Source organism: Mesoplodon bidens (genome assembly GCF_964165515.1).
Source record: "Mesoplodon bidens genome assembly, chromosome: 1".
Classification (NCBI taxonomy): Eukaryota; Metazoa; Chordata; class Mammalia; order Artiodactyla; family Ziphiidae; genus Mesoplodon; species Mesoplodon bidens.
In genome coordinates this window covers 129,924,029-130,068,207 of record NC_138176.1, presented here as the reverse complement: position 1 = coordinate 130,068,207, position 144,179 = coordinate 129,924,029, and the positions used below count along the sequence as shown (strand labels likewise).

The 144,179-nt window shown below is 33.4% G+C and overlaps 1 pseudogene across 1 annotated transcript; it reads right to left on the bottom strand.

The window, feature by feature from the left end:
• Positions 1–12,859: 12,859 nt before the first annotated feature.
• On the bottom strand, positions 12,860–13,692 carry LOC308621406 (THO complex subunit 7 homolog; annotated as a pseudogene). The gene has a single exon. The product of its transcript is annotated as a THO complex subunit 7 homolog (transcript).
• Between the last annotated feature and the right edge of the window lie 130,487 nt (positions 13,693–144,179).

The following is a 144,179-nucleotide window of genomic DNA, read 5'->3' as shown; positions in this document are numbered from 1 at the left end:
GCTTTGACCTATAAGGTTTGGAAAGTAAATGTTGTTATGAGGGTTAGGTATTATGCTGCATTGGATATAATGCTACCAGCAAGAAATGAGCTCAGGAAAAAAAAAAAAACCTGCTTGTTTTCAAGAAAGGATATGAAGGAAATTAGAATTTTGAATATCTGAGACTTGCAGGGTTAGGAAATATAATAGGTTCTCTTCTATAAACAGTAAATATAAAATTGAGAAATATTTTGAGACCCAAAACCTCATTAAGATGCATCCTTAGGTCAATGACCAAATCATGAATGTAGCTATTAAGACACATGCTCAAGGGAAAACACAAATCATAAGCATGGTTTAGCTCTTTGTTAAAATCTCAGAATAGATTTTAATGTATTTTATTTATTATTGAATCACCTTTTGTAAATCCTTTTAGGTGAGTAAAATAGTTCAGAATAAGTTAAGCTAAGAGTGTAATCCAATGAAAGTCAGGTATACTGAAAATATCTAGAATTAATGTAAGGAGAAAAACATGTCTCCAAAATAACAGTTTGTATGGCTATTGGAATATTAAACTGATTAGCATCAAATTGGTAAAAAATAAAATTCAACCTTGTTTTTGAGAGATCTGTAACTTTGCAGTCACTGCTAATCTGTATCAGAAGAGCTTGTGACTATTCAATATGTAAAATGAACTTTTAGCTTCTAATTTCTATTGGAAAGAAAAAGGTAAAAAACTCTCATCACATGTTGCCAAGGAGACTAATCAAAAGGAAACTCTTCCCAGAAGACAAGGCTTAGACCCATGGAGAAAAATGAACTGAGGAATTCCTCCCAGCAGACAGAACCAAAAACTAATTGAGGAACATGCTCAACTACCAAGAAGAGGGATCTCTGCAGTGTTTGTCTAGCTGAATTTTAGATATTGTTGGACCAGTGATTGATTTCTCTGTGTCTCTCATTATTCTCTTTTCAAATGGTAATGCTTTTTGGTGGATAATATACCATTTTATGATGGATGTGTGAACTGGAGGAGTGCCATCATTTAGATATAAAGTAGAGATTATCACAAAATGATGGATTCACAGTCTGATGCCCTGATTGGATAAGACATTTAGGATGTTTTCCTTGAGGTGTGTTTTCTGTGCAGGGGAAAAGGAAATAAATATTTGTGACTAAGACATTAAACTGTGTTAATAGACTATTGTTTACAAATATTTACTTTTCCTCTCCTCTTTCCCCAGCCCCTGCAATTGGAGAAGTATATTTTTTCATTTCATATTTTTTAACTTAAAAAAATGGCCGTGAGACTTAATTTGGCCAAAAGAATATGAATAGCCATGATGTTTAGCAAACTGAAGCATTAAATGTGATTGCATGGAATATCGTAGCCTCTTGATTATGCTTTTTCCACAAAAAAAAAAAAGGCATAACTGGCATAGGGGTTGCTCTTCAACCTACAACCCAGAATGAGAAAACATATGGAGCAGAGAATTAGAGAGCCTACAGTATATATATATATATATATATATATATATATATATATATATATATATATATATATACACACACACATATATATATATATATATAAAACATGAGCAAGGAATGAACTTTCATTGTAAGTTTCTGAGATTTTGGCATTATATGTTTCACAGCATAAAAATGTCATGGCATCTAGCTGCCAAGCACATTTCTTAAGTTTGGGAAATTTCTTATGAGTTGAGTTCCTCTAGTCCAAGGTAGAAACAAGGTATTTACTCTCCTAGACTCCTTTGCAACAAAGGCACAGACTTGGAAACTAGCGCCTGCCATCTAAGCATGTTTACAATGAACTTCAATTCACAAAATATTAACATAAGGAAACAGGTGCCACATGGGACCCATGTTTAGCTGAGGATGGCAATAGAGGCTTTTAGGACCAGTGATGAGAAAGAATTAGGCACCAGTGCCCAGGGTCACTGATGCCAAGAGAGGTAGAAGCAGTCACAGGAATTCTTCACTGGCACACTCCTACAGTATAGTTTGGGCATAGTATCTTTTTGTGTGGCCTTCAAGCTTGTTTTCTCTGCCTTCCAAAATGTCTGTGAGCTATCTAATAAGCCAGTAAAATATTTTACTTCTTTAACTGTGCTGTCATGTGTTCTAAGTTTCTTTCTTTCTCTTTTCCCTTCTCTCTTCTTCCCTTCCTGCTTTCCTTCTTCCCTGCTTCCCTTGCTCCTTCTTCCTTTCTTTCTTTTACATGATCTATGAATGAATCACCCTACTTCCTATGTATGGTTAAACCCTACATTAGAATTTCTCCATGGTCTGGATACACTGAACTTCTGAGAGGTTTTAGAACGCTGTATTTTTTGCAAACTCATGGTCTTTGCCAATGCTGTGTTATTTGCTAGGGCATCTTCTCATAGCTTTCTTAAGGCTATCTTTTCAACTTTTAAATTCCAACTTAAATGTGTTCCATAAGGTGTTCTATTCTGATTAATGTATAAGAATGCCACCTCCACATCCCCTTCCCCATCCAAATTCTCTCAGAGCATCCTTTCTATTTACTTTGTCCATAAAACTAAAAATTAGAATTATTTTTTTGTTTATTTTCTATTTTTCAGAGTAGAATATAAGCTTCTTGACAGAAGAGGTCACCATATTTTGGTCATTGTTTTATCTCCATGTCCCATCAAAATATACATTGTGTGGTAGAAACTTAATGCAAATATTTGAATGAATGAGTGAGTAGATGGATGAATGAGAATAGGTTAGGAGATTGAGAAGTGTGATGAAGATTCAGAATGGTCACTTTGAGGAAAGGCAGAGGAAAATAGCCAAGGATTTTTAAGCAGTGTTTAACGTCCAGCTGTGGCTGGAGAACATTAATGTGTAAAACATCTACATTTTTATGTTATTTTTTTTTCTCTCAATACAATCCAGTCTGGGTGGAAAAGAGAGTGTTGAAAGGGGCTGTTGATTGACTGGAGAAAATGGGGGAATCAAAAGAGCTGGAGTCCAAATGTAGCACAATTAAGGAAGTCAGAACAGTAGAGGATACCGATTATAATCAAAGTACAGTGCATCATTACATCTTAAGTTTTCTGAGGCTGAAAAATGATAAATGATGATTATTTCTAGAATGTAGTCATGTGTATAAATAGTGAAATGAAATGTGAAATTCACTGGAGGTCAAGGAAAGGTGAGGATGGCTTTTGGATGACTCGTCTAGATTTTGAAATTAACCAGGGTAACTTTTGCTATTCTATTTTTTAAAACTCAACTTTTCCATTACCAAATAATTTAATTTGATGCAAGTCAACAGACATTTGTTAAGCATACAATCCAGCTCTAGTTAGGCCTGTGTGAATAAGGTAAGGTACGCTTTCCTCTGCGCAAAGAAAACCCTAAACCTGAGTGCACAGTTTGGGAAACATAACATGGATTGTATTATAGGTCCCACTGCTTCTTTAGACATAGTACTGTCAACAGAAAAAAAAAAAAAAAAAAGCACAACATGAGAGTTGTGAGTTAAGTTTTATTTGGAGCAAAATGGGGACTACAGTCCAAGAGATGACATCTCAGATAGCTCTGGGGAAGTTCTCCGAAGAGATGGGGGGCTGGTCAGTGTTATATATGATTTTAATGAAGGGGGATACCTGCAGTCGAGCACACATTTTGGCAGAGGCTTTCTGCTAATCATGAGGAGCAGATGTCACCTTCAATGATTTTAGTGCTTTTCTAGATATGAGAAGATGCAAGAAATTGGAGTCATAAAATCTTCTCCTGAAAATATCTAACTATGTGAAGGCTTTTTCTACCAGTTTTTCCCAGAGCACAGAGTGCCTCATTCCTGATCTCCACCCTGAACTTCTTTCAGGGTGTGTTGAAGGTCCATGGCCGCAGTGGCTAGTGACTTGATCCTTGTAGAGGCAGATGGCAAGTGCCAATTTTTAGTTGGCAATACTTTTGTGCTTGGTACATTTTGTACAAACATATGATGTGGCCCAAAAGACACTCTATGACAGAAATTGTCAGAGGAGAGGAAAGGAAAGGTAAAGAATATTGCTGAGTCCCTAACAGATACCGGCCATTGTGTTAAGGGTTTTAAACATGTTATCTCTTTTAATTCTCACCGCAGTGTCACCGGGTTGACATGTGTTGTAACAAAATAGCTTCAATCGAGGAGGTCAATGGAAGACCCAGACCATCAATCTCAGTCCCACGATAGTAAGCAAAGAATAGCAAACTACCACTTTAAGCTTAAGCACAAAGCAAAGTTTATTTAAGCATAGGTACACTCTCAGAGAGGGAGAGTGGGCTGTTTCTGCGAATTGAAAGCAGCATTCCTATACAGGCTTAAGGGCACTTTTAAGGAGCATTTTGCAGGGTGGTGGGGGTGAGTGACAGAGGATCATTATTTGATTGACAGTCGCAAAATATGTAACAAATTTACTGCTACGCATGCTCTCACCCTTGAATTGGTAAGAAATGCCCACGGGACATGGGGGTGGGGTGGTGGTGCAAAACCATATGTAGATTTTGCTATAATGATGGTATAATGAGTTTGGGTTTACAGTAGGTTATACCCCTGTCTGGTCAGGGCATGCGCAGCCCGGGGAATTTCCCTCGTGTTACTGTGCCCCTCTTTATCAGGATAAGCTGCCTACCACACGACCATAGTTTTACCCATCTGGGTGGTGTCAAGGAAGAGTCCCCAGATGGCTAGGTGTGTGACTTGATTTCGTCTTGGTTTTCTCACCACTGTCACCTCTTTGCTGCTAATGTCTGACTAACTACCTAACACAACAATATATAGTCAGAAGTTATCTCAATGTTCCAAGTAAGGTAATTAAGTTTCAATAAGGTAAGTAGCCTGTCCAAGTTTAAACAGCTTTATTAAGTGGTAGAACTGTAGTATGAGCCTTTTCAGTTAGTTTTTTCCAGTTCAGCAGTCGAACGCCAAAGTACATGGCTTAGAGCCATATATTTTAATTTTTCCTCATAATTCTGTAGGCTGTCTGGACAATTCTTTCAGTCTGAATCCCTTTGATTAGAAAGAGACTGAATAGTCTAGGAGACTCACTCACATATTTGGGATAGATGGAGTGTCTAGGAAGGCTTGGGACCTCTCTCCATATTGTTTTTCATCATTCAGGAAGTTAGGCTTAGCTTGTTCACATGGTGGAGGGTTTTTAACACCAAGAGATGACAACCACCCAGTACTCAACACTTTTTAAGACTCTAGATTGTATTTTCTAATGTTCCATTGAGTGAAGTATGTCATATGGCTAAGTCCATATGTAGAGCATTTCTCCATTTCTTAATAGGAGGAGAGGAAAAATCACATTGCCAAGGGACACGCATGTGGGGAAAGGAGGAATTTGTGGGCATTTTGCAACCTACTATATGAACCTAATTTCAAACTCATGCTCTTTCTGAAACAGGAGGAAAGGGAGCAGGGCACAAGCTTTAAAAGAATGACATAGCCATAGGACATGACAAAGACTGGTTAGAACTAACTGGGTCCAAGATGCAGGAAGATTTAACTTGCAGTAGACATTGAGCCTCATTATACGCTCATTGTAGTACATTAACATGCTAAATGACCTACCCACCAGCACCATGACAGTTCTGAGGCCAACCATCAGAGGTCAAAAAGTGGGCAATGGCCCAATTCCTGGAAATCCCTGCCCTTTCCCCAAGATAATTGGAATAATCCTTCCACTCATTAGCCTATGAAATTACCCAGCTCATAAAAACTAACCACACCATATTTCGAGGCTCTCTTGCCTTCTGAGATGGCCCACACCCTGTGGAGTGTGTTTCTCTGTAAATAATTCAATTTTTTACCTATCACTTTGTCTCTCTCTGAATTCTTTCTGTGACGAGACATCAAGAACCTCAAATTCACCAGATACATTTCTACTATATCACATTGTTCACTGACTGTTATTAATTCTAAATGAAGACAACATTGTCCAAGCCCTTGTGGAACTGTGAAAATAAAAGGAAACATATTTATTTAGAACCTGTATTATACACTTAGCACCATCCTAGGAATTTCTCATTATGTCATAATCATACTAAGGAGCTAGTAATCTGGGGAATAATGTTTCTCTTCAAGCAGTCTAGAAGTTATTAAACAGTTTACAGTTTGTTTTAGAAATTCAAATTAAATAAATGAATGAAATAAATGACTGTAGAGATATCATAGACCTGTAACTTTGATCAAAAAAATTTTAAGTCATCTTTCTGGATGATAGGATTTTCCTCCCAAAGATTCTATTACATAATAAAATAGAGTTAATTTCAGGCTATAAAATATGGCTACCATTTTAACCATAAAATATTTTGAGAAAAAATATATACATATGCATGTATAATACATAGCATTTGGTCAATTACCTATAGACAAATTGGATTTATATGGATGGGTGGCTACCATGATAATTTCAAAAATTCTTTCAGGATGGTCTTGATAGGTCTTTTAAATACAATCAATTTGACTTAATTATTGTTACCATTAGCCCTGTTTATACCAAGTGTTAATCACTGAGTTAGATGCCTTCCACAGATTTTCTATTTTAATCCTCACAATAACATGAAGAGTAATATTATTACTCTTACTTCTTGTATAAGAAAATCTCTGAGGAAGAGGGATTTTAAGTAAATTGCCCACAGTCCTATTAGTTAGCCAAATGGTAGAGCTAAAATTTTAGTCAAGTAGTTTTATTACAGAGTTTGAACATTTAACTAATAATTTTTTCCTGCTTCAGTTTATATCGACTATTTTTATGATTAATTACTTAATAGTCACATCAACCACATCAACAGCCACTAAACCTTTAGGACAGCCCAAGTTCTTTGCTGATATACTATCATGGCCAAGAATAAAGACAACCACATCAAAGAGATTACTGTTGCTCTTTCTACTCCATTTGTAAAGGAAAATTCAGAAATGCACTGTGGTGCATTCTTTAAACTCTCTGAAATATTCTTCTTCTTCTTTGGGGAGATGTTTAAATGCTTTTCATCTGAATACAAATTAAGTTTGACTAATAAGATGCACTTGAGTGAGGTCTGGAAGGTGACAGTTAAGGCAGAACCCTTCTTCCTGAGGTACTTGGCTGTTTGAAACAAAGTTTGAAAGCGTGCTGATGTCTGGCACCGGCCTTCCTTCATTCACTACCCCATGTGCAGGTTGAATCTGTGGATGCTCCATCAGATGCATGAATCCATAAACTGCAGCTTTGGTTGCCTCTTCCCCTACTTCCTGTGCTTGAGAAGTAGTTGTGATAGTGAGTAGAGTGTGTAGCAGCAGCTTCTTGCTTCTTGACTTTCTCAAGTGGTCATTTCAGAGATGACAACTCCCATGATGATAAAGGAACTGCAGTAAGTGTACATAAAAAGCAAAATTCCAAACTAAATATATAGAGTGATCTCATTGGTAGAAAAATATCTATCATGTATGCAGATATGTGAGAATTCATTCTTCAGAATATTGAAATGTAAATCACTCAGAATATTTCTTTGAGAATTAATTATTCTATTTGGATATCCAGTATTATATACTATTTTGGATTTTTTTTCCAGCTGTCAGATATATTACAATTTGAAATGTTATTACATAGTTACTGTGTGATGATTGTATCACATTTTAGACTATAGTTTGCTCTATAATCTGTGGTTTACTTCTTTATTTTCATAATATTTGTATCTGATTGGAATGGATCAACTAATATTTCCACCAGGAATCTGTTTACTTTGGTTATTTTATCATATTATATGCAGAAGATTAGTGTTAGAGAAACTGTCCAATCCAATTTTACAGGTGATTAAACTGAGGTGGAGAGTATAAGGGACTTTGTCTGGTAAACACATTTATTTAGTGTTAAATTGGGAACTAGGAGCTTTGACTGGAACAGCTGAGTTCAACATTCTTTATACTATTCCACACTGCTAAAAACAAGGAGAAAATTACAGAGGAAATAAAGGAAACAGAAAATGAGATTAGAACAATAGCTGTTAATTAGGACACATTCCAGGATGTCTCAGGTACATTTCTTTTCCAAAATATGTACATGTAACACAGCATGTTCCAAGATGACTGAATTTGAATCTCTGGGGTTTGAGATGTCTAGGTGACACAGATGTGCATGGCCACTTAAGAACTACTGGGCTAGAGGAGATGTTGTGTGGTAAAGGTCAATATATAAAAATCACTCCTGAAATGTTCTGTTTAAACTCCATTCTAGAGCCTTATCTTTATTACTGGGCACAGCGTAAGACACCACTGACCAGATTCCTTCTTGAAATTCTTCCCTCTCTCGGTTTCTCAGACTTTGTTCTGTTTCTATTTCTTGACTGCTTTCTTTGAGTCTCCTCTGTGGATTCCCTTTCCTCTGATTGCCTTTTTTTGCTTGTTTTTTTTTTTGTTTGTTTTTTACTTTATAAACAACAGAAATTTATTTCTCATGGTTCTGGAGCCTGAAAGACTGGGCCCAGGTGCAGGTGGTCAGGTGAGGGATCTCTTCCGGGTCCCAGACTCCTTGCGTCCTCACATGCAAAAGGGGCAAAGGATCTGTGAAGAGGCTTTCTTTTTCTTTGCACAGATTTAATAATTAATTAATTAATTTTTGTATTTCTTTTTTAATATCTATTTTTAATTGAAGTATAGTTGATTTACAATGTTGTGTTAGTGTCAGGTGTTCAGCACAGTGATTCAGATACATATATATGAATGTGTGTGTGTATATATATATATATATATATATTTGTTGGTTATCTATTTTACAGATAGTAGAGTGTATATGTTAATTCCAACCTCCTAATTTATCCCTCCCCCACTGCTTTTCCATTTGGTAACCATAAGTTTGTTTTCTATGTCTGTGGGTATATTTCTGTTTTGTAAATAAAGTTCATTTACATCTTTTTTTAAATTTTATTTTAGATTCCACATATAAGTGATATCATGTGATATTTATCTTTCTCTGTCTTGTTTGCCATTTGCAACAACAGGGATGGACCTAGAGATTACTATACTAAGTGAAGTAAGCCAGATGGAGAAAGACAAATATCATATGATATTGTTTATACATGGAATCAAAAAAAATGTACACCTCTGATTGCCTTTTAAATGTAGGTGTCCTCCACTACAATGAGAGCAGTGGTTCTCAACCTGGACAGTTTGGCAATGTCGGGACAGAGCGTTCAATGTCACGCCTGGGGATACACTACTAGCATCCAGTTAGTAGAGACTGAGGTTGCTACTAAACACCCTACAATGCCCAGGACAGCCCCACAACAAGGGACTCTCTGCCCCTAAGTGTCAATAGTGACAAAGGTGGGACACCTTGAATTAGAAGAAGAATATAATGTTTTTGTGCTTAGGATCACTTTTGACAAGTACAAAGTAGGTAAGAAAGGCAAGCATTTGTGTGTGAAATGACCTTCAAATGTCTTTTTCTTTTAATTAATAGACCAATAAATATAAATGCTTTAAACATTGTAGACCACACTTGAGGACAGGAACTGCTTCTTATTCATCTTCATATCCACAAAACATCGGATAGTAAGTAGTTTGTTCTGTTCAATTTTTAAAATCATCTGAGGACATGGAAATTGGGGGAGTTAGATCACCAAAATGACCATCATGTTATTATATGTCTTAATCTAAAAGGTAAACAATAAAAGGAACTAGTATCAACTTCACGTTTTTCAAATGTTAATAGTGGACAGTAAATTCACTGAAAGAAGCAGGCTAAATATTTGTAAAATAAGCATTTATAAAGGAACAAATCACATCACATCTTCCAGACATACAAGCTCTGATCTTTGGTTCCCTGTCCCATGCTCAGGAAGAGGAGCAAAGTAGAGAATGCCCTTAGTAATAAGCACTTTCAAGTATACTTCAACCTTGGGCTTTCACATCATACAGGAGGAGAAAAGGATATATTCTTGTGAACTTTGTGTTCAATGATGGATACATGGTGATTAAATTATGATTGACCTGAATTCAGTAATACTGTTTATCATGCTCTATGGTAAGAGAAGAGAGCTCTTTTAATTGAAATGGATTTTATTTCAATTTCATAATGCCTAGCATAGAATGAGAGGGATGAGAACAGTGAGAAGAAATTCCATTTCTCATTATCTCAGTGATTACCAGCTGGTAATGTTTTATTTTACTAAATTAGATACTTTATTAAATAGATAAGAAAAACCAAAGAAAAAGGAACACAAAAATTATAGAATTATATACAATGCTTATTATTTCTGTTAAATGTGTTGATTTGGTTTTATACATTAAAAAAAAGACAATGCTTGGAATGTTCTAAAATCTAAAAGGCTTTATCTCATGCTTAGCTAATTATTTTGACAGGTGTCTAACTGATGTGTGCTTTTCCATGCAAATGAGTTTGTGGAAAACAAGATGACTGCCATCTACATTAACACACCATAACTAATTCTTATCTCCACAGAGAGATTAAGTAGTGAAAGTTAGCAGTTAGAATTCAGTGACAATTTTTCCTCTGTGATTGATTAGTGTACAGAATGTTCATCTAGTAGAAGGAATCTAAACAGTTCCACCAATTATTTCCTTTTTGAACCTCAGACTAATCTGTCTTCTATATGTGTGTAAGCCTGTTATTTATTTCCCCTCTCTGGAGCATCTACTCTTTTTGACACATTCTCCTCCAAGTAAAATGTCCAATTTGATTCTCTCTTCCTTATGATCCGTTCTTTTCCTTCTTCATTGGTTTGGTTTTAATTGTTCTTATATATCACTAGCTGTGAGTGTTGCCAAAGCCTCAGTCCTGGTTCTAAATTTATATCAGAGATACCATCATTCCCCGAGCTAACTTGTCTTAAAATATTGATATGTCATTGAATTTTCTTTTTTACATATTCAAATGGTTGTTTACTTTTAGTAATGTTTTTGTTTCCTTCCCTTTTTATCCTTCTGCAGCTACCCTGATATATATACTCATACATTTGTGCCAAGGATTCTGAATTTTCATTTGTTTTCCTTTTTATGTCTATGCCTTTTTGAATCAATTTTATTCATCACCTCAAGCAAATTTTTCAGAAACCTGACTACTTTCATCAATTACCTCTTCGCTCAAAACCATCAGTTGATCCCATTTTACTCTGAATCAAATCCTGCCTACTTGAGGAAGTTGATATTATCCATAACCCTCCTAATTCATCAATCTTATTTGTTCCTTGATGGTTCCCAACATGTTTTTCAAAATTTATTCACCAAATTTGTGCCTTTTCACCTTATTCAGATTTTCCTAGGCTTGGAATAGCCTTCTTTGTTCATTTAATTTAACTAATTATAATCTGTCTTTCAGGGTCCATCTTAGGTCACACTTTATCTCTACATGCAAGTTCTATGATATATTCTCCCTTGGAACACAGAGGATCAGTTATTCGTATGACATTTTTCAGATACTTTACAGAGTATGATATAAACTTTTAGGTTTTTGGCTTCGCTATAGTGATAACTTTTGAATATATATATATATATATACACACACACATATATATAGTTTCTGTTTGTGTAAAGATTTATTGCATCTACTTACAACATGATTTATGGAGCTTAATTTTAATAATGCTTATGTGAATTAGGGAAGCAGTATAGAAAAAATATATAATTATAGCGAAAAACTAGTTTGTTTTTGTGATAGTTAATTTTATGTGTCAACTAGACTGACCTGTGGACTGTCCAGATATTTGGTCAATCAGTATTTTGGGTGTGTCTGTGAGGGTGTTTTTGGATGAGATTAACATTTAAATCAGTGGATTGAGTAAAGCAGTTTTTCCTCCCTAATGTGAGTAGGCCAATACAAGCAGCTTGCCTGGTTCTCAGGGTTTTGGACTTGAACTGGACCTGGCTCTCCTGGGTCTCCAGTTTGCAGACTCACCCTGTAGATCTTGGGATTTGCCTTCATCCATAATTGCATAAGCCAATCTATCTACCTATCTATCGTTTTTATCTTATTAGTTCTGTTTCCCTGGAGAATGCTGGCTAATATAGATTCAGCTTGCCTATCTGCCTCACATGGCTAGTTCCTAATCTATGAATGGAGTAAGACGAAAATGAAAAAGACAGGACCCTGGACCTAGTCATGGGGGCAGAATAAGCTCTAGGAAGACCAAAGTAGCAGCAAGTCCTAACCTCGTTTTGTCACTTATTGGCTGTGGGACCCTGAGTGAATCATTTGGATCTCTGAGGTTTTCATATGCAAAATAATGATTCATCTGCCTTCTGAGCTCAGATTGTTTTCGTGTTATAAAAGTATATTAATATGCAAACACTTTGGTGACTGTTAAATATTAACAAATAAGTATGATTGGTATTACTATTTTTTTTGATTCAGACCTGCCTTAATTTTTTTAAAAAGATCATGAAATCCTTTTTGCAAGACTCTTGAAAATGACTCCTACAGAACAAAACGATAGAGAGAAAACATTTCAACAAAACATTTAACAACCACATTGCTCAAGTATTAAGGACAGAAATCTAGAAAGTAATGCATATTGATTTACTTTGCATCTGTAATTACCTCTGATATCAGTGATTCTTAATATCATGGAACCTCTCCCACAATAAACATACACCACAAACATTTTGTACATGATTTCACAAGTTCACAGCCCCCCTGAGAGCCTATTCATGGACTTCATTTTCAAAAGTGGTAACGATTTCCAGAAATTGACTCATTCTCTCATGTACATCCTCGAAATGCCACCTTTTTACTATCTTCTGCTTATTTTGTGAGCAAATCAGTGTTACCAGTTAAAAACTACCTAGAATACCAATGAGCACTAACATATCTGGCTTGAAAACACTTCATTAAACATTTTTGGGTGTTGCTTCCTATCTTTTAGGTATAAAAAGGGCATTTCAATAAAAACAAATATATAATGAAGTCATCTACCTTTGTGTGAAGAAATATGAATGAACTGTGCATTAATATTTAAAAGCAACGTAGTTCACTGCCAAAACTTTAAATGTCTCAAGAGCACAACAAATTCTGAACACACTAAGATCATGTTGCTACTTCAATATTCTTGGGAATGGTGAGTGATTAGTTGGTCTATGGCTTAGGATCAGTTTCCATGCTTGTTTCTTGAGCTTCTTCTACCTCTGAGAGCTTTTAATCATTTTCCAGTCTTTGCTGAAATTCATGGATGGTACTGAGAAGAACGTGAAACTGTTTCCTTCTCAATTCTAGCTTATCTTCAACACTTTCTTTAATATGTGAAAGATGCTCTAATTCTTTACCCAGAACCTCTAGTTCCTTTAATGTCTCACACCTGTCTGGATGACGCTGGATCACTTTTGCCAATGCAACATATTCTTGGCGATTTTTTTGTATTTGTTTTGCTTGAAGAATTTGCTTTTTGCACTCAGCAATTTTTTCATGTGCTCCATCAATGCTACATTCTAGTTTTTTGTAAATTTTTTCAAAATCTTCCATTTCTCTGAGATTCATATCATATACCAGCAAAGTTTTGCCCACTGAAAATTCACATTGGGACCCTGTGCTCAGCATACGTTGGTACTGGCTTTATCCCTCTTCCTGGGATCCAGAGTTGCACCATTTAATGAAACTTTTCACCTGCAGATTAATTCTCTGGTCATCTCCAGAGCCATCTCCATCAATTAGGAGACGCTTCCATTATGACTTTGTTGTCAGTCACGGCTCCCATGGCGTGCGTGGAGGCAGTTATTACTATTTTTAATGAAGACGTTTTACCTATTACGTTATTTGAAAAGGCTCAAATTGTCAAGCCTGCCATTGGCATGTCAGAATTCTGACAAAAGCACAGAAATACCTTGTTCCTATTTATCATGGCTACCACAGGAGAAGGTGGAAAGATATCTCAAAGCCAAACTTTCTAGTAGCTAGATGGATTAACATAGTATCTTAAATAACACTAGGCAAAATTTGAACTATGCTAGTATATGTTACATGTGAGGAAACATGTCAGCCGACCAATGTATTTTAGGTTAAAATTCTCATTGGAACCATAATTTAGACTAAAGCTTGGTACATAGAGGGAAAAAAAAAAACACACACAAAGCATAGTACTGTGAGTGTGTTTTTCTTACAACAAAATCAAAAAGTACTAATGCAAGCTAGTTTTAGTGTAATAATTGCATGCACCAGATAATTTAAAGTATTCACAAAGTAACATATGGCTTAGCTGTTCAGCTGCAGTGAAAATGTGGATTTTTAAGAATAAAAAATAGTTTGAAAAGCAGCAGGCAATAGTAGTCTCGAATCCCCTGTATACCCATAAAGTGGAGAAACCATCTGCACTGTTTGCAAGCTGATGACCTTGGACTAATTCTAGCAATGTCATTACCCAATTAGTTGAGGAAGGAAAGATACTTGGGAATTACAATTACAGATCCATTAAAATTGTGCAGTGCTTTTATTCTCAATATTTATTAAATCACATCTGTTTGCTAATCATTATATGATGATTTTTTTTTCACCTAAAGAGACTCAGTTTGACAGGTAAAACAGTGAGCTGTTCATGAATAGGATAATTATGCTACTTGAGCATACTTCAAGTATTCTGAAGTATGTTCTGAAAAAAATAAAGTATTGATATCTCCTTTTTAATCTCATGACTTCTTAGATGGTACTGCTTCTATTTGTTTGAATAATCTCCTCAGTGATAATGAACTATTTTCAACCAAAGAATAAATATACACATACATGCCAAATTATGTTGTAATTTCATGTTTTCCTGTTCTACTTGTTCTTATTTTACAGAGACCCTGCTGTGTCTCTAGGGGTCATGTTAAAGAAACCAGTAATTCTTGGACAATAGACACATTTTAATTTTTGTTTGTTGTTATTTTGTTCAAATGGAAAGTTTAAGTTTTGTAGTGGTCTTAAAACAGAAATTTTCTATGGAGCTATCTTCTCATCATTTAACCTGAGAAAGCTTTTGACAAGCATGTAATTTGCACAGGAAATCTTACATGTAGAAGAAAATATATATTTGTAACATTCATGTACACAATGTAGATAAATATAAAATTAAGACTATGTACAAATGCAAAGCAATGTTAACTATACTTTGATTAGAAAGACAATACTAAAATTAAACTGTATAAAAAAATCTTGTGATTTAATATTATACAAGAAAAGTCGCATGACAATTGTCTTAGGCTGTATTTATGATATTGATAGGAACATTTTCTCTTCATGTTATACCATCGTTAGAAGAGATAAATGATTAGCAGTCATTTTTTAATGCTTATATTTGTCTCTACTCTGTGATTACCTTCAGTTGAAGAGCAAGAGTGGCTTTTAAACACAAGTATTCATTAATTTATTCATTCAAAATGTATTAATGCATGCCTGTGTCATTGCAGTCACAGGTCTACACATTGTAGATAGAGCTGAGAACAACACAGAAGAGCACAAGCAAAGAAGGAGAACCAAGAAAGACTGGTATTCCAGAAGAAATATGAAGAAATATTTTAGGGAAGAGGAAATGATAAACTTATCAAGTGGTGATGATAGGCTTGGTAAAATGAGCACTGAGGACTGACTCTGGGACTTATCACAGAGAAGGTTATTGGTGACCTTGACAACAAAGATGTTAGGGGAATAGTGGTGGTGAGTAATGACTGGAGAGAATTCAAGAGAGAATTGAAGATCAGGAAGTAGAAACAATCAGTATTGACAACTCTTTTGAAGATTTTATTGTGAGGAGAGTGTCTTGGTTTGTTCTGGCTGCTATAACAAAGCACCATAGATATTAGGTGGCTTATAAACAACATAAATCTATTTTACAGTTTTGGAGGCTGGAAGTCTGAAATCAGTGTGCTAACATGGTCAAATTCTAGTAAGAGTTCTTTTCTTAGCTGCAGACTACTGAATTTTTGTTGTACCATATGACAGAAAGAGACAAGAGAGCTTTCCGGTCTCTTTTTATAAGGACACTAATCCCATCATAAGGACCTCATGACTTAATCACCCCAAAGGCCCCACTTCCTAATACCATCACACTGGGGATTAGACTTCAACATATGAATTTGGGGGTACACAAACATTCAGTCCATAACAGTGAGAAAGGAAAGAAAAGTCAGTATTGGCAGAAGGACATGAGATCAGGGAAGAGCTGGTTGGTTGGTTTTAAGATGGGAGATGTTAAAGCATGATTTATTTTTAAGCTATGATCCAGATGTGAAGGCAAAGACAAGGATAAAGTAGATAGCCCAAAATTGTAGGAACAATGTCTTTGCATTTGTTCTTAGGATCAAATTCATACATGGGGGTGATTGCTGATTACATCTGGAGCATAGGTAGAATATGTGGGCACAAATATAGGTTCATTGACTAATTTAGTGTTTGGCATGAGGCGGAAAATCTCTGATCGCATCTTTTTTTTCTTTTTCAGTGAAATAAAAATAATGGTATCATCTGAGAGTGAATGAAGTGAATGAATAAGTGATTGAATATATACTAAATACGGGATGGGTGTCAAAAATTCAATAAATTCAGAAAATACAAATTAAACTTCTATAATATGAAATATATATAAAGTGCTAATAAACACAAAGCAAGAATATTATTGATTGAATTAAAATGTAAGGCTTCTATAAACATAATAGACTTCCTTTATGTAGAATTCAAATCAACTGAAAGTTCAAATGACTAGTTTATTAGTCTATGATAGGCAATGATAATCACAATGTTCACAATGCTGATTGAGTCTGACATATTGCAAGATTCTCAAGAGCTTTCTAAGTCAATAAGGATAGTTCTGTACAACTTAACTGTTGTGTATTTTATTACATTTTAAAATTTGTTAAATCCAGGACTATAGATTCTCTGCTATTCTAAGCTGCAGAAAGTTCCCTCGGGAAGAGTTACTATTCAAAAATAAGGCTTGATCGCTCTTGTTAATTTTTAGTTATCTCCCAGGAGATGGTGAATCTCAAACAAGTCAAGGACTTCAGTTTTAAACTTCTGAATCACTTAATTTACATTTTAAATATGAATCACATTAAAAAATATGTTATCCTTTGAAAAAAGAAAATTTTTGTTGATTAAAAAAAATAGAAATAGGGAACAAAGGAAGAAAAAAATACCCTGAGCCCTCACAAAAAGATAATTTTATTAACATATTGGTATAATGGTAATGTTGGAATGTATTGCCTATGTATGGCGTATATTACACCTATGATTAACTTGTATTCAATTAACATAGTGGTTGGTAGGACTTTGTAATTCTTGGAATGTTCCACCTATTAATGATCACTAAGAAGTTTATCTCAGCTATCTTAACTTTTCCACTCCAAATAAACAAAGATCCTCTTGACAGTGGCCTTACTGTCAAGACATAAACCTTTGAGCATATAGCAGGTACGTGATTTACAGCAAAATGATCATTAAATAAGAAAACAAAAATAGAAAAGCATAACCAAAAATTAGTACCATATGATTTTATAAGAGATTATAATGCTTATGTTACATAGAATCTTTTAAATTAGAATATGGTATAGTGGAATAAATACCAAACTGCATTTCAATATTGACTCTGCCACTAACTAATTATGTGACCTTGAGTGAATCATTTAATCTCTCAAAATAAGTTCCATCATATCAAAAAATAATGATATCTAACTCATAATGTGCATGCAGATAATAAATGAAATCTTGTGTCGTGTATAACTGTCTGACACATATTTGTTCCTTTGATTTTTTTCATTGACGTTAAATTTGCATGTAATTAAATGGATAAGCCTACAATATACAACTCAAGTTTTGATAAATCTGTATAAAACTATAGCCACCACCCAAATTAAGCATAGACTTTTCCCATTATTCCAGAAATTTTCCTTATGTGTTTTTCTAGCCAATACCCACCAACATATGTAAATATTATTTTTATTTAATTTCTATCTCTGTAGATTGTTTATCTGTTTTTGCTTCATGTATGTCAAGATTCTGTTACTAGATGACGCTTATTTATGATAGTTTTGTACCTTTGATGAATTGACCCTTTATTCATATTAGTGTCCCACTTCATCCCCAATAACATTCCTCAGTTTAAATTCTGGTTTGCTTCCTATTACTCTAAGCACTTTTGCTTTCTTTTGATTAATGTTTGCATGGTATATATCTTTTTATCCTTTACTTTTAATCAACTGTGTCCTATTTAAAGCAAATAACTTATAGACAATAAATCTACCTTTTACAATTCATTCTAACTCCTCCATTTGTTTGGTTCATTCAAATTTATTATAATTCTTTTTGTGGTTGCATTTAGCTCTACCATTTTATATTTCTTTTTTCTACACTTGTTCTGTTTTCTGTTCCTCCTTTTCTCCCTTTTATGTGGTAATCAAATATTATTATTTTTGGTTCATGTAAATCTCTCTATTGCCTTTTATTTCTAGTTTTTGTATGTTTAATGATATTCTAGGGATTATAATACATATTCATAATTTATCAAAGGCTTCTCAGAGCTAATGTAAAATGAATGTAAAATGCAAGATTCAAACAGTATCTCCAACCTTTGTTATATTGTTTATACACACACACACACACACACACACACACACACACAAATGACAAACTCTGCATTAGGATGTTATAATTTTAAACTGTTAGTTACTTTTTTAAAAAGAAATTAAAAGAATAAAAATTAGGATGCTTTTTTATATATTTTATATATTTATCCAGGTATTTTCTATTTCTTATATTTTTTGTTCCTTCTTGTAGAGCTGAGATTCCATTTTACAGCATTTCCCTTTAGTCTCAAGAAATTCATTTAGCAGTTTTTATAGTTTAGGTTTTATGAGGATAGATTCGGCACCTGTTTACCTGAAAATATATTAGTATTTTCTCCATTTTTGAATCATATTTAAACTGGATAGATAATTCTAGGTATATATATATATATATATATATATATATATATATATATATATATATAATTTTTCTTTTCAGTACATTAAAGATATCACACCATTGTCTTTTTTCCTTAACATACTTTGATCAGAATTTAGCCAGCATTATTATCAATGCTCCCCTATATTTAAAATATTTGTTGTTGTTGTTGTTGTTGGCATCTTCAAAGTTTTACTCATATTTGGGGTTCTGTGGTTTGATTATGATGTGACTGAATGTGGGTTTATTTATATTTATAAAGCTTGGAGTTCTCTGAGATTTTTAGATCTATAAATTATATGTTCTTTCAACAATTCTTCAAGTATTATTATTTTTATTTTCCTTTCTCCTCTTCTTATGGATACACAGTTACATATATTTGCTTGATTTTTTTTTCAATTTTGTTTCTCTGATGTATACATTAGATACATTTCCTTCTACTATCTTTACATTTCCTCTCTACCTCTCTGTCTCTCTCTTTCTTTGCCAACTTCAGTGTTCTTTGAAGCCTGTGAATTCTTAAATTCACATATTGTATTTCCTGTCCCAGAATTTCCATGGTTTCTTTTTATAGTTTCCATTTACCTGTTGAAATCATCCATCCGTTTTATTATTATGACCAGATTTTCCTTCAATTCCTTGAACATTTTATGTTAGCTGCTTTAAAGTACTTATTAATCTAACCTTTGTGTTATTTAAGTATATGTTTCTGTGTGTGCTTCTTCTCTTGATTGTGGACTAGATATTCCTGTTCACATTTATTAATTTTTACTGTAGTCTGGATGATTTATTTTAAAGACACTGGTTCCTGTTATTTTCCTCTGGAAAATTTCTGCTCTAGATGATAGTTAAGTAACTGGCTGATTAACTTGAAATCTTGAAGTCTTGGTTATATGATTTCTTAGAGCAAGTCTGTATTTGTTTTGCCTTTAGGCTCAGAGTGAATTCCTTAGACCTGAGAAAAAAGTATGGCCATTCTTGGATTTCAGTGGAAAACCCAATGTGTTTACCAAACATCTAAAATGTACCAATTTTTGTCTTGTGCTGTTAGCAACATGTTGTTTTCTGTTGGACTTCTTAAAGTCTTCCTCATGCACGCATAGTTTCTGAACATTTTATATACAAGTTTTGCAGCTTCCTCTTTGTGTGCCCTTCTCTTTCAGTTTGCTTTTTCCTTCAATTCCCAGCAGTCTGACAGCTCTGAACTTTGTCTTGTGATACCTCAATCTAATAAGTCTGTGACTTTTTCCTGAATTTTTAGCTATTCCTTGACCTTCAGACATGGGAATGTCCTCAGGGGCATATCTGTATAAACATGGATCTAATCCAATCCAGTTCCTTTCTTTCAAGAGTCAAATGCTCTTAAATTTCTGTCTAATTTTGATCACTCTACAGTGCCTTTTATACTTTGTCCAGAGGTAATATGTACTTGTTATCTGCCCGAAGTAAGTATAGTAAAAGCTACTCCACCAGTAATAGTTTTTCTTTTATATAATGATTACTAGTATCTGTATTGTCATTAGTATTTACTAGCACATGTTAAAGTTTAAAGATTTGATCTATAAACTAGTATATATTATATGGAAAATTTACTTTTAAAAATATAAGGTGTACCTAATATGCATTGAGGTATTTTAGATTATAGTAAATAAGCTAAGTAGTTTAAGGTAAATACATTTTTATTTAAGTAAAATTTAGTTTACTAATACAAATAAAGTTCCTCAAGCAAGCATACTATTAGGAGAAACTGGTAATTTATAATTGAATTGATTTTACTTTCAAGTATTTGTTTGTAAAAGCTAAAATGGCTTTCCAACTTTAATTATTTAAATAAGATCATCATATACAACATGAAGTAGACCTTGAGAACTCATGAAATGTAAAATAGATGTTGTCTCTGATTACATAGGCTAAGCAAAATAAAACTAGATGAGGGAAATAAAATCTGTGACCAAAACTCCATAGTGATAAGCAAAATAGTCTTGAAAGCTTCAGAAACCTTCAAGAAAAGAGAATTTCAAAATTAGAATTGTGAGGATAATTTGAAGTGGAATATATTTGTCAAGATGAAGTATTCTTTATAGTCATTAATGGTGGTATTTAAAATAATTTAAAAAATGTTTTTCTTAAATGTATTTTTGATCTAAGTAATTTAGCTCTAGAGTTTTAAACTAAAGTTATCTTGATGTTCTGAATATTCCAGAATATTCATTTCAGCACTTCCTGATCTTTCTTTACTCATGGGCTTTAATAACTCCTTCCAGGTCGACCACTGTAAGGTATCGTCTACTTTCAGATAGCATTTTCTGGCTCTCCAGAGTAAATCTTTTTTCATTTTGAGCTGAACAAACTGATTTAAGTTCCCAACCTCACTGACAGGATCAACTATATAATATCATTTTTCTTATTTTATGAAGTGAGGTTGCAAGTCATAGAACTGTACCTTCACAGTTTGTTGTTGAATGGAAATATTGAATGAGTTGCTCTAATCTTGCACATCATGTCTATAGCATTGCACTACTAAACCAATAGTCAGCTCCAGCTGAGCTTGGAAATGTGAGCACCTTACAGCAAGCAATATTTATCCTACACTGCTGTGAAGTTCACTCTTTCTTTACCCAAAGCTTTATGGCAACCCAAGTTGCAAGTATAAAAAATACAACTCTTCTATCAATTTTTTTCCTCATGTTGTGTCTACTATGCCATTTTGATAGCCAAAATCCCACAAAAGACTTAAAAGGAAGAATTTCAAAAGATTTCAGGAGAAATGTGTCCCCCTCCTCTTTCTCTAGGCACCTTTTATTGTACATCTGGGGCTTTGGATATTTTATTCTGTAAACTTCTGGCACACATTGTTTTCTGAGTTGTAGTCTGCCACATGCTGTCATTTGACTCTTCTATATGTACTAAGCAGGAAGAATAAGAGTTCCTGGCTCCTTCTGGTATAGTATTAACCTTTTATTACTTAAATACTCACATGTCTGAGTAGAGCAGCCAAGGTTCATTGCTGTTATATTTCCAGATCACACATGTATTTAATTTTTACATCCAAGAGTTGGAATTGGAGCAGAAAAAAAAAAAAAGATACTGGGGATGTTTTCAGGGCCAGAGTTGGACTAGGAATGATTTATCAAAGGCAAAGTAAGGAGTCTGGATACTGGGTGCATTTTTTTTCCATGTTGAAATTTATTGGAGAAAACTAACATGGAACCAGGTCCAGATTTATTATTCAACAAACACACATTTCAGGTCTTGCGTGTGCAAGAAACTTGGGTAGATACTGAATAAAAACTTGTTAGAATAGGGCATATCTTGAACATATCTAGATATTAATTTCCAATATAATTTACAAATTTGAGTCACAAAGAAAAAAATCCTTTACTATTATTCTGACTAGACACATCCAGTGTCTTTACTTGTCAAGGATCAGTTGCCCTGATTTGCATAGCTGAAGTTTCCAATGTACAGAGCACCATCCATCCACTTTTAGCCTTTCAGCTTGTCAAAGTGTATGCTTGTTGATCTGTAAGAGTTTGTTCTTGAATTTTATAAATTCATTTTAAAACTCATTTTATCCATTTTTCCTATATTAGTTTTTCTAATGTCTTTTAAAGCTCTTTTGTCTTTTACATTTACAGCATTGGGAGTCATAATGTGAGGGGTATAGTGAATAGAATATACCTAAAATTAGAGAACTTAATTCACTTCCCCTTGAAACTGGCTCTTCAGTAAGTCATCAGGGAGTAGTAAATTTCTCAATGAAATCCTTAAGCATTAAATCAGAACACAAAGAAACTGAGAGTTTTAAAAAATATCATGGAGTCCAAAAATTTCAAAAACAAAAACAAAATAAAGCAAACAGGTTGAAAAGTCACTATGACCAAACTAGGGGGACAAAAATAACTTTAATCCTAAGAAAACATCGGAACAATTTTTTTTTTAATGTACGTCAAAACAATTCCTTTTCTTCCTGAACAAATACATTAGTTATGCAACCCATTACTCTAACAATTTGAAAGCAGCTCACAATAGATAAGGAGATGGAAATGGGTGGATAATCTCATACAGAGGAGAAATCTACAGTGTAACTCTTCTAATTTCACATAATACTTCATGGAAAAGACAAAACAGAAGGATCATAATCATATCATTACCCCTTTACTTGGCCTGTACTTTGCATAAAACTCAACAAATTGATTTTTCTACCATCAGTGCAGTGCTTCCAATAGATAATTTTATGGTGTAAGTTTTATTAATGTTCTTCTTAAAATAGGAATTAAACAAGAGTTGACTAAAATTGGGATTATACATAGCAGCGTTTTTAGGAAATAAAAAGTGATTTTAATCTCTCTATCTTTATCAATTGAAAACAAAACAAAACGAAACTGAATCCAGAAGAGACAAAAAGGATTTGACTAGAGCAATGGTAGTCAAAACTTTTGCTTTTAGGACTCTCTTATTGTGTTAAAAAATTGCTGAGTACCACAAAAAAAGCTTGTATTCACATGAGTTAGATCTACCAATATTTATTATGTTGGAAATTAAAATCAAATTTTAAAGTATGAATAATAGTAAGCTCACTATGATAGCATAAAATATTTTTTAATTAAATAACTATAGTTTTCAAAATAAAAAATAATTACTGATAGAATGATTTTTAAAATAGCTTTACACTTTCTTTAATGTCTGGTAAAGTAGAAGACATATAGATTTTTCTATATGTCTCTGGATTCAACCTACTATATTATTTTGGTTACAGAACATGAAGAAAATCTGGATTTACACAGATAAGTATTGGAAAAAGAAAAATATCCCAATAGCCTTTTCACTTATTTTGGAATAGTCTTCTTTGATTCTACATCAAAACTCAACATTAGTAATTTCTTAAAAATTAGTAAAGAATATTAAACAATATCAATGAACATTTTGTACATTGTTACCTTAAAGTCCACCATCTATTTTGCACTCCAATTGTATAATTTCTCCATGCATTATTTTGTAACATCATGCAATGGCCATTTGGAAAGTATTTGTTTACAGAGTTATGGAAATCTTCCAAAATTTTGGCACATTTCATTATATAAATCAAATAGCAAAATATCACCTTTATTAATATTACCTCTGATTGTCTCAGAAAATTATTTACCTACTTGGAACTTTTAAGTTCATGGAAGTGGGTAGGCATTTTCCCAGATTCAAATTTTTACATGAATTCTTGGCAACATACCTCTCACTTGCTTTCTTTGGCATGGCAGGCTCACTTTGTGCATTTTTGAGAAAATGTCTGCCAAACACCCAAGTCTCAATACCCATAGTTTGTGTGTCAGACATCCTTTCAAATGACAATGATATTTTATGAAAATGCACTTGCTTTCGGTTCAGTGACACAAGTAAACAAATTTTCATGCAAGTTTTCTGTGAGACAACCATTGTATTTCATTATATAGCAGAAAGACTTCATATGTATTTCTCATATCATTGCACAGAAGATTAAAAAGATATGTCTTCAAGGGTTGAGATTTAATAAAATCAATATTTTTACTGCTTTCTCAAGGACACTCTTAGTTGAAATTTTCATTTTTTTTTCATCACAAGTGCATGGTATTGAAGAATGCATAACTGCTCATACAGGCTTGAGTTACTCCTTTGATTTGTGCTAAGATCCCACCAGTTTTACCCACCTTTGCTTTTCCACCATCACTGTAATGTCAATAGATCGAAGTGATAAATAATGTCTTAGTATTATCATGAAACAGTTTCAATCTCACTACCTCCTGAAAAAGTGTAAGGAGTACCTAGGATTCTCAAATCATACTCTGAGAACTGCTGCGTTAGAGCAAGAAGACAGAAAAACAGACAGCTGAATCATCTTTTATTCTGAAAACTAGTGTTGAAGGCTTTGAGAATAATTGGGTTATATAAGGCTAAAACTCATATTATTTGGATTTGCTGTCCTTCTATCCAGTAAGGAAATCAGTTCTCTGTATACCTGGAATTGGAAATGTCAACAGGAAGTTAACCTGCTTCCTGAAGAGCCTGAACTCTTTCTGAAATATTTTCTTTGTGAATCTTCCTCAGTAATAATTGCTCTAACAATAAATGCAAACTCTATTAACCTGTATCCAAAAAAGGTAAATAGCTGCTTTTCCCCTTGGGAGTTTTCTGGAGTTATTCTTTCTGATTTCTATACCTTGCAAATCTAAATGCAAATATCTTAACCAGAATTTATATGAAAGACATTAAGGTGCTGAATAGACAATGATGAAAATTAAACTCTTTATGTGCTTCAGTGTTGTTTCACCATAAGAATCATGAGCATACATGCCAGTATATTCAGGAAGTCTGGTTTATGACTGACTATGGCATAACTATTAAGAGCATCTTCTTTCATTCTCAAAGGTGTCCCAGAGTACACGATTAATTATATGGTTACCTTATATAAGAAGCCCCTGAAACTATTTCACACATGGTCAAGGATTTAGCCTTTTCTGTTTCTTTCTATTATCTTCTGTGGGAAGTTAATTTCAGTGGAATATGTGATAGGCCAATTGTGATAATCACAAATAGTATCAGAAGTATAATTTCTGAAATAAGTCACTCATAAAACAGACATATTTCTTTTAATATTGAGTAGCTCTCTTAATAAATTAAGCCTGAAATAATTTTCAATAGAAAGAACCTCCAAATCAATCAGGAAAATTTTAGAGATGAGGGAGTGATAAAGTGGGCATATATCTTAAATCATCAGAACACAACAGAACATATTGGTCAGCTATTACTATAATAATGCTGTGAAACAAACCACCCCAATATTCAGCAGCCTAAAAAAGACAAATACTTATTTCTCTTGCTCAGAGTTTTGTGGGTCAGCAGGGTTACCTTTTCTTTAATCTGCAGATCTATCGGTCTTGTTTACAGGTTAAAGATTGGGTTAGAAAATTGCACATCTTTCTCACTCTTTTTTGACCAGAAGATACTTGGGACGTGTTCTTCTCATGAGTTGCAGCAGGAGTCCAAGAACCAAGCCAAATCAAGCAAGTACAGTTTAGTCTTTCAATGAACCCACTAAACTTCATTGGCCAGCCAAGTCCTATGGGCAAGTCTTACTGCACAGGGGCAGGAAAGTATTTGTCATCCACAGTTGGAGGGCACTGCAAAATTAGATGACAAAGGCTATGGATATATATTTTAGTACAAAAAAGTGAATAATCCAGAATTTTTCCTTTTACCCCAAAATAAATGAGAATTGAGGGGTATAAATATTTGGCTGTCTCATAAGAATTAAGGTTTGTAAGCTTCAAAAGGACATGGCAGTTGGTTCAAATTACCTAGTCTGTCTTAATAAAGCAAATGTCTTTCTTATTGTTTTAAATCTTTATCAATGATTTACTAAAAGCTCAAAATAAGGCTTTTTGAGTACAACTCATACCTAAATTACAGTATTTCACTGATATCAATATTTCAAAATTTCTACTTTTGTAAGGTAATGCATTGTCGCTTTTGGTTCTGGAAACAATGCAATTTGGTGATGCATTGGGTGTATTTGTGGGGTTTTGGGTAGGGGTGATAAAAATGTTTTTTGTGACAATGGACATTAATATGTACCATTAGTTAACTACACTGTTTCCTATTTTAAGACTAGCCTCCCATCTTTGTGCCTTATGAACTTTGAAGTTTTATCTCACCTAACACTCATATAAAGGAGTCTTCAAATGTATTATGTAGAAATAGTCATTTCATTATTTATTCCACAGTACTTTGTTTTTAACTATCTTTTATTTTGAAGCATTTATCCCACTGTATTATAATTAGATAAAAATTTGTCTTAAGATGAGGAAATATGTTATGCATCTTTATTCCACTTTGCTTAGCAGAGCTCTACCCTAAGTTTGTTAAATGTATAAATGAATGATGAATGGACAATACAAGAAAACTGAGATGGTGTGCAGATAGCTATAATCTCATAAACAAGCTTCTAAAATCAAAATTTCATACATTTTTGCTCTAAATGTCTGTTTTTTTTTTTTAATTTACCAAAATTACTTTCATCTTTTCTGGTTACACCTATAAATAATAAACATTACTGTGAAACAGTTTTCTGAGAGAGAGTTTGTTCCCAATTATATATCATGGAAATGTTAGAAACCTTTTTTTTCTGCCCTCTGTTAGAGTAATCAAATATTTATAACTCTTGCTTTTGTTTTGGTAAGGAATCTTAGTAATTAAAGGAAAAATTCACACAGGAAAAGAGGCAAATCCAGCAGTATCATACTATGTACACTCTACCTAGTATATACTTTTATGTAGTTGTAAAAAACATGTTTTTTTTGTTTTTGTTTTTTGCGGTACGCGGGCATCTCACTGTTGTGGCCTCTCCCATTGTGGAGCACAGGCTCCGGACGCGCAGGCTCAGCGGCCACGGCTCACGGGCCCAGCCGCTCCGCGGCATGTGGGATCTTCCCGGACTGGGGCACGAACCCGTGTCTCCTGCATCGGCAGGCGGACTCTCAACCACTGCGCCACCAGGGAAGCCCAAAACATGGATCTTTTAATCTGACAGATTCAGGTTCATATTTTAGCTTTGTGAATTCCTTTGAGGAAGTTGTCCCACTATGTAGATCTACCTTTTCCTATCTGCAAAAAAGGATTAATATTAGTGCCTATCACATTTGGCTGTTGTCAGTCAATATATAGGTAACATTCTTACTAGAGCTCCTGGCATAATGTAAACACTTAATACATGATAGTATTTAAAAATTTAGCTAGCTTAATTTCCAGGTCTATTTCTTCCTCAATAAGCTCCCAGCCTGGGTTTGAAAATTTACTCAATATGTCAGAGGCCAAGTTGGTTTAAAGCATTACTGCTGTTCTGTCTTTGTTGTGCTCTCAGTTTACATTGATAATAGCTAAGATCATAAGAGTTGTCATGACATTCATCAATCTGCTATCAGTATTTTACTATGGTTAGAAAGTATTTATGGATCAAATTACATCAGTTCCTTATTGATCCAAAATTGACAAAAGTGCTTCAAAGCTTGCAGTTTAAAAACTACCATGAGACCAGACTGAGAGAAAATGGTTTTGGAAAGTATCAGATTTCAAAACAAGTGTTATAAAATGAAGTCCTCCTTTCATGTATTTTTTAGCAATTTTTTCAGACATCAGTGTTATTATTATTCTTCAAGTTTTGTGATAAACATCAGTCTGGCAAACATGAAGACACTCCCTTTCATTCAAAGAACTACATATTCATTAAAGTGTATTATTATAAACACATTGATAAGCTTTTAGAAAAAAACTGCATCCAGATGCTATTGCTGTAGTAAATATGAAAATATCTTTCTGTGTATTAAAAATATGGTTTTTCTATTCTAAACCAGTGGTTGTTTGAAAAATCATTTGATCATTTTCTTTAGTGCCAGAAAGTGCAGTTTGATGTCAACTATGGAAAGAAGAGAACTAATGCATTTGGAAGGTAATATGCAATCTTTAATGGAGAATGCTAACAGAACCCACCTACTAGGTCAGTTTACTAAGTTAACTGTTGATACATTTTGCAGCTGACACATCCTGGCAGGACCATCCAAGAAGCATAACTATTCAAAATCATACATTTGATAGAAAAGTTCAAAGTAGGCAACTGACAACATCTGTTCTAAAAGATTCCTGGCTAAAATCTTATCCTCCATGCTCTGTGGTGCAGAACCCCAGAAATTCAATTAGGCATGTGGGTGCTTCAAGAGAGCTAAGTATTCTACCATCCTTAGAGAAAAAAAAAAATTGACCCTGCCAGCAGATATTCTTTTAGAGGTAGGGTGGTTCCTCTTTTGGGCAAGTTATGTTTTTCAAGTTACATTAAAAATGTTTGTCTTGACCTGGTATACATATTATATTGCTCTGTTTACAGTTGGGTGCACATAATGTGCATCTTAGAAGCTGACAGGATAGTTTAACTCAAAATATTATTCATCCTTCTCTCAAAACATGACTGTTGTTGTTGTATTGATGTTCATAAGAGGTATGTATAACATTGAAATATGGTTGTGAGATTGTCTGTAAAAAAATAAAATGAAATTTTATGATCACAAGTGTAATTCAAACAAGTGAAGCTATGTATAGAAAGAAAGAGAAAAGCCATAAAAATATCTTTAATATGTCTAAATGTGGACATATTTAAATGCTTAAAATTAAATAGTTTTATGGCAATAGACAACATAAATGAGTCACAAATAAAATGTGAACTTATGATTAATAAAGTCAATATGGATAATGTAACAACAATCCCTTCTAACTGACGAGAAACAAAATAAAAGGAAAATAGATAATTGATAAAGATTTAATCACTTTACCAATAAAATCTATAAAAATTTGTTCAATCTCACTAAATGTCAAGTAAATGGAAATTAAAATAATAATGTAATACAGTTTTCACCAATAAAGTTAGTGTTTCTAAATAAAGACAGTGACATCCATTGGCTGATGATACTGTGACAGAGGTAAGTACCTCTGGTGGGAGTATAAATTACTAAAATCTTTCTGAAAAGCAGTTTGCTGGGATTAAGGTTCTAGGTCTGGTGACAAGATTTGTCACTACATTCCCCCCCTCCAGTGGCAAAGTAGGTGAGTAAAAAACTTTACACAGATATTTATTTGTGCCATAGACTCTGGAATTTTTAGCACCATTCCACAGTTTCAATGGTCTATGCTATAAATATCTTTACAATTTTTAAATATGTGCATATTTTTACCCAGAAATTCTAAGATGTTAATTTCCAAAAAAACTCTATCGTATGTATGAATATGTACATGTATATGTATGTATGTTTATAAATTCACATTCTCACACACATATGTACAAGAATATTTATTGCAAGTTGTTCACGGAAGCAAAAATGAGAAAATGTGTATGTTATATTATGTCTACCAATTGAGTAATTGTATAAACGTGTGTATATATATATATATATATATATATATATATATATGTTTGTGTGTTTCTTTATAAATAACATAGCACTTGTAGGAAGGTCAAGGGCTAATTTAAAAGTATTGAATCTCTTTATATTTAATTTATGTATAGATGGATTGATTATGCTAACATCTATATACAAATATATGTACATATGTGTATGATAGAGATTATATAGAGAAATTAATACATTATGTCTATGTTACTGATATCTTCCTTTTTATTTAATGTCTCAGATATATTTTTGCCTATTACATGTCATTTTTTAAAATTACACATATATATAACTTAATTATATATTATATAACTTATAGGAAAAAATAATAGTATAACTTGAAAGAATGTCAAGTAATTTAAAAACAATGAAACCTCTATTCCTTACTCTATATATTATGCTGATATGTACATACATGTGTGTGTATATATAAGTATACATGGTGCTTCTGATTACACACAAAACATAAACCATTTCTTATGTATTTTTTTGCATTTTATGTTTAGTTAATAGATATACCTCTATTTCTGTCAAATAAGTTAATAAAAGGATGATGCCCATATATATATTTACATATACACATAAGAATGTGGATATGTGTGTGTGTGTTAGATACACACAGACAAACACATGCATGTATACACAATGAATGAAAAAGTGTAGACAACCTACTGACAGTGGTGGTGATAAAGACTTTTGGAGATAGACTGAAGATTTTTCAGGAAAAGGTTATTAACTTTTTCTGTATATCTATAATTAGTACTTGTAACAATAAAAGTGTATTGCTGCATAATTTAAAAAAATGATTAAAAGAAAAAAATGGAAATGCAATAATTTAAATGTTTATTAGGTGTTTCAATAAGTGAGTTTCAATAAGTGATCTATCTCAGGTCCTAAATTAAAATCCTAAGAATTCAAAGGCTTCCATAGTCGTTCCATAACTTTTCAGTTATGTCCAGAGACATACAAGAGATGCTGAACATGAATTAATTTACATATGTGCTTTTCACCAGGACACATTTCTTCAACTTGAAATTAGTTAAGTGTAAACTAAATTGCAAGCCCAAAGCTGATGCAGCTTAAGTAGATGAAGCCAGATTAGAAAATTCCATCCAGAAACTTTGGTGAACTGTTATCTACCATGTTAAAAAAACACAGCTAAGTCAAGAAGTCAAGGCAACAATTACAATCCACAGATCATAAGACAAATCAGTTAATAATAATAGTACCAACATTTATTTAGTATTTACTAGGGGTCTGAGGACTGCATTAAGAAATTTTCAGTAATTAAATTATTTAATCCTCAGACGACCTTATGATATAAGTAATTTCTAATCTAGTTTTCAGTATGAATATATTGGGGGAAAGAGATTAGATAATTGCTCAAGTTCACACAGCAAGTAGGTGTGGCTAAAATATAAGGTCAATGTAATGAATGGCCTTAATTCACACTCAAGCAACCATGTTTTAAACTTCTATTCAGTATATTTATATGGAGAGTTAATTTTGTTCATAATTTTCCGTATGGTGAAATATTTGGTTTTAATTTTTCTTTAAAATTATCCATATCATTCTTCCAAAATATACTCTGAAAATTATTATTAAAGTATGCACTGATGTTTAAAATCAGCAAAATATTATAAAACACTTTTTGGTTTCTATTATTTTAAATGTACTAATAAAGTCATAGTAAGTATTTTCCTCATAAAAAATGGAAATATTAATAATATTAATAGCACTTCCTAAGATAAAATTATTACAAATACTTCCCTGTATCTTGACATTAGTCTTTCCAGTGAGTCTAAAGTGTCTGTGTGGATTTTTATTTTCAACTCTTATTTTCTTCTGAACTGCAATTAATTGGTTTTCTTTTCAAACATTATGTAATGACTTGGCATAACTAAAAGATAATAGGCAGAAATAAAGCCTTTGGCACCATCTCCACCTTCTTACCCAACTACTCCTCTAGGAAAAAAAAAAGGAATAAATTTAATACCTAAATGTATATAAGTGAATGAAAAGTTTAAGTTCATATTGATTATCAACTTCACATTTATTTTTCTTTTCCTTGAAGAAAGTATACTATTATTATATTTTTTTCTTTTTGCTGATTTAATACATTTCTGCACTATGTGTTCTTTTTGTGTGTGTGTGTGTGTGTTTTTTTTCCGGTACGTGGGCCTCTCACTGCTTTGGCCTCTCCCGCTGCAGAGCACAGGCTCCAGACGCGCAGGCTCAGCGGCCATGGCTCACGGACCCAGCCGCTCCGTGGCATGTGGGATCTTCCCGGACCGGGGCATGAACCCGTGTCCCCTGTATCGGCAGGCAGACTCCCAACTACTGCGCCACCAGGGAAGCCCTGCACTATGTGGTTTTACTGATACCTACCTTCCAATAAAATGTTAATGTTCCATATTAACCTCAGAATAAACAAATCATAAACAACCTCAGTAATGAGGTTAATGTTCCATATTAACCACAGCATAAACAAATCATAGTGCTTTAAAGAACTTGTGTATGAATACATCATCTTCCCCAATAGATTTTTAGTATTGTGTTAACATATATGAGTACACATTTCTTTTTTTATATAGAAAAGATAGAACATCATAGCTAATTCAATTGCATCTGAGGGCATTGACTAAAAGTAAAAGTCATTCTGGTTCATTTTTTGGTAAAGTTATTTGATACAAAGTAGAAATTTTGGAACTCTACAAACCATAATTTTGGATTAAGTTCTGGCTCCTGATATCTAAATGGGTCTCATATATCATAATTTTTTTAAATTAAGAGTTAATCTGTTTTGCTGATTTTTTTTGTATTCTATTATTTTTTTATTGATGTATAGTTGAGTTAAAATATTAGAAGTTTCAGGTATACAATATAGTGATTCACAATTTTTAAAAGTTATATTCCATTTTTAATAATTATTATTAATTTTATTTATTTATTTATTTATTTATTTTGCAGTACGCGGGCCTCTAACTGTTGTGGCCTCTCTCGTTGTGGAGCACAGGCTCCAGATGCGCAGGCTCAGCGGCCATAGCTCATGGGCCAAGCCGCTCCGTGGCATGTGGGATCTTCCCAGACCGGGGCATGAACCCATGTCCCCTGCATCGGCAGGCGGACTCTCAACCACTGCACCACCAGAGAAGCCCCCATTTATAATTATTATAAAATATTGGCTATGTTCCCTGTGTTGTACAATATATTCTTGTGGCTTATTTATTTTATGCATAGTAGTTTGTACCTCTGAATCCCCTCCCCCTATCTTGCCCCTCCCCCTTCCCTCTCCCCACTGATAGCCACTAGATTGTTCTCTATATCTGTGAGTCTGCTTCTTTTTTGTTATATACACTAGTTTGTTGTATTTTTTAAATTCCACATATAAGTGATATCATACAGTATTTGTCTTTGTCTGACTAATTTCACTCAGCATAATACCCTCATAGTCCATCCATGTTGTTGCAAATGGCAAAATTTCATTCTTTTTTATGGCTAAGTAGTGTATATAGATATGTATATATACACAATGGAATATAGTATATATATATGTATATATATATATATGTGCTGCAAATGGCAAAATTTTTCTTTTTTATAGATGAGTAGTATTCCATTGTGTATATATATACCCCCACATCTTCTTTATCCATTCATCTGTTGATGGACACTTAGGTTGTTGTGATATCTTGGCAATTTAAAATAATGCTGTTATGAACTTTGGAGTGCGTGCATCTTTTCAAATTAGTGTTTTTGTTTTTATCAGATTTATACCTGGGAGTGGAATTGCTGGGTCATATGGTACTTCTATTTTTAGTTTTTTGAGAAACCTCCATACTGTTCTCCACAGTGGCTGCACCAATTTACATTCCCACCAACGTGTATGAGGGTTGCCTTTTCTCCACATCCTCACTAACATTTGTTTTTTTGTGGTATATTTGATGATAGCCATTTTGACAGATGTGAGGTAGTATCTCATTGTAGTTTTAATTTGCATTTCTTTGATGATTAATGATGTTGAGCATCATTTCACATGCTTGTTGTCCACCTGTATGTTTTCTTTGGAAAAATGTCTATTCAGGTTTCTGCCAATTTTTTAATTGGGTTGTTTGTTTTTTTGATGTTGAGTTGTACGTACTGTTTATATATTTTGAATATTAACCCTTTATCAGTCGTATCATTTGTAAATATTTTCTCCCATTCAGTAGGTTGTCTATTTGTTTTGTTGATGGTTTCCTTTTCTGTGCAAAAGACTTTAAGTTTAATTAGATCCCATTTATTTATTTTTGCCTTTATATCATACTTTTTTAAGGCATAGAAAAATATGAAAATGGCCACTTTATATGATATAAGGGTGAAGGTCCAAAGGTCAATATTAAATGATCCTAACTAGTTTTCCAACACGCATTCAAAACAAAAAATCATAACCTCAGATTTATAAACAGTTTTTAAACAGTCTAGTTGTTTATAAAAGTTTTGATATTTGGATTGACTTCATATGTATAACTTTTAACCTTCACATACATCTTCTTACATACTCAAGCAGGAAAGACTTCTTCACTGCTGTATTTTCAAAATACCACAAATGTATATTATATGTAGTCTAACTTAATTTTGTTGTATTTTTATTAGACTTTAGAATTGAATTTTTATATCATTTTTTTCTAAAAGAAAATATTATTATAACTATGTTGCTTAAGTAACTTAAAAGCCAAGCAGATATTATTAAGTTCAGTTGATATACTAAATTAAAAAAAATAAGGTAGGGAATATTTAAAATAATGTTTTAAATAACATTTAAAAATATTTTTGTGGCACTTAATATGATATAAACTCTGGTGTCTTGTATTTTGGAGTTTAAATCTGTTTTTAAAAGTCTTACCTTTCAGTGATGTCTATTGCCTTTTAAAATTATAGTCTTAAATCAAATACAGCAGCATATTAAACTGGGAAATAAAAATAAATGATAAACACTTTTGTACATTTTCCTTATCCATGATAGTAGTATTTCCTCTAGCTGTCATTTTACATAAATACTCATACTAATTATATCAAGAACCTATTTCCAGAGAAGGAACAGAGATGCAGACATAGAGAACAGACATGTGGACATGGGGGTGGAAGGGGAGGGTGGGAAGAATTGGGAGATTGGGATTGACATATATACACTACCACGTGTAACAGGTAGCTAGTGGGAACCTGCTGTATAGCACAGGGAGCTCAGCTCAGTGTTCTGTGATGACCTAGATGGGTGGGATATGGAGGTAGGAGGGATGTCCAAGAGAGAGGGGATATATGTATACAAAAAGCTGGTTCACTTCATTGTACAGTAGAAACTAACACAACTCTGTAAAGCAATTATACTCCAATAAAAAAAAATGTATGCCCACCCAGAGCCTCAGAATGAGTCTTTGCAGATGTAATTAGTTAAATTAACATGAGGTCATACTGGATTAAGGGGAGCCTTAAATCCAGTGGCTGGTGTCCTTATGTCTGTTTTATCCACTCCTCTATTCCCAATGCCTAGCACAGTGTCTGACAAAAAATAAACACCTGTCAAATAAAAAAAATTTTTTTTTGAAAAACGTTTGAACAAAAATTATTGATAAGACCTTTTGATCATTATGTACTGATTATTTCAGAGTAGTCTTTATTGATTAAAGAGTAAACCATAATTATTTTTGTAGTGTTCATAAAGGAAATATTAACTGTAAATGAACCATTCTCTGATTATAAAAATAAAATAATGCTAGAAAAACAAGAATGAAAAATATTATTTCATTTATGACATATTCTTGAAAAGTGAGTTTTTCAGTTGCTAATTTATTTGCCTTATTTTAGGTAAATTTAAAATATATTCACTTGCAGTCTTTTTCATGTGATAATTTATTCTTCAAATTATACAGAGATTGAATAGATCTCTGTCATATGATATGGGCATATCAGAATGGGTCATTAATAGAGTTTTTATTATTATGTTTTTTCCTTTTTCAAATATTAGATTAACATGATTCAGTTTGTTTTTAGAGAGATAAATAGAGGCAAGAGTGTGGAAGTAGGGAGAGAATGAGAAGGTGTATAACTGGAAGGTCAGCAAGGAGGCTGAAATGAAGCAATGCAGTTGTAATAATGAGAGGGAATCAATTTGAATGCATTTTTGAGCTCTAGAGCTCTTTTTTTCTAATAAGTGGTATTAAGGAAGGTATTCTACCTTCAGGGCCTGTTGGATCTTTGATTTTACTCTTCCTTTCATACCATATTTGTTATTCACTAAAAAAAATTTTCTCCATTTTCTGTCCTCTCTTCTGTCATCATTTATATGTCAACTTTCTTCTCATAGTTCTAAGACAATAGTGAATATTATAGTATTGAAAAAGTGGAAATTGGAATTGCTTCATTCAATATTTTATTAATACATTAGAGAATTCTAACTTGGTTCTTTCAAATATGATTCCTTTCTTCACTCATACTTATGGCTTCTTATTTGTATTACTGTCATAGCTATTGAAGATATTGCAAACATAATGAGAAAAGTCCCCTTCATTTTACAGTTTCTCTCTGACTGAGACAGTGAAGAATTGCTCCTAGAATGGTACCTTTCAGAACTTCACTAATTGGTCTCTGCAATTTCACATTGAAAGGTAAGGCCTATTATTTCTGCTTAAATTTATTCTCTAAGGCTGAGTTAACTTGATTTGGGGCTAGGAGCTCTTTGTCTTTTTTGGGAACTAGGCTCTCAATTGGGAATGGTGTATTATACACCGTATCTCTTATGGAAAAAATAAGAACCAATAAAAGTATATTAAGATGTAGAGTTTCTTTTGACAGCCTCAATAGTCACACTATATCTGGTCCATATATATGGTTTCTTAGATTCAAATTTGTTAAGCTCAATATTGTCTTAACCCATCATCTTGAATAATCTGTTTTATTCCCCTAGTGCCACTTTCTCTAGGAGCATAAATGCAGTTCAGTACATTTATTCTTTACATGTTGAATTTTCTTTAATACCAGAAAATAAGTTTGAGTGAGATTGTATATAAGAACAAATGTTCTTTTTTAGCCCCTGAATGAGATTGTACATAATGCAAAAATATTATGACTATACAAATACTGTATAACTGGCATATGATTTATTAATCAAATGGTACCTAAAAATATTTTTAAATTATAATACATATGTATGTGACCCAATACTTGGTGTACTATAATGATGTGTAAAACCCCCTTAAGTAATGCTGAAACCTTTCAGAGGTCTGAAGTACAGAGGCTACTGATAGAGCTAAGAGTTTTTTTTTTTTTTAACACCTTTATTGGAGTATAATTGCTTTACAATGGTGTGTTAGTTTCTACTTTATAATAAAGTGAATCAGTTATACATATACATATATCCCCATATCTCTTACCTCTTGCGTCTCCCTCCCTCCCACCCTCCCTATCCCACCCCTCTAGGTGGTCACAAAGCACCGAGCTGATCCACCTGTGCTAGGCGGCTGCTTCCCCCTAGCTATCTGTTTTACATTTGGTAGTGTATATATGTCCATGCCACTAAGAGTTATTTTTTAATGGCCAATAATTCTATTCCATGTTTTCTCTTCTGCACAATGGAGAAACTTGTATCTACCCTAAACATTTCACAAAATATTGTAAAGATTACATGAAATAATATATACACAATAACAGGAAACTTTAAAATAACTCCACAAAAAAGTAAGAAAACTTCTTTACACTCTTTGAATTCATTTTATAAAATATTTTGTGCAGAGTTGCTTGCAGTCTTTGATGTTGATGATGACAAATCCATTAAGGGATAGACAGTTCGAAGGTGGAACATTGTTATTTTAGAGATATTCAGAAGCAGTAAGGGTCTGTTCAATATCTTATTTTCTGCTATTGAAGCTGAGCCAAATGCAAAAATCCTTCTAGAAGTCAATGGGAGTTCTGAACACAAGCCAGAGCAAGATGAGAAAAATAAAGTAAAATGAGGAACTGGCCTGAAGTCAACTGTTTAAAAAATGAAAACAAACTTTCTGATATGTTTCCCTAATGATATATAATTACATATTATATTTTAGATGGTTTTCAAAGTGCCTTATTCATTCATTAGTCAGTGCACATTATGACCTTTGAATGAGATCAGAGTCTTGAAAGATTTGTCTTTTTTCAGTTAACTTCAGTGTGGGAACACAGGTACCATTGAGGGAGCTAATCCACTGTGTCTCATGGAACTTATATGGGAAGGAAGAAGAGTATTAATAGAAGGAATATATGAGCCACATTTTAATTTCCTTTTACTTTTCTAAAATATTTTATCTGATAGGTATTAGGGAAAAATTATCTTTCTTACCATCAAACATTCCCTTTCCCATCCTCATTTTTGCTTTTGAGATCTTAAACTCCTCATATAAGGTTATAAGAAAAGAACCTGAAGTCTACAGCACCAAACCTTAATTTCTACAAAATTTTTAGAGTTTGATATTATTATAAGGTAGAAATAATATAGAGAAGAAGATTGATTTCAATTTTCAACTTTATTAGTATTATAGAACTATTGAAAAGAATTTCACACTTGTTATACTTACTTTCCAGGAGGGCATCTTATACCAAATTCAGTTCTCAATTCACATTTTCTAATTGTTCTTCAGTATGAGAGCCATTTTATCATTATCCATGAGTTGCAGGAGTAAAGGCACTGAATTTGCCTTGTGTGTGGATCCCAGGAACAAGCAAGACATCAGCTACTCTTTCTGGCTAGCATTCAGGCATGGTACAAAGTGCTGAAAGAGCATGGCACACTCTGGAGGAAATAACTAGATTAAAAACAGCTAATCACATGGAAAATTAGAGTATAAAATTTTAATGCAGCCGGGGAAAAGAAAAAGAAATAATTATGAAAGCTATTTCTTAAAAACTATGTTAGACAGAAAATATTTCTCTTCATTTCGTAATGGAAGGGAGATGCAGATAATATATTGGAGAGACAGATCCAGAGGTAGGATTGTGAATACTTCAGTGTAAATAACCCAATCTTGATTATTTAAAACAATTGTCAGTAATATAGATATAAAGTTTAAATTCTATATTCACTATTAGTGAATCAAGTGAAGTATAAGGGGAAAAGATAATTCTCAAGTTTTACATTTATATTTTTCTTATAAAACTAATGTATACTCACTATTGAAAATTTGAAAAAATGTGGATAAGATTAAAAAAGAAAGTAATATTTGCCTATAGTACCTTAACTAGAGAGGAACAAGGATAACATTTTAGTGTACTTCCTTCTGGTGTTTCTAAGCATATATATTCTATGTGAGCATTTCTGTCTTGCTCTTTGCACTTAACACTTTTGATGTATTTTAATAAAACTGTCCAATTATCTTAAAAATCTTTGGCATACTTTTACTGCTATCAGGTGTCTATAACACAAATACACTTATTTGTAATTTAGAAAAGTTAATTTAGGTGGTAATTTCTTTTATATTAACAAAAATCCCTTGAAATAGATAGGCAGAAATTATCTCCATATTTTTCAGAACCTAGACCTAGGGAATCTGGCTACCACGATGGTTGCATATAGGTCTCCTAAATCTTAGTTGTATGCTTTTTCCTCATCATTATGAGATAATGTACCATACTTAGCTGGTACTTTAATTATTAAAGCTCTCTGGATGGAATCCAGATGGAACGTATCTCATATCAAAAAAATATAATGTCAGAGATTCAAATATGGATTCATATATTTGAATGCAAGCAATATAATGAGAAAGAAAAGAATTTTGGCTTAACATATAATCATTTGTTTCCAAAGTCTATAAATCCTGAGTGTATTTTGGTCTGTTTTAAAAACACCGATCAAATACTAATAAAATGTTTTGAACAACAGCAGCCAAAAAAGTTATTGACAGTTTTTCAGTGTTGACATCTTTCCAAGCAATTTACTCTCCTTGGCAGAACACAGGAGGCAGTTCTACTCTTTGGTGACTAGCTAATGTTTTAAACATACATCACAACCTTTTTCTTAACCCAAATGAAAATGGAAATAACAATTTGAAAAAGGGGCAGAGTGTGGAAGAGCTAATTAAACTTTGGACAGAAAACTCATAAAACTGTTGTTTAGAAGAGAATAAGCAGGTTATCCAAATTTAACACACATTTTGGTATTAAAAAAAAACTCTTTAAGGAAACGTACCATCTGTCATTATGCCACTGATGCAGAAGGTATGAACTTCAAGTGCTTAAAATAGCTGGGACTTATGAAAATTTTTGTATTATTTTAAAGTAGTTAGTTGATAACATAATTACAATGTGCTAAAATTATCTGTAATATTTATATTTAAAGAAAAATATTAGTGATTTGAGACAATTAAAAAGTTAAATTTATTACTACTTTGCTCCTGTCAGTGACAGTATGTCTTGCTTGTTTACATATCATAGAAAACTCAAGAGTTTGAGCACATAGTTGCACTGAGAAATAAGAAGAATTATTGAAGAATAAAGGGAAAAACTAGTGTCAGGATAGTGGGGGAAATCATACAATATTCAGTGTTTAGTAAGTTACACAAGATTATGTCTTTTTCAGAGAGGTACTCTAATATCTAGTACATGCATGTCTGACCCAATAAATATTTGTTAGTTGAATGAATAAATGCATGTATTGATGCAACAATTCAACATTCCAAGAATTTCAAAGCGTCTGAGTTAACAGTGTTTGCTATTCCTTTTGCTCTTCATCAGACATTTGTTTTTTCTTTCTTTCTTTCTTTCTTTCTTTTAAAATCTATATTCAGGGAAGAGGAACTCTGTTAGAAAATAGTCCAAATCAATCAAGAGAAATTCTTTCGCTAAGAAATGGAAGGGGAAGTTGGAGTAAAAAAGGAGGTGAACTAATAAATATGGTTCAGTAGGGAAATGGTTACTGTGAAAGCATGTAGAGAGAAACTGATAAACTAATCCACTGCCCATGTTTAAATTGTTTTCTTTTTCAAAATTAGTGTGGCCTTCCAAAATTTATCTATGTGCTAAGCCACTGGCACAACTCAGAGCATGATTTTTCTTTAAAGGTCTAAAAACTGTGCTATCATTTTAATAGTAGGAATCTAAATGTCTAAATAAACTTTATGAGGTATTGGGACTTCCCTGACAGTTCAGTGATTGAGACTTCCCCTTCCAGTGCAGGGGGTACAGTTTCCATCCCTGGTTGAGAGCTAAGATCCCACATGTCCCGCAGCCAAAAAAACAAAACATGAAACAAAAGCAGTATTGTAACAAATTCAATAAAGACTTTAAAATTGTCCACATCAAAAAAAAATCTTTAAAAAAATAATTAGGTAAATAAGTAAATAAATAAAATTTATGAGTTAGTGAATGCCAAAGAGTTCTTTCAAGATTCTATAAAAATATGGGTGCAGTGAGTAGTGTTGAGAGAAAGAAATATATTGCTCATTCCATGCATCAAAGCTGACTCTGGTTCCTGGTGGTGGCACTACTGCAGTTCCAAACAAGCAGACAAAAAACTCTGGGCATAAAATAGCAAGTGAGAATCAACCCTTCTGTCTATACTGTACTTTAAGAGAGTAGTCCTTGAAGAAATCTTTGACATATGAATGTCATCTATTATCTTCTTTTTTCAACTTGTCAACTTCATTAGCTTTTTAGTAATAATGTTTCCAAGAATGGTTCTTTATGGAGCAGTTTATGGAATTATATCAAGCCAAAGAAGATTATCACATTGGGGACTGGAAAGAGTGGACTGCAATATACAATTCTATGTATTTAGTGTAAATGTGATCTGCTTTGTTGAAGCGTGGCTCCTAGTAGATAGTTCTATTTCTCTGTCTGACATGGATGTAGGTAGGTATCCTTCATGTTCTTGAGAGGTTCTGTATCTATTGCATAGCATGTATCATGATTACTTTGGTAAAATTTCAGGGAATTCTTAGCCATGACTTTGAGATAACCCAAGAGTAATCAATTGCCACACTTTACACTGTAAAGCTCTAAAAGTTAATGTAATTACTGAGTATTTAAAAATAAAATATGAGAGAAAGGAGAAGAATGAAGAGCTGGCTGGGTAGAAGATAAGGAGTAATGTTACTCTAACTATGGAGTCCTGAACTTGAAGTAGTTCTAAGAATCACTGCTTTTATTTTGTATTCTGTGAATTCTGATATTTACTTGAAATTTGGAATTAATAAAAGGAGACAGTGTTTTCCAAGGAAACAGTCTGCCTGTGTTCAAACTCTAGCGCTACCACTAGTTAGTGGTGGGATCTTAGGCAAGTTACTTGTCTACTCTGTATCTCAGTTGCACATGTATCAATATAAAATGAGATAAAATATACTATTTATCTCTTTGGGTTTTTTGTGAATATTAAATGAGATAATCTATATAAAGGAATTGATACAGTGTCTGGTTCAGAGCAAGAGATGAATAAATACATAACAATTACCATCATTATTGAAAGGGAGGGGAATGAGTAGAGAGTTTCTTGGAGGATATTTGATGCAGAACAGCTCAGGTGTCCTATATTAAGACCAGAGCTCTTCATATTTATATTTCTGCAAGACCAATGATGTATTGTACTCCATAAAGTAAAAGCACTAACCAATGTCAAAAAATGTATCATCAATTGTTTTCTCTTTCTACTCAAGAAACTTTAATCAAAACCCACATCTCTATACTTAATGTGAGTATATCTGGATGTCAGCCCTTTAGTGGTTAAAAAGTTTTCACAGGTAACCTAATGTAATTCTAAAAGACACACCATTTTGACTCATACTTGAATTTGTGAGAGTATTACAGCCAGATAAATAAATGATATTTTAGCTCTTGTGTCATTGTCCTTTGCTGAGGGGGGGGACAGAAGCTACAACTATTATTTCATTGTAATTCAATAGATTGAATAAACGAAAGTCTGCAGCCTTATATAGCTCTGTTCAATTGTTCTAGGCACTGGTATGATTTCCATACTCAAGAAAATTGAAATCAAGTGAGGGAGTCTAACAGGTAAACACATTATTAACAAATATTGTGAAATGTCAATTCAGTTTATCTCTAGATAATCTAAGAGGCACATTTATTATTTAAAAAAATCTTAGTATTTTATTGGAAAACATTTGACGTGCCTTAGTCAAAAAGCTAATTTCTCTAGTTATCAAAATGAATGACTGGTCAAATGGAAATTTGGGAAACACTAAATGTCTTCTATGTGCCAAACACTATGTTAAGAAGTTCATTTCCTTTCAGTATCTGTTGAGGAAGTTGATAAAAATATAATATTTACTTTTGTTATAAAGCAAAACATTTAAAATGCTGTAATAAAGATTAAGGTGCTATATGAGTAGGTGGAAGATGATTTCCTTTTTTAGTGGTACATTGGATTATGCTTCTTAGGATAGGTGAGACTTTTAGCCTTGAAGGCAGAATAGGGGTTCAGCTACACAATGGGAGATCAGGTAGGAGAAAGGGGGACTGTGGTAAACAGAGAACAGCAGAAATAAATGGCCAGAGGTGTGAGAGTACAGAGAGAGTGCAAAATTATAGACTATAATACAACTTCACACCCACGAGAATGGCTAAAATTAAAAAAAAGGACAGACAATAATAAGTGCTGGTGAGGATGTGGAGAAATTGAAATCCTCAAACAATTGCTAGTGGGATTGTAAAATGCTGTGACTATACTGGAAAATAGTTTAGGCATGCCTCAAAATGTTAAACATGGGGGCTTCCCTGGTGGCGCAGTGGTTGAGAGTCTGCCTGCTGATGCAGGGGACGTGGGTTCATGCCCCGGTCTGGGAAGATCCCACATGCCACGGAGTGGCTAGGCCCGTGAGCCATGGCAGCTGAGCCTGTGTGTCCGGAGCCTGTGTTCCACAATGGGAGAGGCCACAACAGTGAGAGGCCTGCGTACTGCAAAAAAAAAAAAAAAAAAAAAAAAAAAAAGTTAAACATGGAGTTATGATACTCTGAAATCTTAGTCCTAGGTACATACCACAATGAATATAAAAACAAATGTCCACACAATTATGGCAACATTATTCATGGTAGTGAAAAACTGCAAATAACCCCCCCCATGTTCATTAACAGGTGAATGGACAGAATATTATTTGGCCATAAAAAATGTATCTAGTATTCATACATGATACAACATGGATGAACCTTGAAACCCTTATGCTAAGTGAAAGAAGCCAGACACAGAAGACCAAATCTTATATGATTCCATTTATATAAAAATGTCAAGAAAGGCAAATCTAGAGAGACAGAAAATAGATTAGTAGTTGCAAAGGGCTGTGGGAGGCTAGTGAATGGGAAATGGAATGACTACCAAGGAGTATGAGATTTCTTTATAGGATGATGAAATGTTCTAAAATTAGATCATTGTGATGGTTACACAAATTTGTGAACAGACTAAAAACCACTGCATTGTACATCTTAAAATGGTTAATTTTATGGTGTGTAAATTCTAACCCAATAAAGCTGTATAAAAATAGAATATAGAATGGTATTGGAGTAAGGAGGGTATAGTCTCTATTTTGAGATACATTTGCAAAGTTGGTTAAGGCCAATCTGTCGAGACTCCATGCAATGATCCTTAATTTACTTCTGTATTCTGTAGGGAATAATTGTACATTTTAAAAACATGGTGCAAACACTAATACCTAACATTTTGTGAGTTCTTAAAAATTCCCAGGATTTGATGTATCTTACATGAACTAACTACTAATTCCCTCAACAGTCCTATAAAGTAGACTACATTATTATTCCCAATTCACAGAGGAGCGAATTGCATCATGGATGGTTTAAACACATTGGTGATTTGTGGAAACACGAAGTCTGAAATCCCAATCTTAATACCTATACAACAATGCCTTTTGACATTTTCAGAGTTGCATTTTATGAAGAACACTGCCATTTGAGTGCTTAGGGTGTATTAGTTTAGTCTCTAGGGGCTATTTCAATAGTCCAAATAAAAGATATGAGCAACCTATGACAATAGCAGTAGAAAAACTCTATCAGATCAGTTGAATTTGGATCTAATCTTTGGTGAAGCAAAAACACTTATCTGAAACAGAAATACTGTTCATAAAAGCAGATTTGGCTTGAAGTGCAAACATAAGTCCAGAGTGACCATGACTTACATTTACTTCTCTCATAAACAAAGAAAATTTCTAGAGTCAAGATTTCTAAGACATGGTAAATGTAGAAAACCTGACTGTTAGTGGCTAACTATTAAAGAAAACGTTTTATCATTAAATATTCATAAGTAAAGGAGTAATCCTCTTTTGTATGTTGAACCATTATAATGCTCCTAGTAATTACAGATCCACCTATTTTTGAGCTACCCTATATTCTGTGGGTTGTTTTAAATGCTTTTCTTAGTAGAGTGGAAGTCTCATAAGCTTTAAACTATGGCTTTGTAATGACACAAATGTTTTCTCAATCTTTAAAATACTTTGAGGAACTCTTAAAATTATATCACTGCCTGTTTGAAAACCCAACTTGGTACTAATTATTAATGTGCTATTTTACACTGTGGCTTTGTGTGTTACAGCCCTTAAATAAACACTCCCATAGAAATACCAAATCAAGTTGGATTATGGAGGGACTGTAACTTCTGCTCTAAAGTATAGAGATATAAAATACTAGGAAGGTTCCCAATATTTTACGTATGTGTCCTAATTTTCAAGCTGAGAAGATGATATTCAATATCAAAGAACCCTCTGAGTAAGAGCTTAGCAGCAGATAAGACAACTACTACAGGTAACAACAAAAACAAACAATGAAAACTTGAGCATTTATTAATAGAAGAAAAATAAGCAGATCAACCAAAAACTAAGCAACAGGCTTGAGGAGGGGGGTCTTGTTAATAAGGTGGAAAACAATTTAAACCAGAACATTGAAGAAATCTTCAGTTTTATTTGCAAGCTTTACTTATGGCCAAATAGAAGCCAGAAATGCATGAAAAGTTTTCTTCTCTATGATTCTATAGTACTTTGATTCCAACATTATCACTATATATAGAACTTGGATTAAATTGAGTGCTTCTGTTGTCTGCAGCCCTTAAAATACCTGAGTAAAATCAGTCTTACAAGACAACTGAGATGCTTTTTCCTACTATCAACAGTATTCTGGCAGTTTATATTATAACAATTCATCTATGCAAAAATACTGAGTTTGTGTTGTGTGGTATGCATTGTGATAAACAGTGGTCATGAAGGATTAGAAGGGCAGCATCTGTCTTCTTGTTTCTCAACACTTAGCAGGAGTGATGGTCTAGTAAATATTTACATCATTGCATCATAACAATAGAGGAGATATACATGTATTTGTGTGAATACATTTAAAAAAGATTCTGAGGATTAAGTTTGGTTTAAAAGAGCAAAGGCTTTCAGAATATAATGACATTGATGTAAGATTTCAAAGACATTCAGGAGTTAAAAGGTTGTGTGAGAGAGAATACAAAGTTCTAGGCAGCTTAGCAGCTTATTTATGCACAAATAGGAGCATGGCCTTTGAAAATCACAAATACTTTGTATAATGTGATGGGGTAGGTTTGTAAGTCACTCATGTATTAATTCCAGATCAGATACACAAAAGATAGACTTATGTGACAGTTTAAAAATAAAAGTGGTTTTAAATTCTTTAATGGTTGCCATATTTTGTTATTTTCAAAATCAATTCTTAGAATCATTAGAGTTGAATCTTTATGCAAAACTTGACTAGTAGTGTTAATTTTAAAGGAGAATATATATGAATACTCACATTCAATAAGTGGAGAACTGTTTTAGAGATAATAAATAATTTGGTTTCAGATTTGGTCTTATTTCTCTTTTGATCCTTTGAGATGTTTCAACATGAATATGCTATTTTTCTCTTCTTTGGTTAATTCTCCTTTTAGCGTCCTGTTAACGTCACCCCGAAGAACCCAGACATCTGTGCTTCAGAAATGGATGATTCTGTTTCAATTTTCACTTCAACCTGGGAATGACCTTTTCCTCTAAAAGGGCTTAAGAAACCCTCCTTTTATCAGAGGAGATTCAAAATGCTGATAGAGCAGACAGAAAACAGAAAGAATGTCCTGATAGAGAATACTTGGATTAGAGAGAACATGGCCTCATTATGTAGTCAACTCGGGGGTTTACAAAATTGTACTTTGAACAAAGCATGAGCAAAGATTGAGATTTATTTATAGAAATTCAGAAGGAAGTAGTAGCATCTTACTGGAGTCCAGGCCACTTAAAACTTGTAGTGGAGGATCCAAATCTAGTCTCTTAACTCTAAACAACTAGTACTAGTTTTTATACGTATAATATACTGATTGTAATATTTATCATAAACAAGGCTTCTTTGTCTCTAAGTGTGCTGCTTGTTATGATATCCCTGATGTATAAACTTACTAAAGTAAATCTTCATTGTCTTAGATTTTTTGGCTAGAAAAATCTAAAAAAAGAAAGAAGGGTAATAAGTGGGCAGTTATAATACTTAAATGTTGAAGAGATGTTTTGTGTATAAAACCTCTTGTGTTCTCATTATATTTTGTCCCTGATAGTGATTTGGTCTTTAGGTCAAATTTGGTTCATTAGGGCCATTTGGCTCATTTTGTCAATGAGAAAATAAAGACAAGAAACTAAGAACCACTTATTTAACATCTATGAAATCATCTGACTGTTTAATTGCATGCCTAAAGTAAAAAAAAAAAAATTACAAACATGTTAAATTCGTTCCCAAATTGGTAAGAATAAAATGAACCATTAATACTTTAAAATCTGATTAATAAGCAAATGATTTTCTTTGGCCATTCAGCTTTCATGGTCAGAAGCTTATTATTATTATTCCCTTTTCCTCTCAGAATATTCTCTAAGACAGTCTTGTGTTCTTTTTTCTTTATAGAGTTCCTTACAAAGATCTGTAGGGACATATAAACATGCCTCATATTAAACTGTTAGAATTTTGCATCTGGGATTTTGACACATTGTTAAAATTAAAAAAAAAATGAGATAGACTTGTGAAGGAAACAAAAAGAATGTTTTCTTTTTTGCCTTTGGTAGTTTTTCAATTGTGAAAGCATGGGAGAGGCTAAGATGGGAGAAATGGTTAAGTTTAATGGCCAAAAATGGAGAAAACTGGAAGTTCAGAGAAAGGAACTTGATCCAGATTTTACCAATTATTTGACCATTATCACCTGCCACCTGTAACTAAAACAGGAAGCATCAAGTGTTTATTAAAAAATGATTGATACATGGCCTTGTGTAGGTTGACCAATTTCCACCCACCCCCCCACTCCCGCCCTTAGCAAATAGAACCTGTATGTTGAATGAGCATGATTATTTAGGCTTTAAATTCTCTTTCAAATCTAAAGACATAACATAAGTGTTAATTAATTTAAAAATCTTTTGTATTTTTTAGGTTTCTTTCTCTCATTAAGAGAAAAATAGTATTAATTTCTAGTTTATATAATACACCTACATACTGTGATATCTAATAGCTGTATCTGTATCTTACCTTATGACTATTTTAAATGTTACAAAATAATGACAAAAAAGGTCATTGTAATATTTTTTTTAGTACAAACTTAACTGAATTACTGGATTAATTTCTGATGTGAGGGAGATCTTTGGGAGGAGGATAAAGATGTCTTTTTTTCAACAGTTTATGGCTCTTAACTTTTTTGTTTCTTGGTTTGATATCCTCTGTTTCCAATATACAAGTCCAAAATGCCTGCTTAATTTGATAAACAAAGCTGGGCTTCAGGCATCCTTTTAGTGAGGTATTAGAATAAAAAGTAAGATATCAGGAAGTAAAGTAAAATATAATTTAAATGTTTTGGCAGAACAATTACTCATCCCAACCCAAGTGCAAAAACAACCCCCACTTTCCCAGTACATTCTGAGGTGGCTGTCTGGTCTGAGGTGTGTCTGGATGACTCAACAATAGTTGACCAGAAGGTCAAGACCCAGGGACAGTGATAAGTTAAACTGTTCAGGGAGAACACAAGAGACATAAATGAGAGGAAGGAGTCATATAGAAAAGGTAAAATCATCAAAGTGTGTTGATCTCCATGTCTTGTCCCTCATTAAATACCTTACTGATAGCTAGGTAGTTCTGTACTCATTTTTAGGAATAATGAATTGTTTTATATAGAAAAGCAGCAATGTTGTAATTCCACCACCATATTTACTCCCCTCCAGTAAGTGCTCTCAATGTCCATTTGTCCAAATTATTCTAACGAATGCTCATAATAAAATTATGTTGTGGAAAGTTAGGAATGGATGGACTCCAAATCAACAACAATGGCACAGAGGCAGAGCTGTTGATTTTCTAAACATCAAGATAATATGCTAATTACATTATGCATTCTTATGAATACAATTATTGGTTACTACTTTTAGTTCTTGTTTCATTTAGAGAAATTTAAAAAGTATACTTAACTAAGAATGTTATGAATCCACTGGCAATTACTGTTTGAAATAAAGTTGGTGAGAAAAGTCAGAAATGATAAACCAATTTTAAAGTAGCACTGAGAAAAATGTCTATTTTATAATTAAAAGCATAGTTAAACTGCAATAATCTGAAATTCTTGATAATTTTTCTCTTCATTGGGTGGAGAACTTTAGAAAATAAAATTTATTTATTAATTTGTGTTGGCATATTAGTAGGCATTCCTCATTGATGAAATATATATTTTATATAGCTATGCTCAATTTTTTCTTTTAGGGGAAATTACTCTTTAATTGTTGTTTGTGCTTTTAATCATATTGTTCAATAATTAATACTCTACATTGCAAGTATCTTTAGTGTCCCCATGGCTGTTTTGTAATCTTCTATCCATTCACTTAACCTCTTTAAGCTTCATTTTCTTTATCTGAAATGGAATTGAAATCTTACAAAGCTATGGTAAAGATTAGAGAAAATGTGTGTACATCACCTAGCCTAGTGTTTGTCTTGTAGTAATTTGTACAATAAATATGTATATGAAATACTATTACTTAAATCAATTTATTAGTATTATACTCTAAGGAAAAATAAAATGATACTTTTTTTTAAAATCTAGAGAGAAATTGGGGGGAAAAGGATATTTTGTTCATCTATCATAGCAAGTTTTGTTTTTCTAACCATACAGCATAATAGTAGGTATAATAAAGAAAAATTCTTCTTTACATAAAAGATGAATCAGTTGACTTTGGGTTTGGTTTAGCTTACTTTTTAAATTATTTATTTTATGTTTAATTTTTTTCCCCTAAGTTAAATGACTTACCTGTCTGCCCTTGCTTATCCAGTGACTCCTTTGATCAAAATTACATATTTCTGAGATAACAAGAAAGGGACTTCTTTTATGGTAGGCACTAAAAACAACAAAGATAGAAGGATAGGTATGAGAAGGGCCTCCCATCAGCACAATCCAGTAATCAGCAGAAGCTCAATAACATGGAGCAAGATTGAGTTTATTAGTAGCCCTGTGATTTAACAAGGTTATTTTATGACAAAGCATTGTTAACTTTGCTGTGTTTCATAGTCTCTCTTGAGTGTGGCATATTCAAAAATAATCAGAGGGAAAAAATGCTGCAGCTCATGGTAATGTGTATTATTTAACTAATGATGCCTCTATGTAGCCCAATTAAATATGGCACACCTGAGGGGTCTGACTGACAAATCCAGAATCAGTACAATTTCTGAAGCAGAAGAAACTCCAGAAGATATAACGAAAACTAATAGCAGTCATTTCCTACTTTACATGAGCACAACGTACATCACAAGGAGAGGAAACAGCTTCTGAGACCTTTTTAATGAACTGTCTTGGAGGAAATAGTCTGATCCATAGTTACATAGCAGAAAAGCTACAACAATACATTTTGTGTTTCTTCTTTGCTCACATTACAAGATAATGTCACAAAGACATGACTTTGAGACTCTTTAGCTGATACCATTGTCTCTTAAATACAAAACCTGAATTTGAGAATAATATGAAAGAGCATGCCTAAGCAATGAGAGATTTTTTTTTACAATCAATATCCAGTGTGTATTTTATATTTCCAGCACATCTCATTCAGGTACTAATTTTTATTGGATATGGTTCAATTGTATTTAGATTTCATTTTCTCACTTAATCTTATTTTTCCTTTCAAGTTCTCAATAGACACATGTGGCTATTGGTTATCATGCTGGAAAACACAGAATTAAAAGCTACTAAAGTAAAGGCAGAATTTGTGTTACTTCTCAAGTCCACTTGGTAGATTCCTTCCCAACACACACTGTTTTTAAAAGGTACCTCAGGGACTGGATTACTTTTTCAGGCCTGATGAACCCATTTAAAAGAGACGGAAGGTAAAATATTCACAAAATTGTGCTGCTGGGTATCAGCAAATGGAGTCCAACAGCAACAGGAGAAAACAGAAACCATATCCTGACTCTGGGAGTGGAAAGAAAGGTAAAGGGAGTAACAAAGCAAGGGTGCAACTCGAGGGATATAGCTGATATATACCAAGAGTGAAGGGAGAGGGGTTGAACAAGATATTAAGATCTGGAAGATATTAATATCTGGAAGTTTAAAATAACTTATGTGGCTCACATTATATGACTATCAGACAGTGCTGTCCTGGTTAAATACAGTTCAGTCCTTATTTTTTTTAAAAAGGAAATTATTAGAATGACTATTTACTATTAATATTTTTCATAAACTAAATATTTAGAACAATGAAAATATTTAATGACAGTCACAGAATATTTTCAGCATTCTATATATTTTTATAGTTAAATCTAAATCTCAGAAGCCATTCTGCTAATATAGAACCCATCTTCTCTAATATAGAATATTTTTTCCCTGAGGAAAACAATAAACTTTGTTAAGAAATACTTAAGTGGAAAGAAAATTTGGAAAAGAAGGAGATCTAGACAGATAAGCTGACAGAGTACAATAATTACATGTGTATAAACTGTACTTTACAAAGCACATTCTTATGTACTATCCCACATAATTTTTACAGTGATCCTAAATATAAGTTAAATATTATAAAAGAAAAACATTTGTGTGCTCTGTGTTTTGTGTTTGTGTGTGTGTATCTGTATGTGTTTAGTCAGTCAGGTAGCTACTAATTTTTTTCTTAAATTCATAAACATAAAGTTAGAAAAATAAAAGGGAGGTGGGGGAGTTATACTGGGAGACACTTCTCCTTGGATCACTCACATTTCTGCCTGTTTTGTGAGCAGAGGCACTGACAGCTTTCATCCCCAGACGGCCTTTTCAGCTATGTTTGTGTAGCCAAAAACTTGGAAGATAAATGTAGTGTCTTCCGCTAGAGCAGGGAATATATTTGTTTACTGTGTCAGATAATAAAGATAATATCTCCCTCTGGGGAAAAGTTCAGGCATGTTTCCTTGCAACCCATTACATTATAAAATATCAAAGTTCCCTAAGTCTGAGGTGACACAAAAAGAGTTTATTGTGACATAAACTCTTTTTGCATGCAGCGGCCAAATTTGGTGCTCTACGTTGCCCCATGGAACTGGAAAATCAAGATGCAAACATAAGGCCAGTGTTGTCTGCTATGCTGTGAGTAATAAAATACTTTGTCTCTGACCTGGAAGTCTCATGTCTGCTGCCACCATTCATAAAACTGTGGCAGGATAACTGTGAGCTTTCCGATAGGGTAAAATCTCAGATCTTATAAAGCTCTAGAGAAATGAATGTGTTCAAGAATGAAAGTTGATTGGGAATAGTTTTTAAACTCAAAAAAGAATAACAGAGGCTTCCCTGGTGGCGCAGTGGTTGAGAGTCCACCTGCCGATGCAGGGGACACGGGTTCGTGCTCTGGTCCGGGAAGATCCCACATGCTGCGGAGTGGCTAGGCCCGTGAGCCATGGCCACTAAGCCTGCATGTCCGGAGCCTGTGCTCTGCAACGGGAGAGGCCACAACAGTGAGAGGCCCGCGTACTGCAAAAAAAAAAAAAAAAAAAAAAAGAATAACAGAATGACAGCAAAAAGTTAGGGACAAAAGGATTATTGGGGAATAGAGCATGAAATGAGGAGAGGATATCCATATGATTTATGATCATATGAAGATACATATATAAAAAATAAAGTTTTACTCTATTTAAGCATTACTTAATTTTTATTATTTAATTTATATAAAGAAATAATTCTGCTTAGAAAAAAACCCAACTTGTTACATCCTCAAATAGTAAGAAAGTTATCGGTCTAACTCCAAGTGCAGACATAGTAGTTCACTTAAAACATACCATTCAAACAGGAAATGAGAAAGTCATTATTGTTCTTGTGTACTCTGGGTAAAAATGAGCAGAAAATATGATGTTGATTAGTGTATATATATATACTTGCTTTTAAAATGCTGTAATATTCCAGTATCTGGCTCAATTTTCTTCTTTCTTAAGGGAAAATATCAGTTTAGTTTTCTTTAGGAAGCGTGATCATTAGGATTAAAAGAAGTTTTTTCCTCCAAATTTAATTTCTTACTGTCATTTTGTATGGAACATCAAGTGAAATGGTCATGAAGGGAAAGAAAATAAGTTAGGGAACTGCAAACTGCAGTAAATAGTTTCATGCTGATGATTTTAGTTAGAAATTACATTTATATGTATTCTAATACAAACATTTTAATTCTCATAAAATCTGTCCTTTTTCTTGATTAAAATATTTGTGCAGAAATTTTATGAATTTCAGCTACATAAACAAAAATAAAGTTCACTATTTTCATAAAAATAAAATAAAATGAATGCTATAAAATGAAATTATTTATTGGGTATTATAAGCAAACACAGAATCATATATTTTATATAAAAAAAAATTTTCACAACTAAAAGTTAGTTAAATTATAGAAAGACAGGTTCTATGCTATGAAATGGCCTCTGAGATTTAGATTTAACTATAAAAATATTCAGAATATCTGATACTGAAAACATTTTGTGATTGTTATTAAGATTTTCATTGTCCCGAATACTTATTTTATGGGAAATTGGTAATGGGGACTTAGAATATATCCCCACTTTGAATCAAGGCCCTGTTATTATTAGTAAATACATTTTTCTCTGGTGCTTTGAATGACCAATATTTGGGGTCTTTGAGCAACATCAGTTGAAATATTTCATTTTTTATTATTAATAGTTACTATAAAAATAAAATTTTATTTTATACATTCAAACCATTCCTATTCTTCTAAAATGTCTTATATATATGAAGAATATGAATACATACATCATTCTAGATATGAAAACCTAACATGTAAGCCGTGTTTTAAGGCAACAGATCTAAGTTAGCTTATGATGATTGAATATTAGTTTAGGAAGAACAAGAAAACTTATACCCAAATAGAGAATAGAAAGAAATTCATCTAAGGCAACAGAAAACTAAATAAAGCCATGGCAATAACTCCTAGCATACCATGAATTTTAGTTTTGAGTTCAGAAATTCTGATTTTCTTTTCCATGGGCTGTTAAAAATTATGATCTTGCTGTTAATGCTGTCTTCTTTGTGTGAAACTGATACATATCTATGAGGCAGCAGTTAAGACTTAGGCAATAAATACTGTCTTATTCTGCTTGGGCTTCCATAACAAAATACCTTACACTGAGTTGTTTAAACAACAGAAATTTATTTCCTCACATCTCTAAGTCCCCCATCAAGATGCTAGCTGATTCTTTCCTGGTGAGACCTCTGTTCCTGGCTTGTGAAGAAGGCTACCTTCTCACTGTGTATTCACATGGGAGCACAGATAAAGAGCAATCTCTCTCTCTTCCTATTTTTATGAGGCCACTAGCCCTATTGGATTAGGGACCCACCCTTATCACCTCATTTAACCTTAATCACCTCCTAAAGGCCCTGTATTTTCAAATACAGTCCCATTGGGGGTTATGGCTTCAAAATATGTATTATGTAGGGAGACAAGTCTGTCCATAGAAAATACTGAGACCATATATTCAATCACACAGTTTAGTAATCATGCATTTGTGATTATCTAACTCAGCAAATACTAGCAGAGAATCTTTTCCACTTGCTAAGTTTCTGGACAGCATCCACATCGCATACCTTAGCACGAGCCTCAGATTAATTTGAACAATTCAGCAACTCTGAAAGGAGCTCAGCAATTTTCTACACAGGTTTAAGTGTTAAATGTACCTGACCGTATCCTTAAAGGAGAAAACTTTATGCCGGAGCAGCAAGACCATGGGTTCTTTCTGGAATTGTTTTGCCTGTGGATTAAATCTCTTCATTCTAGGCAATTTGCTAAACCAGAAGATTTCCTTAAAGCCATCCATTTATCAATGCTTGTATTATAATACCTGTATAGTCTCCCATTTTTCTGTGTTCCATTCTCCCAGATAAAAGATACTGGTAATGCTGGCAATAGTTATTGCTGGTCATCTCAAAGGCACGTCCGTGTTTTCTATAAAAATACCCAAAGAAACATTGACATTTAATGATTTTGTTTCCAGTTGGCCAGAGTCTCCAATTTGAGTACAGTGTTCTCAGCCTTGAAAAGATTGAACGCATGGAAACAATGTTAATTTTTATTATTTAGTTTTTAGATATTTTCTTGTTCTGTAAAACAACTATAATTTTAGATAAAATATAGTATACTTAGCATTCTTTTTAGGAAGACTCTATTTAAAAAGGCAAATGTACCTTTCCCCACATGTACAAAAGCAGGACCTTATATGAAAAAGGAAGCCTCTCAGGAGTTTACTGAAAATCTGTGTAGGACTTTGGACTACCACAAAAAGAAGTAATGACTGGGAAGTGGTTTCTGGAATAAGTCAATTTTACAAGGATTTTGAGGGTCTGGGGATCCCCAACTGAGACCTAAAATGTATTCATTTCATGTAATTAAGTACCTACTATTTTCTGCCAGTTGTGTAATAGAAGTATACAATACTTTATAATATTTTGCTGCAAAATTTATTAAAAACAAAGACAAGCCATGCTTATAATGTTCTCCTCAGTTGACATTTATAAGTATAAAAACTTGGCCTAGGTTAAATGCCAAGCGACTTCCCTCATCTAGAATGCTGTTATCGTCTATTGTAAGTCAACAATGTGACTGAACAGTCAATTCATCTTATTTATTTCTGAATTTATAAACTTTCTCTTGTATTTTTAAAATTTTTAAAATGTTTCTAAACCTTTTCATAATGCATTTAACTAACAACTAACTAAATAACTAACACTGCCTATATAATACTCGTCTTCAAGACTACTTATCTCCCCACCTGAACAGGAGTAGGTATAACACATTTATAAAAGTCTTTCATTATTGTTGATTCTAAAGATTTGGAACCTCACCACAGAGGCAGGAAGGGCAGTGTTGAGGATGTATGCCTGCATTTCTGGGGATTGTGGAAAGGAGTTTGCTTACTTTAAGAAATCCTCCCGGTTCTTCAGGCTAAGTATTAGTCATTATTTGCTAGATTGAAAATATAGCTTTATCACTATACCTCACAAAAGCTCTCTTTAGATTAAAAGGCAAGCAGCTTCCCCTGCCTCCAAGGTCAGACATTTCTACTCAGTCTTCAAGATCCAGCACAATGTCAGTTGTGATAATGAAGTTTTAGCTGCCTTCTCTGTATATTTAATCCCTTCTCTCCTTTATGCCCTCATTGGAAAATCAGAAACTGTAAAAAGTATGAGACTTTACCCAACTTAAGGTAAGTTAATTCGTCTGTCACAATTTCATAAATTATGGCAGAAAATCCAAGGCTTTTGGTCCAAAATACAAGAAAGTTTCTTAATGCAATCAGAGTAGCCAGAGTTATATATTATGCCAGTTCTCTGAGCTCCAATTCTCACAAAGAGATGAAAAGAGGGTTCAGTATTGCCTGCACATGCAGTGTGTTATAGAAGAGGAACCGCAAGGTTAGAAAACCTCAGTCTTATAAAAGGGCTGCTGGAAAACTGCCCACCTTCCCCTATGGAGAGACTCATTATCTTATTATACTGAAATACAAGGATATCTGTGCTAAGGAGGAGAAGGATGCATCTCTGTCTTCCCTATCCAGAAAGGTAAATAAACCTCGGGTTGCCGGGAGCGGGAGACATCTCTCTTTCTTACCATGGAATGTAGGAGACACCACCATCAATCTAAGGCTCTTTGCTTATAACAGTATTCTTGAAAAGACAGTCTGGTACAAATTGACTGTTAATGATAGGCAGAAATATGAATTATCTCCCAAAACCAATATCTTGCAAAAATCTTTTTTATAACCCTTTTTCATTTTTGTCCTAATAATCTATTTATGTTTTTCATTCCCTTAGCTCTTGTTACAGGACACAGTTTATTGTAGACATTCTGCAAATGGGTTTAAGGAAATAATGAACACAGTTTTATTAAAGAAACTGAACATTTGCTTTCTTATTTCTACTAATACTACCACTCCAGTCATGTCACCATTAACTCACACTTGTGCAAGTAATCATCTTTTTTAGAGGCTTTATCCTTTTTTTCTTAATTAATTTTTTTATTGGAGTACAGTTGATTTACAATGCTGTGTTAGTTTTGGCTGTACAGCAAAGTGAATCAATTATACATACACATATATCCATTCTTTTTTATATTGTATTCCCATATAGGTCATTACAGAGTATTGAATAAAGTTCCCTGTGCTATTCAGTAGGTTCTTACTAGTTATCTATTCTATGTATAGTAATGTGTATATGTTAATCCCAATCTCCCAATTTATCTCTATCCCCCTCTTTTATTCTTATAATCAGTCTCTTTCAAGTGTGATGCATTTTACAATGTGTTGATGGATTATTCATTTTAAAAAAATATAATAATATGACCATAAAGCCCATGGAATAAAATAAAATTCTGTTGACTCATAATCAAAACTATCATATGCTTCAAAGATTTTCTCTTTATCACTAGTTTTCAAAATTATGAATATGAGGTGTTTTGTTGTAGTTTTCTTTGTGTTAATGCTTCTTGGAGTTTTCTGAGCTTCTTACATCTGCAGGTGTTTATTTTTCAACCAATCTGGCAAATGGCCATGATTTCTTCAAATATTTTGTCTGCAACCCCCTCTCTCATCTTCTATGACTTCAGTTACACATAGTTTAGATTGCTTGATAGGGTCCCTTAGATCACCCTATGATCTTTTCATTCATGCTCCTCTCAACTCAAATATATTACATAGAGGAAACACAATAATTTTTTATTCAAGGAATAAATAATTGAATTATAATTTTTTTCTATTATTTCAAAAGAATATGAAAGGTCACACATAGGATTCCAATCCAATCAATACCAGTATTTCAAATGTATTTAATGAAAAAAGAATACATTAATTTGCTTTTTGAAGATGGTGGTAAAATGAAATAATATACATGGGAAACAAAAGAAATCAGAGAATTTTCTAAATACAAATTTGAAACACTTCTTCAAAGTTAAAGTTACCTTTTAAAAACTTAAAATTTACTTAGAGTAAAATTTAGTACTCTTATTTTACACTTCTGTGAGATTTAACAAACACATACTTCCATACTATTACAGACATAATTAAGGTACAGAATAGTTCCATCACCTCCAAAATAATCTGCTTTAATACATGCATACACACACACACACACACACACAAATATACATATATAATCTTTACAATTTTAGAGGTCCAGAGTCCAAAATGGGTCCTGGTCTCTTTCACTGGTCTAAAATCCAGGTGTTGGCAGGGTTGTTTTCCTTCCGGGGGTTCTAAGAATCTTTTACCATGCCATCTTTCAGTTTTTGTAGGCCAGTTGCATTTCCTTGGTTCATGTCTCTATTCCATTATCCTCACAACGAGCATGACTGGGCTGGATCCTTTTCACATTATTGTCTTTCTGATTCTGTCTCTTCTGTCTTCCACCTCAGTTTTATAAAGGGCCTGGTGATTACATTGAGCCTACTTGGATAATCCAGAATTTTAATTTCTTCCTTATTTTAATATCCTCAATTGAATCACATCTTCAAAATGCCTTTTACCATGTAAGGTAACATTCATAGGTTCTGGTGATTAGAACATAGACATATTTGGAAGGGACCTTATACTCTCTATCACAGGATGGTTTACATGCTCTGGCTTTCTGGAAGTATACTATTTTTTCCTTCTTCTCTGATATTTTCCTGGCTTATTATTCTGAAGAGTGAGTCGTATAGACTCTACTTCTGCTGGTTTGACGATACAAATTGAATGCTCACCTTGTAGGCTTATCATTTTATTTATAAGACTTTTTGGTGGAGGTTGAGTTTTAAGGAACATGATTTGATCCAAGGTATATTTCAATAATCTAATAATGAACTCAGCTATAATGGAATGCTAATATATTTATGAATTGTGTAATTGTGTTTCAAAACCATTTCAAGGAAGCACTGTAGCATAGTAGAAATAACCTGGTACCAGAGTTCAAATAAACTGACTATGAGTTACTTGTACTGTTAATGAGGCTAGAATTCCTAATGCTGAATTTCTGCTTAAAAATATCTCATCCTTATTTAATATCAAGATGTTTTCTTCTCATTTTCATTTTGTCTGATTCTGTGGCAAATCCACAGAGCCAGACCTAACTGATATTATTTTAAACATTGCCAACTTATATTTCCTGCATTGATATCCATAGAGCTCTATTTGTATGGTTGAGTTCAGAAAAGAAATAAGTCTCTGTGATCCCTGAAAAATTTGTATTCATATTGAACAAAACAGTAGTCCTAGAAGTTGTGCTCAGGTTACATGACACTGTAAAAATTATGTAACTTTATTCAGGCACCTGACTACTTAATTTTATGTCTTTTTATAGAAATCATATAGTGACAGAATAAGAATTGTATTGTAATTATGACTTTCACCGTTTCAAAAAGTGATTATTTTACCTATTTGCACCTACATGCAGGGCTGCTCAATATATTATGAGCTGGTAAATTCAAGGTCACAACACTACCATATACTAGTCTTTGAAGAAAAATGCCAATTTATTTTAGGTTAGCATCCAAAGAAATAGTAGGATATATACTCTAACTAATAAAATTTTCCCTTATTTTAACAAAATCATTCATATATACAACACAAGTTTTAATGGACCTTGTAAATTAGCTATCTGAGGCAGAAGAGAAAAAGGAATAAAAACTAGGATATTTACTGGCAGGTCACTCCAGCTATTTATGGAGCTATTTTTTGTCCAAATGAGAAGTATTTTGAAATTTCTTTTCTTCCATTACTTCTTTAAGCATGAGCTTGCTTTAACATACGATAATATATATGAACACTAGTTCTGGACAGCTGATTTTGCTTAGCATATTTGGAAAGTTTTGAGATAACAATTTCAACTGCAGTCTGCATTGCCTGACAAATCTCTTCGAAAACTTTTCTGAAAGAGCCTTATGCTTAACACAGAAAGATTGTTTTAAAATTATTGTGGCTTATTTTTCAGAATCTATTGTTTGATCAACTCTTGAGTAACTCAAAGCTTAAGTTTAAACTATTCCCTCTGAGGTATTTCGATCATAAGGCCAAAGTAAGAGTATTGTGTTCAGCTATATTTCAGATTTTAAAAATTTATACTTTTAACTCATAGAAACCTCATAGGATTTTTTATAATATTTGATTTCAAATAATGGAATTTTTTAAAGTTACAGTATTATATCTAATTATAAAGATAGTTAATAGTAATCAATCTAAACATAGGTATGTGAATTGTCTCTATTTATACAAAATATATTTTGACAGACTACTCAGGGTGTCTTATGCTCACTGTAATTTCATTCATGATTTTGACTACTTAATTCCATTACTTAAGCAGTTGAAATGTGATAATCTGATAACTCTTTTTTCCCAAATTGGAACATTAAACTTTCTTACCATTTATCATTTAAAAATTGCATCTGGGGCTTCCCTGGTGGCGCAGTGGTTGAGAGTCCGCCTGCCGATGCAGGGGACACGGGTTCGTGCCCCTATCCCGGAAGATCCCACATGCCGCGCAGCGGCTGGGCCCGCGAGCCATGGCCGCGGAGCCTGTGTGTCCGGAGCCTGTGCTCCGCAACGGGAGAGGCCACAGCAGTGAGAGGCCCGCGTACAGAAAAAAAAAAAAAAAAAAAAAAAAAAAAAAAAAAAAAAAAAAAAAATTGCATCTGTAGGAGTAACAAATACATTCTGAATTGCTTTACCATGCCATAAACAGGGAAACATTGAATCACTTTATAATGAAGTGTAACTTTCTTTTTCTCTTGTGTGAAGTCCATTGTCCCCTAAGACTAATATTAATGCCTTTTTCTATTCCAAAGGGAAATTAACCAAAGTATTTGGGTTATGTTCCAGAATGTAGTATTTTGTTTAGTAATTACTTTAATAGCACACAAATTTGAAAATAGGGTTTGAATTATATATAGTTGACCCTTGAACAATGTGGGGGTATTAGGGGACCTAAACATTAAGTCATTGTCCTCCTTATTCATGGTTTCACCTCTGCAGATCCTATAGTACTGTACTAAATATTTACTGGAAAAAAAATCCTCATATAGGTGGACCCATGTAGTTCAAATCTGTGTTGTTCAAGGGTCAACTGTATAATAAAAAAATTACAGTCAATTCTGTTATTCGTGGTAGTTAAGTTCTATAAAGTCTTGCAAACACTGAATTAGCAAACTCCGAATCATTGTTCCTAGTGGAAATATATTCATATCTATCAATCTACCTGCCTACCTACAAACATATACCTCACATAGATTATAATCAAATCATAAAAACAACTAATTCTGGTAGATTTTATTTTTTTATTTTACAGAAGTGAAAACAAAGTTTCAGAGTAAGTGACTTGCCTGAGGCTCCCCACAAATAGATGCCAGAATTGGGATTCGAGCCCCATCCAGTTGCCCCCAGAGCAGGAGATTCTTGTACTACCCATACTCCCCCTACCATCTCCATCCCCTGGTGTTGTCCATATGAGAGCCAAGGAAGGCAGCATTGCTTCCTCTCACCGCACGTGGCAACATGGCAGTTGGGCAACTCAGTTTCTTCCCTTCACTTGGTACATGTAGGCAAATCACCCCAAAGCACTGCAAATATTGATTTAGGTGTTATAAATAAATGTTAGCTGCTCGGTAAATTGGCATAAATATGATCAGTAAATAATGAGGGTCAATTCTGCTTTTTAGTATTCTTTCTTAGGTTATATAAATAAAAATACTTATATATAGGAAAAATTAAAGCAAAAATACAATAAAGGGAATGTATAAAATTAATTCTCTTGGAATAACATTACACATACCCCAAAAGCAAAGTATTCACCGTAATTACAGTAATGACTTTGGAATGGCTCACAGAATTTCTCTGAGACTAACTTAAATAAAATGTCAGGACCTCATTAATCTCTGCTTTTATTGTTGAAAATTTGGGACAATAGATGTAACATATCAAATACCTGCATTGTGCCAGTTACATGTCCCTTACATTTACTGTTTCATTTAACACTTGAGGTAAAACCATGAAACAAGTTTAGTTATTGTTCAGTTAGGGAAACAGTCTTATAAATGTTAAATAACTTTTCTGAGGTAACAAAACTAGTGTGTGTCTGAGTAAGAATACTGAAAGCAATTATCCGGGACCTCAAAGCTCATGGTCTCTCCAGGATAGCAGACAGCTCCCTAGAGAAAGTACTTTATGGGATACATCACTCTTAATTAGATTTGTGTGTTTAACTGTATGTCTATTTTACTTGGATGAAAGTTCTGTGAAAGCATAACCAAGGCTTTTCGGCCCAGTAAATACATATATATACATATATACATATATACATATATATATATATATATATATATATATGCGCATATATATATATATATATACATATATAATTTTTTTTAGATTTTTTTTTGATGTGGACCATTTTTAAAGTTCTTATTGAATTTGTTACAATATTGCTTCTGTTTTATATTTTGGTTTTTTGGCCACGAGGCATGTGGGATCTTAGCTCCCTGGCCAGGGATTGAACCTGCACCCCCTGCCATGGAAGGTGAAGTTTTAACCACTTGATTGCCAGGGAAGTCCCTGGCCCAATATTTTACCTCTGGTCCCTAGTGTAATGCCTGGCACATCATTAACAAGCTATAGATATTTGTTAAAGCTATAACTGAAAATAAATGGATTAATGATATCCTAGTTATAAAGATTATCTTCCCATAGCTTTTAGGTAACTACATTATTCAGCTCAGGTTTTTTTTGTTGTTGGTTTTTGTTTTGTTTTGGTTTTTTTTTTTTTTTTTTTTTTTGGCTATGTACACTCTGCCAAAACTGAAAACCTAAATTTTATAATTAATGATTACTGAAGTTACTTTTAGGCTTTTTAGGATATTTCTGTATGCAACACAGGGGTCTCTTTTGAACCATTTCCTGCCATTACTATGCTCATTGATGACTTTCTTTATTCTGTCTTCTAAGTCTGCATTGTTGGCAAACCTAGGCTGAACACTGTGCCCATTCTTAAACAGCCATCTGCATGTGCCCAAGAAAAATAGTGAAGAACAGAAAAAACCCTGTCAAGCTCTTATCCTCTGCCAATTTCTTCATTCAACTTTACTGTGTACTATGAGTGCTAATATAAAGTGGGTATTCTGATGGCTTCACTTCTTCTCAATAGTCTGTATTTTAAAGAAACAGGAAGAACAGAGGCACAGTAAAAAGAAAACAGCTAGAGCTGTCATTAAAAAATACTGGATTGATATATGTTACTATATTACATATGAGGGTAAAAGAATACTTGACAGAACCTATTTTAATACATTTATCTATAAAAATATTCATGTTCAGGCTTAAATTTTGTTACAAATACTTAGAAATACATAGAATTATAATAGAGAACGATTACAGTAGCTTATATTCAGAGAACTTGACAAATGAAAACTCTTTAAGAAGGAAAGTCTACTAAACATCATCTTACATGAATGTTTTAATATAATTTAATGTAACTTAAGCAAAAACAATATTTTTAGAGAAGTTTAGAGTTAAAACAATATTTTAATTTACTTATATAGCATTATCCTTATAATTAATAACTTTTTTGATCATGATTCAGAAAAAGAACATGTTTACTAAGACATACTGAGAAACGTGCAGGGTTTTTTTGTTTTCTAATTTCTGATTACATTTTAAAGAAAATGTTTTGAGAATGGTGATTCTTCTAGCAGTGTCTTTTCATTTAAGCTTTCTGACTATATATATGTTAGAGTTTCTTAGAATTAACACTTTAATAAACTGGAAAAAATCCTTGTTGCTCATGCGTCCAGTGGTCTTCAAATATATGCTTTAGAGGTGAAATTTCTTTAGGAGTCCTCAGGGGAAGCTGAAGGTGATAATGGTGATATCAAGCAGAGGATCTTTTATTAGCTTACATTTCAGGGTTTTAAATAAGGTTTATCCTGCTTAAAGTACTCCATGCTAAGAAAACATTTGAGAGTCATTTATCTAGTTCACCTTCTTTAGCACTAGACCAAACACTTGTAGAATGCTTAAGAACATATTCTGGCATATTATTAAAAAATTGTGTTGGACACTGATATATTGGGAAGAAATATTATTACCTATACATTGTGAAGTACACAATCTTCTGTAGAGATTCTAAGCAGGGTCCTCTATTAACTTGCTTAATGAGACCTAAAATCCATACATCACTGAATCTGACTATTAATCTTGTTTTTTTTTTTTTTTTTCACCCTGTGCAAGCACAATACCTGGAACATAATATGGTCTCAGTCAATGTTTGTTAAAAGAACAAATACTTGCAGAAGGTGTTTCTAAGCAACTGATGTCCTGACCCATATTAAATTTCCGGTCAGATAATGCTTATTCCCTTACCTCATTTTTGTTTTTGATTTTTGTTTTCTGTAAAAGAGAGTTCAGCTCCTTTTCTCAAGGGAGAAGTTGCCTGGTGAATGCTTATGAGCCATCTTTCTATCATCTCACTCACCTCTCCTTTAGGCTGCTGAATGACTTATCTGATTTCTGAGTTTCACATCCATTGTTTCCCTTTTTCAATGTATCAGTTGCTATCAGTGCATTCTCATTCTCTTGCCCTCCCACCTCTCTATTCTTATCCTCTGGCCAAAACCCCCAAGTAGGGTGGACAGGTGGGTCCTAAAGAAGTGTGTTATGCCATTCTCTGGCCTCTCTACCTGAGGAAGGCAGCCTTGGGTAGGTCTAGAGGTTTCAGTCCCAAATGGGATAGAAGACTCCATCATATTCTGTAATCTAGCTCTACAAGTGAGAATTGATATTGTATGTTAATTCCCATTTGAATCCTTGCGTCTGTTATCAGAATTTGAAAGGGAGAAGGGATGATTAATTAGTATGTTCAAACTACAAACATTATTGAATAATTTCTCACTTATTTAATGTACAATCTATGTCAGAGTCTTCCAATCACTTTACATAAATTAATACGTTTAGTCCCCACAGTAGCCATTTGAAGTATTGGGTTGGCCAAAAATTTCATTCGGATTTTTCCGTAACATCTTACAGGAAAAATCCGAATGAACTTTTTGGCCAACCCAATATACAGGCTTCAAATGAGTAAGATGAGAAAATAGAGGTAGGTAACTTGCCTAAGGTCATAAAGCAGGAGTAGCAGAGCAAAGAATCACACCCAGATATTACAGATACAGAATACCGTAAACACCATGTTATACTGTCTCTGACAGGGCTCTGCTTTCTCTGAATCTACTGTGACCTAGAAGTTTTATTGTCTTTTGTAGTAGTACACTTTTCTACAGGTTGAAAGAAGCCCCTGGTTTAATGGAAAGAAAATGATGGATTTGGCTTGGGATATATTTAACATTATAGGATAATGGAAGAATTCATTTGAAATGCAAACTCTTAGAGACATGGGCTAACATTCCTGTTTTGAAATAGATCTTTTTTTTTGAAATACATCCTGCTTTTGAAATACATCTTGCTAAAAATGAAGACAAACTTCTCTACTTCTTAAAAGAATTTTACAGTTTGTAAGACCTTTCTTTTTCCAAATTCACTATCACATTTGTTACCTAGAGCCAGTTATGCAGTTACTATGATTTCTAGTTTATAGAATTTAGAAACCAAGCTCAAAAACGTTAAATATGATGTATAAGTCCACAAATTTGTGCTAATTCACTCTAATTTAGGTCAGATAAAGAAAATGGCTCCCAAAGCTTGGGTGATATTATATTTAAATATATATATTATTTTGTTTTCTATTATTCTTGTAACAGAAAACTGGTTTGACAAAAAATGGAGTGGGAACTATATATGACAGAAAATTTCATAAACATTTAAAATATAATAACAGATGAAAGCATAGAAAATGTGGCTTCTTAAGCCATTCACTCAAATAAGTATACAATTTCTTCCTTGAATCATGGAATTTAGCTTTCAAATTTGTCTTTTTTATTTATACAGAAAAAAAATATAGTTGACCCTTGAACAACATGCAAGTTAGGGGCACAAACCCTCCACACAGCTGAAAATTCAAGTATAACTTTACAATTGGTCCCCTGTATCCATGTTTTCATATCTGTGGATTCAACCAACTGCAGATTGTATAGTACTGTCGTAATGTTTATTGAAAAAAATTCACATATAAGTGGACCTACGCAATTCAAATCCATTTTGTTCAAGGGTCAACTAAACATTTAAGTTCTTTCTGCATAATAAAGTGTCAGATTCTTTATTTCAACCGTATTATATTAATGGTAATAGCTAAAACTTATTGCAGTTTGTCTATGTGACAGGCTCTGTGCTTATTGTTTCACATGTATATTGGACCTCATCTTTAGACAAGTCTTACAAATAGTTTCTGTGCTGGCCTAGCGGAGGCTGAATTGCCGAGTAACTAAGAGCTTGAACTCTGGAGCCAAACTACATGGCTCTGCTCCACCAGTAAATTGTGATGATCTTGGACAATTCATCTCACCTCTCTGGAATTTATTTCCTCATCTCTGAAAGGGGAAAAGTAATTGAAGTTAACTCATAAGATTGATTGTTTTGGATGTTTAAACAATGCCTGGCAAAGAGTATCCTTCACTGAATGTAGGCCACAAATGTCACTGTAGGGATGAAGAAACTGAAGTTTAGAGGAAAAGAGTTACCCAAAGAGATGTAGCTAGCTACTGTAATTAATCCATATTTGAGACATTCTTTGCAATAAATACTCTCTCCAACCTTCCAGATTTTGATATTTGGCTCATTTGGATGCTGACCTTTTTTATCCTCTTCAAAAAGGTCTGGTGTCCCTGTGTTTTTTGTTTGTTTGTTTGTTTGTTTTCAGCAGTTCATTTTCTGTCTATAGTGAGACTATTAGCTTCTCCTCCAGACCTTGGAACTACTTGCCCTTACCCCACAGACTATGAGTAACCACCACAACAACAATCACAGCATTAATTGTGTGATTCCTTAGGGCAAGGTAGTGTTAAGTGACTTATATACTTTTATTTCATTTAATCATAAAAATAACACTGTAGGTTAAATATTAGTATCATATCCATTTTAAAGATGTGGAATCTGAGGTACAAAGTAGTAGTAATTTCTATAGGTTACACAGCTTCTGAGTTCCAACTGGGATTTGAACTCAGATCTTCTGAATCCTGAGATAAATATCTTAGCCTCTGTATTACAGAATTTTTCTGGAACACAAAATTGATAAAGACGTTCCCTGAAAATTTGTAAGTCAGTAATACTCAATTTTTGGTGCTTGTTTGGCTTCACACAGCTTATATAACATGATCATCAATGTCAAAAGAGAGTATACTATTAGGAAACAAGGAACATCAGCATTCCTTAGAAGTGCTGAAAAGTCCAGCACAAACAGATATGCTAAATCTGCACAACACTACAGAAATAACTCAGCTAATGGGAAACATGAAGTCAAGAGCTAATATCAAATAATAGTTTTGGAGACAAGTTGGAAAAATGCATTCTTCGGAATTTTTGTGAGTTTTGGTTAGATCTGAAGGGTTGATACAGTATTCAGCAGAATTCTCCTTCTTTGTTATTTAGTATGCAGCAGTTTGCAAATTATTAGTTTTCTTTGCTGATATTTCTAATTTAGTTACATTTCTTGGCTTATGTTAAAGCACTTTTTAAAACATAACTCTTTGTGAGAACACTAACCTAATTAAAATAGCTGTGTTCTACTCCTGGCTCTGATGTTTCCCAGGTTTTGACCTTGGACCAAATATACATTCTCTGGATCATTGATATATTTGACTCAAAAATAACAGAATTGGAAGTAATTATCAAGGCACCTGAATTTTTAAACTTATATTTGGCATCTGTTACTTTGGAATTCTTTAAAAGAGATAACTTTTAATGGATATATGTAGTAGGCACCTTTTGTTTTCTCTCCAGCATTCATACATCCTTCTTTTAATTTGCTGATTTCTCCCTAATGGGCCATGTCTGCTTCCACCCTTCGCTCAGCTCCTTTACTCTCCATAGGTCTAGGGTTATGCTATGGCCCAGTTTAGCATTATGTTACTTGACCACAGTGACTCATGTTTTACTTTTATATATGACGATTATGATGATGGAAAGGCAAGAGCAATGGCAAAGATTAGGAAATACTCTGGCCATGGGGAATTGGAAGTGCGAGTCACCATGTAATCCACTTGATATTTTTCCTACAATTTAATCAGCTATACTGCCCAGTATTTTCTTAGATTGCTATTCACTCCAGAAGTAGGAGAATCAGAGTGTATAGTAGTTCTAACAGAGCAACTTCACCAAAGCTGGAGGTGAGAAAATTGAAATTAGGCAAAAAATAACAAAAGCATTAACATTTATGGAGCACTTTGAATGTACTAGGCAATGTTCTGAACACATTACATGTATTAACTTACTATACTTAAAAGTAATAAAGTAATATAGTTCTTCCATTTCTACCAAGTGTACATAATTACTCCACTTACTGACTTTGGCTTTTGAGGTAGAAGAAGAAATAGAATACACTACGTAGTATATTTGCCAAAAAGTGTACATAATTACTCCAATTATTGACCTTGGCTTTTTGAGCCAGAAGAAGAAATAGAATACACTGAGTAGTATATTTGCCAAAAAGAAACATGACTTAATGAGGAAAAAGAGCCATGTTGTGTCTCCAGAGTGAATGTTGAGTATGATACATTAAAAGAAAATAAAGGATGAAAAAGTAATTTGGGTTCAGAATGTGAATGTCTATTTGCCAAATTAAGGAATTTAGATTTCATTCCGTAAGAAGGAAACCAGCATATGTTTTTAAGCAGTATTCGAACATAGGAGCTTATTGTGTGAAGAGCGCAGAAGTGAACTGGGTTGGCTGCTTTAGATTTGTCTTCTGTGAAATGTTGTTAATAGTTTTTTCTATCTTTCTGACTGCTTTATAAGTTAAGAAAAAATGTTTTAAATCCATATAGTGCTATAAAATATGTATTATTATTATTAAAATAAAGGATTTTAAATGTTTTGAGGTAGTGATACTTTTTATATTCTGTTAAGAAAGAGAAACCGAGCTAGTTGGAGAATCGGTGTTACAAATTTAGTTAAAAGAGTTGAGGAGGTAAAAGAGACATACTCATTGATAAGACAAATAACTGTGACAATGATCAATTTATTGCCTCTCAGCTGTGCAATTTATTCTTTGCCAGCTGAACTAATGTTCAGTAGAGTGCTTTGCCAGTAGAGTTGCTGGAAGATGTAGGGACTTTCTCTTCCTGGTTCTGATGTGCTCCTGTCACATTGTACCTTCTGTAGCTCCTGGCCCTGTGGTTCAAGGCAGCCAGCAGCACTCATCAGTGAGCAGCTTCCCCTGGCATCCTTTTGGTTTGGTTCACAGAAAATTCTGAGGAACAACAGAATGGGAGGCCTCTCTAGACATCCAGAGGGCAAGTTTCCAGCAAGTTCCAGAGGGAGGATTTCCGACAAGTTTCTCTGGCATGGCACTAGAGCATCAATTTCTCCATCATTTAATGAGTCATGGCCATACCTTCTCCAGGGAGGTCTGAGTCTCAGTCCTGGGCTAGGGGAAGGGGTTAAATAAGGAGGGAACACTACCTTGGGTGTTCTCTCTTACCCATAGGAGTACTGGCTGTCTTAGTCAGTTTGGGTTACAATAACAGAATATCATAGGCTATGTGACTTAACAGAAATTTATTTATTATACAACAGAAGTTCTGGAAGCTGGAGGTCTGAGATCAGAATGCCAGCATGGTCAAGTTCTAGGGAGGGCCTTCTTCTAGGTTCCATAATGCTAAGTTCTTTTTCAGTCCTCACCTGGCAGAGAGCAGAGAGGAGAAGCAAGCTCTCTCATGACTCTCTCATAAGGGCACAAATTTCATTAATGAGGGCTCCACCCACATGACCTCATCTAATGCTAATTACCTCCCAAAGACCCCACCTTCTAATACCGTTACATTGTGGGATAAGGTTTCAATATATTAATCCTGGGGGGAGGAAAGGGGAAATGTTTATTCATACCATATTATGTGATATTATCCTTACTATTATATTATTCACTATACCTGTGCTTCCTATCTTATTCAGAATTCTCTTTATGTCTTACTAGCCAATCCATTGTTACTCCAGTCTCCTGTTATAATTAATAATCCTTTATGTTAAATTTTCCCTGTTCAGATTATTGTGGTTTTATCTCTTCACTGGACTCAATTAATAAATTAACTAAATGAAAGGAAACAGTTATTTGTACTAAAGGGATAATAATATATAACTATTTGTAGTCTCTGACTACTATAAAAGTTCCAAGGAAGTTTTTCCCTAATGATTCATCCTTCAGTACTGATTTTTTTAAAAAGTGAAGCTCAGATTTAAAATACATTACTTTGAGCTACATTCAATTTATTTTAAATTGTATTGAAGATCTTACATCTATATTATAGAGTTACTAGCTAACTTACATAACTGACTTATATGGAATATGAAATAAGAACTAACCAGTCATACCCCTGCCTTACAAATTTGATCTTATTAAGTGAACAACTAGCACTGCTCCACATTTTTCTGACTGACTTTTAAATGCATTATTAAGTTACTCTAACATGGTTTCCATGTACACTCAGTACTAATCCATTCTAAAAAGTGACAGGTTGGATCGTTCATTACCCTTTTTTGGTACCATAGTACTTTTTCATTTCATGTTTTGTTCTATTTTATGTGCTTTTTTAATGTGCTTTTTTTTTGCTCTGGTGTGATAAAAGGGGAAGGAATAAAGCCTAGAAGAGGTTCTCTTTAATTAGAGGAACCACTAACTGAGTCATTCTAAACACTGTGTGGGCGGGGAAAGGGGGATGAGACATCATGATTCCAAACTGAACAGTTTTGTGATTGACTGTCATAGGTGAACAATCCTTTAAAAATGTGTTATTTCTTTATAAGTGCTGAAATCACGTAAAAATTAAGCATTCAACAGCAATAATAATTTGACATAGCTTACATTTAAGTATGAGATATTAGGTATAGTGTAGAAAATCCCTATGTAAAGAAAAAGATTCGATATGATTACTGGATTTGATTACTTTGAGTTCTTTGCAGTACTAAGCACTTTAACTCAGTCTTTAATGCCTTATTATTTATAATATTCATTTTTATTTATTAGCAAGAGTTTATAAGTGTTATAATGCAGTTGCATTTAAAATTATATATAACTGTAAATTATAGTAATTCTAATATATAATTTAAAAGTGAAAAGCCATTATGTATCTTCAGAAGCTTAAGTATAGATTATTTAAACAAACACTAATTTATAAAATCTAAATGTTATACTTACATTTCAGAATAATTTTGCTTTTAAAAATGTGACTTTAAAAAACATCCTGGGGCCTCCCTGGTGGCGCAGTGGTTGAGAGTCCGCCTGCCGATGCAGGGGATACGGGTTCGTGCCCCGGTCCGGGAGGATCCCATATGCCGCGGAGCAGCTGGGCCCGTGAGCCATGGCCGCTGAGCCTGTGCATCCGGAGCCTGTGCTCCGCAACGGGAGAGGCCACAACAGTGAGAGGCCCACGTACCGCAAAAAAAAAAAAATCCTGATACCATTCTAGAGAAATCAAAGTACTTTAGTGTATGTGGACATGTTAATATATAATTGTTGAAAATTGCAGAATAAATCAGTTTTAATTCATTGTCATCTGCCAACAAAACTCTTCATATATAACCTAGTACAACGAGAGGACAAAATATAGTTTTCTTTAACTCTCCATATTTCAGCTCTAGCAGCCTACATGAGGAAAAATATCTTAGAGTAACTTTTCTATTTACTGTGCAGTTGTTGTTGTTGTTGTTTTTTCTCTTATAATAATTACACCTGCAATTATTTTTTTTGGCTCCAAATGAAATGCTATAAAATGTTTTCATAAGCTCCCACTTGAAAGTATTTCCTTATTGAGTAATTGCAACATAATGGCCTGCAATTGCATTAAGCATTTAGAATGAATAGGAAAGAATCGAATGAAAGCAAAATGAATCCATTAAGTCTCTGTTGAATAGAGACAGGTCAATAGAAAGAAGCCCTGACTCAAAACATTTATTTGTATAACTGTACAAAATGTTCATTCCTGAACTTTGCAGGTAAAGCTAAAAGTGAGATTAACTTTATACAACCTGAAAGATTATCCCCAGATGTCCTGGGGAGATAAACGTTTGTGTCATGGTAGTTCCCTAGAGGGAGGTTACAATATCCCCACTGAGTGTGACTCTGCTGGCATAATAAGCTGGAGGGAGATGAGGAGAAAGTCACAGAGACACTTTTGAATCCAGAAATTGACCTACTGTCAGAGATCCATACAAACAATGCTTCATCAGATATAATTTAGCTGTAGTATGTCATTCAGATAGAGTAGGGAGAATAAAGGAGACCAGGGGAAGTTTTACTTATGCCTAAGGAGAGGGGCAAGGAAAAAGTATTTTTAAATTCTATGTTTCTATTTTTAAAGAGTGAAAACAATACTATGTTGTAATGTTGTATAATGTTATAAAATATAGTTGACACCTTATCTTAGTTTCAGAGGGATGCCCTCAAGCCCAACATTTTAATTTTTCATTACACATTTTGGTCAGATTCTGGAATTCAGGGGGTTCTAATGCCACAATGTTTCCTGGAGGTTTCAATAAATATTTTAGTGTTTAAGCAACCCTAGATTGTTGCCCTAAAACAAACTTATTTATCACACTACATAGAAATATCTAGAAATCATTTTCAGTGTATGTCATTTCCTATCTCCAAATTATTTGGTAACCCTCATAGTGGTAACTATTACTGAAGTATTTGATGACCAATATATTTAGGTAAAAGACTATATTGACCACATTCAAGTTGTTTACTCTGTGAAAAATGATACTCTTCTTGCACCTTATTTTTTCTGGAGTCAGATAGATAATACAAAACCTAGCAAAAATATACTTAGTAATTTTCTTTCTTTACCTATAAAATTGGAATATATTTATCATTAGCCTTATTTTTATTTTCAGTCCTATACACAGAAAATGCAAGATTTAGTTCTCCTGGACATTTAGGATTTTTTCATATTACAATGCACATTTTGTGGTGGTTTTTAAATTTCTGTACACCTCCAATGCTCTCATTTTATATTTTCAAATTCAAGGAACATTTATGGGTGACTGCAATATGATATATCCTACAGGATATAAGACTGAATAAGATATAATCTTCATCCTTATAGACTTTGGATATAAAAGTAAATTTACTTTGACGTTTTTCATTTTTCTAGATATTATTCAAACACCAATCATTTAAACAACGCTTTTGTAAATCTATAGTAAAAACTCTCAAACTTTTTTTTCAGTTGTGGGTATTTAAAAAATAGATTTTGTTTACTCTGACAAAGTCATATGGCATTTTCTGTCATCCAGATGGTAATATTAAAGTTATTTTTAGTGTAAATTACCATACTTTTATTTTTCATATACTCCTTGCTTAGTTAGATTTCAAATCTACCGAAATATTCAATAGAGTACACAAGGATTAGAGCTTTTCGTAGCTTTTCCAAATTCTTTAGTTATTACATGCATAGTAATAACCACCTTGAAGCGGCTCATTCAGTGGAGCCAGCTGCTAGGGTCATGTCCTAAATACAGCTTAAACAGCAGGCTCCAATCTGATGAAACCTGACCAGTAATCATGGAGCAAACAGAAGCTCAGCAGCCATTCATAGTTAAAATTCAACAGGCATACAAAGCTGAAAGAACCCTTTCTGCTTTGACATTATCTATAGGTCCAATCCTCAATATGCTGATTCGATCATAATACAGAAAATTGGTTAATTCCCTCTGGAAATTAGCAATGAAAAAAGTATCTCCTTAAATCGCTCTTGCTTCTTCTTTTGATTGGCTGATGCTATCTTCCCTTTACCTGAGAATAAAAGAAACATTTTTTTTTAAGTGTGTCCATTTATAAAACATCTGCACATTTTCTGTATGTTTTCAATGCACAATGACTTGTACAAATGAAATGAGGTAGGTATTCTCCAAATCTAATTAGAATATTCTTAAAGAATTCATGATTTCATGAAGACTTTTTATTAATTCTTGTAGGTACTGCTTTTTATGTATGTATGTATGTATGTATGTATTTATTTCTGGCTGCGTTGGGTTTTCATTGCTGTGCATGAATTTTCTCTAGTTGTGGCGAATGGGGGCTATTCTTCATTGTGGTGCCCAGGCTTCTCACTGAGGTGGCTTCTCTTGTTGTGCAGCACGGGTTCTAGGTGCATGGGTTTCAGTAGTTGCAGCTTGTGGACTCAGTAGTTGTGGCTCACGGGCTCTAGAGTGCAGGCTCTGTAGTTGTGGCACACAAACTTAGTTGCCCCGTGGCATATGGGATCTTCCTGGACCAAGGATGGAACCCATGTCCCCTGCATTGGCAGGCAGATTCTTTTTTTTTTTTTTTTTTTTTTTTTTTTTTGCGGTATGCGGGCCTCTCACTGTTGTGGCCTCTCCCGTTGCGGAGCACAGGCTCCAGACGCACAGGCTCAGCGGCCATGGCTCACGGGCCCAGCCGCTCCATGGCATGTGGGATCTTCCCGGACTGGGGCACGAACCCGTGTCCCCTGCGTCGGCAGACGGACTCTTAACCACTGCGCCACCAGGGAAGCCCGGCAGGCAGATTCTTAACCATGGTGCCACGAGGGAAGTCCCAGACATTGTTTTTTAATGATCTGCAGTATTTGGCCTTTTGACTTAGAGACACATTTGAAGTGCAGGGTGCAGAATTCTTTATGCTCTGTAGAGTTATCTCCTTTTCAGATACGTTGGTTGTATCCCTCTCTACTGAAATACAAGCATGTGCATGCACACACAGGCTATAATATCCTGATTATGTTAAACATTAGTTATAATATGCTATAATACTGTCAATCACTCACACGAAAACTCATTATGGAAAAACTCATATAGAGAGATTTTTTCTATCATGATAATTCTGAAGGTGACAATTTTGAGATTTGTGGGTTGCTGAGTGTACCCTACACTGGCTACTTCCTTTGGCTTTTGCAAATCTGCTCAGATTATATCTGTTAAATGTGCCACAATATATGTAATTACTGTGACCTTTAAAATTGGGATTAAATCAGTCTTCTTGTGATGTAAATGTACTGATGAATCTCTCTGTTTAAAGGAACAATGAGATACTTTTCATATAGAGTCATTTAGAAATATAAGGAATCCTTTATTTTTTCCATTTTAAACTTAATATCTACACTTTTCTTATTAATGTATTTGATTAATGCTACTTCATTTGTCTTTTATGCCAGATATACAGTTTCTTTTCCAATTTCCACAAACCCCCGCCCCCTGGGTAAAGATCACTACATTTTAAGCTGCCTTGTTCCCAATGCCCAGTACTGCACAACCAGCCAATTTAGATGTGAGTTTAATGAATGGCTTTGATTAAGATAATGATACTTATCTAGTTACTATTTACAGACCATTTAACAAGAGTGATCACTTTTTAATTTTCTAGCATACATTGTGTCTTGTATGCAAATTTGAAAGAGATAAGTGCAATTTTTTTAAAAACTGTTTTGATCTTAACCTTTATGATTTGGTGATACAAAGCAGGGCCCAGAATGTCCTATTGTTAGTCCAATAAGTCCTAATTCAGATATGATAGAGATAAATCTTCAAAGTAATAAAATACTATTGCTACTTCTACTATTACTGTCACTACAAGAGTAGCAACAAATCTATTAAACATAAGCATTAAGCATATCCATCAAATATTTTCTCTGAACTTAGCAACATCATTCCAATTAAGGCAATCATTTTATTTATCTATGAGGTAGATTTTTTTGGTCTTAATTTTACAGATGAGAAAACTGAGGATTAAAAGTTCAAGTAGGCCAAGGACATTCAAGATGACGGAGGAGTAAAACGTGGAGATCACCTACCTCCCCACAAATACATCAAAAATACATCTACATGTGGAAAAATTCCTACAGACCACCTACTGAGTATTGGCAAAAGACCTCAGACTTAGCAAAAGGCACGAAATTCCCCACATACCTGGCCAAGCGGCAGACAGGATCTTAGTGCTCCAGGTGGGTGTCAGGCTTGAGCTTCTGACATGGGAGAGTTGAGTGCAGGATGATGGACCACCAGAGACCTCCTGGCCCCACATAATATAAGTCAGTTAGAGCTCTCCCAGAGACCTCCATCTCATCACTAAGACCAGCTGCACTCAACAACTAGGAAGCTCCAGTCCTGGACACCCCATGCCAAACAACAAGCAAGACAGGAACACCTCACTTTTACCAATGGACAGATCATCCAAAATGAAAATAAATAACGAAACACAAGCTTTAAATGATACATTAAATAAGTTGAACTTCATTGATATTTATAGTACATTCCATCCAAAAACAACAGCATACACTTTCTTCTCAAAAGCTCATGGAATATTCTCCAGTATAGATCATATCATGGGTCACAAATCAAGCCTTGTTAAATTTAAGAAAATTGAAATCGTATCAAGTATCTTTTCCAATCACAATGCTATGAGACTAGATATGAAATACAGGAAGAAAACTGTAAAAAAATACAAACATATGGAGGCTAAAAAATACACTACTAAATAACCAAGAGATCACTGAAGAAATCAAAGAGAAAATCAAAAAATTCCTAGAAACCAATGACGATGAAAACGTGATGACACAAAACCTATGGGATGCAGCAAAAGCAGTTCTAAGAGGGAAGTTTACAGCAATACATCATACCTCAAGAAACAAGAAACATCTCAAATAAACTACTTAACCTTACAACTAGAACAATTAGAGAAAGAAGAGCCAAAAAACTCCAAAGTTAGCAGAAAGAAAGAAAGAAAGAAAGAAAGATCAAATCAGAAATACATGAAAAAGAAATGAAGGGGGCTTCCCTGGTGGCTCAGTGGTTGACAGTCCGCCTGCCGATGAGGGGGATGCGGGTTCATGCCCTGGTCCAGAAGGATCCCATGTGCCACGGAGCAGCTGGGCCAGTGAGCCATGGCCACTGAGCCTGCACATCCAGAGCCTGTGCTCCCCAACGGGAGAGGCCACAACAGTTGGAGGCCTGCATACTGCAAAAAAAAAAAAAGAAATGAAGGAAATGATAGCAAAGATAAATAAAACTAAAAGCTGTTTCTTTAAAAAGATAAACACAATTGATAAAGCATTAGCCAGACTCATTAAGAAGAAAAGGAAGAAGACTCAAATCAACAGAATTAGAATTTAAAAAGAAGTAACAATGCACATTGCAGAAATACAAAGGATCATGAGAGATTACTACAAGCAACTATATGCCAATAAAATGGACAACCTGGAAGAAACGGACATATTCTTAGAGAAGCACAACCTTCCAAGCCTGAACCAGGAAGAAATAGAAAATATAAACAGACAAATCACAAGCACTGAAATTGAAACTGTGATTAAAAATCTTCCAACAAACAAAAGCCCAGGACGAGATGGCTTCACAAGGCAAATACTATCAAACATTTAGGGAAAAGCTAGCACCTATCCTTCTCCAATTCTTCCAAAATATAGCAGAGGGAGACACACTCCAAAACTCATTCTATGATGCCACCATTACCCTGATACCGAATCCAGAAAATGATGTCATAAATAAAGAAAACTACAGGCCAATATCACTGATGAACATACATTCAAAAATCCTCAGCAAAATACTAGCAAACAGATTCCAACAGCACATTGAAAGGATCATACACCATGATCAACTGAGGTTTATCCCAGGAATGCAAGAATTCTTCAGCATAAATAAATCAATCAATGTGATACACCATATTAACAAATTGAAGGAGAAAAACCATATAATCATCTCAATATATGCAGAAAAAGCTTTTGACAAAATTCAACACCCACTTATGATAAAAACCCTCCGGAAAGTAGGCATAGAGGGAAGTTACCTCAACATAATAAAGGATATATATCACAAACCCATAGCCAACATTGTTCTCAATGGTGAAAAACTGAAACCATTTCCACTAACATCAGGAACAAAGTTGCCCACTCTCAGCACTATTATTCAACATAGTTTTGGAAGTTTTAGCCACAGCAATCTGAGACAGAAAAGAAATAAAAGGAATCCATATCAGAAAAGAAGTAAAACTGTCACTGTTTGCAGATGATATGATACTATACATATAGAATCCTGAAGATGCTACCAGAAAACTACTAAAGCTAATCAATGAATTTGGTAAAGAAGCAGGATACAAAATTAATGCACAGAAATCTCTTGCAATCTTATACACTAATGATGAAAAATCTGACAGAGAAATTAAGAAAACACTCCCATTTACCCTTGCAACAAAAAGAATAAAATATCTCTGAATAAACCTACATAGGAAGACAAAAGACCTGTATGCAGAAAACTATAAGGCACTGATGAAAGTAAGTAAAGATGATACAAACAGGTGGAGAGATTTATCATGTTCCTGGATTGGAAGAATCAACATTGTGAAAATGACTCTACTACCCAAAGCAATGTACAGAATCAATGCAATCACTATCAAACTACCAATGGCATTTTTCACAGAACTAGAACAAAATATTTCACAATTTGTATGGAAACACAAAAGGCCCTGTATAGCCGAAGCAATCTTGAGAAGGAAAAATGGAGCTGGAAGAATCAGGCTCCCAGACTTCAGACTATACTATAAAGCTACAGTAATCAATACAGTATGGTACTGATACAAAAACAGAAATATAGATCAATGGAACAGGATAGAAAGCCTAGAGATAAACCCATGCACATATGGGCACCTTATCTTTGACAAAGGAGGCAAGAATCTACAATGGAGGAAAGACAGCCTCTTCAATAAGTGGTGCTGGGAAAACTGGATAGCTACATGTAAAAGAATGAAATTAGAACACTCCCTAACAGTGTACACAAAAATAAAATCAAAATGGATTAAAGACCTAAATGTAAGGCCAGACACTGTAAAACTCTTAGGGGAAAACATAGGCAGAACACTCTATGACATAAATCACAACAAGATCCTTTGACCCACCTCTTAGAGAAATGGAAATAAAAACAAAAAATAAACAATTAGGACCTAATGAAATTTAAAAGGTTTTGCACAGCAAAGGAAACCATAAACCAGATGAAAAGATCACCCTCAGAATCGGAGAAAATATTTGCAAATGAAGCAACTGACAAGGGATTAATCTCCAAATTTACAAGCAGCTCATGCAGCTCAATATCAAAAAAACAAACAACCCAATCCAAAGATGGGCAGAAGACCTAAATAGACATTTCTCCAAAGGAGTTATACAGATTGCCAACAAACACATGAAAGAATGCTCAACATCTCTAATCATTAGAGAAATGCAAATCAAAACTGCAATGAGGTATCACCTCACACCAGTCAGAATGGCCATGATCAAAAAATCTACAAACAATAAATGCTGGAGAGGGTGTGGAGAAAAGGGAACCCTCTCGTACTGTTGGTGGGAATGTAAATTGATACAGCCACTATGGAGAAGATTATGGAGGTTCCTATAAAAACTGCAAATAGAACTACCATATGACCCAGCAATCCCACTACTAGGCATGTATCCTGAAAAAAACATAATTCAAAGAATCATGTACCTCAGTGTTCATTGCAGCACTATTTACAATAGCGAGGATATGGGAGCAACCTAAATGCCCATCGACAGATGAATGGATAAAGAAGATGTGATATATATATATATATATATATATATATATATATATATATATATATATATATATATAGACACACACACACACACACACACAATGGAATAATATTCAGCCATAAAAAGAAGTGAAATTAGTGAAATTGAGTTATTTGTAGTGTGGTGGATGGACCTAGAATCTGTCATACAGAGTGAAGTAAGTCAGAAAGAGAAAAACAAATACCATATGCTAACACATATATATGGAATCTAGAAAGAAAAGAAAATGTTTCTGAAGAAACTAGAGACAGGACAGAAATAAAGATGTAGATGTAGAGAATGGACTTGAGGAAACAGGGAGAGGGAAGGGTAAGCTGGGACGAAGTGAGAGTGGCATTTCCATACATACACTACCAAATGTAAAATAGATAGCTAGTGGGAAGCAGCCACATAGCACAGGGCAATCATCTCGGTAATTTAGACAACGTAGAGGGGTGGGATAGGGAGGGTGGGAGGGAGACGCAAGAGGGAGGTGATATGGGGATTTATATATATGTATAGCTGATTCACTTTGTTATACAGCAGCAACTAACACAACAATGTGAAGAAATTATACTCCAATAAAGATGTTTTTTTAAAAAAATCAAGTAATTTAGCAAATTAATGCTATTCAGTGATAGAGCTGGCACTTAAGTCCAGGTCTGTAGAGATTCAAATGTAGTTCTTTTAGCCCCTGTATTTTACCCTGTATTTGAACATAGGGCAAAAGTTTGAACAGAAAGATAGTTTCCCACATCTGGTAGGTAAGCTTTAAAATGCAGTTTCAGGAAGCCCTAATTATCTAATGCCATTCTTTCAGACTGGCTATTGCCCGAGGGTGATAGACGCAAGTGTGAGATTTTAGAAAAAAAATTTCTGTCCATAGATTTCTTAAAGTTAACTCAGTGAGGACTCATTGTCAGAAACAGTAATGTTGGACTATGTAATCTGAATTCTTCAAATAACTAATGCAGTTTTGGGATTGTAAATACAGGAGTTTGAGAGAGAACATGGAAAACTTTCAATCTGTTAGAGATGAAGTTTACCTTAAGCAATGCATCCTTTGTTCTAATGATAACTCAAAATTAATATGGATTTTTAATTAAATTCAAAAAATTCAGATTATGTTTAGTAGCCTAGCATGTAATTGCAATCTTTTCAACATGAGAATCAATTTCATACCAGTATACCTAGTTTCATTCAGTACTTTTTTATCAATATTCCCATATACATGCCCTGAATAATGTGAGGACCAGCTTCTGATCTTGCTAAAAACTATTATTCATAGCACAATATAAGAGATTTAAAATTTGTAGTTTCTATACTAAATAGTAAAGGGAGTTACTTCCTTCTCAGGTAATACCCCAAACCTTCCCACTAACATGTAAGAAATTATTTTCAGAAAAGAAAAATAATGTGAGCAAATCTTGTTTTCATTTCATTCATGAAGTTCCATAATTTCCTATTCCCACTACACCTTTCCCAAGGATATAAAACTCTTTTTCTTCCTCTTGTTCAGCATAAACAGTTTTTCCCACTATCTGGATCAGAGCTTTGTCAAGAAGGTACAATTTTTACAGTGGTCTTACATAAAAGCTAAGAGGAAATAAGCTAAATAAAAATAGCACATTATTGATTATTTCAAAAAAACAAAGCAAACTTCCTGAATAAATAAGGTTAGTGAACAAAATTTCTAAAATATAAAAAAGGTAAGAATTGTTCATTAAAAACCACCCAAAATATACTCAAAAAAAGATAATATCAACATTATCAGCCATACGTGTTGGAATTGGATTCAGATCCAGCTGGCTGATTTCCTATTCTTTCCTCTTGACTGCTACCTGGCTACCAATGCTTATTTTGTATATGATATCAACTCTCTTAGTTACTCCAAGATTTACTTTCCCTTTCTACATCCTTGGCTGATAATCTCAGATGGATTTTCCTCATATGCCTATGCAAATACCTTGCTCAGAAGAACCCAGCTGCCATTAACACTGTATAAATATCTACTGAAAAAAATGTATATATATATATATTGTCTTTAACTTTGGAAAGTTTTGTCATATGCAGACATTTAAATTTTATGATAAACACACACACACACATATATATATATATATATATATATATATATATATATATATATAATTCCCTTTGCAGTGATTTCATTGCTTAAGGACTAAATAAAACTCTCTTTCTCTCTGTCTCTATATGTAGAGAGATTCATCATATTTTTCTCTTTATTTTGTTTTTTCTTATATATTTTATTCCATATTCTATTTATAATATGTAGCATATAATTTAAGTTGTGGATCCCAAATTTGCTTTTTGTTCAAATAGAAATAGATTTGATATCATCTGTGATATCTTTATCATAAATTAAATTTTAATAGTGAGACTGTTACTGAAAAGTTTATAATACTTAATTTATCTGTCTTAATCCTCTGTTTTTTGCTTATTATAGCTTGTTAATATATATAAATATCTAAGAAGCAAAAATATTCTATTTAGTCTACCTTTAATTTATCATAGCCATGTTTTTTTTTTCTTTTTGGAGAAAATATACAAGCGTCCTCTAAAGAGAGATAGTCATCTCTGTCAGTTCAAGTCCTTTAAGATAAAGGTACTAAGGTGGAATTAAGGCTGCAAAAGATTTATTAGGGGAAATGCCTGTGAATGATAAAGACAGAGGGAGCTGGAGTAGGTGGAGGACATCTTCAGACTGCAATGCAGGTCTGACACTTGTGAAAGGAGAGAGGCCTGAAGGAAATATTACTTACTGAGAATCTCAGGCTACAGTGTAAATGGGAAAGTCTTTCCCAGGCCAATAGAGAGACTCGGGACAAACATTTCCCTTTAGAGGAGTCCTGCAAATATTCTGTTTTGGGATAGAATGGCCTAGATCAAGTACCCTAGCTGTGCTCAGCCATTAACTGGATGCAGCTCAGGCAGTGAGTGATTTAAAAGTAAACACTGTTGCAGATTATGAAGAGGCAATGGCTGGAGGATGTCAGCTAACCACAGTCCTCACAACAGTGTCTCTCTTGAAGAAAAAACTGAGTGAGGCATTTCAATAGTTACAACATCATCTTATTGAAGTTTCTTCAGCTTCATACCATTATCCATATCAAATGATTGTATTTGCATCCATATTTCCACTTTCTTTCACCTAATAATCAAAAGGATGCTCCTCTTATTGTATACTATGAATCCTTCTACTTGTATTCTGTGGAAGTCTTGTGTACATCACCATGGTGCAGGCCTTTAGGATATTGTTTATTTTTTTACTCCCCAATCTTCAGTTTTTCTCCATACACACTCCTTCCCATAAGTATATAAGCACTCCAAGGCTCAACAATCACAGCAAAATAAAAAACCAAACACCATTTCCTTTCAAAACTCCAATCCAACTGAATTTTGTTGATTTTCATATTCTACCTTTATTTCCCCTCTTACTTATAGCTAAACTTCTTGTAAGAGTAAGCTACATTCATCCATTTTCCTTTTTCTACTTTATACTATTCTTTGTCCCAATGTATTCTTTCTGCCCTGGCTATTCCCTTAAAACTTTTTATACCAGAATCACATATGACACTGAATTGCATTACCACTTTCCTCTCTTTTCACTTCCAGATTTGTCAGATTCAGTCCATTATACTTTCTAAATATCTATTGAATGTATTCTATATACATATATACATATTCCAATGCATGTTTATATGTGTGTTTGTATATGCACGCATGCACACACACAAACACACACTTCCCTCAATCCCCACAGCTATTACATTTTCCAAACTATTTTTGCTTCTTACCTGGATTACTGTAAAAGCCATTAATAAGAGAATCTTGACCCTGTATTAAAGGTATTAGAAGATCTAGTTGAGGCAATAGTTGAATAAATGAAAATGAGAAGGATTAATACCTAGCTAAAATGTTCCCCAAATTGGTGAAATTATGGACTTGAGAGGCAGGATAGGTTCAAAGAAAAGGAAGCAAAGGTCTAACAGAAGAGAGTGATGCAGATTTTGGTGTCAGGAAGATTAAGTGTACTAACTTGATGGCTTTTTATTTTATTCAGAGTCACTGTTTAAGGATTGTTGATCAGGTTTCAAACTGCTACTGTGCAATGTGTAAGAGTAAGAGAGTCCATGTGGGGTTGATGACCTATGATGTGTTTGTTTGCCCTCTGTTGTTAGTATGTGTGACATATTCTAAGAAAATTAGGTGTCTTGGTGCACACAAGAAGAAATCAAATGGTTGAGTTTATTGAGTTGATTTGTTTAAACTCTCTTGGGGCATTTACATTTACGTCCTTCCTAATACTGGAAGACATGATTTATTGGTAGATTATGTGAATAATCCTCTAGCTGGTCCTCTTTTTCCATTCCCCTTCTTCTAATGTGTTAACTCAGAAAACAGATTGTGTAGAGCCTTATAAACCAAACTCCACAAGAGACCATGATACTCTCTTACATAAAAACATCAAAGGATTTTGTTTCATTTATAAAATGATCAGACCCTTTATTAAGGTTTAGAAGACCCCCCCATGAACTAGTATCTGATATATTTTTAATAGTATGTTCCACCAATTTATGTCTTACTACAATTAACAGTTTCCTTCTTTCTCTTCTTTTCCAACGTCTCCACATGCTATCTCCTTATTATTCCTTTCAGATATCATTTACTCAGGAAGGCCAGCCATCACAGACCATTTTACTCTACTCATCCTCTATGATCTTGTCCCACTTATTATTTTACAGAATTTATCATAAATTATTATATTGCATGTCTCTGTTCAATTACCTACCTACCTCACAATAATGCAAATTTCAAGAAAACAAGATTTTGTTCAACACTGTATTTACAAAACCTAAATCGGAAAAAGAATTCAATAGATATTTGAAAATGTTGAATGAATGTTGATAATATAATTAGGATCTCACGTGCTTCTCCGGAAAGATGAAGAAAAGGTTATCTACAAACATATTTTGTCAGGAACTTTAGTATTTTAGTTCATTGTTATAATAGTTTTGCAAGAAAAGGTCCTATTGTCTTCAGTTTCCAACTTATGAAAATGATATTCAGAGAAACTGTTAGTTCCCCTTTGTCACATAGCTTCCTCTTCAGAGAGCAAGCATATAAACCCATCGTCTGACCACAAATTCAGCACTTTTTGAATCATTCTGACTTAGACCCTGTGCATCCAATTATTGCATATAAAAAATTAGTTCTATTACCAGATGGCAAAGCAGATAGGGGAAAGAAGTTTTCTATTTGAGCCATTAATAACCACTAGTTGGTAGTCCAATTTATACAAGGGATGCAAAACATGGAAATTTAGTTTTTATTGTTTACCCAGTGACTTATAAAATCATAGATAAAATGATAATCTGATGTAAATCTTACTTGGTTGACCATATTTTCTATAAGAAACTATAGCAAAAAAAGAGGGAGTTTAGGGAGACCTTCAAGATGGCAGAGGAATAAGATGTGGAGATCACCTTCCTCCCCACAAATATATCAGAAATACATCTACACGTGGAACAACTCCTACAGAACACCTACTGAATGCTGGCAGAACACCTCAGACTTCCCAAAAGATATTTTTTTCCTTTTTATCTTTTTGTGAGTGTGTGTGTGTATGCTTCTTCATCTGATTTTGTCTGTATAGCTTTTCTTTTACCATTTGTCCTAGGTTCTATCTGTCCTTTTTTTTTTTTTTTTTTTTTTTTTAGTATAGTTTTCAGCACTTGTTATCATTGGTGGATTTGCTTTTGGTTTGGTTGCTCTCTTCTTTCTTTCTATTTATTTCTTTTATTACTTTTTTAATTTTTTAATTTTTAATAATTATTGTTAATTTTTTTAAAATAACTTTCTTTCTTTCTTTTTTCTCCCTTTCCTTCTGAGCCGTGTGGCAGACAGGGTCTTGGTGTTTCAGCAGGTTGTCAGGCCTCTGCCTCTGAGGTGGGAGAGCCGAGTTCACAACATTGGTCCACCAGAAACCTCCTGGCTCAACGTAATATCAAATGGCAAATCTGCCCAGAGATCTCCACCTCAACACTAACACCCAGCTCCACTGAATGACCAGCAAGCTACAGTGCTGGACACCCTATGCCAAACAACTAGCAAGACAGGAACACAACCACACCCATTATCAGAGAGGCAGCTTAAAATCATAACAATGTCACAGACACCCCAAATCACACCACCAGACACAATCCTGCCCACCAGAAAGACAAGATCCAGGCTCATCCACCAGAACACAGGCACTAGTCCCCTCCACTAGGAAACCTACACAACCCACTGAACAAACCTCAGCCACTGGGAGCAGTCATCAAAAAGAACGGGAACTATGCACTGCAGCCTGCAAAAAGGAGACCCTAAATACAATAAGTTAAGCAAGATGAGAAGACAGAGAAACACACAGCAGATGAAGGAGCAAGGTAAAAACTCAGCAGAACAAACAAATGAAGAAGAAATAGGAAATCTACCTGAAAAAGAATTCAGAGTAATGATAGTAAAGATGATCCAAATCTTGGAAATAGAATGGAGAAAATACAAGAAACGTTTAACAAGGACCTAAAGAGCAAACAAACAATGATGAACAACACAATAAATGAAATTAAAAATTCTCTAAAAGGAATCAATAGCAGAATAACTGAGGCAGAAGAACGGATAAGTGACCTGGAAGATAAAATAGTGGAAAAAACTACTGCAGAGCAGAATAAAGAAAAAAAAACAAAACAATGAAAAGAATTGATGACAGTTTTAGAGACCCTGGGACAACATTAAATGCACCAACATTCGAAATACAGGGGTGTTCCCAGAAGAAGAAGAGAAAAAGAAAGGGACTGAGAAAGTACTTGAAGAGATTATAGTTGAAAATTTCTCTATCATTGGAAAGGAAATAGTCAATCAAGTCCAGGAAGCACAGAGAGTCCCATACAGGATAAATCCAAGGAGAAACACACCAAGACACATAATAATCAAACTATCAAAATTAAATACAAAGAAAAAATATTAAAAGCATCAAGGGAAAAGCAACTAGTAACATACAAGGGAATGCCCATAAGGTTAAAAGCTGATCTTTCAGCAGAAACTCTGCAAGCCAGAAGGGAGTGCCAGGACATATTTAAAGTGATGAAAGGGAAAAACCTACAACCAAGATTACTCTACCCAGCAAAGATCTCATGCAGATTTGATGGAGAAATTAAAATCTTCACAAACAAGCAAAAGCTAACAGAATTCAGCACCACCAAACCAGCTTTACAAGAAATGCTAAAGGAACTTATCTAGGCAGGAAACACAAGAGAAGGAAAAGACCTACAATAACAAACCCAAAACAATTAAGAAAATGGGAATAGGAACATACATATTGATAATTACCTTCAATGTAAATGGGTTAAATGCTCCAACCAAAAGACATAGACTGGCTGTATGGATACAAAAACAAGACCTGTATATATGTTGTCTACAAGAGACACACTTCAGACCTAGAGACACATACAGACTGAAAGTGAGGGGATGGAATAAGATATTCCATGCAACTGGAAATCAAAAGAAAGCTGCAGTAGCCATTCTCATATCAGAAAAAATAAACTTTAAAACAAAGACTATTACAAGAGACAAAGGAATACACTACATAATGATGAAGGGATCAATCCAAGAAGAAGATATAACAATTGCAAATATTTATGGACCCAACATAGGAGCACCTCAATACATGAGGCAAGTGCAAACAGCCATAAAAGGGAAAATCAACAGTAACACAATAAGAGTAATGGACTTTAACACCCCACTTTCACCAATAGACAGATCATGCAAAATGAAAACAAATAAGGTAACACAAGCTTTAAATGATACATTAAACAAGATAGTCCTCAATGATATTTATAGGATATTCCATCCAAAAACAAAAGAATACACTTTCTTCTCAAGTGCTCATGAAACATTCTCCAGGATAGATCATATCTTGGGCCACAAATCAAGCCTTGGTAAATTTAAGAAAATTGAAATTGTATCAAGTATCCTTTCTGATGACAATGTTATGAGACTCAATATCAATTAAGGGAAAAAATCTGTAAATAACAAAAACACATGGAGGCTAAAAAACCTTACTAAATAACCAAGAGATCACTGAAGAAATCAAAGAGGAAATCAAAACATATCTAGAAAAAAAATGAAAATGAAAACATGATAACCTAAAACCTATGGGATGCAGCAAAAGCAGTTCTATGAGGGAACTTTTTAGCAATACAATCCTACCTCAAGAAACAAGAAACATTTGAAATAAACAACCTAAACTTACACCTAAAGCAATTACAGAAAGAAGAACAAAAACCCCAAAAGTTAGCAGAAAGAAGGAAATCATAAAGATCAGATGAGAAACAAATGAAAAATAAATGAAGAAAACAATAGCAAAGATCAATAAAACTAAAAGCTGGTTCTTTGAGAAGATAAACAAAATTGACAAACCATTAGCCAGACTCACCAAGGAAAAAAGGGAGAAGAATCAAATCAATAGGATTAGAAATGAAAAAGGAGAAGTAACAACTGACACAGCAGAAATACAAAGGATCATGAGAGATTACTACAAGCAACTATATGTCAATAAAATGGACAACCTGAAAGAAATAGACAAATTCTTAGAAAAGTACAACCTTCTGAGAATGAATCAGAATGAAATAGAAAATATAAACAGACCAATCACAAGCACTGAAATTGAGACTGTGATTAAAAATCTTCCAACAAACAAAAGCCGAGGACCAGATGGCTTTACAGCCGAATTCTATTAAACATTTAGAGAAGAGCTAACACCTACCCTTCTCAAACTCTTCCAAAATATAGCAGAGGGAGGAACACTCCCAAACTCATTCTACAAGGCCACCATCACCCTGATACCAAAACTAGAAAAAGATGTCACAAAAAAAGAAAGATGCATGCCAATATCACTGATGAACACAGATGCAAAAATACTCAACATAATACTAGCAAACAGAATCCAACAGCACATTAAAAGGATTGTATACCATGACCAAGTGGGGTTTATCCCAAGAATTCAAGGATTCTTCAGTAAACACAAATCAATCAATGTAATACACCATATTAACAAATTGAAGGAGAAAAACCATATGATCATCTGAATAGATAGATGCAGAAAAAGCTTTTGAAAAAATTCAAAACCCATTTATGATAAAAGCTCTCCATAAAGTAGGCATAGAGGGAACTTACCTCAACATAATAAAGGCCATATATGAAAAACCCACAGCCAACATCATTCTCAATGGTCAAAAACTGAAACCATTTCCATTAAGATAAGGAACAAGACAAGGTTGTCCACTCTCACCACTATTACTCAACATAGTTTTGGAAGTTTTAGCCATAGCACTCAGAGAGGAAAAAGAAATAAAAGGAATCCAAATTGGGAAAGAATAAGTAAACTGTCAATGTTTTGCAGATGACATGATACTATACATAGAGAATCCTAAAGATGCTACCAGAAAACTACTAAAGCTAATCAATTATTTTGGTAAAGTAGCAGGATACAAAATTAATGCACAGAAATCTCTTGCATTCCTATACACTAATGATGAAAAATCATAAAGAGAAATCAAGGAAACACTCCCAGTAACCACTGCAGCAAAAAAAATAAAATATGTAGGAAGAAACCTACCTAAGGAGACAAAAGACCTGTATACAGAAAAGTATAAGACACTGATGAAAGAAATTATAGATGATAAAATCAGTTGGAGATATATACAATGTTCTTGGATTGGCAGAGTCAACATTGTGAAAGTGACTCTACTACCGAAAGCAATCTACAGATTCAATGCAATCCCTATCAAACTACCAATGGCATTTTTCACAGAACTAGAACAAAAAATTTCACAATTTGTATGGAAACACAGAAGACCCCGAATAGCCAAAGCAATCTTGAGAAGAAAAAATGGAGCTGGAGGAATCAGGCTCCCAGACTTCAGCCTATACTACAAAGCTACAGTAATCAAAACAGTATGGTACTGGCACAAAAACAGAAATGTCAGTCAATGGAACAGGATAGAAAGCCCAGAGATAAAGCCATGTATATATGGTCACCTTATCTTTGATAAAGGAGTTAAGACTATACAATGGAGAAAGATAGCCTCTTCAATAAGTGGTTCTGGGAAACTGGACAGTTACATGTAAAAGAATAAAATTAAAACACTCCCTAACACCATACACAAAAATAAAATCAAAATGGATTAAAGACCTAAATGTAAGGCCAAACAATATAAATCTCTTAGAGAAAAACATAGGCAGAACACTCTATGACATAAATCACAGCAAGATCCTTTTGGACCCACCTCCTACAGAAATGGAAAGAAAAACAAAAATAAATAAATGGGACCTAATGAAACTTCAAAGCCTTTGCACAGCAAGGAAACTATAAACAAGATGAAAAGACAACCCTAGGAATGGGAGAAAATATTTGCAAATGAAGCAACTGACAAAGGGTGAACCTCCAAAATTTACAAGCATCTTATGCAACTCAATATCAAAAGAAACAAACAACCCAATCCAAAAATGGGCAGAAGACCTAAATAGACATTTCTCCAAAGAATATATACAGATTGCCAACACACACATGAAAGGATGCTCAACATCACTAATCATTAGAGAATTGTAAACCAAAATTACAATGAGGTGTCACTTTACACCACTCAGAATGGCCATCATCAAAATATCTACAAACAATAAATGCTGGAGAGGGTGTGGAGAAAAGGGAACCCTGTCACACTATTGTCGGGAATATAAACTGATACAGCCACTATGGAGAACAGTATGGAGGTTCTTTAAACAAGTAAAAATAGAACTACCATAAGACCTAGCAATCCCACTACTGGGAATATACCCTGAGAAAACCATAATTCAAAAAGAGTGATGTACCACAATGTTCATTGCAGCTCTATTTACAATAGCTAGGACATGGAATCAACCTAAGTGTTTATTGACAGATGGATGGATAAAGAAGATGTGGCACATATATACAATGGAATATTACTCAGCCATAAAAAGAAATGAAACTGAGTTATTTGTAGTGAGGTGGATGTACATAGAATCTGTCATACAGAATGAAATAAGTCAGAAAGGAAAAAACAAATACCATATGCTAACACATATATATGGAATCAAAAAAAAATTGTTCTGAAGAACCTCTGGGTAGGACAGGAATAAAGATGCCGACCTAGGGAATGGAGTTGAAGACATTGGGAGGGGAAGGGTAAGCTGGGACAAAGTGAGAGAGTTGCATGGACATAGATATACTACTAAATGCAAAATAGATAGCTAGTTGGAAGCAGCCGTATAGCACAGGGAGATCAGCTGGGTGCTTTGTGACCACCTAGAGAAATGGGATAGGGACAGTGGGAGGGAGATGCAAGAGGGGGGAGATATGGTGATATATGTATATGTATAGCTGATTCACATTGTTATAAAGCATAAACTAACACACCTTGTAAAGCAATTATACTCCAATAAGGATGTTTAAAAAATAAAATAAAATAAAAGCCTTGCGTTTCATGGTTTTGTAAAAGAAAAATTGGTAATTTAGTTTAGCTGATAATTTTGTTTAATATAAAATGCCTTCATTTGTGTTTCTCTTTATGAGGTTTAATCCATATGTCTTCTGAAGCAAGTTTGTCTACACACACACATGCACAAACACACACAAATCCCACCCCTAATTCCTTCCCTCAATGCACAAGAGTTTTTAGGGTTTTTTGTTTTGTTTTATTTTTTAATTTCTGGAAAAATGGAGCTTTTTTTTTTTCTTAAATCCACAAAAATATAAAGAATTTATTGTTTCTACTATAATTTTGCTTCTGTGATATGCATATTAATCTATAACCTTTTTGTTATATTCACAGTTAACATTATACACAGTCCTTAAGATTGCTTGTTACCTTAAAACTGTAGCTAAATTACATCACTAAGGGAGTGCTTTTTATACACAGTAATGAAAGGCTTCTGTAGACAGTTCAGCAGTGTGTATTCTGTATAAATTCTTAGTATTGGTACAAACTTTTACTACAACATAATGGTCTGCTGAATTGTAAATCTACAATTAGAATGATATTATTGGTCAATGGGGACAAATAATTATAGCCTTAACTACAATTTATTCTATTTATATGCCTGCAATTTCTGTCATTTAAAAGTTTCCTTTGATTTGGTTCTGTAGTTTTAATTAGTTATAAAAATAATCAGTTAACCAAGATACTCTAACTTCTAAAATCTAAATTTCTTGATATCAAAGTACATCTTATCCCATCATAAATATCTTTACCTTCGGAAAACTTACATTGATCTTTTTCCCACTTACTCTCATGCACATACAATGTAAATACAAAATATCCTGGATAAAATTATGATGAAGATGAAATTTGTCATTAAAAACAACAGGAGTGAAAGAAATATAATTTTTATAGGATGAATGGACCTTCTTGTGTAATCCAAGGCAGAAATGACATTGAACCTCAGCAAGAAACTGCAGTTTTATACTGGAAAGCCAGCAGACTTCTCTTCTAATTTCCATTTTTCTACATTCTGCATATTTGTCCCATTCTCCTTTCTCTGCAGTCTGGTGTTTTCTGCTTACTGGGCTAAAGGAGTGGAAATTGGTGAATTAATGGCTTCTAGGTTTATATAACCTTTATTTAATAGGCCAGCTCATGGTAAACTATTTTCAACTTAAATTCCAATTTTCCAAAAGATAGAGTGAAAAGGTCCCAGGTAATATTTTCACCTATATTCAGTCAACTGTAGCCAGGAGAATCGAATCATAGAAAAGAAACAATGATACAAGGAAGCAAACCTGGGTGTGGCAGGCAGTACCCAGAAAAGAAGGCTGGATTGACCCTCAAATTGGTGCCCACTGAATTTCCTACAATTTGCCATTACATTATTAGCTAACAAGTTTTGATTCACTGAGGTGACTTGATTACCATCGTCTCATGCTGTACATGTAATTTGGAGACTACAGAGTAAAGTTCCAGGGAGTATTCAAAGCTATGGAATAAACCTGGTGCATAATATGTGAATATCAAATTTTCTTCATGGCAATTAATTTAATATGGTTATATTTCAATTAAAAATAGAGGATCGACTAAAGGTACCAACCAATTTTAATAAATATTTCATCTCATTATAGCATACATACATAAATGCAAAACAAATCCTAAGTGTAAAGCTTGATGAATTATCAAAAAGTGTACCATCTGTTCAATTCTATGAAATAGAACCTTACACATTCTCTACAGCACCCCCTACAAATCTCTCCAAAGATGAGTACTACATTACTTCTCAAATCATAGATTATTTTCCCTCTTTTACATTTTATTTATATGGAGTAAAAGTGTGAATTCTTTTGTGACTGGCCTCTTAAACTTAACATCATATTTGTGAGGTTCATACAAGTTACTGAATATGAATACAGTCTAGTTTTCAATATTGTTGTATAATAATAGGCCTTTGTGTGTGAGCATACTACCTTTTGCTTGCTTACTCATTTTGTTGTGAATGGATATTTGAGTAGTTTTAAGGTTTTTGGTTCTCATGGATAATAATGTTATGCAAATTCTGTGTACATCGTTTGTAATGTATTTCTCTTGCATACATAGAAGCAATGGAGTTGCTGGGTCATACAGCATGCATATTTTGAACTATAGTAGATATCATGAGCTTCCCAAAACATTAGTGTCATCTTATTCTTGCATCATCAATGAACGAGAATTCTGGTTACTTTACATCCTTGCAAACACTTGACTTTTATGTTTATTTTTGCATTAGTGAGTATAGATTGGGATGAAAAATATGATGTTAATGAACATTTCCCTCATGAGTTGTAACATACTTTAATTTGTTTTTCATTTGAATGTGTTTTGATTTGAAATATCTGTTCATATCTTTCTGTCATTTTTTCAGTAGTTTTTTTCTTTTTGACTTATGGGGTTTTCTATATACTTTCAGTATTCAAATAATTGGTTGTAATATGAATTGCATATTTATTTTTCTACTCTATGGCTTGACTTTTCACTTTCTACTAATATCATTTGGTAAGCAGAATTTCATACATTTTAATGTAGTCCAATTTATCATATTATTTTCTTTACAAATTTGTGATGTTTTAAAAGTAAGCTTCAAATTTGTAAAACTCATAAAACTGTACATCTTAAAAGATGAATTTTTCTCTATATGAATTATATCACAAATCCCCACTCTTCTAATGTACATTAATTATGCATACCTACTTATTATTTTCTTTTGTTATTGATATTTTTCTAGAAGCATAATGCTCTACCTCTAACATTTATATATACAATTTACATATAATTGTTTGTATGTGTGTGTGTATGGTGTGAGGTAGGGATCAATGGATATATATTTCATTGATACAATACAATTTATTGTAAAGTCTTCTCCTACTGCTCTGAAATACCACATTGGATGTAAATTGAATGTTGTGTTTTATTACTTTATTTGGGTTCTCCTTGCACCAATAGCACACATTTCTAATTACAGAACCTTTAAAATAAGTCTTGGTATCTACCAAGTTAAGTTTTCTATCAGTGTTTTGCTTCATCAGTATTGTCTTGGCTATTCTTGGTTCATTTCACTTCCATATAAATTTGAAAATAAACTAAACAACTTCCAACACACATGTATACACACAACACACTCCTATGTTTGCATTGAATCAAATCTATATATCAGTTCTTTACAATACTGAATCATTTTATTCATAAACATGATATATTCTTAAATGTTTAAAGAGCTCCTTTAATTTCTCTCAATAGTATTTATGTATTTATGTGCAGTGCTTTCTTGTTTTTTTAATTGTTCCAACTAGATTTATTCACAAGAATCTCTTTTTAAAAGCAATTACAAATATTATTATGTCTTAATATGTTATTTTCTTATTGTTTCTTCAAATGCAGTTGATTTTTGTATTATGGAAATTTTATGAAGTGATCTTACTACATTGCACTTTAATCCTATGGACATATTTTATTTTATTTTATTTATTTTATGTATTTATTATTTTTTTTGCAGTACACAGGCCTCTCACTGTTGTGGCCTTTCCCGTTGTGGAGCACAGGCTCTGGATGTGCAGGCTCAGTGGCCATGGCTCACAGGCCCAGCTGCTCCATGGCATGTGGGATCCTCCCAGACCAGGATACGAACCATGTCCCCTGCATTGGCAGGCGGACTTTCAACCACTGCACCACCAGGGAAACACGATATTTTAGATTAAGGATTTTATGTAACTCATCATGTCATCTGCAAACAATGACAGTCTTATTTCTTTCAAATTCTTGTAATTCTTTTTCTTGCATTTAATAAAATATCAAATATAATAGTGATTATAAATGCTGAGGGACATTCTTATATTTCAGCTCAGATAAAAATATCTTTCATTATTTCATTATTAACTATGCTACTGATATTGATTAATAATTATGCTATTATTTGTAGATAGTAATTATTAAGCTAATGAAGTTTTCTCTTTTACTAGGTTGGCAATAGTTTTATTATAAATTGAATTTTGAATTTTTTAAAATGCTTCTTCTGTATCTATTGTGATGTTTATAGGGATTGTTCTATTCGATTTTGTTGATATGGGTATATATTGCTTGAATTTCAAGTGTAAAACCAAATGGCTTATATAATATCCTAAAATAACAGTGACTAATGCAAGGATTAAAATGGTAAGCCTTTACTAAGGAGGTACAAGACCAAGAAGTGAAATTGATGAAAAAAAGAGAAAAATGAGCAAGGAAAAGCTCAAATCAATGTGAGGCATTATCTAATTGGATTCCTCCTCATAGTCAGCCAGGAAGAGACCCAGAATATCACTCAGTAGACTATTTGCTTAGCACACATGCTTTCATCACTTGATGAAAGAGGTGTCTGCAAGGCAGAGGTGAGTGTGAAGTTACTCTTTAACCTTGTGGTAAACACATGAAACTTTAAAAAGTATCCTGATCCTTTTCAAATGTTCATATTGTTCATTTATTAATTTTTATCCATATAGACTCACATTTTTCCAATTTTATTCAATGTGCTATAAACTGCTACATTTCAAATGTACTTTAAAGATAAATTTGTTCCAGATTTGATCAGTGGGATCATCTTTTGGTTAGTTACAGCATCATTCTGAATATTTTTATCACTCTTTAGTCAATTCCTAAATTTGGGACACAAGTTGTTCCAGGGTCATCTTGTTCTTTCCCTGTCCCAGTCCTAGTATTAGTCAGTTCTCTAAGGAGTTCTAATCCCTTTCAGTGGAGATAGTACTCGAACACCAGCTTCTAGGTGTTAGGTATGCTAATGATGTTTGTCACAGTTTAAAAACTGCACAGTCCACGCTGTTTAGCTCTGAACTTTATTTTACATTCTGGTCTGAATCTATTGAAAACTTTGTTCATCTTCTTAACCCCTCAGCCATCACTTTTTCTCAGAGTTTCATGCTTTCATCTGTCATTTATGAATGAATCAGCAGCTGACTTCTCCCAGTGCTATTTAAGATAGAAAGGAGATGCAATAGTTACTGTAATTTGGCATTTAGTGCCCTTTAAAAAGAACAAGAATACCCCCTTTCCAGTATTGTGTGTGTGCACACACATGTGTGTGTACATTCACACAAAGATTAGTTAGTAGTAGAAGTTTATGGATACTGAGAGAGAGAGAGAGATTGATTTGTTAGCTTTTACTCTTTGTATTTGATAATGTCAGGAATTCTTTGAAGAGAACAAAAGCATTCAATTCTTCAGTTCAGGTTAAATGAACTAAAGACCTGAGTTCCAATGCTTGTTTTGCTGATCATCAGTTATGTCTCCTTAGGCATCTACTTTTCTTATGAGAATGGTAATATCAACTCCCCAGAGCCTAGAATGTTATTCATATTAAATTAATATATCATTATTTCAGAGTTAATTTAATTTTACACAAAGTGATTGATGAGAAAAAGGAGGGAAATAATACAAGAGTGTTTGTAACTCTAGATGGAATTAAGCTATGAAACAGTTGCATGGAAGAGAAAAAACAAGTATTCTGAAAATTAGTGTTTATATTAATATTTTTGCCCATGGTAAACCTGGGATTCTCTATGGGTTTTATGCATACTAATAGGGTGCTTTAAAAAAAACAGAAAGTTTTTCAATTCTGCAAAGAATAATGACAGTAAAATGACAGATTGTACATCTGTAATTTGGAATAATGGGTTGTGTTAAATCAGAATGCAAACGTAGCCAACTCTTCATTTACTTCTGGACTTTACAGAAAGCAGTGTCTTAGCATTTATTCAAAATAACCCTAACACAACTTAAAATCATAATGGTAAACTTCTTAGTAGAATAAAAACTGTCAGAAGAACCCCATCTAATTAGTCATATTAAAAACTACAAGATACATTTGTTATTATCTGATAAAATATATTTGGTATAATCAAATACAAAATAAAAACCCATTCTTAAAATAGTAAAAATAGTTATTGACTTCTATCAATGAAAGAAAAAATCTTCATAACATTTTAATCTGCCCAGTATAGCCATGGAAGACCTGACTTTAAAAATAATGATCTAAAAGTATTATTTTAAAAGTAGAAGTTAAAATCTTAAAATTTTGATCTGGGCATAGATTGATTAAACAAGTCTCCATTTTAAAATTCACAAGAAAATAATCAATCTCTGTTAAAATAATTCTGACTTATAAAGAATGAGAACAGAAAATATTGGAAATGTTTAACTACTAAATACTCATTCTCTAATGAATTTCATTGATTTGACATCATTCTGGGGGCTTGTATTTATTTATTTATATTGTGTATTTATTTACTTATTTATTTTTGTTGAGATATAATTGACATATAACATTATATTAGTTTCAGGTGTACAACTTAATGATTTAATATTTGTATATGTTACAAAAAGATCATGATAATAAGTGTACTTAACATCTGCCAACATACATAGTTACAGAATTTTTTTTCTGTTATTAGAACTTTCAAGATCTACTCCCTTAGCAACTTTCATATATGCAGTACACTGTTATTAACTATAGCTTCCATGCTGTACATTACATCCCTGTGACTTATTTACTGTATAACTAGAAGTTTGTAGCTTTTGATTCCCTTCACCCATTTTGCCCAGCACCCAACCCTGCCTCTGGCAACCTCCAATCTGTCCCCTGTATCTGTGAGATTGTTTTCTTTTTAAATTTCTCATATAAGTGAGATCATATGGTATTTGTCTTTTTCTGACTTATATTTCACTTAGCATAATGCTCTCAAAGTCCGTCCGTATTGTTGCAGATGGCAAGATTTCATTCTTTGTTATGGCTGAGTAATATCCTGTCAAATATATATAAATGGCCTGGCCTGATGTATGTGTGTATATGTATGTGTGTGTATATGTGTATGTGTGTGTATATATATATATATATATATATATATATATATATATATATATACCACATTTTCTTTATCCATTCATCTATCAATAGACACTTAGGTTGTTTCACATCTTGGCTGTTGTAAAGGATGCTGCATTGAACATAGGAGTGCATATATCTTTTCAAGTTAGTGTTTTTGTTTTCTTTGGATAAATCTCCAGAAGTGGAATTGCTGGATCATATGATAGTTTTAGTTTTAATTTTTTGAAGAAATTCCATACTGTTTTCCATAATGGTTGCACCAATTTATATTCCCACCAAGAGTGAAGCAGGGTACTCTTTTCTCCATCTTTTCTCAATTCTTACTTTTTCTTGTCTTTTTAATAATAGCCATTCTAGCAGGTATGAGATAATATCTCATTATGGTTTTGTGTTTCCCTGATGATTAGTGACTTGAGCATCTTTTCATGTATCTGTTTGCCAACTGAATGTCTGTTTTGGAAAAATGTCTATTCAGATCTTTGTCCATGTTTTAATTTGATTGTTTTTTCACTGTTGAGTTGAATGAATTCTTTATATATTATGGATATTAACCCCTTATCAGCTATATGATTTGCGAATATTTTCTCCCATTCAGTATGTTGGCTTTTCATTTTGTTGATGGTTTCTTCTACTGCAGGAGATTTTAAGTTTGATGTAGTCCCACTTGTTGATTTTTGCTTTTGTTGCCTTTGCTTTTGGTATGAAATCCAAAATATCATTGCCAAGACCATTCAAGGAATTTACTGTATCTGTTTTCTTCTAGGAATTTTATAGTTTTAAAACTTCATATCGTACATTCAAGTCTTTAATCTACTTTGAGCTAATTTTTGTTTATGATGTAACACAGTGGTCCAATTTCTTTTTCTTTTCTTTTCCTTTTTTTTTTTAGCTTGTGGCTGTCTAGTTTTCCCAGCACCATTTATTGAAAAAACTGTCCTTTACCCATTGCATATCCTGGTCTCCTTTGTTGTAAATCAATTGACCATACATGCATTGGTTATTTCTGGGCTCTCTATTCTGTTCCATTGATTTATGTGTCTGTTTTTATGCCAATACCATACTGTTTTGATTACTATTGCTTTGTGATATAATTTGAAATCAGGGAGTGTGATGCCTCCAACTTTGTTTTTTCTCCAGATTTCTTTGGCTATTTGGGATCTTCTGTGGTTTCACACAAATTTTAGGGTTGTTTGTTCTTTTTCTGTGAAGAATGCCATTGATATTTTGATAAGGATTGCATTGAATCTATAGACTACTTGGGTAGAATGGACATTGAAACAATATTAATTTTTTCAGTCTATGATCATGGAATTTCTTTCTATTTATTTGTGAATTCTTCAATTTCTTTCATCACTGTAATGTAATATTTTATGTACAGGTCTTTCAATTCCTTGGTTAAATTTATCCTTAGGTATTTTATTCTTTTTGATGAGCTTGTAAGTGGGATTGTTTTCTTAATTTTTCTTCCTGATAGTTTGCTAGTAATGTATAGATATACAACAGAATTTTGTTTATTGATATTTTATCCTGCAACTTTCTGTATTTATTTATCAGTTCTAACAGCTTTTTTGGTGGATTCTTTAGGGTTTTCTATATATAATATCATGTCATCTGCAAATAGTGAAAATTTTACTTCTTTTCTAATTTGAATGATTTTTATTGGACATCCAATACCATGTTTATTAAAATTAGTAAGAGTGGGCATTCCCATTTTGTTCCAAATCTTTGAGGAAATGATTTCAGCTTTTCACCATTGAGTATGACGTTAGCTGTGGGCTTGTCATATATGGGCTTTATTATCTTTAAGTGTGTTCCTTCTATACCCACTTTTTTGAGAGTTTTTATCATTAATTGATGTTGAATTTTGTCAAATGCTTTTTCTGCATCTACTTAGATGATCATATGATTTTTAGCTTTCATTTTGTCAATGTGGTTTGTCACATTGACTGATTTGTGGATGCTGAACCATCCTTGCATCCCTGGAATAAATTTCACTTTATCATGGTGTATAATCCTTTAAAATATATTGTTGAGGGCTTCCCTGGTGGCGCAGTGGTTGAGAGTCCGCCTGCGGATGCAGGGGACACGGGTTCGTGCCCCGGTCTGGGAGGATCCCACATGCCGCGGAGCGGCTGGGCCCGTGAGCCATGGCCGCTGGGCCTGCGCGTCTGGGGCCCGTGCTCCGCAACGGGAGAGGCCATGGCAGTGAGAGGCCCACGTACCGCAAAAAAAAAAAAAAAAAAAAAAATATATATATATATATATATATATATTGTTGAATTCAGTTTGCTTATAGTTTGCTTAAGATTTTTGCATCTATGTTCATCAGGAATATTGGCCTATAATTTCCTTTTCTGTGGTATCTTTGTCTGATTTGGTACATGGTAATGCTGGCTTCTTAAAATGTATTTGGAAGTGTTTCCTTCTCTTCTATTTTTTGGAAGAGTTTGAGAAGGATGGATATTAATTCTTTTTGAATGTTTGGTAGAATCCATCAACAATGTCATCTGGTCCTGGACTTTACTTTGTTGGGGAATTTTTGATCACTGATTCAATCTCCTTGCTGGTAATTGGTCTGTTCAGATTTTCTATTTCTTCATGATTCAGTCTTGGAAAGTTGTATATTTCTAGGAATTTATCCATTTCTTCTAGACCATCCAATTTATTGGCATATAATTGTTTATAGTAGTCTCATGATACTTTGTAATTCTGTGGTCTCAATTGTAACATCTCCTCTTTTATTTCTGATTTTGTTTATTTGAGTTCTATCTCTTTTCTTGGTGAGTCTAGCTAAAGGTTTGTTAATTTTGTTTATTTTTTCATTGAACAAATGTTGGTTTCATTAATTTTTTTATTGTCTTTTCAGTCTCTATTTAATTTAATTCTGCTCTGATCTTTGTTATTTCCTTTTACCTACTAACTTTTGGCTTCATTTATTCTTCTTTTTCTGGTTCCTTGAGGTGTAAAGTTAGGTTTTTTATCTGAGATTTTTATTCTGAATGTTTTTAACTTCAGCATTTTACATAAGGAGAATCTAAATTTGATCGGATCTAAATTCCAGGGAAGAAAATGTTAATGAAATCTGTTTGACTAATAATGAACTACTGTCTTAAAATGCACCTATTTTTGCATGCAAATATGTAAAAAAACATTTAAAATGACAATGTTATGCTCTCTAGAAACAGAATAATAAGATGAAGTACCTGGATATTTATCATCTTTTATATTTTAATGGTTGACTTCCCTGGGAAACCAAGGAAGGTACAATGATTATAATTACAAAAAAAAAAAGATTATATATATATATATATATATATATATATATATATATATATATATATATACACACACACACACACACACAAAGAAAAATATGTCAACCTAATCAGAATTTCATGAAAAACTTAAAATAGATTTTATTGAAACTCTGCAATTTTTTGTCATGCCAGCAACAAGTATTATTACTGATTAAATGTATATCTTAACTCAATGAGCTATGACTCAAAAGGCTAAGATCAAATTAAATCCTGCCTCCTATCTCTTATAATTAATATAATGTGTTGAACTGTCATTAATAACTAAGTTACTTAAGCTTACAAATATTAACCTGTAAAAGAAGGACATTAATGAATTCCACTTAGTCTGCTCTTATTTGGAAATACATAATGATAAGAGGCATTCTTCTGGGTACCAAAAGAGGCAAAATGAAAGAAAAGGTTATTAATAAAAATGCAAATTTATTGAAAGACAGAACTGGAAGAGCAGAACTCTATTGGTACCCTAATTACTAATTATTTCCAGTATTTAACTAATTTGTAAAAATCTTTGGCTTACACGTAATACAAGCTGTCATTAGATTGTATGACATGTGATGCCATTTCTACATTTAGAAATTTTACTCATAGAACAAAATGGCAATATTTTAAAGTGTTTGAAGCCATCTGTACCATATAAGACTTTAATGTCTTTTTCAAATATGTTTTAGGAGTGATCATAAATACATTAACGCTGCATCTTTATGCTAGTCCTATAGTTGGTGATACATCTGAAAATGAGACTGCACTCTGAAAGTGTTAAACTTTTGTAGTAGTTCTTTTCTTTGCATTTTTTCCAAATTGAAGTTTTAGTAAATTTATGTCAATCTATACCCATTGGTCTGCCTATGTCAGTCCTTTTACTTAATATTTGATCTAAATTTTTACTGGTTTCATAACTCAGCATGTACTGTGAGAGTGAGAGATTATGTTATTTCCATTCTGAGTTTAAAATAAAAAAGTAACAAATGGGCTATATTTACTAACATTACTACCACCAAGAATTTGTAAATCTAAACAGTCTAATATTGAGTTCTGCAAGCACTTTATTCCTCAGCAACCTTTCCTTGCCTGCATATACAAGGGTTAGAAGATGAATGGTGTTATTTGTTTGGTGCCCTTAGGAGGAAATTAAATATTTATTCAAAGTATGTTTTTTACCTTGATAACAAATCCAATAAACAAGTACTTTGATTAATGAATATTAACATTTCTTATTGTAAGATGTATGGATTCCTTATAACTTGAAGGCAATTTTAGGCACAGTTTTATGGGAGAGGAAGTGGCATTTGTTCCAGCTTTGAGGATTTAAAGAAATGGTTTTGGGACAGGAGTAAAAAAGTTGGATTCTTGATCCAGCACTGACATCTTTTGGCTAAGTCACTTTAGATGAGTCACTCAATGTCCTTAAACTCAGAATTTTTCATTTCAGAATTGAGTTGAAAATAATACTTAATATATTCATGCATAATACACCCTGGCATTGTAGAATGCAAGGAAAAACATTCTTACACTATAAATAACTACATATAACATGTTATTATGTTTAAGATGCAAAATAAATACTGTTGGCTAAACTGTTTTGCTTGTGAACTCTTCCATGGCTTTAGTATTTATTTTCTCTCCCTTCTTTGACTTTATATTCTACTTACTTACATGTAACTTAATATCTTTTGTAGACATCTTTGAATTATTTTTAAGTGTTTAAGTGAGAGACTATACATCCATTGTAAGAGCTTTGGGGAAGAAACTGTACTTCATTATTATTTTTTTTAACTACCATCATCATTATTATTTATTCCTCAATTTTGTAAAAATATTTTCAGGACTTCTAAAGGAAATGCAATTCAAATCACATCTACCACTTAATGACAATATGAGTTTAAGCAAGTTACTTATCAATTCTTTGCTTCATTTATTGTTTTATAAAACAGTAATACCAATCTCTTAGGGTTGTGTAAGGATGAAATGAGAGAATTTGCCATATATAATTCTTCCAGAGTACCCTGAATTAATATGAGGGTACTTTCCATTATATATATTAATGAGTTTCTTTCAAGTCCAAATCATAAAGGAGAAGTTACAATAAAGGATGTTTCCTTCAATAAATCAGCTGTAAGACCAAAAACTTTCTAACTTATTGGCCTGTTTATTTCAAAGATTATGGAGATAAACAGAGATATTGAGACAAGAGTAGATTAACTATATTGTCCCATACCACAGAAGAGTTATAGATTAAAAAGTAGAGATTTATTCTTCTGGAAAAATTCCTCCTGACTACTTGAGTGTCTTTTTGTTAGTTTATTTTAAAATTTGGAGTCCAAATTCTTATATCAATAAAATATTAGGAGGATTCAATCTCAGAGTAGATTCATGAATGAAATATTTTTATGCATGTTGTTTGTACTGTAGATTCTTTAGAGAAGTTGTAACTATGTTTTCCATGGTTCAAGCTTTATTAAATGATATTATTTGGGTCTCAAGAATGCACCCTGTTTGGCTAAAATACCCAAAGTAGAACAAATTCTGCAATGGATGTATAAAATTGGAGGCAGCTCAACTCTATCTGTGATCCTTGGCAGTCAGTGGGATTTTTAATAGACTCCATGCATTTACGTCTGCATATCATTTAGCTAAGTCCCAAATGCCAAATGCAGTCTTATCTTCCAAACGTTATTCATATTAATTTTGCTTTGGTAAACTAATTATACACATTCTACTAGCAGGGTTAGGCAGGTGAGGAGTTAATTCTTGAAGAATATAATATAAAGTATAAAATCCATCATATTATGTAAAATGTAATTGTCTTAGTCAGCTCCAGCTGCCATAACAAAATACCACAGACTGGATTAAACTACAGAAATTTATTTTCTCACAGTTCTGGAGGCTGGGGAACATGAGATCAAGGTGCAGGTCAATTCGGTTTCTGGTGAGAATTCTCTTCCTGTTTGCAGAGGGCTACTTTCTCAATGTATCCTTAAATGTTGGAGAGAGAGCTCTGGTATCTCTTCCTTTTCTTATGGGGCACCAGCCCTACTGGATTAAAATCCTGACCTTATATACTCATTTAACCTTTATTATCTCCTCTCTAAATACAGTCCAGTCACACAGGTGTTAGGACCTCAACATATGAATTAGCAGGAGGTGGTAGAGTGGGCACAGACATTCAGTCCATAAGAGATTTCAAGAATCCATTGTGATTCTACACACTAGTAAATTGTGTCAGCAGGTGTATTTAATTTGGACACTTATGGTTTCATTTTTATTTCATCAATTATTTACTTAGTGTTGATTATGCAGGCTCTATCCTAGATGTGAGAGGACAGAGAGGAAGAATTAAACCCATCTCAAGGAACTCCTGATCGACATTGTTACAAGACAAAATGTGAATTTTTCTGAGGGAACACAGACTGACATTTCTCAATCTCAGAGATACAGATAGTGATGGTACAATAGGAAAATGTAACTAATTTGTTATCACTGTGAAAGAATGATGACAAATGTTTCTGATAAAATAGGGCAGGACAACTTGATGAGAAGAGTTATCTGCCAAAATCTTGCATTTTTTGTTTTTAACAGAAACTGTGGAAACCACTTATCTTAGAATCTAGCAATAAGTGCACCCAAACAAAAGAACTGTTCTAATGTTTTCTGACCATTCATTTTAAAAATTACCATTATAGTAAATGAAAAGTGATGAGGTAAAATGTGTCTGATTTATCACCTATGAATAAAATTTTTAATTAACTAACCATCAAAATTTTCTGGTGTTAAGAACATAAGATGAAGGCTAAAGTGAGTATAACAACAAGTTTATTAATTCTGAAAAAGCCAAAAAATTATTGAGCTGAGTTTTTATGTGTCACATAGTGTTCTCAATGAATTACATATATTTTCTCCTTCCAGGCTTGCCATAACTCTATAAGAGTGATACAGTTATCTCCATTTAACAGATGAGGAACTTAAGCCTCAGTGAGATTCAAGAATGTAACCAGTTCCCTCAGCTAATAAGTAGGATTCCAGTCATATCTATCTGACTTTAAAGTCCCCTCATTTTCCATTATTCTACCTTCATCCTCTTGAGGAAGGGACTTAGGTTATGTTAACTTGCATCATATAATTGATTGAGGATTTTAACCAGTCACCCTCAGAGGAGAGACTTATGTGGCACCAGTGTGCAACATTAGAAGAATGTCAATGGAAAGAGAGTTGGTTAAGAAGATATTAACTGCAATGTGTCCTTTAGTCTTGTAAGGAAATGAAAGATAATGAGCCACTAATGATCTTTCAGGTTCTTTCTTGTTTTCATACAGTCATTTCTGTTTAGGAAAACTAAAATGAATTAATTTCCTCTCTAACATTATAACTGTTGATCATTTTAAATGTAAGATAATTTACTCTAAAGCAATATATTATTATCATTGTGAAAGTTGTCTTACATTTAAAAAGGTGCATTAAGACTCAGTATCCTTAAATATTACTAATATTCATATTGTATGTTATTTGTGAAAACTGCATAAAAATTAAAACTTTATTGAAAATATATCAGCAATTTTCAGCATCTTTATATGTTGTAGAATATATGCAATATATCAGGCTCAGTGTTTGGGGACTGTGATAGACACAAAGTAAGGTGACTCCCAATGAGTCACCCCTCTTTTGAGTACGGGTGAGACGTGACTTGCTCTCTAACCAAATTTGATACCCACTAAGTCTATCCCATCACTCTATTGTAAATATTTTCCTAGGATTTAATCTGATCTCTTTTTTATGTTGTTGTTCTTGTTTGCTTGCCTGCTTGAATGTAGTTTCCATGAGGGAAGAGGTTTTTATCTGTTGTGTTCCACTTCTGTACTTCCTGCACCTACGCCAGGCCCCAGAAAATTGTTGGTGCTCAATATAAATCTCTGTTGGATGAATAGTTTATTTGCATATTATATATTTGTTTTTCTTTTCTATCTAAAATTAATAGAATTCTTAATAGAATACTACAAGAGACCAGGGTAATTATCATCTAACATTTTTACAACTATGTTAAATACATCTAGAGCAGTATTTAGCACATCATAAATAATAATTAAAATTTATTCAATAAAGAAATACATACAAAGCTACAGTAATCAAGACAGTATGGTACTGGCACAAAAACAGAAAGATAGATCAATGGAACAGGATAGAAAGCCCAGAGATAAACCCACGCACATATGGTCACCTTATCTTTGATAAAGGAGGCAGGAATGTACAGTGGAGAAAGGACAGTCTCTTCAATAAGTGGTGCTGGGAAAACTGGATAGGGACATGTAAAAGTATGAGATTAGATCACTCCCTAACACCATACACAAAAATAAGCTCAAAATGGATTAAAGACCTAAATGTAAGGCCAGACACTATCAAACTCTTAGAGGAAAACATAGGCAGAACATTCTATGACATAAATCACAGCAAGATCCTTTTTGACCCACCTCCTACAGAAATGGAAATAAAGACAAAAATAAACACATGGGACCTAATGAAACTTCAAAGCTTTTGCACAGCAAAGGAAACCATAAACAAGACCAAAAGACAACCCTCAGAATGGGAGAAAATATTTGCAAATGAAGCAACTGACAAAGGATTAATCTCCAAAATTTACAAGAAGGTCATGCAACTCAGTATCAAAAAAAAAAATCCAAAAATGGGCAGAAGACCTAAATAGACATTTCTCCAAAGGAGATATACAGATTGCCAACAAACTCATGAAAGGATGCTCAACATCTCTAATCATTAGAGAAATGCAAATCAAAACTGCAATGAGGTATCACCTCACACCCGTCAGAATGGCCATCATCAAAAAATCTACAAACAGTAAATGCTGGAGAGGGTGTGGAGAAAAGGAACCCTCCTTCACTGTTGGTGGGAATGTATATTGGTACAGCCACTATGGGACAGTATGGAGGTTCCTTAAAAAAGTAAAAATACAACAACCATATGACCCAGCAATCCCACTACCAGCCATATACCCTGAGAAAACAATAATTCAAAAAGAATCATGTACCACAGTGATTATTGCAACACTATTTACAATAGCCAGGACATGGAATCAACTGAAGTGCCCATCTATAGATGAATGGATAAAGAAGATGTGATATATATATACAATGGAATATTATTCAGTGATAAAAAAATGAAATTAAGTTATTTTGTAGTGAGGTGGATGGACCTAGAGTCTGTCCTACAGAGAGAAGTAAGTTAGAAAGAGAAAAACAAATACCATATGCTAACACATATATATCAAATCTAAAAAAAAGAAAAAAAATGTTCTGAAAAACCTAATGGCAGACAGGAATAAAGAGGCAGACATACAGAATGGACTTGAGGACATGGGGAGAAGGAAGGGTAAGCTGGGATGAAGTGAGGGTGGCATTGACACTACCAAATATAAAATAGATAGCTAGTGGGAAGCTGCCACATATTACAGGGAGATTAGCTCGGTGATTTGTGACCCCCTAGAGGAGTGGGATAAGGAGGGTAGGTATATAGAGATATAAGTATATGTATAGTTGATTCATTTGTTATACAGGAGAAACTAACACAACACTGTAAAGCAATTATACTCCAATAAAGATGTTAAAAAAAAAAAGAATGGCACTTCTAAATTTTAAAAATTTATGTATATCTATTATGACAACAAAAGGGGTATAATTTGTACCATGGAGAACTTTAGTGGTGCAAGATTCTAACAACAGCATTTACCCACCACCTCCATGTTACATGTTTTTTCTTTTCAATGTGACTTGCAGGAATAAACTATGGTCCAATACTCAAAAAAAATATATAGGAATTTATAGACATACACATTCTGAGCATGTATGTTTTATATCTAGTCAAAAACAATGATTACAATGATAGAATTCCCTAATTGGGTCCATCAAGATTCTATCATTAATGTACCAATGTAATGCCACTTATTGGCTTCTTTTGAAATAAAATTAGTAGAGAAAATAAAAGATGAAGATACAGTTTTAAAATATTAAACTTTCTTTAATACAGTTGTAATAATCTACTAATTCTCCTTTAAATAGCCTTAAATTTCATGTTAGTAAAAGTTAAGAATTGCTATGGGAATTCTTCAACAAAATCAAGTGTTGATTTAAATTGAAGTGGGTGCCTTATGTTTTCCTCAAATACATGAATATTACAGCCTATTAATATCTGAACATATGCACAAAAATCATGCAACTCTCATCATGTGTTAAAACAATCAATATTGATAAAAATAACTATGTTAGACTCTAATAAAATCTTCCATGCATGAAATCATATTATTCACAAAACATTAAGATATATATTATAATCTTAACTTAGTCTTCAAACTAATTTACAAAAGCTAAATTAATACAAATAATATAGCAAATAATCTTACCTCTTTCCTTTCCTTATGGAATATTAATTATTTACAATGTTAAGTTTTTAGTACACAAATTAAAATAATATGGTTTTAAAATGTTTATACATTTAAACACAATGGATATAAGGGATATTGTTATGAAGAAATCTCAGTGATTATTTACTGATTACAAGTTAAAAATAAGAAAGTCCAGATTCTGTAATCACCCATGTAGAGTGAAGATAGACTAGATTTTTAACAATTATCTTAAATGCACGCTAGTTTTGAAAATAATTATAATAAATATGACAAATACATTGAATAGTTGTTACTGCTGATATTTGAATGCTATGTGTGTAGATCCCAAATCTAAAGCAATAACAATTACTATAGGGGGAAAATAAAGCAATAACATGATGTAATTAATTACTATCAACCAGGCATATTTCAAACAATGCATTTGGTTGAATCAGAATAACCTTATATAATGGATTTTTTTGATTTTGTAGGACACATGGATTGTTATCTTCATGATCTTAAATGTAGAGCTTAATGGTTCCAATTATATACAAAATAAAATCAAGTTGAAGGAAACTGAACTATGAATCGGTAATACATGTATTAAGACAATTATTGTCCACACTGTTTATGAATGTATTTTATATTTGAAAAATACTCAAACAATGCTTAGATTTCATTGCTTAATCAATACATTCTACCATAAAGATTATTACAATGTTGCATTATGACTACAGTGAAATTTTGCTTATAAGAAATCATTTTAATGTTTTAATATATAGAATAATTCTTAAATATTGCAAAATTTAGTGCTTTTTCTCATGTAAACATAAATATTAGAGGCATGAAATTGTATATTATTAGAAAATTGCATTGTGTTTTTTGTGTAAACATCTGTGATACAATACGAAATACATAGTTAGTATTTGTCCTCAGTGCCTAAAAGAGCTTCTAAAAATCTTGGAATTTCCTGAGTGATAGGGGTGATAGGAGCATCTTTCTGGTTATTTATAATAAGCCCCTGTCACCCATATCTGAGTTTATGCAATAAGGTGACTTTTAGAATCTTAGGGCCCCAAAGATAATTTCAGGATGGATGCTGGTCTCCAAAAGACCAAGGCATGTTTAGAGGGTTGTAACTTTCAGCCCCACCACTGACTTGGGGGGTGGGATGGGAGAGAGCTGGAGGTTAAGTTAATCACCAGCGATCACCTATTTAATCAATCATACCTATGTAATTAAATCTCCTGTTTGGTGAATACATTGAGGTGCTGGGAGGTGATGCACCCAGGGAGAGCATGAAAGCTCCATGCCCTTCCCCTCTACCTTGTCCTTTACATCTCTTCCATTTGGCTGTTCTTGAATTGTATCATTCATAATAAAGTAGTAATAGTAAGTAAAGCACTCTCCTGAGTTCTGTGAGTCATTCTAGCAAGTCATAAAACTGATTTATAAAAGTCAGTCAGAAATATGGGAGGCCTGGGATTGTGATTGGCATTTGAAGTGGGGGGCAGTTTTGTGTGACGGAGCCCTCAACTTATGCAGTGTTATCTCCAGGTAATTAATGTCAGAATTGAGTTGAACTGTACGATACCCATTTGGTGTCCAGAAAGTTGGAGAATTTGTTGGTGTGATGAAAAAACCCACACATTTGGTGTCAGACATGTTGTGAATAAAAACAGTTTATAGCATCCCACACTATAATGTAAGTATTTCACTTTTATCAATAGATGTGGAGAACTGTTTTTGCTATTTAAGATATTCCAAATGGAAAAGAGAACCTTGGGTCAAAAAATTATCATAAAATCATATTTTTAGAAGGTGTCTCAGAAGGCCAAATATTTAGTCCAAAAAACTTCATCTAACTTATGAGGAAAAATGTTTAGTTTGTCTAGCCTTAGAATCTGAAAAAGTCAAGCTATACAGACACATTTTAGCATAACCACTGAAGTAGAGATACAATAACTGCAAAATTACTAAATCATCATCTCTTTTCCTTTTATAAATTGGTTCATGCCTAGGTCAACATATGACTATTAGTTTCCAGGTCCAGGATAGTCATTTTTAAATCCCTTGAGAAAAATAATATTTAATGAATATTAAAAAGAGTCACTCTGTGAACTGAGAAACAAAGTTAAAAGTAGAAAAACTTATTTTAACATTTTTTGAAGAAGAATATTAATTTTGTTTAGCTTAACTCAGTTGTATTGTAACTTGAGAAGTGATAATACCACATGTAATCAAATATGTTTTAAAAATTAGCTTATGAGTGATATTGATATCATTTGAATATAATGACAGAAGTTTTATAAAAATAAGACAAAGTGCAAACAATAAAACCAAAGGAAGTAAACATTTATTCAAAACCTCAAAAAGTATTTCTTCAGTTTATAATTAAACAAATATTTCAAGTGAATGGGGAAAGGATAACTGCTTTAATAAATGGCCTGGAAAATTGGCTATAAATTTGAGAAAAAAGAGTTTAATTCCCTCACACATGCCATATAAAAATTAAAGTTTAGAAGAATTAAAGAGATAAATATAATAAGCTGAATGATAAAAACATTATTAAAAAATAAATGCAAATACATTGAAAATTTGGGGATGGAAAATGCTTTCTTAGGTAAGATATAAAATCAGAATTCATTAAAAAAAAAAGAATGATAAGATGATTTTTAACTTACAGCATATATTCACCAAAGATAGTGTAAATGGTACTAGTAGACAAATGACAGGCTGGAATAAATATTTAGATGGCTATTATTAACAAAAAGTAAATTATATAATATAGAATTTCTTATAATGCTGTACAAAAATAAGTATTAATCCAGCTTGCCAATGTACAAAGGTGATATGAATATGTAATCCCTAAATTCCAATACAAATACAAAATAATCCACAATTTCACATTTAGTCAGCCGTGAAAATGCAGACATAACATCCTACCATTTAAATAAGAGAAACATTTTTAAAAATTGATACTGTTTATTTTTGCCAAGAACTGGCATTGAGATTCCAACAAACCACTTTACTAGATTCCAACAAACCACTCTCCAACACTGTTGGAGGAAATTCAGAATTAGACAAAGTTAAGGAAGTGTGCATCTCTTCTGTCTCAGCAATTCTACTTCTAAAATCGGTCTAACAGAAACACACACATGCACGGAGATGTATGCACAAGATGCTTATTTCAACATTGCCTGTAATAAAGGGGGAAAAACCCTAAAAATTCAATTAGAAAAATGGTTAAATAATTTATGACATATCCATGAAATAGAATATCATGCTGCTTTAAAAATTGGACCTTTATGTTGACACAGAATGATATTTAAGTTTTTAATTTAAAAAGCAAATTGTTGAACCATATGCATGGTATGATCCTATCAGTTTAAAATAAAAATTGTACATATATATATGTGTGTATATATATATATATATATATATATATATTTACATCATGCATATAAAAAGGACTGGTTGGATGCATCAAGTTTTATCTCTTGGTTTAGGGTATGAATGGTAAAAAAAAAACAATAAATATTAGTTATATATCACTTGTAAGAGAAAAAAATGATAAGCTCCTGCTTTCAAGCATGTATTTTATGTTCTGTTATTATTTTAATCGGAGACTCTAATATTTAATTAATATATTCTTCCAATGTACTTTTTGGTCTTCTATTGTACAACAAATATTGATACTCTGTTAACATTTCAGAAAACCTTTATATTTATCCCTTCTGAATATAAATGCCTTGGTATCCAATTTCCTGAGAAAGATAGCTCAATCTGTGTGAGTGACTCTGGGAAGATCCAAGAGAGTAAATTAAATAACTTCAGTATTACACTTGATGAATTAGCACATCACTATTAAAAAACAACAAAGTTGTAGAAAATATTATGCTACTTTGGAATTCACTAGTTCTGCAAATTTGTAATTTGTTTAATGTTTCCCTCCAACAAATATCCTCAGTCATCAACATGAGGGAAAATGCCTCTATCAAATGTTTTAATTTTCTTGCAGTTTATGTGTCAGGATGCTTTATCATGAACATGTTACCTAGTTGGAGCAACATGGTTGACATTTCCTTGCTAATAGACCAGTTTTCAGCAGACATTTGTGTGAATGGAATATCAGAAGTACCAGAAAAATAATATCTCTTGATATCTAGACTGTGAAAATGATCTGAAGCTAGAAAAACCTATATGCAAGCTAAATAAATATTTTTCTCTTAGTATATAGCGCCACCCAGTGTTATAGGATTCTCTGTGGAACACTCTACAGAGGAGGCTCTTGTGTCAAGGTAGAAAGGAACACAAATGACACTACGTGAGCTCCATACTCATATGTTCATCTTAAAGTTTATTTAGGGATATTCCACATGCCGGCTTATTAAAAATTATTAAATAGGAATGCAAAATCAATATGAAACAAACTGAAATGGTCACTCCAGTCTTTATATCGTGGTAATTATTCTCTTTTTGGATCTTTGTTTTTGCTTGAAAAAAAAACATGAAAATTGCTGCAGTTTTATTAATTCACTGTGTATTTCAAGGTACTTTAAGACATTCCAAAGAGATAATTCCATTGGCCGTTATAGATTCAGGCATACTTCATGTTTCTGCATGTCTAAAATAATAACTTTTCTTTTGAATTAAATAACAGATGAAAATGAGAAAGCACTTACAGAAAGAAGCAGTGGAATTTTTAGTTTTCTATAGTGGCTTTTACCACAGGGTTTGATGCTTTAGAGAGATGCTATTTGGCAATTAAACAACACAATTAGAGCATAAATATTCATATTAAGGACGATCTAGAAATAAAAGTAATAAAAAAGACATCACTTCATTACTTATTTGCTGTAGTGATAAAGAAAATGTAACTTTCCCTTTCTAAGTCCTCAGAACTTATATACATTTGATAAAAGTAACTCAATCTTTGAAGATAAAACTCTTCTCATTTTATTCAGTTTCTTGAGTGTTCTTCAAGACTCTGCTCCACCTTATCTTGCTGCCTTTTAAAATTCTGTCTCTGTTGATGCCTGAGTCTTCAAGTGACTCGGGGCTTCTCCTTTTGTCCAACCCACAGTCACATCACACTTGGAATTTCTATAACTCAATAATTTTCCTCATTTAAATTACTCTCTTTCCAGGTTCTGTCCCTGTTGCTAACATTGTTTTATTTTCCTCTGCTTGAAATGTTTCAGTCAGCACTTAGCAAATGTAACCTGTTGTTGTTCTCACTGCTCTTACCCTAGTTATTTTTACTCCTCTTTCTTTTATTTCTCAGGTCCTGTCTCCTGGTATACTGACTCCTTTTTGTGTGTCTTTCCTGGTTTGCTCTTGTCATTCTCATGACATCATTATGATCTAGGCCTTTGTTATCTCAAATTGCTCTTACAAATTTCTTCTACCTAATCTCTCTCTTGTTTCCATCTTCTTCTTTCAATCCAACCTGTATAGAACAAAATTAATACATTGAAAATGTTTATCATTGTCTTTCCAAATAGACTGCTGAAAAGTAAGAATTGTGTCTTTCTATGTATACTATTGGTATTTGACACAGTGTGTACTTATTTGACCTATGTGATATAGGAGTAACTATGTGACCATGGAGTAACAAAGCACTAATGCAAAACAACTACTGATTGTGTTTCGAATTCAATGGTGTTAGGTGAGAATATTCATGAAATTTACATTGTTTTGTCAGTGGAGATCGCTCTTGTCAGATGAAAACATATGTCAGCTTTCTGCAACAAAGTTAGTTTAAAAAGTCTTTCACCATATGTCTGTTTTTGTGCCAATACCATGCTGTTTTGATTACTGTAGCTTTGTAGTATTGTCCGAAGTCTGGGAGGGTTATACCTCCAGCTTTTTTTTTTTTTCCCTCAATATTGCTTGGCAGTTCTGGGTCTTTTGTGGTTTCATATAAATTTTAGGAATGTTTGTTATAGTTCTGTGAAAAATGTCATGGATAATTTGATAGGGATTGCATTAAATCTGTAAATTGCTTTGGGTATTATGGCATTTTAACAATTCTTCCAAACCAAGAACATGGGCTATCTTTCTATTTCTCTGAGTCATCTTCAATTTCCATTATCAATGTTTTATAGCTCTAAGCATGTAAGTCTTTTGCTTCTTTGGTCACGTTCATTCCTAGGTATTTTATTTACTTATTTTTTATGTGATTTTAAAAAGGATTTCTTTTTTTACTTTCTCTTTCTGATATTGATTTTTAGTGTAAAGAAATGCATCAGATTTCTGTATGTTAATCTTGTATCCTGCTACCTTGCTGAATTCGTTTATCAGTTCTAACAGTTTTTGTGTGGAGTTTTTGGGGTTTTCTATATAGAGTATCATGTCAACTGCATATAATGACAGTTTTACCTCTAAGTGCCCACTGACAGATGAATGGATAAAGAAGATGTGGTATATTTATACAATGGAATATTACTCAGCTATAAAAGATGAAATAATGCCATTTGCAGCAACATGGATGGACCTAGAAATTATCATACTAAGTGAAGTAAGTCAGAGAGAGAAGGACAAATATCATACGATATCACTTATATGTGTAGTCTAAAAACATGATACAAATGAAATTAATTACAAAACAGAAACAGACTCACATAGAAAACAAACATGTTTACCGTAGGGGAGAGGTGGGGGAGGGATAAATTAGGAGTTTGTGAGTAACAGATACACATTACTACATATAAAATAGATAAAGAACAAGGTCCTGCTGTATAGCACAAGGAACTATATTCAAAATCTTGTAATAACCTATAGTAGAAAAGAATCTGAAAAAGAATGTGTGTGTGTGTGTGTGTGTGTGTGTGTATAATCTGAACCACTTTGCTGTACACCTGAGACTAACACAACATTGTCAACCAAGTATACTTCAATTAAGAAAAAAAATCTTTCACCTATCCTGAGCAGAGAAAGAACATAGACCCCACTCAGAGAAATATACTTACAGGGATCTGGTTAGACAGAAATGGAAAGGATTATTAAACAATCATTACCAAGATTAAGAAGTAGAAGAATAATGACTATCTGTGATTAATGATGGAACACCCAGTGTAAAACTTCTGCAAGGCAGCCAGTGATACACAACAGGATCAAACATATACAAAATGAAAACTAGTAGAGTTTGAAGTAAACTCTTAGTTCAGGTATTCTAGATATTTTCCTTGTTTCTGGATAAGGAGGAAAGAAAAGCTGTTATTAAAGTATATTTTGTCATTATTAATTTTATATTTTTTATGCAGTGAAATTTGGATATTTTAATAACTGTGTCTAAACTCTTTTATTTTTAATGGATATTTTTATCATCTTTACCCATTACCTAGTTAAAAATTATTTACAGCATATAGATATCTGAAAAAGATGGATGTTGCTTGATATTTAGGTTTGAAGCTTTGGTGACTAGACTGGAGAGTGGGGAACATACTCTTTGGAGGAACATAAGCAATAGTGAATTCTCAGGGGATTTCTGATCAAGATGGCTTTGTGAATTAATATTTTAAACTTCCCCTTTCTTCTAAACATGACAAAACTGAAATTAAAAAAAATTATTTTTATAAGCTGGTAACAGTTTTATGAGCATCCAAATGTTAAGAACTTTAAGCAGAGGCATCATCACATTTTACTTCCTCTGGGGTGAAGATATTGAGTGGCAAATCACTGGGACAGAAGAAAAGAACCAGCTACATGGCATGGAGATGAAGACTGGGAAAAGACTTCCCATCCATGTAAGAAAGGTGACCCAAAAAGATCTGAACATTTCTAAGAGCTATGACTTTTATAAAGCAGCTAATCTTGAAAGAATGAGGGAAGTGAAGAAGTCATCCCAGATGGGGTCTGGGATAACCTACCCATTAGCTCAGTGACTAGATCTGGAATAGCCCTGGGTTGTTGCAGTAGGAGAGATGATACAAGTCCTAATTCCAGAATGGGGTTGGGGAAGCCAGGTGGAAGCAGATGCAAAACCATTGGACAAAGATGGAGGGAGGAGGAAGGGAAAGGGGGGATGGAGAGAGAGAGGGAAAGAGAGAATTCACATGTGAGGCTTTTGCAAATATTTCAAGTACATGAGAAGAGCAAACTGAAAAAAATCGATCAGCAAAACCAACAGTTGAGAAATAGGATCAAGGCAATGAAATGCAAGCATTAGAGCAATTTCAGAATGATTTTAGCATATGTTGACAATCATTTAGACAATGTTTCTAAAAGAGAAAATGGAAAGAATATAACATCCCTAAAAACAGCATGAAATAATGAAATAAAGACAGAATCGTGTAAGAACTGGTGGATATTAAAATCCAATTACAGATCTTGGATACTAAAATACAGTAACACATAAAAATAAAACTTCTTAATGGCAGCATAACCTTCACCATAACAAACTGGAAGTGTCCTGAGAAGTTCACAAGGAATGCAGCATAGAATGATAAAAAAATTAAAAATAAGAAAAAGAAATTGAAAGTATAGAGAATATACTTATGACTCAACCATAGCTAATATGAAAGGAAAGTAGATGGAAAGCTTATCTAAAATGAAAACGGCTAAGGAATTTTCAGAATTGAAGAATTATCTTGTCTTCAGATTGAAATACACACAGACTGCTAAAAGGATAAATACAATTAATCCATCCCTGTTCCATTGTAGTGATACTGCAGAACATAGTAGAGAAAAAAAATCTTTAAAGCTGTAAGAGAGAAAAGAAAATTTGACTACAAAAGAATGACCAATAGTCTGAAAACAAACTTCTCATCAACCAAAATGGATGGCAGATGACAGTGAAATATATTCAAAGGACAGAGAGGAAGCATACATAAACATACATATAGGCACACACATTATCATTTCTGGATGTGTCAATGGTTAGACTTACCTATTTCACTTGGTTCCCATAAAGACAATAACATTTACTAAAAATTAATCATTTTATATAAGTAATGTAGTTTTTAGAAAATACAAAACAATTCTAAACATCCAATTACACAGTTGTTAAGTCTAAATCCAGATGCCATTTACTGTTTAGAAATTTCTATGACCTTAAACTGCCATATTTAGAGCCAGTATTCTAACATTTACTGCAATTAGAAAAATTAATGGAGTAATTTATTTAAATAATAGTTACTTAGAAAAAAACAATCATTAGATTCTAGTTATTTATTGCTTCATAAAAAATCCACTCCAAAGATAGTAGCTTAAAGAAACTATTTTGCTCACAATTTAAGACATATGCATTTGGAAGGTGACTGGGTGGATGGTTTGTATCTGAATGTGGTTTCTGTCAGCCAGGGCTACTAAAGCTGGATGAAGTACTTTCAAGATGGCCTTTTGCTTACATGTCAGGTGCCTTGAAGCTCCTTGGACTTGGTCTCTGTCTTTCCATGTAGTTTCATCTTCTATGGCCTCTGAAAGTGGCTTGGGTTTTCTATAGCTGAAAGAAACCAGTTAGTACTTTCAAATTCCTTTTGGGATATCTCCTTCTCTGAATTCATTAAAAACATTTTCTGTTTTCTATGTTATCATAGGCACCAGTTTCACTAAACTTTCCACCAGTACATGTTCTGCTTTCTCTAGTCTGAACACAATTCCCTCATTGTCTTCCAGTCTCTCCTTAGAGTCTTTTTAAGACCCCTCCAGTTTCCTCTCTCTTATTATGGCAGCACCCTGCTTCCAGTTAACAAAATCCATGTGAAAAAATTAATAAAAACACCCTGAAAAGTAATCACGTAAAAATTATTTTATTTTGCCCCAAATTTTATGTTATTCTGGAAGAGAATGATACAGGTGGTTTATTTCTGATTTATGTGGTATTGGCTGGGGATTGAGCTTTCACTTTTAAAATGGATTATTTTTTACTCAAATGTCTGGAACCTTGATTCTGATCTCTGTTTCTCTGTCTCTGTCTGTCTCTACAGGATAGCTCACCCTCCATGAGCATGAACTTTGAACTTTTCATAGCATGTAATTGCACTTCATAATGCTGAGCAGCTTCCAAGTGGCAAGCAGTAGAAGCTTCCAGGCTAGTTAATGGGAACCACTGGACCTGGCACAGCATCATTTCTGTTGTATTCTATTAGTCAAGGCTGTTATAGGACTTAAACAGGCTAAAAGGGATGTATAGAGACACTCCATCTCTCTCTCTCTCTTTTTTTTTTTTTTTTTTGGCGGTACGCGGGCCTCTCACTGTTGTGGCCTCTCCCGTTGCGGAGCACAGGCTACGGACGTGCAGGAGCACAGGCTACGGATGCGCAGGCTCAGCGGCCATGGCTCAAGGGCCCAGCCGCTCCGCGGCATGTGGGATCCTCCCGGACCGGGGCACGAACCCATATCCCCTGCATCGGCAGGCGGACTCTCAACCACTGCACCACCAGGGAAGCCCACACTCCATCTCTTGATAATAGAGTGACAATGCCACATTACAGACTAGCGTGTCTGATAGGAGATAGCCTTGTGACCTTTCTTGGAGAGTATAATCTGTCACAATTATCATTCTTTAATATAACTCAAGTATAAAAATAATAAAATATGCAGGTAGACAACTGTCTTAGTCTGTTAAGGCTACTTAAACAAAATACCACAGACTGTGTGGCTTATACGTAATAGAAATGTATTCCTCACAGTTCTGAAGACTGGAAGCCTGAGATCAGGGTGTCAGCACGGTTGAGTTTTGGTAAGGGGTCTCTTCTGGTCCACAGACTGCCAACTTCTCATTGTATCCTCACGTGACAGAGAGTGGAGAGGGGAAAGCTGCTCTCTCCTGACTCTCATAAATCTAATCCATTCATGAGGGCTTCCTCCCCCATGAACGAATCACATCCCAAAGACCCCATCACCTAATGCCATCATCTTGGACATTAGGTTTTCAGCATATGGATTTTGAGAGACAGAAACATTCAGACAATGGTAACAATTAAAGTTAACACCTTAACTTGCTAATATGACTATTTTAGGGAAATTAGAATTTTCCAAACAAACTGTGGAATTTGGAAGATATTTAACAGATTTTCATCAAAGTATAACTCCAACTGGGATATTATTATAAAGAAACATTTTAGTACACAAATTAAACCACCATAATATATAGTAGATAAATCCACACACAGTAAATTTAAGAATATATAAAAAAGAGATGTCTTTGTTACAAAAATGCTCTCTTAAATACCAAAGAAGGATTAAATTCTATTATTTTTTTTAGTTTTTCACATTGACAAAGCATGATTATTTTCTTTGAGTTGTGTAATTCAACAGAATTTTAAAAGAATTGAAGATGAGGCACTGTGAATGGTTTAAAAGCAGGATCCATAGTCAATTGCACATCATTATTAAAATAATAATTCTGTGACTGTCATACAGAGTGAAATAAGTCAGAAAGAGAAAAACAAACATTGTATATATCATATATATACCATAACGTATATATGTGGAATCTAGAAAAATGGTATAGATGATCTTACTTGCAAAACAGAAATAGAGACACAGACATAGAGTACAAACGTATGGACACCAAGGGGGAAGGGAGGGGTGGGATGAATTGGGAAATTAGGATTGACATATATACACTACTGATACTATGTATAAATGAGAACCTACTGTATAGCTCAGGGAACCCTACTCAGTGCTCTGTGGTGACCTAAATGGGAAGGAAATCCAAAATAGTGGTGACATATGTATAAGTATAGCTGATTCACTTTGCTGTACAGTAGAAATGAACACAACCTTGTAAAGCAACTATACTCCAATAAAAATTAATTAAAAAATCATTCTGTGGATGAAATTTTACATTGTTATTGGAATAACAGTTGATTGGGTTTACCCAATTAAAAGGAAAACAGATGGCTTTCACAGTTGGAAGATGCTCTTTATGGACTGAATGTTTATCATCCTTCAACATGTGGTTTTAGTAGTAAGTATAAGATTCCTTTTCCTTCATTCAGAGTTGAGTTATTTACATGTTTAACCCCTTTCTTTCAATTTTATAATACAAAAACATTATTTCAGCATTATTGTTTGGTTTTACTTCATCATTGATCTTAGTCATATCATCATATTGTAGCCACAGCAGCTGATTAATATTATAGGGCCACTTTCTTATGTGGCCATTAAAACTCTCTGTTTTATTTTCAGTTTTTTTATCAATGCAGTTATTTAATTGTATTTCCATTTAAGATTTACTCAGTTTAGTAAAATGTGTTGTATGTCACTGTTGGAAAAATCCACTTACGTGAAATATAATAGCAGAGTAGGCAAACAATCATTAAGAATCAATCCTTTAAACTCCCACTTGAAATGCTTGTAAGAAAATGGTTAAAAACAAGATAAATTCAAGTCCATTTTCTGTGCACTGCTGTGTTCCAGGTAACTCACCAAGGGAATGTGGTGACTTAATTGTCTGGCTGGCACAGCAAGAGATGCTCTGAAGTTAGTCTGAAGTTGGCTCTGTAGTATCTTGCTTCTGTTTCAAACAAACTCATACTTTCTTTGGATACTCAGCATGATATTCAGTAAGCATAGGTGTGAGAGGCTAACAAAGAAGAAATTCTGTTATTTATTATTCACTACTCTCCTGGGGTCCCTTGCCACTTAGAGTTAACATCCTCCCATATGAAATATTTAACTCTTGGTAGTTCATTCCAGTTAAAACCAAATCAGTCAATATACATAAGTCAAGAAAAACAGCATTAAAAGCTTGAGATTTTATCAATCTAAATCCTTTTTAAAAATATGGCTAAACAAAGGCTTTGTGAATAATTCCTGTATACCTTGAAAAGATATTAGAATTTATCTCTATAAATCTTTGCAGTCAGTTCTCAAATCTCCATAGGCATATTTATCCACATTATCAAAATCTTTAGTAAAACAAATGTTCTTGATTGCTTCTTGTTTGCTTTGTTAACACTTTTTCACTCTTTATTTACAAATACTTTGAAAAGATTGTAAAAACAAGTAACAAAGATAATACTTACTAACCCCATGATCCACAAAAGATTTAAGGAACCAGTGTTCCATGAGTATGTGCTGGGGAGAGCACTGTTTATTCCTTGCATGCAAACTCTTTACTCTTGTTTTTGAGGAGGGGAGTCTGTGTTTAGATGTAGAATTTTTAAATTTTCATTCCCATTACTGAAAAGGAGAAAATATATATTTTTATGTTGGCTGTTGTATTAATTTTTTATTGTGATATAAAAAATTACCACAAACTTAGTGGTTTAAAACAAGATACTAATTATTGTGGATCAGGCATAGCTTAGCTGTGAGAAAGAAAAACTAGAGCTGAACAACTAGTTAAAGCAGCAAAAACAGACTTTATTCAGGACTGTTGCAATAGGGGGAAAGAGACCTTGTTGTAGAAATGGACTCAATTCTGAATATAGCATGGACAACTGGGGATTTATAGCCAAGGAGCAGGGTAGGGATCAGTAGGTGGAAAATTACGAAGATGAAACATCAGGGGTAAGGAGGGATTCTGGCTAAACCAATGTCACAGAATTCTTGCTGAACACAGGCCGGGGTGATCAGATACCCCGGGTGGGAAGCCAAGGAATTTGATCTGATATTGAGTGTGATCAGATATTAAGGGTGAGGATTCTTGCTAAATTCACTCAGCAGGACTTTTGCTAAAATTGGGCAATGCAAAGATGGACATGGAAGTCCAAAGGTCAAGACCTAGTTGAGAAGAGGGTTCAGAGGAACCTGACTAAAGTTTGGATAAGGAGAACATCTTTAGGCAGGGTCCTCTGCTAATAGTCTCGTGAGGATGCAATAGAAGTTTCAGCCAGATTGAATTTTCATCAGAGGTTCCACCAGGGGAAAATCACTTCCAGGTTACCTCAGCTTGCTGGAAGAATTTACTTTCTTATGGTTGTAGAACTCATGGTGGCTTACTTCTCTGAGGCCAGCAGGACAGTGAGTCTCTGACTTCAGGATGACCACCTGTTCCTTTTTTATGGGCTTTAACCTGATTAAATTTGGCTCACCTAGGATAATCTCTCTTTTGAGAAATTCAAAATCAAGTGATTTAAGACTAATTACATCTGCAAAATCCCCTCACCTTTGCCATATTCTGTTGGCCAGCAGCAAGTCAAGTTGTGTTCCCACTCAAGGGGAAGGGATTATACAAAGCTGTGAGTCAATGGGGTTACCTTAGAGTATGTCCACTATCACTATCTTAGGAGAAACTGTATCATTGACAGGATGAATCCTTAGTATGAATGCTCAGAAAAGTCATTATTTTCTATCAAAAATCTATGTATTTTATTTCTATCAAAAATTGTAAGGATAAGATTAAAAAATAGTCAAAATGAGCAGTATGACACATTTATCCTCGCTTATAATTAAACATATAACAAATATGTGTAGAATTAATGACTAAAGGGCATTATCTGTATTTTGACCTTACTTTTCAGTAACGAGAATATTAATAATACTTTCTACAAGTCATAGATTTCAAAATAACTGGAACAATTAAAATGACAACAATAGGGGACTTCCCTGGTGGTGCAGTGGTTGGGAATCTGCCTGCCAGTGCAGTGGATGCGGGTTCGAGCCCTGCTCTGGGGGGATCCCACATGCCGTGGAGTAACTAGGCCTGTGTGCCACAACTGCTGGGGACCGTGCACCTGGAGCCCATGCTCTGCAGCAGGAGAGGTCACCGCAGTGAGGAGCCCTCGTACAGCAATGAAGAACCAATGCAGCCAAAAATAAACTAAAAAAAATTTTTAAAAAAGACAACAATAAAAATCAAGAAATTTAATTCCATGACCTCACATACTGTTATTGAATATGGCAAACATGAAACAGCCTAGCTTTTCCTTTCTCTCACTACTTCCCACCATGCATATCTGCTGCATATCAACTACATTCCTCTCTTTTCATGTGTTCATTGCTTTGCAATTTCTATATCTTTGTTAACAGTATTACACCCATATATCAATAGAATGTTGTATTCTTCTGCCCTGTGTATCCAAATCCTACCTTCTTATCAAGGTCAAGCTCTAAAGCAAGTTATCACAGGACATCATTTTTGGAGAAATTTCTGCAGAATGAAATAGTTCCTTTTTCTGAACTTTCATAGTTCTCTTTTGGGATATCACTTTAATGCACTTATAACTAACTTTATCTTTTTTAGAGATGTTTGTGTTTGCATGGAAGAATGTATATAACATGCTTAATGGCATTCCTAAGACTTATTAAGCACTTAACGCATTATATATATATATATATATATATATATATATATAATATTTTTTTTTCTTCCATACTACTGTGTCAAACTTTTCCATGGAACCTATTCCATTGCCACTTACAACCATAAATGAGGCATAAAAACAACCAAATTTTTTTGTTTGTGTTCAGTAATAATGTACTGTACAGGCATATCTTGGCTTGGAGATATTGCAGGTTTTGTTCCAGACCACAGCAATAGAGCGACTTTCACAATAAAATGATTCAAGCAACTTTTTTGGTTTCCCAGTGCATGTAAATTTTTGTTTACACTATACTGTAGTCTATTAAATGTTCAATAACATCTGTCTAAAAAGATCATTGTATACACTTTAATTTAAAAATGCTTTGTTGCTAAAAATGCTAACCATCATCTAAGCATTCAGTGGGTTGTAATCTTTTTGCTGGTGGAAGGTCTTGTCTTGATGTTAATGGCTGCTGACTGATCAGGGTGGTGGCTGCCGAAGGTTGGGGTGGCTGTGATGATTTCTTAAAATAAGACAACAATGAAGCTTGCTTCATCAATTGACTCTTCCTCTCATGAATGATTTCTTTGTAGTATGCTGTTTGATAGCATTTTTATCCACAGAACTTCTTTGCAGATTGGAATCAATCCTCTTAAACCCTCCCACTGCTTTATCAACGAAGTTTATGTAATATAGTAAATCTTTTGTTGTCATTTCAACAATCCATTAAGTTCATTGTCTTATACAGGCACAGTTCAAGATGCCCCCAAAACAAACACAACGGTAACATCAATGATCACTGATCACAGATCATCATAACAAATATAATAATAATACAAATTTTTGAAATATTGTGAGAATTACCAAAATGTGACACAGAGACACAAATTGAGCAAATGCTTTTGGAAAAGTGGTGTTGATAGACTTGTTCGACACAGAGTTGACAAAAAACTTAAATTTGTAAAAAATACAATATCAGCGAAGTGCAATAAAGCAAAACATAAAAGGGGGTTATACCTGTAATGCATAATGCAATATTTTATTCATATGTAAATATACTATATACTATAAAATCATTTTGTGAAAAGGTGAACATGGACAAACTGTTATTTAAAACAATAGAGTAAAAGGTATAATGTAACTCTAGATGTTAATCCAGAGTTTAATCCATTTAATCCAGACAGAATAAGTCAATAATTATTTTCTGCCATTTTTGGCTTCACTGATTTATTATTGCTCATTTATAATCTGTAGTGTCATTTAAATTTAATGATTTTAAATATTTTTAAAATTTAACAGGCTTTTTTGAGTTATTTTCTTTAAGGTATCTTGTTTTATTATCTTACTAATATTATGTGTGTCTTACAAACATGATGGTTCCCACTAAGGAATTTTGTAAATATCACTTAATATTAGGTATTGCTCACCACTTTTACCTTCATTTTCATTTTATTGAACTTTTATTACATACTTTTAGTGAGAGGAATGTTTTTGATACTTTTGGCTGTTACAATCTAGCACTTTTTTCATCGTCTCCTGGATATTTTCCATCTTTCAAAGTCCAAAACTCAGTAGGTAGCAAAATATGGCAACCCTCTGTGTGTGTGTGTGTAAAACTCTATTTTGATCTTTCTCACTTTCATATCAGCCAACGTACTTCGAAGCACAGATATTAATGTATTCACATTTGAAGTGGTAGAGTTTTCTTTTCTTATCTTCTGTTAGACCTTGCCCAAACCACATGATGTTAACCTATATAGTGCTTTCAAATTTGCCACTTTTAGACCATTTCTCTGCTGATATTTTTGCCCATTTGACTTTTATATCACTCTTACCAAAAGCATAGGCTTTCAGATTTTTCTGCAACTTGACACCCAAGGGAATTTTCTACCGTTTCTATTATTGTTCTTACAGATCACCCCAAAAAGGAGGAAAGTGACAGATGTTGATTATTTTTTCCTGCCAAGCCAATCTTCACTCTGATTCAACTAGTTTCTTCCTAGCACTAATATTTTTATCTAAACATACTTTTGAACAAAAATATATTTACCCTACTTGATAACACTCTCTAGTTCACAATTTATTCAATTCTTCTCAACCTTTAACTCTTGTGAATTATAGCATTCTCATATCTCTCAGTGCTTTCTCATAATTTAATTTGTACTTTTGCAGATCCCCACACATCAGTTATTCTGGTCTTTTTCTTCAACATTTCTTTGAATATCTTTGCCTCTTATTCCCAATTTCCTCTATTGTTTTATTTGCTTTTGCTCACTTCAATACTGGGGATAGACAGCCAATTAAAATATGTCAAGCTGTCAAAGTTTCCCTCAGCAGGCAAAATCTGCCAAGCTTCCTTCTATCTATAAAATTACTAACAATTTTTCTTTACATACATACCATTTCCATTGTGTTCAAATGTAGACTTCTCTGGGTGAAGACCAGCCTATTGGAATCCTTACTCTTGTAAACCCCAAGATGCTGTATTTCTGTGGAGCAGTTAACACAATCATGACATAGTAAATATATATAGATATATTTTCAAAGGCCAGGGGCTTTTTTACAATAAAACTTTATTTTTTAATGCAAGCCTAGATTCAGAAGGCACATGATTAAAGTCACATTCTAATAAATAAAATAAGGTGTTGATTCCCTTGTAAAAATACTTCTTTAAAAAAACACTGTCACACAAAATTTGTAGAACTTGCAAATAAATTATAATGATCATCAAATCTATGTTCATCATAGGAAAAACCCTTTGAAGTCATGAGAAATTTATGTAGCATAAATGTTCATTTAATTATTTATTTTCTGATTTACTAAAAATTTCTGGCTCTCATGTAGCTAACATTTTTACACAGATGATAAAAACAAACAAATAAATAAACAACTGCATTAATAAGTGAAATGTGTATTGACCAAATGATCATAGCAAATATAGAGAAATACAAAGAAAGGGAGGAAGGAATGTGAAGTTTCAGCAGAATGGTACTGTACAATTTTAAATAGGTTGTTCACTGAGAAAGTAAAACTTCAGCAAAGATCTAGAGGAAGTGAGGGATAATCCATGAGAATATTTTTCTTTTCTTTCTCTCCTTTCTTTTCTTTCTTTTTTTCACCAAACTCAGGTTTGGCTGCTCGCTACCCAAAAGCCATTAATTTGAGATACAAGTGTCAATAGAAAGGAAAGGTGCTTTAATCAGAAAAACCAGCAATATGAAAAGAAATTTGACTCATGTCCTGAGGCCAACTCCAAAGATTCTGCTAAGCCATGACAGTTTTTAAAGGGAAAAATGGTGGAAGAATCTCAGTGACTTTTTGAGACAGGAGGTTGAGTCCTGCATTGTTCTCCATTGCGTGCAGGCTGGCTGACTCTCTCTTCAGAAGTTATCATGCTAGTGTGATCTGCCTGCAGTATTGATAAGGGGGCTGTTGGGGGCAGAGAGCTAGTCATTCTTTAACTACTTAATTCTTCATTCTTCTTTTTATCCAAGAAAAGAATCAACATATTAATTAGGTTCTTTCAAGTTTAGAGGGGAACAGAAATGGGCAAACAGGAAAGGGACAAAAGAGCTGCTTTCATTTCTCCCTTCCTCCCTCCCTCTTCCTTCCTTCCTTGCTTCCTTCCTTCTTTCTCTCTTTCTCTTTCTCCCTTTCTTTCTTTCTCCCTTTCTTTCTTTCTTTCTTTCTCTCTCTTTCTTTCTTTCTTTTCCCATTAATTTTATGTTAGACATTTTGTAGCTGTCCCAAAGTCCTCGAATATTATGTTTTGTTTTCTTTAGTCTTCTTCCTCTTTATTTTTTGGTTTTCAGAGTTTCTACTGATATATATCCTGCAGCTCAGAGATTTCTTTTCCTCAGCTGTGTCCTATCTACTAATAAGCCCATCAAAGGCCTGCTTTATTTCTCTTACAGTTGGTGTTGTTTTAATCTCTAGCATCTCTTTTTGGTTCTTTTCTTCTCAGAACTTCTCTCTCTCTGCGTATATTGTCCATCTGTTCTTGCATGTTGTCTACTTTATCCATGAGAGTCCTTAGCATATTTAATCATAGTTGTTTTAAATTCCAGCCTGATAATTCCAACACCCCTGCCACAGCTGATCCTAATGTTTGCTCTGTATTTTCTAATTGTGTTTTTGGCCTTTTGTTATGCCTTGTAATTTTTTCTTGACAGCTGTACATGATAAAAGGAACTGTTATAATTAGGCGTTAGTAATGTGGTTGTGAGGAGTGGGGGAAGGGGAATCATCCTATAGTCCTATGATTAGGTCTCAGTCTTTTAGGAGCCTGTTCTTCTGGGCTGTGAACTTCCCAAAATCTTCTCAGAGCTTCCCCTTCTTTAGGGGGCCGTTATTCTGCCTAGAGTGGGATAGACTTGGATATTCCCCTTCTCCACATGGAAGGCTAGAGTCAGCTGGGATCCAGTATTCCCATTCCCTAGGTCAAGTAGGCTCTGATAATCCCACAGGTTAGGATCTGGTTAGTTTCACCTGAGGCCTAGACTTGTTAAGAAGAATAGAGTGTTCTGCTGTATTTCAAAATGGTTCCTCTTCTCCTCCTGTTTGAAGCATGGAAGTATTTTCCTGCATTATTTACTGTGAGAATCTGGTTAAGTTCTTGGAGGTAAAACACAAAAGTGTGTGACCTCTCACCTGCATGACTGGGACTTCCTGGAGCTTCTAACTCCCAGAATTATCCACAAAAATCTCAAGCAATTAGTCATTTACAGTTCAGTTTTTCCTCCCAAGGCACTGGTCCTGGCGGCAGTTTCCACTCATGAGTCATTGCTCTGGTAAGTCATGACTCCCTGTATTCAACTGTGTGTCACTGCAATCTTGGGGGTTGCAGTTTGCCTTGTGTCTTCCCTTTTCTTACAGATTCAAGAAAAGTTATATTTTATTTTATTCAGCTTTTTATTTGTTATTAGGATGACTTCTAAGCTTTTTCTAGGCAGAATTAGAATCCAGAAGTCCACTCTTCTTCTTCTTTTCTTTCTCTTCCTCTTTCTTTCCCTCCTCCCCTCTTACACCCCTTTTTCTTCCTCTTCCCATTTTGCAGGAAACTTTGAGTTTATTTTGAATTTTCCTGGTTACTCATGAAGTCAATTATTATTCCATCTGTTTATTGACCAATTGACTCTATTTTCAGTAAAGTTCAAGTTTCTTACCAAATTTTCAAAGTTGTCTGACTTTTCTTGGAGATTTATAGGAGTTCTGTATATGTATTATATAATACTATATATTGCAAATATATTCTCCCACTCTCAACTTTGCCTTTCTACACTTTTAATGGTGTCTTTTGATAAATATCAATATATCATGAAGATATTCTCCTAGATTATCTTCTAAGATCTTTGCTGCTTTGCTTTACATATTTAGAAGTTTAAATAATTATTTTTCTAAATATTAAATATATTAAATATTATTTTTCCAAATGGTTACACTTTTATCCCAGCTCATATACTGAAAAGATTATTTCCTTATTGATTTTGAAAGTCATCTCTTACATAGATGAAGTGTTGATATATGTATGAGACTATTTCCGTTTGTTGCTATTGTTACAAATTACCATAAACTTAGTGAGTTAAAACAATGCAACTTTATTATCTTACAGTTCTGTGGGTCACAAGTTAGATACTGGTCTCACTGGTATAAAACCAAAGTGTTGGCAGGACTGCCTTTCTTTCTGGGATTTTTGTTTCCTTATTTAGCTTGTTGGCAGAATTCAGTTTCTTGTGATTGTAGGACTGAGAACACTTCTAGGCTTACAAGGAATATTACCTGCATTCCTTGCCTCCAACAGCAAAGCCAGTGATGTTGGATCATCTCTCTCAGACTTTGAATCTCTTCTGTCTCCACATCTACCATCACATTTCTGTCATTAACTCCTTTGCCTTTCTCTACCATTTTTAAGGATTTATGATTAAACTGGGCCCACACAAATAATCCAGGATAATCATCCTATCTTAAGGTTCTTAACCTTAATCATAACTGAAAAAATCTGTTCTACCATAAAAAGTAACATATTCACAGTTCCTGGGAGTAAGAGCATGAAAATCTTTAGGGGCTGTTATTCTGCCTACTACATTGTCTAAATCACTATAACACTATAGCAAGTCTAGAAATGTGGTAGGCTCAGTTCTTCCATTTTTTTCTTCTTACAAGAAACTTTCCTGTTCTTAAATTTTAGAATAAGCTTGTTTAGTGCCCCAAAGAAATATATTCTGATGTTTTGATTATATTAAATTATAATAAATTGGGAATATACTGACTAAAGACCAATATCAGAGAATTGGTATTTTACACTATTGAGACCTAATCATAAATACTGTTTTTTTCTCACAATTATTTATGTCTTTTTCATGTGTTTAAAGGATTTCTTTAACTTCTCTGAACAAAGTTTGCTATTTGGCCTTAGAGATTGTAGTTTATTTTTTTTTTTATTTTTATATTTATTCCCAAGGATTCCACATTTTAAAATTCTATTGTAATGTTATTTTAAAATAAATTCCAGTTTTAATGGCCTGACTTCATATAGGAAATTTGTAATCTGTCCTTAAGAATTGTTGTCATTCTAGCTGAAAAGCTCTCTTCATACTCCATTCACATACAGCTTTACCTACTCCTGTTTGGGCACTTTACTGTTTTTAGCACTAGATTAATGTCATTGTCTCACATGGGTAATTAACCAAATTATACCTCTAGTTTCCTGAAATAAAAAATGTAGTGTTTTCAGGGTGACTTCAGAGACACAGGTATATGTACTAGAAGAATATCGTTCATAGGCTATAATTTAATGGTCTAAATTATAAGTAAGAGTGTCAAAAATGAAAAATATTACATCATTCCCACTATTATTACCACACTGTAGTTCTTTATGTAATCGTGTTATTCACTTAACATTTTCTTATTCCAGTCTCTAGTCATTACACTTCCATCTAAAACAACTAACTTATCTTTCTAAATATTGACACTATTCAAATGGTTTCAAAGTTTCTGTGACAAACAGTAAAATCTAATATCTTTGTCATTTACGATTCTAAAAATATATGGCTTTAAACAATTTGCTTACTTTTTCACTAACTTTTTCTTGGCCATAGACCTCCTTCTGACACTAAATTTCCAGTCACAACAGGCACCTATGAAATCCTCTAGTAATCTGTGCAATTTCATGCTTATATGTCTTTTTCATGTTATTTACTTTAGCTAGAATCTTTTTACCTCTTTCAGCAAAATCATGAAACTTCTTCAATGCCCCATCAAGGGCAAACTTCTTTTTAAATCTTTTATTGAGCCCTACAGTTAGAATTAAGCAGTCCCTCTTTTGTACTCCCTATAAACCTAATTTTTGCTTCGGTTTATCAAAAATAGTAAATTTCTTAAGGACTAAGATTGTTTCTTATTCAACTTTTTATATCTTGGAACAGCAGGAGTAACTTTTGTGTAGTAAGCATTCACTGCTTATTTTCAACATAAATCATGCTTTATTGTGTGTAAAATACATTTATTTATACACTTGTTTTGTTTAATTGAATTCAACAGAGTGAAGTGTCTGAATGGTTATTTCAGGTTTCAGTGTTCATAGTTATATATAAACTAGACATAGATCAACTTCTATGTTATTCTCAGTAAAACAAGCTGTGCCTTGTATTCTCATTTCTTTGAACCTGAATTCTGTCAGAATTCAGAGAATAAAGAGATTCAGAATCTGCCAGTTCTGGGAACTCTGTGAAACATTTGTTTCTCTAAGAAATATATCTATGGTTTAGCTGAAGCTAATCTTTCCCCCAGGCCAAAAAAATACACTAAGCCAATTTGAAGGGGTTAGGGATAAGGAGATATATGGCCATCCTAAATGCAATAGTTGGTGAAGAGTCCTAAATATAAATGCCTCTCACAATTTTAAGTGTTCCTCTTCCCCTACATTGTGTCAATGCAAGGCACATCCCAGTGTGGCATCTTTTCAAAGTGAAGGGGATACATATTTGAGATCAGCGCTGTGCTAAAAAGAAAGAAATTTCATGGAATCCAAGGAGAGTACAGGTCTTACATCTCACAGATGAGTTGGAAAGATAGATGAATATGAATGACTGCGTTTGAATATCTAAAGCCTTTTATAACATTGTATCTTTTGCTCTCAAGCACACAGTTCTTGTCATGAAAATACTTCCAATATTTTATTTAACAAAAGAGTACTCTGAACAACTACATGGATAAGAGAAATTGACACATAAATTGTATCTCCAAATATAAAGATGTAGAGAGAATTTTCAAAAAGCAATTCAGTGAGTTAGGTAAAATGCTAGGCATTACCTAGGAATGTTGTGTAAGTGGCTATTGTTAATTCTACTGGAGGATAGATAACAACTTCAGATTAGATTAGTATGCTTTTTTTTTTCTCTTTTGGAAGATTTCTTATTTTAGTGTTTCTTATTCATAAACATTGGAATAGGGTCACTCATTTTCCTATTCTAGACAATATTTACAGCAAATTGTGTCTTCTTTAGAAGTGAGGATTATCTAATTAATATATTCATTCAAAGGCAAATATTTTGGAATATACATCATGTGTCAGACACTATGCTAAATGTTAGGACATGTCATTGAACAAACAAAACAGCAAAATAAATCTGATTACTTGAAGCCTATAGTCTAGAAAGGAATTGTAGATAGAAATTAATAAATCTAATGAATAGGTATTGATAGAAAGTAATAAATATAATGAGTAGAAAAAGTAATGTATGTTTAATGACGATAAATGTTATGGAAAATAAAAGTAGACCAAGTTCAGAGGGATGATGTATACTAAGGGTGGAAATGGATGGGTAAGTTTCAGAAATCAAGATAGGCACTGATGAGGTCATTTTTGAGCAAAGACTTGAAGGATGTGATTGAGTCGGTAATGTGGATTTATAGGGAAAATTTTTTAGAGGGATTACACAACTTGCTATTTATAAACTATTTGAAGGGAAGTGATATGTCTATGACAGCTAGACTCTAAAGTGAAATTCTTGTATTTTCTGTCTCTTTTTGAGAGTGTATTAAGTACCAGGAAGTTCACTTTGTACTACACTTTGTGATTTCCAATCCAATAAAACACTTCAGGGCAGTTATTATTATTCCTGTTTAACTGATGAGAAAATTAGTCTCAGAGAAATGAAAGATATTTTAATCACTCACAACTAGTAAGCAGTGGGGCTAGGAGTCCAATAAGAGCATGTGTGTATATGAGTTTATTTAAAATTTTGAATTCTTTTCAGTACGCAAAATTTTTGTTATACAAAATCCCATGAATATTGTTTGTTTTTTTCTGACAACCAGTGGTAAGTTTTTGCATGGAAAATTCAAAATTTGTCTCAGTAGTTTTAAAATTCATTAATGAGAAACCTGTCCAAGGAATTGTTTTCAAATCATCATGGGTAATTAGAGTTTAGAGCCCTTGCTCTTTATTTCCTCTTCATCTACGTGAATTAAAATATACCATAACTTTGAAACAAAATCCTATATTTGGGTCTCTGTATTTTAACTTAGTAAGATAGAGAACATTATTTATACTTTTGATCATGTTAGTCATTTTGGCAGTAGACTTGAAACCAATTACCATGTCCCTTTTTCCAATTGCCTATATTTAGTTTAAAAATAAGATGTTTCCAATTTGTACAGTTAATCAGTTATCTTTATAATGTATCGGACAATAAGTTTCATTCATGTAGGTCCCTTACAGGACATTCCCCTCCTTTTAACTTATTCTTTATATATGATATAGTATGTTTTATATGGTCATGCTTTGATTGTATTTCAAGTCCTTTTTCTTTGTATTTTAACTTTACCAGAGAGATAGCTTATCCCCACTACAGTAGATAGCTAATGGTATCCTTTAAGTAAAATTTATTTTAACCAGTTAACTCCCAGAAAGCCATCACATTTCTTTGAGAAAATTACATTTTACCCTCTAAAAAGCTAACTACAAGATGTTTTGTATATTATTTGTCTAGGCCACAAAAAAATACAATTGTACACATAGAGTTGGATACAGGATTCAGCTAAGATAATTTGGATTTTGGGGGTTCTTGAGTAGGGGGATGAAGACGAAATTTAATCTGTCTTAATTGGTTTCATGAAAGATCCAATGACTCATACTTTTTCAATTTTTTACTGCATATCTTGGTGACAATGATAGATGGCTACTTTACCATAGTGTTCTCTAAGTATCAAATGTTACAGATTTAAATTATTTTATTACGGTAAAGAAAAAGCCACCCACTGTTTTCCATTTGAAAATACTGTTAACTTGAAACTTAATAGTTTTGGCACTCGAGGAATCTGGCTGAAATTCTTACCTTTTCTGTATTTATATATGCATGTATGTATGTATTTAAAAACCTAGAAACCAGTTGTCTGATTCAGATTTAGTTACTTCTGGTAAAGCCAATCTCTCAGTGGTCCTTCTTTCCCTAGTTCAGTCTTTCATTGGGGTTTTGTGGTTCACTTTCTCTATGCCCTTCAAACTCAGAGTGACCAGATGTCACAAAATACACTTCATTCATATTCTCCCATGAGATTTGTGGTTTATTATATATGTATTATGTATTTTGTTGAATGGTACTACCATTCACCATTTTCTCTATAAATGTGCTGTGAGTCATTCATTATTTTGAGTATTTAATTGGTTTTGTATTATATAAATGTGATCCCCATTTCTTGTTATTTATTTAATTGCTCTTTTCTCTCATTCTTCTAGATTTTTAAAATAGCCTCTGAACTCTCTCTTCATGTCCCTCCAATCTATTCTCTATACTACTGCTAATATAGACTCTCAAAATGCAAGTCTTATTTCATTACTACCCTGCTTGCATTTCATTTGTATTATATTATCTGTAAGGGGGGAAAAAAACCTTGGATTGGCATTCAAGGCTTTGCATGTCCTGGCTATGCATCGATCCTCATCTCCTCCTACTATGAGGCAAGCCTTAGATAGTTGTATTTTCTTAAATATATTGTGTTGTAATTATTTCTTTAAAAATAACTTCTCACCTATTACACCTTGAAATTATTGAGAACTTGAATTTTATTACACTTATCCTTGGATCTAGGTGTCACATTCAGTGCCTGACATGTTCTTATTTTGGTATGTTAAATTTTCTTATTCTTTCAAGTATTTTAACTTGAGAAGTATTTTTAAAGGTCACTGTAATTTAGCAGATTATTGGATAAAGGAAAATGAGCAGCAAAATGGGAATCAGAAGTGCTAGTTTATTATTTCAGTACTACTACCTATCAGCCACCTGACTGTGTAAACCCTAGATTCATTATCTATAGAGTAGGAAGGATGATTCCACCTGGCTAATTCCAGACTGTATGGGTCATGAGTGATGATATTTATAGAGATACTTTGTGCATGATAAATTTCAATAAAAATAATATATATTATTACTATTAAAACTAGGTGAAAATACTGAATCTATTTTACCTATTCAGTAAACACAGTAATATGAGTGGCAATGGTTGTTTAAATAAGTATTACTCAAATATATTCCTCTGTAAAAAGAAAGTTTTTGCATTATGATGCTTTTGAAAACCTTCGTCTATGTTCTTATGGAGGAGGTTTTGTGTATATTTCTCTGTTTACCTGTATGTGGTTATTGCTTACTATGATAGGAAAAGTTATGAATTTCTCCTCTATATTATTTAAGGATTCAATAAAACTATGTTCATTTTATGATTTGCATACATAGAAGAAATTCCAATCATTTTAATAATCCTGTTATTATATCTTCTATAGAAACACATATTATTAAGTAGTAAATTAAAGTTATATGGAGAATAAACATTAGGATCACAATATTGATCATTTACAAATTTCAGTGACAATAAAAGGAGGAGGAAAGAGACTAGAATATTTTTCTTTGTATTATGTACATTTCTAAATATCAAAGATATGAAGTAGTTCTCAGATACTCCTTTTTAAAAAAAATTTATTTTAAAGAGAGACAGATGAGAAGAGTGTTTCAGACATTGATGGATGTTTTAATCCAGGAAGCAGGTTTCCAAGTCTTGAATATACATTGCCAATTATCAACAGTAGCTTTGATTTCACACTCAGATTATTGCTTCAGTGTGAAAAGAGAACCAACAACTGATACTGGTGTTGCTTGCAGACACTGACATGACCCAAGAAGTGTTGTCTGTGGGAAAGTGACAGTGGTACTGCCTGTAACAAGAATGATTAACAGCTGTGAGATATGAGTGAAAGTACTTATCAGAACGTTAAACTTTTGAGATCAATTCTGGAGACAGGCAAAGAAGATACTGAATTATAATAAACACTTTCTATCTTGTCCCACACTACATTTTATCATTTGCTACTTTTTACTGTTCACTCCCATAAATTCATTTTGTATTTGTTAATAGAAAGCAAGAATATTTCTTTACCTAACACTTTGCAAATGTCAGGCCCATTTAATCTTTCTTTCCAAACTAGTTTTCAAAAGTATGTCCTTAATAGTCACATAAACTCTATAGATTTGATAATAATTGATTACAATTTAACTTAGTGGCATTATTTTCATTTTAGCCATAATTTCCTAGGGAAATTATAATAGTTTTAGAATGATGTAGAGCTGGTCAGTTCTGCCTCCTTTTCTCATCTTATATTTTTTTCCTTCTTGAGCCTCAGTTTATAATTTAAGCAGAAAACAAAACAAAGTTTTATATATATATATATATATATATATATATATATATATATATATATATATATATATATAAGAATTCCTTACTGAACTATTATTGAAGTCAATACCGTGTCTGAAAGCATTATTGTTGGCTCAGTTGAAAGTTGCTTTGGAGAAAGGAATAAATATTGATATTTCTATTCTTTCACTTATTCTTCTGGCTCACCTTTCAGCAGTGCAATTATATTAACATGTTAATGAGCACTCATTATTACCTGGATCTGCACTAGAGGCTTTATAGGCAATTTGATATTTAATTCTCATAACTGTGCTACAGATGACAGCATTGAGGTCCAGATTGGCAAATTTTCCCATATTCACCCAGCTCATCTGACTGATGAAACACGAAATCCCATTAAGATATACGTGACTGTAAAACCAGTGCTCATTTTATTATTAAAGAGAGCTCTGGGTTTTATCTTCTAAACTTCATTTTCTGTATCAGTAATCTGGCTTGCACTTTGTGGGATTTTCACATGGTTTCCTCTTTCATTTTTATCCAAAGAGACTTACTGTAGAGAATGTTAAGGCAGATTAGGCAACGAGACAAGAGAAAGAGATCCAGGATCTCAAACTTAGATTCCAATCATCACTCAACCAATTTTCAACTGTAAGACCCCCCAGCACAACAACACCATTCCAAGTCCTAATTTTCACATACGGAAATTGAAGATAATAAAAAAAAACTGATCTTGCATGAGAATTCAGTGAGATAAAATGTAAAATATTAATATAAATATTTAACATGGTGCTTTATACACTGTCATACCTTTTTTTTGAATTGTATTTTATTTTATTTTCTTATACAGCAGGTTCTTATTAGTTATCTATTTTATACATATTAGTGTATATATGTCAATCCCAATCTCCCAATTCATCCTACCACCACCCTGCCCGCCACTTTACCCCCATTGGTGTCCATACGTTTGTTCTCTACATCTGTGTTTCTATTTCTCCCTTGCAAGCCAGTTCATCTGTACCATTTTTCTAGATTCCACATATATGTGTTAATATACGATATGTTTTTCTCTTTCTGACTTACTTCACTCTGTATGGACAGTCTCTAGGTCCATTCACGACTCTGCAAATGACCTAATTTTGTTCCTTTTTATGGCTGAGTAATATTCTATTGTATATAGGTACCACATCTTCTTTATCCATTCGTCTGTCAATGGGCATTTAGGTTGCTTCCATGACCTGGCTATTGTAAATAGTGCTGCAATGAATATTCGGGTGCATGTGTCTTTTTTTTTTTTAACATCTTTATTGGAGTAAAGGGGAAGGACAGGAATAAAGACACAGACGTAGAGAATGGACTTGAGGAAACAGGGAGGGGGAAGGGTAAGCTGAGACCAAGTGAAAGAGTGACACTGACATATATACACTACCAAATGTAAAACAGATATCTAGTGGGAAGCAGCCACACAACACGGAGAGATCAGCTTGGTGATTTGTGACCATGTGTCTTATTGAATTATGGTTTTCTCTGGGTATATGTACAGTAGTGGGATTGCTGGGTTATATGGTAATTCTATTTTTAGTTTTTAAAAGACCTTCCATACTCTTCTCCATAGTGGCTGTATCAATTTACATTCCTACCAACAGTGCGAGAGGGTTCCCTTTTCTCCACACCCTCTCCAGCATTTGTTGTTTGTAGATTTTCTGATGATGCCCATTCTAACTGGTGTGAGGTGATACCTCACTGTAGTTTTGATTTGCATTTCTCTAATAATTAGTGATGTTGAGCAGCTTTTCATGTGTTTCTTGGCCATCTGTATGTCTTCCTTGGAGAAATGTCTATGTAGGTCTTCTGCCCATCTTTTGATTGGGTTTGTTTTTTAATATTGAGCTGCATGAGCTCTTTATATATTTTAGAGATTAATCCTCTGTCCATTGATTCATTTGCAAATATTGTCTCCCATTCTTAGTGTTGTCTTTTCATCTTGTTTAAGGTTTTCTTTGCTGTGCAAAAACTTTTAAGTTTCATTAAGTCCCATTTGTTTATTTTTGTTTTTATTTCCATTACTCTAGGATACTGTCTTTTCTCCATTGTATATCCTTGCCTCCTTTGTCATAGATTAATTGACTATAGGTGTGTGGGTTTATCTCTGGGCTTTCTATACTGTTCCATTAATCTATATTTCTGTTTTTGTGCCAGTACCGTATCATCTTGATTACCATAGCTTTGTCGTATTGTCTGAACTCAGGGAGTCTGATTCCTCCAGCTCTGTTTTTTTCCCTCAAGATTGCTTTGACTATTTGGAGTCTTTTGTGTCTCCATACAAATTTTAAGATTTTTTGTTCTAGTTCTGTAAAACATGCCATTGGTAATTTGATAAGGATTGAATTGAATCTGTAGTTTGCTTTGGATATTATATTCATTTTCACAATATTGATTCTTCCAATCCAAGAACATGGTATATCTCTCCACCTGTTTGTGTCATCTTTGATTTCTTTCATCAGTGTCTTATAGTTTTCTGAGTATAGGTCTTTTACCTCCTTAGGTCTGTTTATTCCTAGGTATTTTATTCTTTTTGTTGCAATGGTGAATGGGATTATTTCCTTAATTTCTTTCTGATCTTTCGTTGTTAGTGCATAGGAATGCAAGAGATTTCTGTACATTAATTTTTTATCCGACAGCTTTACCAAATTCATTGATTAGCTCTAGTAGTTTTCTGGTGGCATCTTTAGGATTATCTATGTATAGTATCATGCCATCTGCAAACAGTGACAGTTTTACCTCTTCTTTTCCAGTTTTTATTCCTTTTATTTTTTCTCTGATTGCTGTGGCTAGGACTTCCAATACTATGTTGAATAATAGTGGTGAGACTGGACACCCTTGTCTTGTTCCTCAGCTTAGAGGAAATGCTTTCAGGTTTTCACCATTGAGAATGATGTTTGCTGTGGGTTTGTCATATATGGCCTTTATTATGTTGACGTAGATTCCCTCTATGCCCACTTTCTGGAGAGTTTTTATCATAAATGGGTGTTGAACTTTGTCAAAGGTTTTTCTGCATCTATTGAGATGATCATATTGTTTTTATTCTTCAGTTTGTTAATATGGTGTATCACATTGATTGATTTGCATATATTGAAGAATCCTTGCATTCCTGGGATAAACCCCACTTGATCATAGTGTATGATCCTTTTAATGTGTTGTTGGACTCTGTTTGCTGGTATTTTGTTGGGGATTTTTGCATCTATATTCATCAAACACTGGCATACTTAATATGTTTATTACTATGTGGCATTTGACTTAGCATTTGGATTTTTTATTTAAAAATATAATTTTTATGTGCCTGTGAGATTTTTTCCTCCTTGATGACACTTTTTTATGCAGAGATTTCTGAAAGTGGTTGTTATATAAAAGAACCTCTGGGAAAAAATAGAAGCTTACTTCAAATATTGAGACATATATGGCAGGACTGGGGTGACTAGAGGTCCCTGGATAAAAAAGTGTGGCTGAATAACTTCTGCCTTTGGTGAATGCAGTAATTTCTATAGAGAAAGCCATTGCTTTATAGATTATAACATGCAAGCCCTTTAAACCTCTAACTTATGTGTATTATAGTTTAGCTAAGAAGCACATGCTTTTTACTGTTTTCAACATTTCAGTTAACTTAGTATTGCATGTGCATGGTTTTATGAGGCATTGTAGAGACTTTTTTTTACTAATATCACACTATCTTATCTCTTTTTACTTCTGAAGATTTTTTAAGTAACAAGGTATAGTCTTTGATCACTAGTGGGATACAACCAGTCAAGTATTGGTAATTGTTTAACAACCAATGTTTTAGGATAAAAGAAACACACACAAAAAAACACTACTCTTCCAACACACAAAAAAACAGGACGTTATTTAAATTTTTCTGTTTTAGCATTCTTTCAGCTTTCTACTTGCTCTACTCAAATTCATAGTTGAAGAACCACCAGATTCTTTCTCAAATGAAGTTTAACCACACTATTCCTTTGCTTAAAAACATTCAAGGATTTTCTGTCACTTGTGGGGTACTTTACCTTATATTCAAGGGTAGCCATGAAGTGCCCTCTGACTGTTTCCCAGACACATATCTTGTCATGCTGTGCCTTGTATTTTATGTTTCCAAAGATCCAAATTAGTTCTGTTCCCCCCAAATACATTGTGCTACTTTTATTAGCATTTATTGTTTCTTATTTCTAGAATATCATTTTCTCTTCTCTGAGTCTAAGTAATCTTTACTCACCTACTGAAATTCAGCCTTTCCCTTTGGAAAGCTGATTCTAACCAACTGCAGTTTGGAATAGCTGTCCCTTCTTCTGTTCACATAATCTGTACACATTCATGATCACTGCATTTGAAATTAAGTCATGAGACTTCAGGATTAAGCCTGTAACTGTTGTATATTAGACAACTAATAGTTACTTAATGGATAAGTAAATGAATAAGTAAAATATGCTAAAGAAAAGTTTTCTGATGTTTCCCACTGGAACAGAATGTCTGCATACATTACAAATGTTTCAAATGTTTTTTTATAGGGAAATGGGAGGAATATGCTCACCTTTTTTTATATTGTACACTTAAATCTTCTCTTCAGAATTAAAACAAACTAAAGCACTTGCCCAGGACCATAAATTAGTTTGGTAAATATCAACACATATGCACTTTCAATAGCTTTAGAAAACCTCCTTACATATTTACTAATATTTCTCAGGATATTCTTTTTCGGACAGATACATTCAGTTGAGAGGTGAAGACTTTCCCTTTGTTAGAACCATGATTTTAGAACTCAGTTCTTTTACTCTGAATGGTAAGTCCCCTGAAGATTCATTTTATACTTTGCAATGATTCATGAAACCAAACAGAAAACTGCCCATGTTGAACAAATCACTTTTTCCTGGTTAAATAAATATTTTGATAACCTTTGACTAGCAAAACTTTATTTTATTATTGAAGCCAAACGCTCCATTCTTATTCACAGGTTTTTTTTTTTCTTTTCAAAATGTTAGTTGCTGACCTTAGAAATAATAAGTCAATAGGCAATAATTTAGTCAGTAGAAAGGACAATTTAATGAAAAGTTATGAGGACACTTGAGGACAGAAAAATTTTTTTAAAGATTATTTTTCCAATGGGTTTCTTAAGCAATTCTCTAGATTCAGTACTCATGTCAGTGAACTATTTTTGCAACAACCCAATTTAATATCTACAGCAGTACTTTCAATGTCTACTGATGATCTAATTCACTTTCAATCAAAAGATAACCTGAGATTTTAATAAAGAAATATTTATTATAATCATAAAAACTGTATATCAGAAAAAATACCCTTAAGCTAGTTTTTATTTCTTTGTGTTATCTGAAATTGTATGCCATAACTCTGACCTATGGGGTTATCACATCAAATAAAAGCATAAACCATTTTCACTTTTTCAGTTTAATTGGAAAAAAGCTTATTTCAAAAAAGAAATGTGGCTGAATGCTTATTAAATGGCTTTAAAAATACATTATTATCTTCCAGGATTTTTTTAAGTAGGTCTCTGGAATGTCACATTTAGGATTTGTTTATTTTATGTAGTTGAATAACTAGGAAGATTGTGCATTGGATTTATCAATGCTTAGTAATTATTTATGGTACAGAATGTTTCTTTCATTCTTTGTGTGAATACTATACTTGAACATTTTCTTCTGTTATTAAGGATTTTTATGCATTTTTTCTTTATGGTCTCAAATTATTATAAAAGTATTCATAATTTCTTATGTTAAATGTAACTCATCTAGGAGAATAAAAATTAATTACAGTTTTGTTACAAAAGCAACAGTAACATCATACAAAATAATTATTAATATAAATAAAACAACCATTTATAAAAAATAAACAAGGAAAGGCAATTTAATATTGTTCCTGAAGTTGGACTGGAAGATATCTAAGACACTGACAAGTTATTCTTTACTTACTGCTGATCCAGGGAAATTAGGAAACTGGTTTTGATTTATTTTTCTTGTATTTCTTGTATTTGCTCTTGTATTGAGCAAAAGTTCTCATTAATGTACACAATTTAAATTCAACAAATATATCAAGTTCATAATGTTTCCAGATATTTGTTTTTAAAAGAATATAAACATGAACAAGGCATGATCCTTCCCTTTAATATAGTAGAAGAGAAAGAGCATATGCCTATAGTCATATAAAACAAGATAGTACACATACTTGATGAAACATACATGCACACACATACATACATTGATACACACACACAGAATAGTCCCAATTCAGGGAATTAAAAGTGAAAGAATCATGAGGTGGATTTGAAAGAAAAAGGGTTTGTAGAAGCAGTGATGGTTGTACAAGAGAGGCAGAAGGAAATGAAATAACTTAGGCCCTAAGGTGGGAAAACATAGACCATATCCAGTAAAAAGCAAGTTTCTCAATATGACTGATGCATATAATAACTCATTTTTCTGGGTAAGGTCATGTAAAAAGGCTGATTTAGATATGAAAACAGTAAGTCATGATTGCCATGGTGAGTCATCTACACATTATCTGTAACCAAGGGGGTATACATAAAGCTTTTTGAGGTCTGACTTAATGAAATTTACCCTCTCTATTAACAGTATATAGGCTGAATTCTAACAGCAATCAAATAGGTACACACTGTTGGCAGAATATTTTTGTCTACATGGTGGCAGGCATATCCATCACTGTGTTTATTATATGCTCCATAGAAGTACAGGAAGAAATAATAGAATGTCTTTAAATTTTTATCTAAATCATGAAAGCATTTAGTTTTCACAACTTAATATATAGCTTGTTACTGAAACTCTAGCTCATTTCATAAAGTATATAGTCTCAGGGAGGCAGAGGTTTTGTCACTTTGCTGTCACTGTGGCATATACTTTCAGCTGATTTAACATACTATAGTTGTGAACCAACATATCTTAAACATGGTTACTACTATAATAAAATGCATTTTAATTGTAAAATGTTATTTTATTTTCTATTGAGATAAATTATCATGAAAATCTTTGTACAGACTAACATAGTTACTGTTATGCA